The 144,179-nt window shown below is 39.7% G+C and overlaps 1 long non-coding RNA gene across 1 annotated transcript; it reads left to right on the top strand.

Annotated features, from left to right (window-relative positions):
- The first annotated feature begins 39,883 nt into the window (after positions 1 to 39,883).
- LOC148216730 (uncharacterized) lies at positions 39,884 to 126,879 on the top strand. Its single transcript, XR_015795079.1, has 4 exons — positions 39,884 to 42,467; positions 42,826 to 42,945; positions 118,481 to 118,630; positions 123,818 to 126,879. It is a non-coding gene; the product is annotated as an uncharacterized LOC148216730 (long non-coding RNA).
- The last annotated feature ends 17,300 nt before the right edge of the window (positions 126,880 to 144,179 follow it).

The raw sequence follows: 144,179 nt of genomic DNA, 5'->3' as shown, positions 1-144,179 counted from the left end.
AGAATCAGAGTGCCCAATCCTTAGACATCCCTAACAAGCAAATAAACTCAGCACCATTGAAATCCATGGAGCAGCATACACACTGAGTATCTACTGCTGTCACTCATTTGTTTTGTGTCCTTCTGTGAATTTCAGGCTGAAGTCATATATTCCTCGAAGTTTCCAGAATCCTCTTCAGGAGCTCACTTAGCCCCAGGCAGCTGTCAGTTATTTATTTCTTGTTGGCATCTAAGTCAGGAGACCCCCTGCTAAGTTGGTGACAGGCCCCCCTCTTGATTTGTGGAGCCTGCTTAGAAAGACAAGCTGTCATCTAAATTGTGTAGAGATGGTGGGCAGGGGGGAGTGAGCAGGAAGAGAGATGCTGGAGAAGATCACCTGACTTCCTACAAGGCGGAGGTGTCTAGAACGCACGGCTGCTAAAGGAAATCTGTCAGTCAAGCTTAGCTTACATACAATTTGCTTTTCTGAATGCCTGGGCAGACAAAATATAAAGGCCAGGAGTACCTTGCCATAAGCTTGACACCTATTATTTGTTTTCGGTGAGAAGTGTGATGTCATTTAAAAATAAGGTTGAAAATTAGAATAAATGAAACAGTTTACTGTTTGAAAACACTGAAGTCATAGCAATACATATGGAGTAGATAGAGAAGGAAAGGCTGGGACTCAGGTTCATGAATACAAAGAAGAGAGATGGAAATTCCTGTCCGTTATTACATAGTCTGTTGTGAAAGAAAAGAACTCCTATGGTTCCTTAATGTTTAAAATGGGAATAGACAACTTTTTTTTCCCCCTTCTGAGCTTCCCTTTTGAAATTTTTGAGTTTTGTAGAGTATGTGAGGGCCAGTGACATGGTGATGTTATCAAAGTGGACAGGGAGGATACTTCTGACCCTTTTTTCCCTTTTAAAACAATTTTAGGGCAGAAAAAAGGCAAAATGGGCTTGCCAAGTCTTGAAGAAGCTTAACATCATCCAGTCTGCTCTTTACTTGTTTCAAAAAACAAGTGCCACTGAAATTCAGTGATAGAGCAGTCCAAATTCAGCAGTGTAATTGGGGGCTACTCTGGAAGCTGCAAACATGTCCACAGCAATGTCCACAGAGGATACATGTGTTGGTGTGTGTGTATGTTAACATTTGCAAGATGGCAGGAATGGCATTGCAATGTACAAAAAGTGGGCGTGACATCATACTGGCATCCATTATGATGCCACACCCACCATCTTGTGGATTCTGACCAATCCCCTGTGGATGTCAATGGTCTGAGGACTGTATACTGGATTGAGCATGGAGAAAATATTCAACAAGTACTAGAGAAATGGTTTATTGTGCTAAATATTAGTAGGTTTCATGTGTAAGACCTTCCTTCTTTAACAGGAAACTATAATAACAACAAGCATATACTAACTGAGGACTCTTCAAGCTTTTATATCTGGGGGGGTTCTTATTATCGATTGCTTCATTCCTCATTCCTAAAATGTTTTGCATTGGTTTGAATTCATAAATAAATATCTTAACATTCTTAAATAATTATCCTATATTGACTGTTTAGGATGATCTAGACATTTGTAATCCAAAATGTCAAAGTGAAATGAGGCAGAGATAAAGCATTTTATCATGCGTGGATTTTAATCGTTATCATTATTGTAAAATTCTTCAAGTTCTTTGCAGGGGAAAAATATCATTAAGGCAATTGTCAATCTTACAGCACAAACAACTTTTTCTTGACCCCAAACACAGGACTGAACATGAGCTAAAGTCATCCACTTTAACTTCCATTTGCATACTGAGAATGTATTAAAATTAGTTGCCATTAAATATGTTTCTTTCCAACCCAACAACATGCAGGAAAGAAATTATGAAACAAGGCTCAGGACTTTGTCACCAGGATAATTCTCTGAAAACTGAACAAAACCAGATCATATCTGGTGTTGGGGAGATAAGCTGGCCAAAGAAAACTTGAGTTAAAAATGGGCCAGATCCCTCTGGGAGAAGCAGTTGGCCAGTAGCCTGGAATGTTGCTGACTGACCCACTTTTAACTCCCTTCCTTCTTCCTCCTGGTTACAGGTTACTTGTAGTACACAGAAGCAAATACAGATGCCTGTTATGGCCACTGCTAGTACAAGGGTTAAATACAGTTCCAGAAACCATCCTCCTCATGGTTTTCCTGCCTTGTTTATTCTAGAACTACGGCACTGCTTTGCAAACTTGGTCTCATTCCATTCTACAACAAATCTGTACATTAATCATTGTGGAGGAAATGACAAGTCTTCTGACAAATGCTAGTACTTTATGTTCTGTGTCTATAGTTATAGCTATATCTTTGAAAAATGTGAAAGATAAAGTGCCTTTGAGTCAAGCTTAACTCATAGTAACTTCTTCTGGGATATGTCTTCAACTTTCCAAAATAGCCTACAGTTCAAGAATTTTCTGGTGGTTTCCCATCCAAGGAGTAACCAGGTCTAACCCTGCTTAGTTCTTGGATATCATCCCAATCTTTTTCTTTATGTGAACCACTACATTGTCACTGAAAACATTTAAGGACCAGTACTGCATTTAGCAATATGAAATCCATGGGCACTATGCTGTTGGTGACAATCCAGATGATATATGTTGGACATTAAGATTAAATTTAAAAAAAAAACGGAATTAAATGGGCAGAATCTCATAAGATCATCAAACCTCATAAAATTTAGTTTCCCCATCTTAAATTTTGGGAAGAAACTTACCAGATTTCACATAAGAATGCCAAAGACTTCACACAATGCACAAACACAGACACCCACCCACACACACAGACACACACACACTTCAATGGTTTTCTTGACCACAGACTGGAGACCATCGACAAAATCTACAGTCAGACTCCACCAACGCATTGGCTTCAGTATGTAAATTCTGCCACTGTAATCCAAGCTGCATTCATCAATCTTAATCCCTGGACCTGAGATGCCATCACTTGCCTCAAACACCATGTCCAAGTGTAATACCTTAGAGACAAGCTGGAAGGCATTCAATACAATGGAATTCCAGAAATGTTTTTAAAAAATAAAACCAAGGTCTCGCCTTCTTTCAGATAAGTCATTTATCACATCATATTTCAGAGAGTCATTTATCACTTCTTTTATCCATGTTTAAGCACAAACTGGAAGACTGCAGAACCTAATCAATGGGCTCTAATTATAGTAACCTCATAAAATCTTTCTCCCTCTGAGTTATCAGTGTGGCTGGGGAAATTGTGACTTCGAATAGCACCGTACTGATGCCACATTTTGGCAAGAATAGCTCCATCATCAGATGAGCCCTAGATCTGAGATGGCATTAGACATGAGCACTGACCCATGAGTTGGCCTGCTTCCATGCATCTGCCTTCTGTGATCATCTACTAGCTCTCTGCTCATTCTGCATTCCTGCCTTGAGCAGAAGTGAATGGAAACTATAGCTCTTTTCTCTTGCTTTGTCACTGCTCTCCACTGCCTTGGAGAGGGCAGCTGAAGAAGCATTAACAGGGAAGAGGAAAAGCATAACACTCGAGCTGGGGTGTGGGCTTCAGTAACTGATCAAAGATACTGATCTTTTAATATGGCCCAAGATGGGGTGCGATTATTCAATTTTCAGGAGAAACACTGGACCTCAGGAGAAGGCATCTACTTTCAAATGGCCACTGGAATGCTTTGACAGAAAGACTGTCAAAAGGAGAGAAGAAAAGTGAGGGGAAGGGAATACCTAATTATCCAATGGACAGACTTTCAACCTGGCAAAGATCAGCAGAGATAAGTACTGAGGCCAATTGGTGATTTCACCATCATCTTCTTGCCCTGTATTACTACAATATAATTAAGAATACAGTGTAATTTGGGGAAGACAAAGTTTGCTGTCCTAAGCAGCTAATCTGCATGCTGGTAGAAACAAGGATACAGACTTTCTACCAGTGGGAGCATCTACAAGTAGAGCTTAACTCAGAATGCCCCTGCCAGGAGAAAAAGCACGGGAAGGCAATCTTTCTCCATTTGCATTTCTTACTGCCTCCCGCTTCACCATGATACCACTCTTCTAAAGAATTTGGAAAGTCACCAGAGCAGAACGTTGATAAGGTTCAATAAAGTGAAAGAGGAATTTGAAAGTCTTTCTTCCTCCACTGTTCCATCAGCAGGAATGTTCCATTGGATTTTTTTCATTATTATGTGCCATCAAATTTTCAATTCTTAGCGACCACATGGATAGATTTTCTCCATGATGATCTAACCCTAACCTGTTCTTTCAAGTCTCCCAACAGTGCATTCATTACCACTGTAACTGAATCCACGTTGCTGGTCGTCCTCTTCTTCTCCTTCCTTCCATCTTTCCCAGAATTACAGCCTTTTTCAGAGAGCTGGGTCTTTGAATAATGTGTCCAAAGTAGGATAATTTGAGCCTGGTCTTTTGTGTCTCAAATATGAGAACTCTCTTGATTTGTTCAATAACCCATTGGTTTGTTTTCTTGGCTGTCCATGGTATTCTCAGGAGTCTTCTCCAACCCTAAAGTTCAAAGGTATCAATACTCTTCCCATATTGCTTCTTTAAAGTCCAACTTTCATTTCCATAGAGTGTCACAGGGAATACCATGGCTTGTACAATTCTGATCTTTGTAGGTATAGACACATCACAACATTTAAACATCTTCCATTGGATTAGAAGCTTCCAAAAATGGATGGAGCCCTCCCATTCATAGAAAGATGTCCCTGAATCCAAGCCAGCAAATTTCCCCAAAATGAAAACACACTTCTTCAGAAAACATAGACATTGCTGATATAATCACACTGACTATAGAAACCTTCTCCATCCCCTCCCCTGTGCTTCTCTCTCTATATATATGATGCAGGGACATTTATTTTGTCTTTAGATGTTTCCATCTTTCATTGACCAAATTGCTGCCTTTTCTACCTTTTTTTTTTTTTTTTTTAGTGCAGTACTAAAGGAGAAGAGGAGCCATCCTACCATGGAAGCCTGAAGGTTTATTTCCTTGAATTTCTATCTGGGTTCATAAAGGAAAAGGAATGTCATACCACTGACAGTGCTGATAGGGTGTTAATGGCCACGTAAACTGGAAAAGACCAGTCAAAACAGCACATGTAAAAAAAACAAAAAAACAAAAACAACCATCCAAGTTGCCCTTTAAATGTGCTGTGACATGGAGTGGAAGATTTAAAACCATATTTCTGGGCAATTAATTCAAAGAATAATTCTAGTAGCTAAGGTTGTCATTTGTGGGTATAAGGGAGGTCCATGGCTAGTGCAATCAGCAAAGGGAAAAGGAAAGTGCTTGGAGGTCAGAAGTGGAGATTAAAATATTTTGACAACTCACATCCAAGAGGCTGGCTTAATGAAATGCTTTAGCCAGCAACTTTTACAAGGACTGAAATGGAATCTATTCATTTCTCTCCAGTTTGCTATTCAGTAGCTATTGGCTAAGATGCTGGATTGGCCATTAATTACCATTGCCTGCCTGTTGAATGAAGCTATCTATCAAGCTCTATAGCCAGTGATCTACATTCTGTATCATGGTAAACTAGTATTAGGACAATTTTAAAATGGGCAGCAAAATAAAGAAATGAACCTCAGCTCAGCTCCTTTTTCTACTCGTTACTGACAAGGGATCTCCAGAAGAATATGACTGCCAAATCTCTAATTATATTGTAGGCAGGCTGGCAACTTCTTGTGGAACAATAAAAAGGTTCTAGCAAAAAAAAAAAAAAGGAGGGAAGGAGGGAATTTTGTTTAATCAGACAGAAGGTATGCCAGATCCAAAATGGAATATAAATGGAAATAATGTGAGCATGTGAAGTGAGTATGGATATATAAAGCTTTCAGAAATGCTGAAAAGAAAAAGGGACATGAATAGGAAATGGAAGAAGGGACATATAAAACGAGAAGAGTAAAGGTAGTCACCACCATATAGGGATTCTGTCAGAAAGGCTAAAGTTAAAATGAGGTGATCTTTGCAAGAAATACTCAAAACAACAAAATGGATGTTGTATGTCAAAAACAAAAGGGAAGGCAATGTGTCGGTAAGCCTCTTGTGAGGAGAAAGGAATGAATTAGTAACAGGTGATGAGAAGGCAGAATGTCTTAACTCATATTTTACATCTATTTCAGAAAGGAAACAAAGTCCTAGTTGCCCTTTTTTTGTTCCACTAGAAGAAAGAGGAAGGTGCAGTTGAAAATAGACAAGGAGAAGGTAAAAGAATACTTGAGTAATTTAAATGAATTCAGGTCTTCAGGACAAGATAAATTACATCCTAAGGCAGAGTTCCTCAAGCTCAGCAACTTTAAGATGGGTGGACTTCAACTCCCAGAATTCCCCAGCCAGCCATGAAGTCCAGAAGCCCACCCATCTTAAAGTTGCTGAGCTTGAGGAACCCTGTCCTAAGGTACTGAAGGCAATCACAGAACTGCTACCTGTAAATCTTGGAGAACTCCTGGAGAACTGGAGAGGTCCCAGAAAGCTGGAGGAAAGCAAATTTTGTCCCTGCCTTCAAAAAAAAAAAAAAAAAAAAGACAAAAGAGGATCTGGGAAATTATAGATCTGTCAGCTTGAAGTCTATATTGGGCAAGTCCTCAAATAGCAATTTGTGAGCACTTAGATAGGAATACAACAGTGGGTAAGAGCTGTCATGCATTTGTCACAAAGAAGTCATGCCAGAATCTTCCTATTTCCTTTTTTGACAGAATTACTAGCTTAATGCCACGGATATAGCATACCTTGACTTTACAAAGCATTTGACAACATCTCTAATGATATCCTTGTTAATAACATGATATTCTAATTAATAATACCGGCTACATGATCCAGCTGTAGATGGATTCATAATTGGCCGAATGATTGCATATGGTTCCATATCACATTGGAGACCAGTATTAAGTCGAGTGCCACAGGTCTCTGTTCTGGTCTTGTGCTGTTCAACATTTTTATTAATGACCTGGATGAAGGAATTAGATTGAGGGGCTGTTTATCAAACCTGAGAGATAACACAAAACTAGGAGTTGTTAGTTCTTTAGAAGAGAAAGAGAAGATACAAAAAGATCTAGGTAGACTTTAACATTGGGCACAAAACAAACATGATGAAATCTCATAAGAAGGAATGTAGTATCCTGAATCTGGGGAGAAAAAGTGAAAGGCACAAGTATAGGTTGGGGAATATGTGGCTTGAGAGTAGTATCATATGAAAAGGATATGGGAGTAATAGTAGCTCTCAACTTGAACATCAGCCAACAGTAGTGAAGCTGCTCCTAAGAAGGGAAATGCTACCTTGGGATGTATTAAGAGGAGCATAGAGTCTGCATAATGGGATTTAACTGTCCCACTCCTCTCTGCTTTGGTCAGGCCTCATTTGGAATATTGGGCACAGTCTAATAGGGCAATCTAAAAAGTTGAGGCACTGGAGTGAGTACAGTAGAGGGCTACCCAGGTAATGAGGGGACTGGAAACCACATCTTATGAGGAACAGTTGAAGGAATTGGGAATGTTTAGCCCATCAAAGAGAAGACTTCAGGGATTGGTTGATTGATTGATTGATTGATTGATTGATTGATTGATTAAATTTACTGTATATGCCTCCCATCTACCCCAGAAGGATAATAGCAGTCTTCATATATCTAAAAGATTGTCATATAGAGGAGGGGGTGGACTTATTTTCTGTTCCTCCAGTAATAATAAATGTGTTGAAACTACAGGAAAATAGATTCAAGTTAAGTATTAGGAGCCATTGCCTGATGGTAAGAATTATCAACCAAGGCAGCAGGTTGCCTCATGAAGTGGCATGTTCCCTTTGCTGGACTTTACAGCAAAAGGCTAATGAAATGTTTACAGCCATCCAAATGAAATGTTTCAGCAGATCCTGCACAAAGCAGAGGTTGGACTAGACATCTGAAGTTTGTTCTAACTCTATGATTAATACTATAGGTTTTTCTTCTCTTTGTCAGGAATTTCAAGACTGCTACACACCATGATCACAATCAGCTCCTAAGTGTTGATTAAAAATGCACTACATGACATACCAAAACCTACACGAAACAAACATGATCTGGAGTGCAGTGGGGCATTGACTGCAGATAAGAACCCTTGGTAAAAGCTTGGAACCATTCACATTTTACTTTTAACTGGTTCTGAACTGACTGTATTATTTGCGCAGATCCCTAGCAGATAAAATCTTCTGAAATATGCTGATAAATAGGACCGAATATTTTTAATTTCTTGGTTGGAGCCTGTTGAGTGGTGGGTTGATGAAACAACAAAGTACTACTGTAGGCCATTTCTCTGTCTGAGAGACAGTTGGATTCCTCAAATGGGAAAAGTGATTCATTTATGCAGTGGGGTTCACATGCTTTTACTTCTTTCACCAGAATGACAAAAGAAGCATCGCAACACATGCAGAAAAGCAGTAGGACTTCCATTGCAATGCAGTGATACTGCTTTTGTTGCTCTGATCCCACTCGTCCTCCCCATGGATGCCGCTGCACATATGGATCTAATTAGCAGGAGGAGGTGACTTGAATGAAACCTCTGCTCAGGATGGACAGAGGTAAGGAACATGTGGTCCTCCAGATGTTGCTGAACTACAGCTTCCAACAGCACTTGTTAACATGGCCAGTTTTGAGGGTTGCTGTTAATTCTAGTTCAACAACATGTGGAAGGCAACAGGAACCCCATCCGTACTGTAAAAGAGGGAACAATTTTAAAAATCTAAATTGTGCACACGTTTCAATAGGTACATATAATGAATGTCTATACTAAAGCACACACATGCAGATGTACTATTAATTTACTGCAGTCACTCCTGCATTCCCGACAGTGGTGCATGGGTGACAAAGGGCCAATTTTCTTGAGTAGCATCTAGTACAACCCACTAGCTGCATAAAATTAGCCAGTGCAAGTCATGCAATTGCTACATTTAATCCTAAAAAGGCATTTTGTGCAGACACTTTGGGCTTAAATAGCTTGAGAAAGGAGGCCATGGCTGCATAATGTACAATTATACAGCATGCCCTCTTATTTTATTTTATTTTATTTTATTTTATTGCAAAAGGCCCAATGTGCATAAAAACAATCTGTCTCTCCAAACACATTTTTCATCAGCTGTTCTCCAGGAAAGCAAAATAAATGAACGCATGGATATACATATACAATTAAGCCATTGCTTACACAATCTTAGAAACCTCCTGGAATGTGGAAAGAGAGAAAAATCAATACAGAATATTCCCAAATCAGCAGCAGTCATCAATCCCCTTTGCCTTGAGTAAACACAATCTCTTCCCACTCCCACCTCTGCTCCAGCGAAGGGACAGAAAAGAAGGGACCCAGATGTGCTTCTTTGATTCCCTTTGGAACAGCTGATGTCCTCTTATGATGATAATGGAGCCAAGTGCAACGTCCCAGGGCTTTATGCCTGGCTGGCCAACCCAGAGTGCTGGGCTGCCTTTGCGCTTGTTCTGCTGACTTTTTGCTCTGTACAGGGGTAGCCTTGAGCAGCTCTTGCCAGCTTGCTTTGGACACTGAGTTCTGAGCTAGCAGCCTTTGTGCAGTCAGAATGGTTCTTCCATTTTTCTTTCCATGGACTAGCAAAATGGTCCAAGTTGCCTCAAGCAAGGGAATCTTTCTAAGGGTTAGGGTTAGGACATTGTGGGCTACATCACAATCTTAGAATCCAACCATGATGGACATGACTGCTGCATCCACCTGAATTTGCCTCTTCTACAGAGAGTTTATCTGCATATATCAGTCACCACTTGCCCTTCTTTTGAAAGAAATGGACACCATCCTCCATGGTTGATCAATTTTAGGGCCAGGTGGAACTAGGCACTACATTGGGCAGTAGCAACATAGAAAGACGCTTGAGGCAGGTGAGCACTTTAGCAATAATGGCAAAGGCATCATCTCACACTGTGCAAGAGAAGACAATGGTAAACCACGCCTGTATTTTACCAAGAAATCCATATCTATTTATTTATTTAACAGATTTGTAAAGCCACTCATCTACTGGTAGAACTCTGAACAGCAAATAAAAAATAAAACATACAACATGATCAAATTAATTAAAAGATTGACTTCAAGTCAAATCAGTTCATGGCCACTGTAAAAAACACCTTATCATCATGTCTGTTACACACATGCCAGGCTCCTTTAACATCCCGGCCCCAATGCCTGGGGGAGAAAGCCAAGTCTTCTGGCCTTCTAGAAGGCCAATAAGATTGGGGCCATCTCTCTCTCTGTGGGGAAGCTGCTCCATAAGGCAGGTACCATAACAGAGAAGTCACATGTCCTAGCATCCTCTAGGTGACACTGCTTCATCAAGGGGACCCAGTCCACGCCCACTCTGCCAGATTTAGTGGGATGGCAGAAAACATCAGGGATAGGCAGTCCTGCAAGTAACCTCGTCCCATGCCATGTAGACTTTAAAGGTGACATCTAGTACTTTGAATTGCTGGAAGCTTACTGGGAACTAGTACAGCTCACAGAGTAATGGTGTTGTATGGGTGAAATGTAGTGCACCCAATACTGAGGCTTCTGAATGAGTTGAAGCACATTGCAATAGTTCAATTCGGAGATGATTAGCGCATAAGGAACTGTAAGTAGTACCTCCCAATCTAGGAATGGGCACAACTGATGTGCTTCAACAGACAATATAAAATGATTAATAGTAGTATAGTGCTAGATGATGGAGCCCTTAGGTTAGATGGCACTCAACATGCTACTGAGAAAGAGCTGAAGATCTTTCAGAGTAATAATGGTTTTTATGGCATGAATATATTAAAGCCTTTGGGACATCTAGTTGCTCATGTTGTTATGCAGGAAAAGAGGTTCCCAAACTGCAAAGACAGAATTACAGTGGAAACATGGAATGTACAAAGCTCAGACTTTGAAAGATGAAATGAATCGACTACATGTTGACATCTTAGGCATCAGTGAATTCTAATGGACTGGAATTGGCCACTTTCATTTAGAAGATAATACTGTTTATTACTTAGGACGTGAAAAACAAAGAAGGATCAGTGTCATTTCCATAGTGAGGAAGGATATAGCAAGGACAGTGCTTGAGCACAAAGCAATCAATGACCAAAAAATATCAATTAGACTTCATGGAAAACTCTTTAATATGATTATCCAAGTTTATGCTCTAACCACTGATGTAGAACAGGAGTTTTATGAGTTTTATGTTTCAAGTTCAATCTGAAATAGACAGAACATGCTAGCAAAATGTGCTGCTTGTGGTTGGAAACTGGAATGCCAAAGTCAGAAATATTATGTGGAAAAATAGTTGCATTGTATGGTCTAGGAAACAGAAATCATGCAGGAGAACAACTTATCAATTTCTGCCAATGAAATGATTTCTTCACTGCTAACACAGTCTTGCAACAACCAAAATAATACCTATATACATGGACATCACCAGATGGAGTATACAGAAATCAAATTGTCTGCATTATTGGTTGTGGAACTCAGTTATAACAGCAAAGATGTGGCCTGACTGTGGAATAGATCATGAACTGTTTGTGTGCAACTTCCAAGTCAAGTTAAAGCAAAAGAAGAAAGCTTCACAATATTTATTTATTTATTTATTTATTTATTTATTTATTTATTTATTTATTTATTTATCTATCTCCGCCCATCTCCCCCTAATGGGGGATTTTCAAGGAGAATATCAGGAATCACTTCAAAGTCCTGAACCTCACTGATAGGGAACCAGGGGAATTGTGGAATGAAATCAAAGAAATTATTAAGGATCAATGTGAGAAAAGACTGTCAAAGACCAAGAAACATAAGAAACCAAACTGGATTGCCAGGAAGAGAAGAGAAGCCAAAACCAAGAAAGATATCAGGAATGAATTTAACAAAGAATTTCAGAGAGCTATTAGAAGAAACAAGAAGCAGTATTACAACAACATTTGTAAAAGCATAGAAGAAGGAAACAGACATGGAAAAACAAGGAAAGTCTTCCCAAAGGTCTCTGAATTCAGAAAGAGGTTCCAACCTTGATTTGGTATGCTAAAGGATGCCAAAGGACTGACAATAACTGATTCAAAGAAGATCAAACCAAGTTGGAAGAAGTATACTGAGATTCTGTACAGTGTCGATGTCAACATCCACAATACCTTAGAAGAAGGGTTCCTAAACTTTCTTACTTCATGGCACCCTTAGTATTTCAGTAATTTTTTCATGGTGTTGCTAGGCCAAAACTTTGAAATACCTCAAGCTAGCAGTTCCCATGGTCTCCAATAGATGTTGAGTATTGCTGGGTTTCATTCAAAAATTTAAAATATCCCACAGTACCCCTGTGAGTTTGCTATGGGATCACAGCACCCAGTTTAGGAACCATGGCCTTCAAAGATATTTCCTACTTACAGGAATCTCTATTATTTGAATATGAAGTTAAGCACTCTAGTCATTAACAAGTTGCAATGATGGAATTGATGGAATATCTACAGAAATATGGCAAATAACAGAAGAAGAATCTGTAAAAGTTCTACCCAAACCATGCCAGCAAATCTGTAAAAGGATAGAGATTGGAAGATGTCAGTCCACATACCAGTACCAAAGAAAGAAGATTTAACAGACTGTGCAAACTATTGAATAATATCCTTAATTTCACCTGCCAGCAAAATAATGCTTAGGTTCATTCTGCCTTTCAGGAACACCTATCAACTATTAAAGAACCAGCAGTCAAGAAATATACCACAAACTAGCGCTTGATAGAGCAGTCATGAAGGCCTTGGAAAAAAATATTTATATGTCACGATGGGTCTATACCTACAAAGGTCAGAATCATGTCTTCCCTGTGGTTACAGTCTTCCTTGTAGAGGCAAAAGTTGGACTTTGAAGAAGCAGGATAGAAAGAGCATTGATACTATTGAACTTTGACGTTGGGGAAGGCTCTTGAGAATGCTATGAATAGCCAATAAAACAAATAAATGGATCATAGAACAAATCAATCCAGAGTTCTCATTCGAGGCACAAATGATTAAGCTCAAATTATCATATTTTGGACATGTTATGCAAACATCTGGCTCTCTTGAGAAGTCTATAATTCTGGGAAAGCTAGAAGGAAAGAGGAAAAAGGGGGTGATCAGCAGCAAGGTTTATGGACTTAACTACAGTGGCGATGGGCAGACTGCTGGAAGACCTGAAGGACCAGCTTGGGGACAGAACATCCTGAAGAAAATCTATTTATATGGTCTCTACAAGTTAACACCAACTTGATGGCACATCGTCTTCGTGAGAGCTAGGCACAATGTTCAAAATTTGTGTGCACAGAACACAGGTAGACAACTTCTTCAGTAGAGGGAGAAATTCTCTAACAACATCTCAGGGGCAATGACTGTATCATTGCTGCTGAAAAACCTCCATGGGAAAAGTTCCCTCACAATGTCTTTCCTTGGGATGTAATGGAAGAATGGGAAGCTTCCTGGAGAGACAATGTACATTTCAAGATGGGTCAGTGATAACACACCTCAACCACTCATAACTCAGTCAGTGTTAGAACATCCTTCCCCTTTATGAATTTCTTTGAAATTCTCTTCTCCTTTAAATATCTTTTGAAAGTGAATTTTCTTTCAAGTTAAATGACCCTTTAAAAAATTATTGCCTTAGCACAATTAGCAAGGTCCTCTCAAGTTCCTATTGCCTTATCAAGACTAGTATAATCTGTTAAAATAAAAAGTATCCCAGGAGTTACTTTCTTCAAACAAGCTGTTCTTGTTGTAGCTGCTGCTGCTCTTATCTTCATGCTGGCTGGGGAATTCTGGGAGTTGAAGTCCACACATCTTCAAGCGGCCAAGGTTGAGAAACACTGCTAGCTTTAGTTTCTGGGATCTTTTCATTTCTGGAACAGGCAAGCATTTGGATTTTTAAATGGTGTTAAGCCTATTTTAGGGCCTCCCCTACATTTTGTATTTTTTCCTACTTCACAATGGTGGGAAACCACACAGTTAATTTTGAGCTGACAAAATTCAGTAAGATAGTTGGAGGGGACTCAAGAGGCAGCAAAAGAGATCAAGGCCAGGGTTTTTCATACCCAGCTAGATGCTCTGCCATTGATTTTGTTTTTATTTGCAATGGCAAAGGATTACTGTTAATAGGCAGCGCAGCAATACAGAGAGAGAGGTAAGACGAGAAAGCCATGTGGGAGTTGTAGTCCAAAACATCTAGAAGGCAGTAGATTGGGAAAGGCTGTGATAAGATATTCCTGAATATATTACTGCAGCTGTATGTAACTACAGGTAAGTCCCTGTTTAAGTTTAAGAACGAGTTCCATTGCCAAGGTCTGCCCTTAAGTCAGATTTGTATGTAAGCAGGAACAATACTATTGTATAATACTGTATAAATAGTATTGTGTAATGAACTTGAACCAGTGTGTATTTAACTCAAATTTTGCTACAATAGGCTCCATTCTTAATTATGGTCGTCCTTAAACCAGGCGTTCTTAACCCAGGGACCACCTGTATAGAACTGGGATGTAAGGGGATTTTAGGAATACCCAATTTGCACTCCTGGAGGAATTTTGCATGGAATATCTTGAATAACTTAAGAGGAAAACCTAATGTAACAAAATGGCTTTTGAAAAGTATTACAACATGCTATTTTCTCTTGCTTATAAATCATTTGTAGTTGTATTAGTACTGATATAAAACAAAAGAATGGAATGGGTGAATGCTGTATTGAGGGCAAGTGATTCTTTACATATGTAAAAAGAGCTAATAATTGCTGCTGTTACAGTTTTTAATAAAAAGCACTTTGAGGTAAAGTGACGGAGCAGAGAATTGGTAGGAGAATAATGAACCCCTTGGTCTCCAGATATTTTTCAGTTCCAGCCTACTTCCAAATTGTTTCTATAGGTATGGGTTTCTCCACAAGCCTGGGAATATTTGGCATGGAAAGGGTATAATGGATAACAATATCTTTTCCTCTTGACACAACTCTCAAAATCAGTTCCTCTGCCAGAGCTGATTCTTACTGGTTGGGGGTGGAGGAACCAACCTCTGGATATTGGGGTTCCAATCCTCACAACTTTTTGTGAAATGTATGTTTGCCTCCTAGAAGACACTTTTAAACACAGGAACACATAACATCCTTTCCCCTTAAAGCGCTCAAAATGTATACAAGCAATAAAACTGATGCCAGAATTTCCTCAGTCTTTTCCAACAGGGAAAGGACTAAATATTAGATATCTGATTCTCACCCAGATTGAATCTCCTGAGAAGAGATATCAAACACATTTTCTATCACTTGAAAATAAATACTTTAGAAAGTAAAGATTTCTTCTGCAGTAAAAGTTATAAATTTGGAAAATAAAAAAGAAGTTACTTTGAACACATTAATATAGCTCAGACATTTGCTCCAGACTTTGGCTGCTGCCACTGGATCCCCTGTGGACAGCTGGGTGAATACAGGGTTGAACAGCGTAGCTCTCTTCTCCCACTTGAGGTAATCTATGCAGGAATGCACTAAGGTAGGGAGGACTATTTTGCTCTGTCTCCTTCTCTTCCATATTGATTGATTAGGTGCCATCAAGCCCATGTTGACTCTTAGTAACCACATAGATAAACAATCTGTCCCCAACCTGCCCCTTCAGGTCTTCCAACGGTGCACCCATCACCACTATAAACAAGCCCATCCGCCTTGCTGCTGGTCATCCTCTTCTAGAATCCCTCTTCCAGCACTACATCAATCACTTTATGTTGTCTATCTATGTGACTTTCTTGGTAAAAGACACGAGTGGTTTACCAATGCCTTCTTTTGTAGAGTATGAAATGATGCCTTTGACACGGTTACTAAAATGTTAGTAAAATGATCATCTGCCTCTAACATCTTCTTATATTGCTGCTGCGTGATATTCTATAGGTGCCTGCTTCCTTTAGCTGGACAGCTGGGATGATCTTCACACACACACACACACACACACACACACACACACACAGACCATTTAGAGGGTTCTTTTCCATAGGAAAAATATATAAGGCTACATCTAATGCTACCTACTTGGAATGGTAGACATTTAGGAGTCATCCTGTCCAAAGTCCCTTTCCTGGACATATCAGGGCACATGTCTGGACTTTCTGCTAGTATCAATCCTGGAAGAAGACAATGGTAAGCCACATCCTTATTTGGCCAAGACAACAACATGGATATACCATGTAGTGGCCAAGAGTTGAGTGCATCTGAAAAGAGACTTTACTTTTTATAAGAGAGCTATACACTCGCATTTCCCTTTGTGTCTTTTAGCTGGAATTAATTTTCATAGATTGAAGTCATTGTTTGCTATAAGCTTCTTTGAGAGGTGATGCTCCCTCTATGCAAATTCTCCTGAAATATTGTTCAGTCAGAAATTGACAGGATTTAGCTTTGTATGGCAGATAAAAGAGATATGGAATTCTAGAGGATCCTTTTTGAGGCAGAATTATAACGTTTCCTGAACAACTCATAAAATGCTGCATATAATGGATTGGACTATAAGGCAAGATTTTTTTCTGTGTAACTGTTGCATCATATAGTCTGAAATGCACCTGCTTTGCACTTATTTTCTTAGGACCCATTCTCACTGCTCCTAACTGCAGCATGAACATGCCCAATTTTTTTTTTTTTTAATGCGTGTCCTCATGATGGTCCACATTTTTTCCATGGACAAAATGTCTTTTCATTAATAACTGTTACTTACTTTAAAACAAATAAATACAAAACTTGTAAACTCAATTTAAACAATTCAGGCAAGATGATATATAAAAACACTAAATCGTACCAACTAACAACTACATTCTTGTCCCTCCTGCTGACAATTTCATTTGTCAGAAGGTGGAAGAAAAAAATGAGTTTCTATATCCTGAAACTAAGCTTTAGCAACAGAGAGGAACTGATTGAAGAAATGAAGGTGGCTGGCATTTGGGGAAAAGTGATCATGTTATCTTTTAATTTGTGATATCCAGCAGAGGAGCAACTAAGAAGAGTCAAAACGGCATTTATATAGGCATGCTATAATTAACAGGAACCAGCATGGGGTTGTCACAAACAAATCATTCCAGGCTAAGATTACACCCTTCTTTGACAGAGTTACTACGTTAGTGAATCAGGAGAATGCTGGAGATATGGCATGCCTGGACCTCAGCAAAACCTTCAACAGACTGCCACATGATATGCTCCTTAACAGAATAGAAACAGTGATCCTGCTGTTAGATGGACTCACAGTTGGCTGAATGATTGCACCCAAAGAGTGCTCATTAAAAACTCCACTTCCTTTGTGAAGTACCACAGAGCTCTGTCCTGGACTCTGTGGTATTCAACATTTTTATTAATGACCTGGTTGTGGAAACTGAAGTGAAACTTATAAAGTCTTCAGATGACACAGAACTGGGAGTGGTGGCTAATACTTTAGATGAAAAATAGAAAAGTTAAAAAGATCTAGACAAGCTTGAATAGTCAGCTAAAATGAATAGGATGGAATTTAACAAAAAGAAGGGTTAAATTCTGCATCTGGGGAGGAAAATTGCAAAGCACAAGTATAGTATGGCAAAGATCTGGTTTGGCAGTAGGACATGTGAAAATAATCTGGGTGTCTTTGTCAACCACAGGCTAAACATGAGCCAGCAGTATGATGCAGCTAAAATGGCAACTCCTATCTTGGAGGGTATTAACAGGTGCATAGAGTCCAGATCATGGGAAAGAACTGTTCCACTCTATCTGATCTGGCAAGACCATGTTTAGCGTTTAATGTCCAGTTCTGGGCACCATAGTTCAGAAAGGACAGAGATCAATTGGAACAAATTCAGAGCAGGACCACCAGATTAAAGGATGGATAAGTGTAGCCAGTGGAAAAAACAAATGAGGGGAGATATGACAGCAGAGTTGATACACATAAGAAGGAATAAAATAAAATTGTTATCTATTGCTCAAGAGGGCAGGACCAGAACCTGCAAGGAAGGCATGAAGAAAAACTTTCTGACTCTATGAAGTAGTGAGTTCTCCTTCCATGGAGAACTTTAAACAGAGGTTGGATAGTCATCTGTCAGAGATGCTGTAGTAGTGCTTCTCAGCCTTGGTCCTTTTAAGAGATGTGGACTTCAACTCCCAGAATTCCCCAGCGAGCATTACTTCTAACCATAGATTCTAAAATACATGTAAAGAAGAAATACTGTAAAATTAAAAGTGGAAAAAGGGAAAAGAAAGAAAGAGAGGTGGAGGAGGAGGAGGAGGAGGAGGAGGAGGAGGAGGAGGAGGAGGAGGAGGAGGAAGCAATAAAATTCAATAGAATTAGTTTACTTTTCCTGATGTAGCTCCAGCAAGTCTGAGGGTCATTTGGGCTATTCTCCCCATCCATGCAGAAACATATAATTTGTGAGTCTAGGTTGTCTTTCATAAACTGCTGGCCCCTCTGGAATGCCTTGTTCATCTAGCTTTTCTTACTACAGAATTTACTCTGTTTGTAGAAAGCTACTTGTCCCCAAAAAATCAAATGTCTCTACCTGGCTGCACTCTGTCTGTTCTTTTCATAAGGTCTCAAATCCTATCATTTCATCTTCCCTATCTCCCAAGGCACCTGGTGCTTTCAGATTCTGTGCCTGTTCCTCTTTGTTGGTCAGAAGAACTGTACATAAAATACAAAGTTCTTGGTGTATCTTCTGCCTTCTAAAATAAGAGAGTTGTTTCCCAGGTATATCAAGATTGTATACACACATACAGAGAGAGAGAGAGAGAGAGAGAGAGAGAGAGAGAGAGAGAGAGAGAGAGATTCCCATATATACACAAATGCATAAATACATATAAACCAAACTCAGGCATTCAGAAATTACTTACAGAAAGAATAAAAACGGTACCTCTAACACCACTCCCTCCCTCCCTCCTCTCACAACCCACCTTGTGTTCAAGGCAAACCTCTAAATCAGGAAGGCTCTTCTCTAGAATATCAACAGGGCTGGAGAAGAACATTGGACGCTTGTTTTGTTCTTCCTCTTTCCATGTTTAAGTTAGCTTTAGAATATGAGAAAAAGGCTATTTCAATTTTCCCTTTTCAAAGAAACATGCATCTCCTTTCCAAATGTTTTGGCCTACAGTACTTCATCACCCCCAGTCAAGAATCATCTGGAAAGCACAAGATAAGGAAAACTGTATTGATGCTTTCTCTACTTTAGGGGTGGGTGAATCCATTGATATTTGGTTTTTCTCTGGTTCTGAAAATTTGCCAAGTTTTGTTTGTCAACTTTGAATTTTTAAAAAAGATCACACTATAATTTCTTCATTATTTTGCATTTCTCCAAACCTATACATTTTTGTCTGCAGTTTTGCCTGTTGTGCAAAATAATTGTTGCAAAGAATTTCCTCTAAGAAAATGATTTTGTGTGTGTGTGTGCCTTCAAGTAGTTTTGACTTCTGGCAAATACAAGTTCCTGCAGTTTTCTGGCATCATTTTTCGGAAGTGGTTTGCCCTGGCTTTCTTCCTAGGGCTGAGAAAGAGTGAGTGACCCAAAGTCACCCAGCTGCCTTTGCGCCTAAGGCAGAACTAGAACTGACATCTCCCAGTTTCTAACCCAGTTCCTTTAACCACTACACCAAACTGACTATTTCTCATTAATCTGTATGCTATATATTTTGTACATTATTTTCATACATATGTGTCACAACACACAATGAGGAATGGATAGACTGCTTTATTTCCAGTCTGTTTTCCTTGCATACATTCATGCATGCATAGCTCTGTCCATTTCAATATTATTAAGCAATTAAAAAAAAACACATGAAAACAGGCGTTCAAGTAAGTGCCAGCTGGATCTATTTGAGGACAGTTTTGCAAAACCAGGGTACAATGACAGAAAAATGTTATTTTCACCCCACATCAAAAATGTAACCAAGTTGGGTATTTTAAAATTACTTTAAATGGCAAATACCTAGGAAAGGATCCCAGATTACACAGAAATAAAAGCTGAGTTAGAAGGGCATAAGCTTCTGTCTTTTTTTGTATTACTATTCTAAATTTTACCTTTTGATAATTTTACCCCAAGAGACTGGGTGATCAAATAGTATAAAAGCAGGAACAAAAAAGGAAGGGTGTAGATTAAATGTTTGGATGGGGTGGTCATGAAATATGGTCATGAAACATGCAGGCTGACACAGATCCCCCATCAGGCTGAAAGACCCCGGAGGAGGAGGGGAGAAAGACACACAAAGGTATTACATGTGCCCAAAGATTTAACTCTGCATTTACATTTTGGTTGCTTTTTTTACAATAACAGCATTCAGATGGGTAGTATATTCCCAATATTGTTTGCACCCACATTTCAGTTTCTGTTTGTATTTTTCTCAAGCTACCCGAAACATAAGGGGTGAAGAGAAAGGAAAGGGGAAAGCAAATCGTAATTAAGTATTGCACGCTGCGGACTCTTCTTCCAAAAAAATGCAACGTAGTCTGATTTCGTCGCTTTCTCTCCAGGCTGCTGGTGTTCATTTTTTCTTATAAAGGAAATGCACAAAAGAACTGTAAGGATTCAGATGGTGCCGCCCGATACACTTTTGCTACAAAAATGCGAAAACAAAACCCAGCTTCTATTGACAGCCGTTTGGTCTGAAAAGTAACTTATTCTTTTTAAATGAATAATAAAGGACATTCTCTTAAAGGGGGGAGCATAAACAATGTAATCTACAGGAGTATTGTTGCAATTTCTCAAAATAAGATTAGAACTAGAATTAAATATACTACCCTTCAAAACAAAGTTTCCCAGGGTGGCTTACAAATGTCACAGCTGTATTGCTCCAATATGAGACCTTCTGAAAAATGGGGAATAATCTTGAGAATGAGCAGCATTATTTTTAATCTAGCATCTTGTCATTTTTTCTATTGGAAGAAAAAAAGCACTGCTGAGATGGTAGTATTTATTAAGAATTTTATTTATTTCCTTTTGAACTTGCTTTTATTTCAAGAAATTCCAGAACTTACATGCATTGTCTTGCCTCATGCATTTTATCCATAGTGACTGATTCACACATTGCATTAAACCATAAGGTAGTTTGTCTGGGTTTGAGTCTGTCAAAATTAGTCATTGCAGTTTGTAAATCATGATTTATAGATTAAAACAATGTATGAACCCAGGCAGTTATGGTTTATCTAGTAAACTGTGGCTTAGTGATCTGTAGACAAGAACCATTGTGTGTGTTTAGCATAAATAGACATTAGCAGTGCCTTCCTTCCTTCCTTCCTTCCTTCCTTCCTTCCTTCCTTCCTTCCTTCCTTCCTTCCTTCCTTCCTTCCTTCCTTCCTTCCTTCCTTCCTTCCTTCTATGGAATAGGGACTTCCAAAATGAAGTGTGGTGTAGAAGGTTTGGGATTCCTTGTGTGGATGGGAACTTTGCTCCTCCAGTAAAACTCCTTAAAATAACTGAGCCAGTTCCACATTGCACATATAATGCACCATGTACCTTGACCCCGAAAAAAGGGCCTGGGCTAATGATATTGAGTCAGCTTCATAATTGATCCTAAGCTGCCAATCTAACCATTACAGGACACTATTCTTCTCTTAAATGGTGATTAAAATGCTAAGGAATGCTTTGGTTGATGCTTAGCAATACCATAATGTTAGGAAAGGTCCCCAAAATATGATGGCTTTCTTCGTGCTGCCTTATTTTCATTTTAGGGGATCTAGCCATTTCTGCTTTAAAACCACAAATTACAAGTCTATTCATGTCTGAAAATCACTGGTTTTTGGATAATATTTTGTAGCACTATTAGACAACAATGCATGTGCTGGTGAGTTGAGCAGTCACACATGCAAAGCTTTGTTCTCCCAGCTTCTGAAAAAGCCCCTTCAAAGCTTCCCCCCACAAGTCAGCTAAATCTGCCTCAGCATCCCAATTTAACTGTAATGACCTTGTCATTGCAATTACTTACGAGCATTTGCTTGGCTCAGAGCTTGACAATGTCTGATGCCTGCCCACCCTGCCCCCTTCCATGAATCTGAAATAGTGGTTTCAATTAAGGTTGCTTTGCTCGGCACTGATGCAGTCTTTTCATGCAAGAGGTTCAGGGGTCACATTTTTCAGCACTCTCATGCCTTAATCAGGGCTGTCCCAGCCATAGGGCAGGATGAACCAACCTGCTTCAATCAGCTGCAGGGGGAGAGAGGCAGCAATTCCCATTTAAAAGTGCACAAAGTCTTTGAGTTGGGCTTCATTGTAGGAAGAAAAAAGCTTGGCCCTCATTATCAGGGCCTCTTCACAGTGCAGATTCTACCAGCAGAGTTGCTGGACATCAGAGTTTGTTCTTCTCTCTCTTTCTTCATGTGCTGAAGTAGGCTTTTGAAAACATAGCTACACCTTGAGTGCTGAAGTCCTAATTACATCCACATTGAAAGTGGTCGTTCAAATGAGTCCTACACTGTTGTTGTTGCTGCTCCTGCTGCTATCCTGTGCCTTTGCTTGCCATATGAAAGAACTGGCCGAGGTGTGTCTTGAGTGTAGATGTAATCATAGGCTAAATTGCAGATGAACTGAACAGTTCCTGGTTCAATTTGTATGGATCTTCAGTTCAAAATGGGCAAGTCCTGGATGCCATGATAACTTGCCTGGTGCCTGACAAGCTGCAAACCATACCAGCCTCTATCTTGTTGTAGATTCTTTTAATTTAAAATGCAAAGTAAACACCAGCCCTTTTATACTCTTTATATATAGGAAGTCTAAAATTGTCGGATTGGGATTAAGGAGACCCAGGTTCAAATCCCCACTTGATGATAGGACTTAGTGCTAATAATGTACTGTATATAGTTTTCCTTTCCATGGAAAGGAGTTTTAAGGAGCTTTATAGGACTTTTAGTCCCAACACCCTGCTCTGTGCAGGAGTCCACTAAATTATCCCCACAAGTGGTCATTTGAACTGTTCTCGGTTGCTTAATTGCTCTTATCATCAGGACATTCCTCCTGCTCGTCAGCCTGAATCTCCTTTCTTGAACCAGCCATTTCTCCAGACCGAAATCATTTTGTTGTTCTGACAAAAAAAAAAAGGGGAGACACCCCTGTATGATGACCACTTTTAGCTCCTAAAGGAAGAGAGGATGCCTAACAATACATACATTTACAGCATAAGTCTATATTCAAAAAGCCAATTATATGTCCTATTGAATTGTATTGGGTTTAGTCACAAGCGAATGAAGATAGGATTGCAGTCTTATGCTATTGGCCATTGGCCATTTTATTTTGAGATACATGCAATTCCAGGTACAACCTGGAAGCAGATGGTAACCTATTTTGTGGCAAAGACACCTCTCCTATCCTCTTCCATCACGAAACAATGTGATAGAATATTAAAGTAGCTAATCAATAGGACCACAATGGAGAACAGATAAGAGATGAGAGGTTTTTGCCCTGAAGTTCAGAAAAGTGCAAGTAATTACAGAGATTCAAGAATGCTTTCCCCTCACCACAGATAATGGTTTGAACATAAATCTCAAAAGCACTTCTCTGACTTTATTATGATGGCTATTATGTTTTTTTCATTTCATTTAATATTTCCATATGATGGTCATACAATACAGCTCTTTTTATTTGCTCATTTGATGCAGTTTGCCATTCATGACTTATCAGAGGCTGATGGCAGTTTAATTACAGGGTCTATATTATTATCATTAGATTTTTTAAAAGAAAAGAACATCCAATACTACTTTCAATAAAAAAAAACCCTACTAGAAATAATAATTCTGTTTCCATCACCTAAAGACGAAGATGGACATACTTAATGGGAAAGAGAATACTGATGTACATCTAATAATGAGAATGTGGAGGGACTTCATATTTCTATTTTAGGATGTCAGTGGTCACAGTAATATTAATAAAACTTCATTCTTCTATATTTTATTCACCTGTCTCAACCCTTTACACGAATCTATGAAGCTTTACTTACAAAAGGGGAAGGGAAGAGACTTAAATGAATAATACTTAGCAAAAACATCTGGATGTTCAGTAGACCCAGCTCCCCATGTGTGAAAAATAGGTCAGAAAAGCTCCAGTCAGAATCACTGGACACACAGAAAGCAACCTGAGGTCCTTTGGTTCTCTGTATAAAACATTCAATAGCCTTAAACCCACTCTTGCATGTGCTACATCTCCAGGTTTGAGGGCAAGCTCCAGACCTGTGCTAGTCAGAAGGTGTGCTTCTCAGAATAAGGGGCAGCACACGTCTGATGAACTGGATGAATCCAAATAAGAGACTCAGGAACAATATTACTTTAATTCCTCTTCCAGTATCAGATTTTGCTTGGATTTTAAATGACCCAAAACTGTGATTTTCCAGAAAGGGAGAGGCTGGGGAGGTTCCCTTTGATTACACACTCATGCCTTAGTTAGAAAGATCCTGCTTGAGAGAGGGGGGAAAAAAGTATTCTAAGGGGTACCTGCAGCAGACTGAGATTTCATCAAAATTATGAAATGGGTAAACTCCATTTCTTAGAATCTTGGAGGTGATGTTGTCAGACAAGTACAAAAGAGGTAGAATTTGGGTTGTGATCTCATGATGCATGCTTTCTTCTTTGCCCCGCACCCCTTGCCCTCTCCCCATGGATGCCCTGCCTGGGAGGTAGCTGGATAGGATTACAACCTATAGATTTTTACAGACTTTTAAAAAGTTCCCTCAAAAAAAATGCCACTGAATCAGATTATTGTTCTTTCTGTGTGAAAAGAAGCAGACTAGATTCTTACTGATCTGCATATCTCTGAGTGCAAGATTATGCCCTAAGTCAAGTAGCATTTAAATTAGATTCTTTTTTGGGTAATTACTCTATTTGTAAATGGCAAAAGAATATTTACATGATGCTGATTTGCTTTGCCATCATGAGACTGAAAAACCCCATGAGAAACAATACAAAACCTACCAGACTCTGCAGACTCTCAGACTATTAATCCTACAAAATGGAATCAAATACTGCACATTTTGATATTTCAGCATTTGCTGTCACAACAGCCAGTGGAATGGCATATAAAGAGATATGAGGTACAAATACAAGAGACATCCAAACTCTCAAATATCTTCATGCAGTACTCCCATTTTTGACATGAGCAGGAATTCTTAATAGATTTTATTCTCGAGGTTTAGGTGCATTACAGTAGAAGCTTTCTGGGTATCTCCAAACCAATCAGATTCTGTTCCATATGGATAAAAGTAGAACTAGACCAGATCTAAGAACATAAAAAGAGTTGTGCTGAAGTATAGTATAGTATAGTATAGTTCTGTTCTCATAGTGGAGAAGCAGAGGTCTACAGATCACACACAGGTAGGGCTTGAAGGCAATCGCATACTCCAACTCACATTCTCCAGCAACTGATATTGAGGATCATATGTCTCAAACTGCTGATGGTGGAGGTCAGGACTTTCTGACAACCTTGATGGCTGTGGTTGCATAATGTGCTTAAGCTGATTACTCAGTTGATCCATTTTCTGGGTTTATGGAATGCACCAGAAACAAATGGGTTGGGTTTGTACAACATGCTAAATCAACAAATAAATAATTAAATGAAATCAAGGCTAAAACTAGCCAAGCTTATCATATTGTGCAATGATAAGTTTGCTATTAGACCTCTGAGTAAACCTTTGGATTGTGTAATTTGTTAAGTTCCTTTGGAAACCATTCAAGTTGTTATAAATTCCACAGCTCAACCAAGCATGGTGTGAAGGAGCAAGTCTTTTTCCTTCTTAAATCCAATGCCACTCAAATTCATTGAATTACTTCAGTTTCTAATATTCTGAAAGAGGCCTGTCACCTTTTTCCTCAGTCCATTTTGTCACCTTCCTTTTTCCCTTAGATTTATATTCCACCTCCTCTCTAAGAATTCCAATGCACTGTACCTACAAGTCATCTCTCATTTATTTTCTCCCAGCCACAACTTTCAAAGATAATGGAGAAGTAATAATTATCTCAATGGGTCTATGATCAAGTAGCAACTTGAACTTCGGTCCAAATCACTGATTAATACATGATATTGGCTCTTTGAGGTTCATGGACCAGAATGATACACCAAATTGCAAATATGGTACCATACAATAGATTACCTTATCAGTGTTACAATGGAAGCAGATTTATTTTTAATTCTTTTCCTAATGATCCCCAACATGAAATTGCTTAGCACTAACAGTGAAATATTTTCATATGTAAGTAGATAGAAGATATACCTAAATCAATGTTTAAGAGTGCCTAAAACTACAGAAAAAGATAGGAGTATGACACTGAGAGTAAGGTTTTGCTTTTATTTAAAAGTGGGGAGTAGGATATTTGATACTTAATAAGAAATTCCATGTTTTGTAGCATGGAATTTTTGCAATCCAGTCAGTGTGCTTTAATTGGGAAGGCTTGCTTTTTCTTTAACCTTGATTTTCATAGCGAGTAGTATCTGACTAAAGGGCACTTGGTGGATGGAAGGTGATAAGTGATTTCATGAGGACTCCAATTTATTTCAAGCAAAATGCTTGAAAGCATGATGGTGGCTGAGATCCAGGCACACCTGGGCGATACAGTTTTTCTAGATCTGTGTCAATCTGGCTTTCGGCTTTTCTTGGCACAGAAGCAGAATTCTGTGTTTTGGCTGATGAACTCTATCATGTTTGCCTCATGGAAAAAACATCCAATCTCTCTCCACATCTCAATATGTAGCCAACATTAAGTTGCTCAGCTAACCACTCAATGCAAAAGCTCCTCTGAAAGGAGTACCACCTCTTACATCTTTACTATGTTGCAGTGATAAAGAGTTTTTCAGTAAAAGAACTTCAGAAGATTTTATAAAACCCAAAATCTCATCTTTACTCTTTAAAAAAATATTTACATGGATACAGTATGAGATCACTCTCTCTCTCTCTCTCTATAAGTGTTTGTGTGTGTGTGTGTGTGCACGCACACATGCACGTATGTGTATGTGTATGAGAATAGTAAGAGCAATAATAAAAAGCATCTTTCAAAAGCTTCCTAAGAATTTGAATGAAGCATGTCTTTAAGAATTTCATTGAAATGAGGAGGCAGTCCTGAAAGAGGAGAAGATTGGGACAGGCGATTACATCCAGAAATCTCTCCGCATCTCAGCACTGTCACTCATATCAACTTATGAACGTGGATGTAACGGCTAACAAGAGAAAAACTTAAATAACCTCTCTAACAATAAACTTTGCAGCTACAGGACAAAGGGGATGCATCTCCTGGCATCAGGATATCAAGACACATTTTCATTGTTTTTTTCTCTCTGATTATATTCTGTGAGGAATATTAATAGCAATAATAAAGTTTAGGCAGGTTGTTTAAGTGGTAACAACTTTAGAAACTTCAAGTACTGGGCACATTTTAAACTGAGCAAATTAGGCAAGCAATGAACAAGAAAAGAATGAGCCTGTCCAAAAGTTTATAATTTTCCATAAACTGAGGTCATCAGCATCCTCCATCTGTTGAAGTTATTACATAGTCTGGTTGTCCCCACCTGTGAAGTGGGATGGGGACAACTTGGTTGATTTGATTGTAATTATTTCTTGCTACAATTTAAAACAATTCTTGTCTGTCATTTTACTGTTATATGCTTGCTTGATGACTGCTTGACCCTTTCCGATGTTGTTGAATAGAGGTAGACTCTGACAATGCACCCTTATAACTCTTTGCCCCCAAAGAGAATCTCTGATAACAGAAGAAGTCTGCCACTGAGAGTGTTCTATCATTCCTTTGGAAAGATCTGTATCTACAAACCAACCATCAGTGGTACTCTCACTTGAGATAACATATCTAACAGCCCAAAACTTTGATCTGATGGATCTATAGTCCTTCAATTTCTTCCAAACATCCATATCCAGTTCCTGTTCTACACCAGCCTGGGATTAGCATACAAATTTCTCCTTTGGGAAATACTGCTTAGCTTTACTAAAATGCTTGTTTCCTTCAAAATTCCTCCAGGGTTTTGGCCAAGCCAGAAGGAACCTTTCATTTTACCTCAGTCTTTTGCTTTAGCGCAGTTTTTCTGATTAGCTACATACTTAAAAGACATGTTTCATAAAACATCAGTCAATTTCATTTAGTCAGATCAAAGCTTTCCCCCCATTTTGAAGATTCACATTCAAACTGATGCAAAACTGGATGGGACAGAGAAGAAATAGCATTGTCAGGGGAAAGAAAATTAAAGCAGTCATATGCTCCATTCCATGTTTCTATTGAAATGACAGAAAGATTGCTAGGGAAGCCATCATCAAATTGCCATGTGTCTGGTAGAATAACAAACAAACAACCATGGTGCTGTTACAGGATAATGGTCTTCCCTAAGACCAGCTCCAGCTCTTAATTCTGATAACATTTGTAATCTATTTTCAAAAGGAATCTTGAGATAGAACTTAAGTACAGTTACTAAGATACATTTTAAAAAATCATAATCGGTGGGGGGGGGGTCTATCCAAACTCCATAGGCATGTGAAAACAGAGTGGCCAATCTGCAGTTAGCCAACCTCCAGCCTTGTAAATTCGGCCCTTTTGTGGCCGGGGGATGGGGGCGGGCAGGGAGGGCGGCAGGAGGGATAACTTTTGATCAGATATTAGCTTGAGTCTGAAAAACATGCTGGCAGAGTATGGAATGATAAAAACGGGGGTGAGGAAATTAATCTATTTCTAGTCCACATCACTTTTGCATATGTTTACCCACCAGTCATTTGCATTCTCTTTCTTCATTAATCTGTGGGAGAGGGGCTTAAAAAGAGATCTGCATGAAAACACACATTTGAATATGTTTCTACACATGCTTTCTCTTGGAATACACATTTCAAAAGCATAATTTGTTATTTTTCTGAGATGTAGCCTGTACCTGAATGATCCGGAAGTACTCATGGCAGTGTTGTGAGTCGAGCTTTGATCCATGGATTTGCTTAGAGGTGAGGATCAGATTAGTTTATATTAAAATTCACAATGATCAGATTTTTCAAGTTTCCTTTAAAAATTATTTAAAAAGTATCATATTACAGAGGCAGTCTTCCTTATCGCATTCTGTCCAAGAACTTTATGTACAATTTCAGCAGCTTGTGATGCATTTTCTTGGTCTTTCACTCACAAGGCATAAAGCAAAATGGAGATATGTTGCTCTCTTTTGTTGTTCCAATTTTGCAACCACAGCACTGACAAACCATCACTTTCCCACTGCCATATGTGGTCTTTTTTCTTTCCTTCTTCCTACGTTGGGTGCTGGTGTACAAAAGAAGAGGTAACCTGTACCAATCTGGAATAGTGCTGTTTTCTCCTCTACCTTCTATGTTTCGGTCTATTTTGGATGTCTCAGTGGATGTCCCTGTTTTCATTCTGTCCACCGAATACTACTTCATGATGTTGCCTTATTCATAATATTGATACCTACTTTGTTTTGTGTCATAGTCTCTCATAGAATCAGTTAATCCTGTGTGGTAGTTATCAAGAGTCTCATTCACTATCTGGCTATGAAATGTGCATGTGTGTTTGTGTGGGTGTATAGATGTAGATGATATAGATACACATATTCCTAAATAGAAACATTTATTCATTCATTCATTCATTTAGCTTTCTGACATCTGGTTATTCAGTTGTCCATTCCATATAAACTTAGTTTTCCATTTCTGTAGTGAATCTCTGGCTTACCCAAATTCTCGATTCTTAGCACATGCCAAATCTTGTTTGGTGCATGCTTAATTGATTGCCCTGTTTAAGAATCTTCGAGAATGTTCTAAATTTCTGCATTTTTAAGCAAGTTGATTTAATTCACAACTGCTTTACCGGTTATCCTTTGGATACCACACTTGTCCAGATATTGCGAAATAGTTTTTGCTTCAACAGTTATAAACAATTATGCATTACATGTTATCAAAAAGCTGCATAAAATGTGCATATATTAGGAAAAGTTGCTTGCAGACATAAATGCACATTTGCTTGCATTTAACAATATGAGTTTAATGATATGAGTGTAGGTGGAGTGGTCTTCTGATGGCATACATGCAAAACAAAAGCAGACTCTGTATCCAGTTTCCCAGACTTACATAATCTCATATAACATATTGATGCTTCCATTGTAAGTAATGATAGAAAACAATAGAGAGTACTGTCAGCAATGGTACAACCTATGGCCAATCTGTGTTTAACTGTATCAGATAGTAATCCTTCAACAATTCTCTCCCTCTCCTTATGGGGAAAACAAACAGCACTTCTTTTGGTAATTGGTTTCCACTATCAAACTGCTATCACTGTAAGGGTATTTTTTTCTAGCCTTCAGATAGAATCTGTCTTTCTGTAACTTAAGACTATTTATTCTATATCGCATCATGGACTTCTTCCATGTGATGCCTCCTCAGGTAGTTGAAGAGAACTCTTACACTGCCCCTCGGCTGTCTTTTCTCAAAGCTAAACAGATATGGTTCCCTCAATCTCTCCTTTTCAGAATTAGTTCCCAGAGCCCTTATCATACATTGTGCTCTCTTTTGTACCTTCCTAAAGGATAGTGTCCAGAACTGGACGTAATACGTGAGATGGGCATCAGATTGGTGCTTTACTTGCCATAATTGCTTGTAGCCTATTTGAATCTCCACTCCCTCTCCCTCTCCCTCCTTTCTTTTTCTTTTTCTTTTTCTTTTTCTTTTTCTTTTTCTTTTTCTATCATCTCTCCCCCCCTCCCTCTCTCTCTCTCTCTCTCTCTCATCTATCTACATCTTTCCCAAACCATTGGCTCAGATAGCCCAGCATTAACCACCCTAGCTGGCACTAGGTTTAGAATGGGATCGTTTTCACCACTATCTCAGCTTCTTCCATTTGAACATACCAAGTATGGGTCCTGGATTCTTCTGCAATCTAAATCAATCTTTGACCATCAAACTATGATTGACACCAAGTATAGATGGGGAGGGGGAGAAATGTTTAGTTACCTACATGTAAAATAAAATGAAATAAGCCTTGATTCGTACATCATCTACTGACTTAGGTCACTTCCATAGCACTACCAGTTTCACCCCTGCAAAACTTCAGCAACATTTTCAGGCTGTCCCAGTGTCCTGTTCACCGTCATCCTCAGAGTGATCAGCCTTTTCCTTGTGTTGCCAGGGCTCTGTCTAACTGAGTGCCCTGTGCCCTGTCTTCTTCACTGCCTCTCTGCATTTGTTTTGGAAGGGGGATACCTGGTCACAAAAACCAACAAACAAACAAACTTGGTAACAGTGTGGTGTGGTGGTGTAGAGAGTAAGGAGGATGACCTAGATGGAAATATGCAGGCACTGTTTCCTAGGTGAAAGAAACTGAAACAGAGCAACAAGATAACATTTGGAAGTGACTCAGGCAGACATCTGATTCATTGGAGTATAAAAGCGGGAAGGAGGGTACAACATAATCAGACTCACAAGGTTCTGTTATTATAGCCAATCTCAATAAAAGTAATTTCAACTTTCCTGTGAATTTGATTTCCTGGTCTGGTCTACCTGGTGGTACCATGGTGCCTTGAATTCGGCAGGGAGGGACAGTCATTTGGTTTTATTTAAAAAGCAGAGTGAAATAGTGGCAAAGAGATTAGCCAACTTGACCTCATCAGAGAGGGAAAGAGCTGAGGAACAAGGAGGTGGGGGTGAGAGTTCTCACTAATAGGAAACCATCTTGGGCCTCCAGTTTTCCTGCCCCACTTCCTGCACCAAAGCAGAGCTGGAAGTTCATCAGCTCAGAAGTGCAGCTAATGGCCTTTGGTATCTTGATAGGAACCTTAAGAATATAAGTGTGATGGCATGTATCTATGAAGGGGAGGGTGATGTGGTGGATAGCAACAGAGAGCAAGGCTATCAGGAAGGAGGGGTGCATTCCAAGAAGGGAAAGGAGACAAGACAACCCAGTCGGCATGGGGAGCGTGGGAAGCGTACAAGGTTCAGGGTAGCCACTCCCTAGAATCTCCCAGAGTAGATCCACTAGTTGCAGTAGTATAGATTTAGTCTGGCAAGATTCTGTCTATGTGGTGTAAGCAAATAAAGGAATTCAGCGCACTGTTTCACCATTGTTCTTGGGCTGGGCCTGACAATAAGAGGCAGATGATGATGATTGTGAATGTATAGTGAAAAAAAAAATCCATTGATCACATAGGAGACTAATATTCCTTTAGAAGGCAAACAACCTTTCCAACTGAATTCCCACTCAGACAGGTAGAGAGTGCCTGTGTCTTCCACCATCTGAGGGCAGTTTTGTTGAATCATGGTAGGGTCCTGGCCAGATTTCTTACCAGGCTTCCTCAGACAGGAATTCATCTAGAATGGATTAGGCTATTGCTATCCTGCCTAAAGCCTCAGTACATGAGAGTTTCAAATGATTCCTCAATATGTCCCCTTAAACAACCATGGGTGTCCCAACCAAATAACCTTCCAAAACTTTAAAACTACCTCATACAGGATACCCAGATGTGCTACTAACAGTGGCTTCAGGAAGTCTGTGAGATTGATGTAAATGATATGTTATTTGCGGCCACTAGGTGGAGATAGGAAGCAATGTCTTCCACGGCGATTAGCACAAACCTGGAAAATATTCTGGGCAAAAGCTGTGGCCATTATGCAAAGAGTACATCCTGGGAAAACATGTTAACAATTTTAGAATAAACAATACAATTGTGCAAAAAATCTGGGCCAGCAGGAAAATCTGCCAAGGCACACTTGGAGGAAAGTGTGCTTTTCAGCATCTGCCAAGAATGCAAAACAAAAGATGAAAAATATAGAAATGAAAGACAATGGTTTTAAAGATGTGTAGCCATTAATACTTTTCATTTAATTAAAGCAATATTTAAACCTTCTGAAAATTCTAACTATGATGCATTTTTGCTATGCATGTGTAAGATTAAAGTGCAGTGGTAGAAGAACAATTGTTTAAAGCGATTTTTCCTCTCGCAGGCTGCAAATAAATATGCTTCAGCCCACATTATAGCTTACCATTTGGCCTCCTTTGGAAGAAAGGAAAGAACTGGAATTTCCCTTGGGAGCCCATTTCTTTCATCAGTTTCCTGAAAGAAGGCAGTTTTTCAATGGTGTCACAATGTACTTCCATGTTGTGACAGATGCCATTTCTCCTACTCTTTTTATTCATGGAAATATAACCTGCCTCTTTTTATGCACTCCAGGTTTGAAAGACCTGAGCAGCTTGGCCACTAATGTGAAGAAACGCTTTCAGTGGTATCCAGAATTCCATGTTTCTGAACCTCTGAAATAGCCCTCCCCAATCTGGTGCCCTCCAGATATATTGACACTGAAATTACCAGAATTTTCAGACAACAAGGACTGTAACTTCTCCTTCTCAGAGTCTTCAAGTTGGGTAGGGACTCCAACTCCCTGCATTCCCACCCTGGCTTTTTCAATCTGCAACAGCAGCTGTCAGAACTTCTAGCCAGTCTTCTGGCAGAGTATTCTGTGATTTTCTGTCCCAAGACAGCTAGAAGAGTAGACTGCTGTAAAAGATATCTAGAAGGCTATGGGAGTTGCTGTGCTAAAGTTTTGTCAGCTACTAGTTCACATCTTCACCACCTAGATATTCCATTTCCTAAAATGCAGAAGTACATAATTCTGTTCCTGAAATTAGTAATTTTAAACTAATGCCATTAAATTGTATATTCCTAGCTCCAGATATGTATTATTATGAAGGTAAATGTGTATTAATTTCAGTCCAATATTGGCATTTTAGAATTTCTCAATCTGAAAGTGACAAACTAAATGTATTTTGACTTTATCCTGCTTCAGCCAACTTATTCAAATGATTAATAATGCATTTTTGATATAGACATTATGAAGTCTCTTAAAATAACTGTCCACTTAGATGATTCTTCAATAATACGTTTGCTACTTAATCTCCAGAACAAGAAGTTGGCTGTAGGATTGTTAAAGTATATCTGATATCTTGGCTTTCCTAGAGAACCTGTGAATTTTCATAATATCTCATTAAAAACCACTCTGAGGCATCTGAGTATTCTGGGGCAAATAGGCACCTTTCTACTTTAAGTATTAGGTCTGTACAATACGGTTATTTTCCTCTTTTCATTCACATTTGCTCTTCATGGAGCAAAGACTCACTATAGTTAAAGCATAAAATGCCCTATCAGTACACATGCTTTAATCTGGTTATTAATCCACTTGGTGTGAAACATTCTTTTTCTGGGGACTATGGCATTCAACAGGCAAATGGAAAGGGTTTCAATTTCAGCAGTTCCCTGCTCTTTGTCCATCTTTATAATTAAGATTGTCTGCCTTTTGTAAGGCACTAAAGACCTGGTTCTGTGCCCAGGCCTGGGGCCCTGTGTGTGTGAAAGGACCCATTTCCTGGCTGTATTAGCACTGTTGATTGAGCTGTTTTTGTTAGCTGCTATGTATTTTAATTATTGTATTTAGGATGCAATTGTTTTTATTTTTATTTGACATTGTTCACTGCCCAGAATCACTTGTTATGATGGGTGGCTTTACAAACGGATTATAATAAAAAAAAGTATTTTTTTTCTTGGAAATATAGTGTTGTTTATAGGCAGAGTAATGGATATTAATGTAAAATAATCAGCTGAGTAAAACTCATGCATGCTACAGGAGGCGGAAACAGCCTACAAGGGCCTGCAGAATGTATTGCAGGGCGTCCAACATAACACAAGTCTTTGTGGCTAGCAAAGATTTTTATTGGTGAAACAAGTAGGTTTTGGATTCTCTGAAAGTCATTCTCTGTTAGCTGACCAGAGTCATGAGTTTGAGACAGGCAGCCACATAAATTGAATATGTAAATAAATAATTAAATAAATCCAAGAAATCCTTCAATCTACTTCCAGTGCAATCCCAACATAGTTCATCTTTGTTTCTCCCATCATGGTCATTCTAGGGACAAAGCATCCTGATTTGATTGTTACCCTCAAGAAAGTCAACAAAGTGCAAAAGACTTGAATCAAACTGGGTGAAGTGGAATGATGAATGTAGAGATAATGGAAACAAAGATCTGTGAAGATACAAGGTATGAGTCATATTCCAATACCTTTCTGTATCTTCTCTACCAAAAGATGAAAACCCTCCTTCACTCTCATAAAATAAGAGCAAATTCTAAGTATAAGCAAAATAAATGTCAGTGGTTGAACGAAAGTCATGAATAAGCACCAATATTTGAGACAACGCTGAATCTGCTTACATCTGAAATTAAATAGCAGCTTGCAAATTCCTGAATCAATATCAAGTCTTCTGTGGAACTGACAATTATATTAATGGGTAGTATTCCTTTTAAGAACATCAGTGAAATCATCAACTTGATATGTGATGACACAAAAAATTCAAACCTCACAACATCATTATTACCTTGTTATTTCACCCACAAGAAGCACAAAATATGTAAGGAGTAAACAAAGGAGCTGTTCTCAATTGTCAAGTGTCTATTTTATAATAGTTTGTTCTTACTCAGAAGTCCAGATGGTGGTTTATATTTTCTGAATCTGCAGTTCAGAATTCAATTCAAAATCTGCATTGATGAGAATGGACAGAGTATAGCTTTCTATCAGAGAATCAATAAAATTTAATTAAAAGTTCCATTGACGTCATGGGGTGATTAAAACCTTAGAATCTATGAAGTCATTTGGAGTATTTCAGTGGCAGGGTGGGTTACAACCAATGTCTACTTGGAGATCAAAATCTATTCATCTGGACGTCAGGAATACCTTATTCTTTTTAAAGCCTCATTAAGAGACAGAGAGAAAACGAGAGAATAAACGATCTTCTCTTAAAAGCATCTGTGAATGCAATGAACATTTGATTCAGTATGTTGTAAACATGCCCTTGCATTAGGCTAGTCCACACATTTTAAAAGCATACATTTTAAAATAAGCAGTGTTTTCAGTTCAAAACTGTTCGTGTGTCTGCCCAGCTAGATCAGAAAGCATCTACAATGATCTTGTACCTTGTATGAGTGGATTTAGTGTAGACATTGAACGTGATCTCTTCCTTAGGGTCAGTTCACGCTCCGCTCTTAGAAGAGCTTTAACAGAACTAACAGCAATTCCACACTGCGGCCTGATCTGCTTCTTTCTCATGCTACTCCCACCTGCATCTTATGCTAACTCCAGAAATTCAGTCCAGATTGCAGTGGGTTGGCCACAGGGCCAGGCTGGTGGTCTGCCCAGACTATGCCTACTGCAAGACCCGATGGGTCGTTCCCCTCCTTCTTGCCCTTCCCATCCATACACTAGTCCCAGGGCCTTTCCTTTGCTTTCCCAGGGGTTTGCACATATGAATGCTTTCAACATCCCCTTGCCACACAGTTTCCTGTACTCTAACACACACCCTTTTTCTTCCTATAGTACCGTCATTGTTCTGATGCTACCATAATCAAAGGAAGAGGGGAACTCTGGTTCCTGGGTAGGTCCATGGAAATTTTCTAGCAAAGAAGAACTGATAGTTCAGCAACTTCATAGAAACAAAGTAGCAACTACCCTATGTTGCAATCTAAATATATATATAAGTTGTGTGTGTGTGTATACATACACTGTGTGTGTGTGTATACGTGCACTGTGTGTGTATGTGTGTGTGTATGTATATATATATAGTGTGTGTGTGTGTGTGTGTATACATACACTGTGTGTATGTGTGTATACTGTCTGTGTGTGTATACATACACAGACACACACACACATATATATATAAAACAGAAAGGAAAGAGCAACTGGGTGGGAGAGGGTGTGCCAGGGACTGCAGCCAGTCAAAGTTGGGGCTGCTTCTAGCATGAACTGAAGTACTGGAAGCCACCCACTTCAAACATCTTAGGACTGTGGGGATTTATTTATTGGTTAATTATATCACTGTGACATCAAAGAGCAGTTCTGAATCAAAGCTGGAAAACCTGGGTGTGAGCGCATTTGCGTGTGGTTGGGAGAGGGAGGAGGACGACATCGTCCATCCCTGCACTCGGGAAGTGGTGAGGGGCCTGCGCTGGTGCAGATCTGTTCTAAGAATGCAACAGATACAAACTGGACTACTTGAAAAGCTCCAAAAACATTAACTGTTTGCACTTCTTAGCCTACTGGTCACTAGGGGCATTAGGAGTAGAAATAGCAAACAGGGACTCCTTTTCTATTCCATTATTTGTTTCTGCTCTGCTTTTCCTTGACTGGGTGACTGATATACTCAGGGTTCCTCTCCCTTGTCAACCTACAGATAGTCCTTGCTTAATGACCACAATTGGGACTGGCAACACCATCGTTAAGCGAGACATCATGTGACCACAATAGACTTACGGCCTCACTTCTGCTGCATTCATTAAATGAATTACCACAGTCGTTAAGCAAGAAATCACATAACCACAACTTACAATTTTACTGTCAGGTTCTCCTTTGACTCTGGTTGTGAAGCATGCAAATAGTGATCACATGACCGTGGGATCCTGCAGTGGACATAAATACAAGGACTTTTGTATTTAAAGTTAATAAAGTTACTTTTTCAGCACCATTGTAACTTCGCTAGACAGGGCAGTTGTTAAACAAGGGCTACCTGTACATGCTACAGAATCCTTCTGTTCTTCTTACCTTTTTTCATCATACATAATGTCTTTAATAAATTGATTTCATTTTCTTTTAAATCTTGAGTAGTTGTCTTTATGGATATTCACAATGCACATTAATGTGTCTTACCACATATGTACATTACGCTAAGGTTGGACAACAGAGAATGAAATGGAAGGTTTCAACTACAGTTACTTCAAATTTTTCCCTACATAATGATGTCTATAAAGGGGAGAGAGGAGTGAGCTGTAAAGTTGTTTTGAAGTACAGCATACAAAATGTTTAAATAAGTAAATAAATAAAAAGATCAACACTCTCCCACAACTGTAGATGTAAGTGCAGAGGAGAAAAAGACAACTTCTCAGTTACAGAAAAACTCTAGGTAAAGTTGGCTAGAATTTGGTCCTAAAATGTTTTTGCTTAGAAATCCTCAACCTTGTCGGAGATTTATTGCTGCTAGAGGAATCAGGGTCAGTTACAAATGATTCTGGCAATAGATGTTTGTTAGCTAAAATGATTCCCCCATGATGGCCTAACAAGTGGTTAGCATGTGTTTCAAAAGCCCATAATCCTCTGTTTAAACAACACTTTGTAATAAGATATTCACAGCCATTGCAAAGCACCAAGTAAATGCTGTGGCTAGAAGAGTCTGCAGTTCTGTGTTTACTCTCTTAGCTGTCTGTTAAGGATATCATGAAAAACGCAAAGGAACAACCAGGCCACTAGCACTTGAACATAGTCTCATCCAGAACTTAATGCTGTGCCTTTGAAACCATACAACCAAATTTGTTCACAAAGGGAAGCACCAATGTCTTGGAAATCTAAAGTCAAAAACACATTCTGGAGGGTGGAAGCTTCTTCCATATTGCTACCAAGAAAGCTATTGGAGTTTGTCCATTAAGTCACCAGAAATTGAGCATGCTTTGAAGGAGGTAAAAAACTCCATAAAACACAGAGTCCTCTACATGTCTACTCAAAATAAATTTCACTGAGCTTAGTGAATCTTATTTCCGGTGTACAAGATTGCAATGTCCATTCTATAACCATTTTCCTGAACCCTATACAGCTCAGTGTGAAGTCCTTTCCAACTGGCAGGTATAGGACTGAACTATTAATAAATTATTTTCCAGGAGATTCCCCAGGCTATTTTTCAGTCTTCGAAGATAACTGAGGAAGGACTATTTCCACAGACTGGAGCCCATTTGATTCCTTGAATTGCATTGTTCCAAAGTAATGATGATACTCAAAATTGATACAGATGTCTTAATTTCATCTGTACGGATCTGTACATCACTTTTTTTTTTTTTTTTATGAGGACGCTGAATTTCTCTACAGTTCTTACATGGCAAGAAATTTTTCAAAATATCCATTAAACATTAATGGCAGTTATTCAACAGCAGTAATATTTGACAGCAGCCATTAGTGGTTTTCTTTAATTAAATAAAAGCTCGAAAGAGAACTGTACCCCTTGACCTTCTTATAATGATAGTGCCCATTTGTAATCAAATGGATTAGCTTAACCCTTTGAAAATTAAGTAGGCAAAATTTTGCCAAGTTGCTAAGTAGATTAGAATTCAGAAGCATTTGACTACATGATGGCATATGCAAAGTTTTTTTCGCAGTTGATCCACCTCTCTGTAGAATGGTTAGTTAGAATGTAAGAGGCAAGGCCTAGGAAGAATTTGCGTATCTCCGCTTGTAAGATCCAAAGAGTCACATGCCAAACAACTGGGGACTACTTTGGGGACTACTTTAGATTCTATGTGTCTGTGTGTCAGTGGTGTCCATAAAGACTTCCTGAACAAAGCAAAACAAAACAGAACAGAACAGAACAGAAGAGCAGGAGTGATTACACACTCAGATATAAATCACAATGAAATAATTGTTTTTAAGAAAAACCATTGAGCTTTTTTGTTTGACTTCTTCATTTTAGGAAGCTAAAGTCTCCTTAAGGTTGAAGCATGTTTCCCTTCCCTACTCTTTCTTCCCAATTTTTTCTGAAGAAAACTCAGGATTACAAATCTATGCATTTGCGAAAAGAGAAAATTAGTGCCAGTGGGAGCAAGCACTAACAAGAGAGAGAAGAGGTCTTTCAAGCTTCCCCTTACCAGAGAATAATTATTTCGTTTCGGGGAGTATCAGACTTTTAGTTTCCCCTTATTTCTGGCACCCAATCAGTTCATGTTCAAGAACCATTTCTATGTAGCTTCAAGTACTGGAACAGGAGTTCATAATGAAAACTTTAAGGGTAGAAAGGAATAAAAAATCCTTTTCATTCCAGTTGCCAAGAGTTGAGGTTAAATTTTTGTTGTTATCTTGGCAACTGTACAAAAATGGGTTACCATTGCATTTTTTAAAAAGATGTTCATTCAACTTTCCGGTCTAGTTCACAGGGCTGAGATCTCCTGAGGAGTCTCTCATCCAAGCACTGACCAAGTCTAACTCTACTTAGCTTTTTGGAGATCAGCCAGGTGCTGCTAGATGCTGAGGACAAAGGAAAGAAGAGGAAACTACACAGGTCATGTTCCCTCAAATATTCAATTTCTATAATTCATACTTAAGAACCTTTTCTGAGTAGGAGGTTGAACTAAATGTCCTTTGAAATCCCTCCCAATTCTATGATTCCCTGAAGAGAGCTAATACTCTGATCAAAAACTTTAACATAAAATGGAGACAAAGACCCACCACCAATTATTCCAAGCTAAGGAGTCTGGGTCTCAGTAGATTAGCAGTACCTGGCCAGTTTTGGGGAGTTAGAAAATTGGGCCTGATTAGGATTTGGGTGGAAGACCATCATGAAATCCCAGGACTGTAGGATAGACTAAGAAATTTAAAACATCCCAGAAGAAGGCAATGGCAATCCACTTCTATATTGTTGTCAAGAAAAATAGAAGGGTGTGTCACATAATCACTGGGAATTGTGCATGACTCAAAGGAGATTTTGCATAAAGATTCCGGGAATTTTGCCTTGAGGAAAGAATGGGGGATAAGGCTAGCTAGTGTTGAAGTGCAATCCCCCTTCAAGCCCGATCTGAATAGAAAGAGATCTGTCTGAGACATCCTTAAATTATATGAGCTGTCTTCTTTTTCCCACTGGGGGAAAGTGTTCCTCTCCCTTTTGTGCATTAGGAATGCAGAAGAAGATGGGAAAGAACTTAGATTAGGACACCCAATTTTGCAAGGCCCAGGATTTATATTTCTCCTTCTTAACTGGCATGATAAAGTAACACATGAAGCCAAAAGATCAATTCCAGATTTTCCAGATGATGCTCAGTTTGGTCTCCCTTGCCTATGAAGGTTGAGGTCAGATCACTTCATTTCCACTCATGTACATTTTATGTTGCTGAACATTCAAAAGGCATTTAATTAATGCTGCTGAATGGCTGTAAGCAAATGTTAAACAAATTAACACAAATACACTAAAATGCATTTTAGTGGTTTTTAAAGCATCAGCATGACAGCTCTGCGCATGGAAGACAAGGCCAGAAAATGAGCAAGGCGGATCTCCTGTTTTCTCCCTATTTTGTATACCATCCTAAATCTATCAGAAATTAAATGTGACTGGCAGTTATTCAAATAGTTTCCCACTTATTCCCCCCAAATGCCAATTTGCATAGATAGTCCAATCCCATTAGCCAAATAATATCTTATCAGGGTTGCACGAGTGTGTAGCATGCAAAAATTGCCCCTGGAACATCTGTATGGAAATCCTGGGCATCTGCAGGAGAAGGCAAGGCAGGCAAGGAATGAAATCTGTTGTAGTATAAACCACTTGAGTTAGGCCCAACATTAAAATGCAAAGACAAGCCAACAGAGTTTGTGGTGTGACATCACAGTGCAGTCTTGTCATTTTCACATCATTGCAGCTTCTACTAGATTCCCATGATAGAATCAGCATTTGCATAATTGATTGGACTGGCAGAAAAATCACTCCAGCTGGCCATAATGCAATCGATTTAAATGGGATTTTGTAGCTTGTGACAAAATTTTCCCATATGACAGACAGTGTTACAGTTTGGGTTGTTTGATGTTAATCACCCTAATGATAGAACTTGGTGTTTGATTCATGGGAGTCTCCTTGTCTCCATCCCTGGGCTTGGCTTTCACAGGTAGGAAAGGTTACAATAGTCTTCCCCAAATCATTCAAAGACTGTAGTAAATATGGATACTGTATTGTGAAAGCTATGATAATGCCATGGAAACAAACAGCATGGGAAATGTCCCTTTTAACACTTAGGTCTTCCTCCATCTGTTTGTAATGCTGCACAATTAAATCTATAGAAATCAATTCCCTAACTCTGGAATATATTCTCCATTGGTGCCCATATAGTACTCCAGCTGTCTGCACGGGCAGATGGAGAATGGTAATCTATGTACTAATTAAGGCTAGGAAGGATCCATACTTGATTTGCAAACATGGAACTAGTTCCATGGTATTTAGTCATTGCTCTAACTTGTAAGGGCTTTATTTTTGTCAATACTGCATGTCTTTCTCTCTCTCTCCTTCTCTTGCTCTCTCACCCACACCCACATATGAAAATGTCCTGATTTTCAAGAATATCCTTCCTCAATCAGTTAGAATATGCTAACATATTCTAGGGAATCCTGGGAGTTGCAGTCCCAGCACATCTGGTAGAAACCATGTGGAGGAAGATTGTTTAAATAGCTCCCATAAGATGCTAAAAATAGCTTCAAATAATAGTCTGTATTATTCAGTATGGAAGTACTAAAACTGGCAAAGTACCTCTTTCTCATCAAAGTCCAAGCAATCCCATTGTTATTATTATTATTATTATTATTATTATTATTATTATTATTCATTGTGATACACTGTTAGTTATTCATGTGTTCATAATTTTTGCTTTAATGTCTTTTTTTTTTCATCAGCAAAGCCTAAGAACTTCACAATGTTCTAGCCTAGATTGTGTGGATTTTTCTCAGGGGATATTTTCCTCTCTTTTATCAGCACTGTTCATGGAAGATGGGTATGTTAATTGTTAAATTAAAACACAGATGCATTTACACATTAAAACAAAACACCAAAAATAGAATATGACCCTGTATTTTAAGGAGAAAGGATATATACAGGAAATGGGCAAAGATTAGTACAGGCATGGTGAGAAGACATGGAAATGAAATTAAGGTATGCAGATTTATTCCTGACTGCTAATGCTGTACAGGTCTAGATTTAAATTCTTGATTTTATATGTTGGCTGAGTTTGGAGGGATGGGGTATCAGGGTTATCAAATATTTCCAAAAGAAGAGAAAGTTCTTCAACAATTTTTAGGTAAGGTAAGAAACTAACATCACTACTTTCTTATCTCTTTGCCCCTTTTTTTAAGCTATCACTAGAAATCACAAGAGCATTGAGTCAAGATACTGGCTACATGTTGCATTCTCCATCATCTTTACCCCCCAGATAACAATATTCAGGGATATCATGAGAGGGGTGGACAGAAAAGGTAAGTATATTCAGAGAAGAGTTTACAAAATGACCATACTTTCTTGATGGGGAAGATATTTTAAAAATAACCTCAGAAGTCTATTTAGAAAAATGTTTTATGCTAAGTTTTCATTTAGCTCTAGAATGGAACATTGTAAGTCAGGCTGCTCTGTGTTTCACCCAAGCCTGTACTTGTTCAGCCAGATAACGTAAATCCTTTATCAGGAAAAGCTGGGGACTGTGAACGTTTCAGAGCTTGAGTTCAGCCATTCAACTTTCCCATTGGTGACTTGGTGTAAATAACTTATTTTGAGCATTTGAACTTTTGCTTTTTAATTAAAAAAAACCATGCCACTGTTTTCTAGACTTTTTCTTCTGTTTACTCCAGTATTTCATAAACTAAAGTTGTCCTGCTATACACTCACTAATATGATTTGGCAAGAATGTGTGTCAGATTGAAGATGAATTCTTTAAAAAATATATAGGATTCAGGCTTATCTCATTGTCAGAAGCTACAGATGACCACCTTAGTTCCAGTTATGCTAGAATTATTCATTCAGCAGACATTGCCTGATTACCAGAATAGTTATTACACATGACTTTTGGAAATGTACAATGTGATTTCCTTCTCTTTTCTCACATGGGCAATCTTTTGTTATTTGTGCATGTTGGTGCACATGCAGTAGCACAATTGTAGATATGCTGGCTGGAGAATTCTGGGAGTTGAAGTCCACCCATCTTAAAGCTGCCAAGGTTGAGAAACACTGGCTTAGACAATCAGGGGCAGGAAGAAGAGATTATAGAGTGTGAAGACTTCTCTGTAGTTTGGTGTGATATCATCAGGGAAAAAAGGGAAATGGTAAAACTGTGCAAAGTTTCAAAGGGGTGGTGTAATTTAGGGTGATTTGATCAAATCACTCTGTTGAATTGAATCTTCAGCTTATATCTTCACATCAATTTGACACATCAAATCAAGTGTCTTCAAACTGTTTTGCGAAGATATGAAGGAGATTCAAAAATTCAGTGGACTTTCTGAGAAGCTACAGATTGCAAAGGGTTAGTCAAGATGATCCTGGTCCTTCCAGCTCTACAATTCTATGATTCTATTTTACTTTCTGGAAATTCTAAGACTTGCAGTTCAAAATACCTGAAGGGAATCAGATTAGGGATAGCTATTCAGGAGTATAAGTTTTGAACATTTCTTGTAACTAAGTTATAAGGCAAAACACTATTTTCTGAAGGGCAGCTTCTGTTTTATTTTTGCCTCATTTGCACTTATATGTTGCCAGTTAATAATATAGACCACATTATGCTCATTTGCGATTTTTGTTTACTGAATGGCTTAATGCTCACAGCAGAAATAATAATAATAATAATTCAAGTGCAATGGAATAATCTGATTAATTTTGCTCCTAGTTTATCTTTAGTTCTTGTGAGGAATGGGGACAAGCTGAGACACCATTTCATGTCACACACACACACACACACACACACACACACACACACACACACATATATATATATGGATAATTCCCAAGTATACCATCATGACTTTTTAAAACAAAGGGTGGCATATGCAAGTTTTAAATATGTAAACTCAGCTCACAATAGATCATGCTAAATATATTGTCAAAGAGCTTTTAATGCCAACATTTCTGTTCCTGCTTGTTTTATTTTTAGTACTTTCAAATGTATCAAGGGATGTCAGTTTCATTTGGGTTTGATTTTTTTAATCACGATTTTGTTGTTCTGCCTTTGTTAAACCACTCTATCAGCAGGAATCTACCAGTTATGCTTTAGATGAATGTCTGAAAAGGAGTTACAAGTAACAGTAGGATTCCCCCCCCCAACTCCCCCCCCCCCCCCGCATCTCTGTGAACAGTGATCTGTTCTGGTAATGGCTCCCTTGCTAGTCCCAGTCAGGAAGAGTCTGCTTCTTCTATTCATATTCTTGAATATGATGTATGGGCTCCAGTGCTTTGGTGGTTGTTTCTGAACTCCCATAAAGCAGTTAAATAATTATGGATGGAAACCAGGAAATATGAAATATGCTGCAGGAATCATTGCAAGGCATATAATTTGTTACTTTGCTTTATTGTTTTCATACTGAGAACTGAAAGATTCAGGTAATCAACAGGTCCTCGATTTTTAAGTCAAACTGAGTAAATGAATGACCAAAGGATGTCTTGTAAACACAATAGGGAAAGCAAGTGTGGAGACCATGATTTCTGGAATGCTTCCCAACCCCTTTATCAGTAGTGACTGTATGAGATGTCTGTAGCTTTTTCCATATAAATAAATAGCATATTCTGTCTTTGTATGCCTGTATGTATTGTGTGAACTTTCTTACCAGCGACTAATCAGTGTGTGTTCATGTGTGCGATCCGTGTGTGGCTCTCTGTGTATTAGGATCTAATCAGGGTGGGTTCAAATGTGTTGCCTCAGTTTCTGTGTGTATTTCTGCCCTCCCATTGTGTCTCTATGTGTTTGTGTATATTTGTCCACTGGGAAGTGCAGGGTGGATTGCATACACTCTCTTTCTGGTCATCTCGCCACCTAACCAGGAAGAAAGAAGGAGAGAGACTTACACTAGAGCAGCTGACAGTATCCTGAGTCGCTGACCAACAACTTCTATCACAAAATGCATTGGGGGATTTTTTTCTGATTTTTTTTTCCCCCTCTGCAGCCCTCAGATGGATCTGGCCCATTTTCAAACTTAATCTTTATTTGGTTGGCTTTTCCTGCCACACCAAAATTAGTCCCATTCTGTTCAGTTTTCAGAGAATTATCTTGCTGATAGAGTCTCAAATCCCTTTCCATAATTTCTTTCCAACATTCCATTGGATTGGAAAGAATAAAAAGGGGGCAAAAGAAAATGCACTAGCAGATGTTGAACTCTTGTGTCTGAAGCATTAGGAGAGATGGAGAGTGGAGGAAGGAGCACTGAACTGCCAAAATAACTTATGGGCTTGGCAGACTAGGGAGCAAGGCTGGTAAATGAATTCCAGGTTGATAGGGTAGCTATTAAATATTTTTCTGTGCTTGAACAAAAGTCCTTTGTCACTAATTACTGAACAATGTTAAAGGGGTTGGAATGTATTTAAACTCTATTGTTTGCCATTAAAAGAGGGAGATTTTTTTTTCTTCTTTCCTCCTCTTTTTCTTTTTCCATGCTCATTAGTTCAATACATTTCAACAGAAATCAGAATGGTTCAGTGGATTAATCACTGTCCTTGAGAAATAAGAAAAAGGTGATTCATTTTAATGCATGTAAAGGAGAGAAAGAGAATAAGAAGCAAGTGGCCATCAGCTTGCTTGGACAGGTTGAAAGTACAGGTAGTCCTTGCTTAACAGCTGTTCATTTAACAACAGTCTGAAGTTATGATGGCCTCAGAAAAAGTGCTTTACAACTTGTACTCGCACTTATGACCATCACAAACTGTTGCGCCATCCTTGTGGTCATGTGATCGCAATTTGGACACTTGGCAACCGGCTCGCATTTACGACCACTTGCAGCATCCTGCGATCATGTGATCATGATCTGCAATCTTTTTTGCCAGCAAAAAAGTCCATTGGGGATGCTGGATTCGCTTAATGACCATGTGATTTACATAACGACCACCATAAAAATGATTGTAAAATTGGTCCAGTCACATGGTGACTCACTTAATGACCACACTGCTTAATGACCAATTTTACGGTCCCTATTGTGGTCATTAAGCGAGGACTACCTGCAGAAAGAAGGGTGGGTCATGCAAAGTCTTTTCATTATGACAAGATATTCAGGGGGAAATTGACTTGGATGCACCACAGAGTGCAAAGGATACAGGAGAGCCAAGGCTTTAGTTTTACAAATCTTCATAATCCCTGATCTGCCTCAGCAAAGACATTCATAGGTGCTTCACAGGACACCTGCCAGTCAGGCTAAGTTATTATCCCTGTCATAGAATGCGTCACTTCCTTCAGCTGAAGAAATGGGGCAGAATCTGTAAGCAGCACCTCGAGCCACTTTTCCTATGGCTTTCTTTGAACTCCAGGGAGCTAAAGGCAATTTAAGGAAATATTAATCCTTTGCTGCCCTCGATTCCTGCACACGCCTGCTGAGTATAAGTACACATGGCTGAGTGCCGACTAGCAAAATGAATTACTGACTATGGGGGGTAAGAGCATTATGAGAGAAGAATGATATGCATAAAGTCCACATCACAACTCTATCTGGATGATTGAAATAAATCCAGATAAACCCCTTCCTTTTATATTTTACCAGCATTAATTTTTTGTTTTAAGTATGGTTTGAATAATGGTTAAAGCTAGACAAATGCAGTGGTTTTACACACACACACAAATCAGTATAAATTGTCAAGCAGAAAAACTGACATTGTTTAAAAGTTTGGATGGTTATGGCAGAATTCATAAAAGGGCTATGTGTTCTGAGTTCTGCTAAGCCTATCTCATCGTGTTGGATTGTATCTCTTATTTCCAAACAGTGAAGGGTTCCTGGACCGTTCATAAAAAATTAATATGATCGGATTGTCCATCATTTGAAAACGAATTGGTCGATTAAGTATCTGGCTTTAGCAATATTAAAAGAAATTGACATTTCTCTGAAGAGTTAGATGTCTTACCTTTTAATGAAGAAAAGTTGCTGTTCATTGGAAAAAGGAAATGAGTTTAATACTTTCCTTTTCATCGCTTTGGGAATATGAGTGAAGAAATAGTCCTTAGTGCAGAGTCAAAATGGGTTCCAAACATGAACATATTCAAGTCCCATCTGTAATGCTGGAGAGCCAACTGTAATATTATGTGTGCCTATTATAGATAGGAGGAATCTGTAAGGGTTTCATTCTGAAACACAAATCATCTGCTAACTCTGGATACCGAGGAGGAAAATTTTAGTTCTTCTCCTCCTCCAACATTAAATATGACATTGAAATGATTGCTTATCTATGACCAGCGAAATACCCTCCCCATAACAAATTGGAAAGGATTTTAATCTGCCATTATAGTTTTAGTTCACTAATCTACTTAAATCAAATTACGTAACACCCACAGTTTTCATTCTTTATCTCACATGTTCCTGTAAAGAAAGGCCACGGTATTACAACTTTATAGCTCCAGGACAGAGGGCAAGAAACACTGCACGTGCACATGTATACATGCAGACGTGTCTGTGTGCACACACAAACATGTACACACAGAGCCCCAGGAACTCCATAGCTAGGATTGTACATAAGTGAACATTTCAGTTCAACATTATTATAACAAATGAAAGTGATTCTTTAGCTCTTTTCAAACATTCAGTACCATGGGTCAGAGCAATATGGGGGACTAATAAAAACATGATTGAAACATGATATTTCAGACTGACCCCATTGTACATCAACAGGGGTAAACAGCTGTCCCTGAAGATCTGGTTCTGTGCTGACCATTTCACACATTTGATATTCATAAAGTACAAAACTCCTGAAGAGGCCTTCTTCATACTAGAGCGGTTATAGGTGTAATAATTTACCACATGTCCACCCCTAATCTATCAAGACTTCCTATCTTGCTTGGGTTTTCATTTTTTTAACTAAGTTGAGACATTTTTTTAAGTGTAAGGTTAATTTTGGAGTAATTCTGGAGTCAGGTGGCTTCTAAATTTACTAAATAAATAGAGAAATGTATTCATTGTAATATCAAGCTCAAAATTCAAAATACATACATTATTCAGTTTTCAAGTACATTTCAGAATGTGTTTGTGCAGTTCGCCTAAGTGGTACCAAGTAGTGGATAGATGTATCACCCCTCCTCTTGCCTTTGTTAACCAAGAGCAATGAGAAAAAAAAATAATCTATGACAGGAACAGTTAGAATAGTTGGAAAAAGCAAGCATATAATGTGTGTGCGTCTGGGGGGCAATCATACAAATGCCTCTAAGCACCCCATTTGTAGCCCACAGAGCCATCCCAGAATGGGTAAAGGTAAAATATTCAGATCTGATTTTAAAAAAAAAAAATTGGTGGGAGAATGTTGTTCAGCTGATGTTCCTGATCATTTTGGATGTGGCAAGATTGCGCAAACAAATGTAAGAACACAATATTGGCTGTACAATATGGAGACACAGTTTGCAGAACTAAAGATACATAGGTCACTGCTACAAGGTTGGGATGGAAAGAAAGAAACATATAACATATAAATATATAAAGGTTGTTCTCAAGATTATTCACTCCTCTACAATCAGGCAGAGTCGGCATGCTCCCGGCCCCATCCATCCATCAAACAGCACCTTCTGATGGGAGCTGGGAAGTGGGCATTCACTGTCATAGTGCTCACCCTCCCTGAGAGCCGTCTGGCCCCCACCCAGGCTGGGTTCAAAAGAGCTCTGGAAACGTGGCTCTTCCCTAGGCCTTGAGCTGGACTGGCTGGTAGGGAGCGGGGGGAGGTCCTGTGTGCTGAACTGTTTTTACAAGGAGCAGTCTTTCTTCTTCCAGATAACTCTGGAGTTTTTTACTTGTATCTTTTCTTCTGCATCTTTTTAAACAATGGTTTTATTATTGCATGTTCCCCAGAGTCATCATGGAGTTGAGCAGCCTTAAAAATTTAACAAACAAACAAGAAACAAATAAAACAGGTACCCCATCTCAAGTGCTCAGTGCAGGATTCATGCGGAGTTCATTCCAGTCCCTTGCTGCTTTATCCTTTGTTCTTTTCTTCACTTTTAAACTTTTTTTAAGGGCTTCAATAATAACCTCAGCAGGTGGCATCATCTGGCCAATCTTGTCTGAGCTTTGAAGCTAAGCAGAGATGGGCCTGGTTGCTACTTAGATAGAAAGCCACCGGGAAATCCTGGGGCTGCAGGAGAAGTTGGGAAATCAGCAAAACATGCCAGAGGAGGGCCATGGCAAGCCACTTTTGTTCTGCTGCCAAGAAAGTGACATGGCCATGGCCATGGCCATGAAATCACAAGAGGTTTTGCCGTTGCTTTTTAACAACTAGGAAATACTAAGGCTCAGGTCCACCAGCTTAACATTTGTTTGTTTGTTTGTTTTCTTCCACTGCTACAGTTCTGAGCACAGTAGAAAAAGTAGTGTAGGAGCTGCCTACCAGAATGGCATTCTGTTGGGGAAGCACCTTCCATCTTATGCCTTCTAAATGGGTTAGAGGCTACTTCCCCTAATAATCAACAAGGCAAGAGAGTGTGAGAATTTAAACCCGACCTATCTGGAGGAAATTAATGGAGGAAGGCTTTCCCTCAAGGTAGTTGAGTGTGGACTCTCCTTCCTTCACTGCAGAACCTGTAATTACAGTTGGTTGTCTTGTGAGTATCTGGTCCTGTCTATGTCCCTACTTTGACAACTCAGTATCCAATAGGAATGGAGAAGCATAGCCCATCATGAAACATGGAAATTGTGTGCTTGACTCACAGTACTTCAATGAACGCACAAGCCGTAGCTGAAGCCACAACTTCATATTGATCATCAGCTAGTTGCTGGTAGGAGAAACACACCAGAAACTTTGCAGTTCTGGTGTGTGCAATATACCAGTTTGATGTTTTAGTCATTTCACTGAGGAGATCTGAGGAGAATAAAGGATCTTCCGAATTTCCCAGAACATCTTATCCTGAGGTGGCAGAAGTGACAGTGAAAGGGTGCCTAATTATCCAGGGGTTCTCCTCCTCAAGTTTTGTCACTGCAGCCTTGGATTGTACATATCACCAGCTGTCTTCAACAAGCAATCCTTTGGAGCTTCCAATGTACTCCTGTGCTGTCAAAAAGAAGCAACATGTCTCTGGAAAAAAGTTTCCTTTTTAATGAGCTGGCTCGCCTTGATGAGGATAGGAATCCCACATGTCCTAACAACACCCCAGCTTAAAGTTAAGATTCTCTCCCAGCTGGATAAAAAAATGGTAGTGCAAATGGAGTTGTTTCTTCTCTCAGTAAGATGTCTTTTTTATTTTCTAATTCTATTTATTTCCAAACTTAAAGGGTGCCCAACTCCTTGATGACTCTGGTGGCTGTCAAATAGAAAAGAAAAACAACATATGGAGATACAAGTAAAAAAAGAACCCTGACTGGCCAGAACAACAGTATACTAGACCATTCAGTAGACATAATAAGCAAAACAAAGCCAAAAATGGGCCTCCCAACCATCCTGTTCATCCCCAGGCCTGGGAGAACAACCAGGTTTTTAACAGTTTCACAAATGTCATAAGGCTGGGAGCCACACGAATCTCTGGGGGGATATCATTCCAGAGGGTAGGTGCTGCAACAGAATCTTGCTTAACATCTATTACAATGACATTGCTAACTTTGTTTTTGGAAGGAGACAGTGGGATGTAAGTGATGATAGACTAAGTGAGGCTTACAATTCCTGTTAACTGCAGAAAATACTTTGGGTATCTTAAAATAATGTCAAATAGTGGTTTAAATTCTTGTCCTCCTTCTAAAGGGGAGGGACTTTACTTTTGCCCTTAGAGGCATAAAAGCTGAACTTTACTTGCACATGTTTACACAGCTTCCTCTACTACTGTGAGTGGGTTATTAGGTATACAGTAGAATGTGCTGAGTGGGTAGAGTGTGAACTCTACCCAAAGCTGTTCATGGGGCTTGGAAGGAACATCTCAAAACATTAGGTCAGTCTTCTCTAGCCTGGTGTCCCCCAGAGGCCTAGATGTATTTCCATTTATGGCCTTTGACCTCTGATGGACAGTAGCTTGGGGAAGGTTGTTTTAGGCTTGAAATAAGCACATGAAGCAGATAACAACAGACCTATGCATACAAAATAACAAGGTCAGCACTTCACACAGGAGATCAAGGAGCAGAACTGGGCCAGGGGTGTGTCACTGAGGATGGGACCAGGCATGCAGTCAAGCTTCCACCAGTAGGCATGACTGTCCTGTGCACAGTAGCATGTAGCTGGGGCTGATGAAAACAGTGTGATTCTATACATCCAGCAGCCTCCATATCTGAACTCCTGTTAATTTTTCTAATAGCGGGCAAAAACTAAGATTCCATACAGCTAATGAACACATTTTACTAAAAAGAATCCCCGCAGAAGTGTGCCTGACATCTTCGTTTACACCAAATGAGTTAGCAGTGATTGATGTAATTCAAATGAACACCAAAGGAATTAATGATTAGGACCATTATTTTAAAGCATTTCCCCCCTCCCCACCAAAAAAAAAAAGCAAGTGAGAAAGAGAGCAAGGGAAACAGAAGAAAACAATTAGAGGCCTTCAGTGCCTTTCTTTCACAGTATAGTTCCTGCAATGATCACAGATGATATTGTGCTTATTAATCAACTCTGGGATGGGGGAAATGTGTATAACGAACGCGTATCCATGCAAGAATTAATAAAGACTTTCCTTATTTACTGAGTAATGCTCTTTCTTTGTTTGTTTTTTGTTGTTGCTGCTTTGAAACTGTCCCCATTCCATTGGCTAGGACAGGGTTCCTCAACCTTGGCAACTTGAAGATGGGTGGACTTCAACTCCCAGAATTCCCTAGCTGGGGAATTCTGGGAGTTAAAGTCCACACACCTTCAAGTCGCCAAGGTTGAGGAACCCCAGGCTAGGAGAAGGCTTAGAGGTCATTTGTTTAAAAATTAAAACAAGTAGAAGAAAAATTAGCCATACCCTTAAATTTGCTTGACTTTTGTGTATTCATTATAGTAACAACAAGCCTAGTATTCTTTCTATCCTTTCTGTAACCTTTCTTTATCTTCACAGGCCATTCCCCACTTGTACCTCATAATGGCACAAACTTGCCATGGTAACCTTTTTTTTCTTCTGCTGTGTCCCCATGATGTTGTCTTCATCTTGTCCCCTGAACCCTTTAGTAAGGATAACCAGCTGCAAGATGTGTAGAGTTTGGCCCAGAAAGGAGGGGATCAGCTGGGCATTTACTGGATATTTTAGGTTGATATGTAACTTGAAACAATGCTGGATAAGACAGGTATCAACTAAGGCTGTAAATCAAATACAAATGTTTGGTCAATTTGTTATTTGGCTGTATGTGTATGTGTATATACATACCCATACAGAGACACACTACAATGTACAGTACTTATGAACACAATAAGCTTCCTGTTGGAACTGCTTTGGGATGGAGAGAAATTAGTTTGATTCACATTTTAACATGAAGTGATCTAATTTACACTTCCTGACTTAATACATGAAAGAGAATGCAATTAGCTTTGGGTTTTGACCAACATATTTCAGAATACAGTTCTCTTCATAAAAATGCATACATATAGCTATAAAATATAATGCATAGATTAAGGTACAAACTAACTAGGTACAAACATGCATAATGATTTTCATGTAATATAAATGTGTGCACAGAAACACATGCATTTTTATTCGGACTTTTTAAAAGTGCACAGATCAGTCAGAAAGCTGGAGGACATGTCTATAGAAGCTCCTTTTAGTATCTGGGTGAAGCTGTGCCATCACTCTGATCTGACACTTCAAAGAGAGCATCATTTCAGTCCAAGGCACCAATCTGAAGGAGGTTTTCAACCAGACCTTCACTGGATTGAAGCAGCACTTGGAAGTTGTCCCCAGGCCTAGAAGAGAACTATGGAGGTTTCTGTAGTGCTTGCAAAAAGCTCCGCTGGTCAGCTGCAAACCAATGTCGTGTTGCTGCTAGTGATAATCAATCAATGCCTTCAAAATGCAACATTCTGGTGGTAGAGGGTGGTAGAGGAAGACATGAAGACCCTGCTTTCCCTTGAGGGGGCCCAGAACTGGGTCCACACAGATATCAGTTTGAAGGCACCCTAGGATTTTTCTCTCCACTTGTACAAATATAGAGTCAAATCTTGCATCATCATAAAGGGGGAATAAAAGAGCAACCAATATTCCTGCTTTGGCTGATGACAATAGTTTCATAGAGTAGTAGTACCAGATCAATCACTTTGCCCAACCTGTCCCCTTTTGGATTCCACTAGAAAGTATACATTGATTTAATCTAGCAATCAGACTTCCAAATCAATTCAGCTTTAGAGTTATTCCTGCACACTTATCCTCTCCTATAGGAAAATGTCACCTCAATCTGCCTAGTGGGGTCGTATCTCATAGGTTGATTTACCAAGTAATCTCCTGTTCCCTAATGAAAAGTGTCCCATCCTTTTGATTTGCATCCAGGCCAACACAAATGTGGATGGAGGCTCAGAATGGGATTGGCCCTTTCCCATCCCAACTCTCCTTGATGCTTTATTTAGGTAGAAGGAGAAGAAAGTATTTTATTTAGTTATACAGTGTATTGGCTGTCAGATGGTACATATTTTGAGGGCGTCTTTGGTCAGTGCTAGAGAAAAGAAGAAAACACTAATTTTAACATCAGTAAAGCTAAGACCACTGAACTTCTCTCACTCATGGGCTGGGGATAACCTGATGGAAATGTCATCAGGACACAGCAGGAAAAAAAAAAAAAAAGATTTTTCAGGGCATGTTTGCGCCATAGTTAGGTGCAAATAAGGAGACAAAGTTTCTCTGCTTGAGATGAACTTGCAATCCAGCACTTCATTTCAGGGAATGTCCCTCCTACAAATTATTATCAACCCACAACACTGTTTTAAATGCATCTATGTGATTGTTACATTTTTTCCAACTGTCTTTTTCAAAAAATCAGCAAGCATTTTTTTATATGGTGGGGAGGATGCCGCTCCCAGTTTTATTCTAAATCTGGCAGAAGACAATCATATAAGAACCTGGCAGGAGTGAACTCTTGCTTGCAAATAGACAAGTTGAGGTATAAATGATTTAAAATAAATAGATCACATTTTGAATGATAAATCAATTTGTTCAACTGGGTAAGCTTGGAGGAGAATTATCTGAAATTTTCTGGAGAGGCCCTGATTGGCCTATGTAGTCCTAGTAATGGCGCTATACAGTATGTGCTGTCGCAGTTAACAATGTGCAAATTGCTAAAAATGCTGTTTACTTTACACTGCACATTAGCAGGCATCCTACAATTGCACTGAAGTGATATGAGTAGAAACTCCTTTCAGATCTAAGCGCCCAATGTGGCACTCAGAAAGAGACAGAACAGAACATGAACAAAGGATGTAGTGGGCATGGTCAACATGTGTAACCATGTGTCCCTCCCCACCTTTTGCAGGCAAACTTTCTGAGGAACATATAAAAGATATGATAAACCAGGAATAGACTGAACCATTTGTCCATTACAAGTTCCTTTGAAGTGGAACACTAGTATTCATAGTAGAGGATATTGATAGTAATATTATATTCATTAACATAAAGGAGTCATGAAGTAGGATTTTTTTAAAGGCAAGTATGGAAAATTCTTATGGAAGTCATTCTATTAAAGGTGAGTAATGGATTCCTTATGGGACTCAGGTATACAACATTTTATTTAATGTTCTTAGATTGCCCTACAAAAGTCTTTGAATCTATGGCAGGAAGAGGAAAACAAATAGGTCAAGCCAATGTAAAACTGCATTCTGAGCCCTGCCAAATGGCTGGGATGGCAATAACAAAGAATTGAACCTGATCAGTTTAAAGCAAAATCTGTGGTATGGATGTATCTGTGTTCGGCACTGTTTATATTTATACACGGAAGGGGCAGAATGCCTCCGAGCCTGTAATTCACTTTGGAAACTGTCAAATGGCTTTACAATGTATTCCTGAAAGATATACTGGATAGAGCAAATTTCAAAGGGGCATCCATATGATTTTCATTTGTCAAGTGAGAGAAATCTGATCAAAATATAGATCCTTCCTGATATCATGGCATAAAATTATATCTTATTGCTTTAGATCATTCTATGTCTCCTTTTTTATAATTCTAGTGTTTTCTGCTTCAGCAGACAACATACATTCTGGATCATATCATTTTTCTTGAAGACAGATTTCCATATTATAGCCATCATCGTTCTTAATCTAAAATATACAGTATATTTACTATTATTAAATTTTTAAAGCTGCAACTTACCCCATATCCAAGAAATAAAACATGAAAGTAATTTATCACAAATTCACTATTTCTGTTTTGGAATACTTAACAATACATGAAAATCATATGAGAATAAATCAGCATGCCTGAATAACCCTAAACTAATTAATGGCAGGTAAACTCCCTTTTGAATGAGCTTGAAAAGCATTTGCCTTTGAAAGTGGACTTGAACCTGGGACTTGCCACCCTTAGTTCAGCCCCTTAAACACCGCACTAGGTCTCCACTGTAATCATGGAGAGAACTTGCTAGAAGCAGGTTCTCCTTAAAAGGTGAACATGGGATTGTAACTGTCTCTCAGACGCAAGCAAGAGACAATGGAAGCTATGAATAGCAGACCCAAAGTTAGGGTGGGGGAGGGGAGAGGACAATATTGCCATGGGCAATAGTGGTTACCTTTTTATGAAGCTGTTTCCTTCTGTTAAAAAACAACATGGAATAAGCCATTTCCTAGGCCCCTTAGCCTGATACTTCCTGTACAGAGGTCAACAGTATCTCCTCAGTAGTGCTGAAATTAGATTCAGCTATCAGTAGAGTCATTTTCCATACATGGACAGTGGAGGAGATGCCAAAACATCTTACTACCACACCCCAAAAATTTCCTCCTCCCAAACATGATCTGACATTCCTAAGGAGGATAATTAAGAAATTTATTGTACTTCCAATAAGGCTTCCCTGTCTCTAATAAGACTTTCACTGGTGATGTGGGCTTTTGTTTCTTCAGCATTCCATACTGCCATATCACTTGAATTTGAAAGACTTCTGAAAAATGAGTTGTGAAATAGTAGGGAGAACTATGGTTTTGGGTAGAACTTAAAATATCACATCAAACTTGACCAAGTCCTCACACACATCTAACTAGTTCTTTGGATTAGAGCTAAAAGTTTAGAAACTGATGTCTGATACTTTCAAGAGTTAATTCAAATCATGGAAAGATAGAAACACATTCAGTTATCAATCAATCAATATCTTGAAATATACAACCCTCAGAAGATCTTCCATTTCCCACTTCCTTTGCCTTCCATTTTCAAAGCAGCTTAACTGAAGAGAACACAATTTGCCTGAAATTCCACATGTAAAGTTATAGGTATCAATGCAAATTTAGAAATAATTACTAGAGTTAAAATAGAAATGCACTACATCTCATCAAAACAAGGAAGATTCTGACTAGATAGATCTGCTCAGGTGCTGTCAGGTGCTAAGTGGGGATAAGCAAATTCACAGCCCTTGGGCTTCCATCATAGAGTTATGTATTTTTAAATCAGACTTGGATCAGTCATTCAAACAGAGATACACTCAAATTAAGGAAAGTCTTCTATGAAGCAGGAAATGCATCCAGCTGATTCTAACGTGAACTAATCCTCATTTTTGAGGCCATCCAGACCCAGATTTTCTCATGTGAGTGTGGGCACCTCATTCAACAGCAGAAAACTTTGTTTATGCTATCCATGCTTCTGAATACTTCTCCTGTGTTTTAATTATTTTTTTTTAAATCATCAACTCTTGGCCATCCAGGGTTATAAAATGAATTCAGTGTGAGAGTGTGCCCCTCCTGAAAATTTGTGGTAGAAGGGCATTCTTCACAAGTAGCAATATACTGTACTTAAGTAAAGGTACCCTTTATTTCAGCTCAACTCCAATTCTGCAGAACACCAAGAATAAACTGAAGACATTTTCTTTTGCAGTACTAGCAATAAGACGTCTATTGCCCTAGCTCATTAAGAGAATATAGTTTCCGTAGGTAAGGGATTACTTTTAACACTCAGTGAGATGAAAAAAAAAACCCAAAAAAACCCCCAACCTTGGTGGCAACTTGGAGCTTCTTCTATCTTCAAAAGGAGGTATAAAAGCACACAGAATCCTATGAAATGTTGATGTCTCCAAAAATTGAAGCAAGTTTTAGACTCAACAAGAAACAGAATATTCATTTTTAAGCAGGCAGGCAGATAGGAGCCTGATGTGAAGAGATGACAGAATAAAATGATCATTGCCAGGAGATGAAGAAAGCCAAAGAGTAAAAATTAATGATAAAAGGATTGCAAGTAGACTGGGAAGGGTCAATATAGTCAGAAAAATGAGATATCATTCCTCATTTTGTGGAAACATGAACACACCAGAGAGAATCATTTTTTAAAAAAAGGAAAGTGGTACAAACATACATTAATATAGATGATCAATATTTAGAATTAGTTGGCATAAAGGGAGTCAAGCTTACAATGATAGCCTCATCATTGTCAGCCTGAGGATTCATTCACAACAAAACTGTGAGAACGTCCATTTAGGCAAGTGGTAGAGAGGTTATTGAAATGACTTTGTATATTTAACCTGCACCAGTGCACCATCACTGTAAAACAAAGGAATATGGGTTGTTTTGGGAGACAATCATGCTTTGCTACTGAGGCAACTTCCAAATAATGTATGTGTCAAATGTTATACATGGATCTACTTAACTTGTATTCAGAATTTAATGAGTTCAGGTGAGCAATGAGCCAGGAGGAAATGAAGAACAAACACTTGTGATTGCAACAATCCAGCTCAATAAAACTTTGCACATTAGTGAGACTTTGATTAAAATTGGACAGAGCCCCTGGGAGCAAAATAAAATCAACTCGACATTGGGACTAACTGAGTCGGTGTAAGAAGGGTGAGTAGAGAAGTGAAGGAGGCTGATTTCTCAGCATCAACATTCTTATACTTTCAGCAATATTTTCAAGGTGGATTCCAAGGTTGCAAAATACCTTTAGTGTTCCCAAAATGCCTCTGGGCAAAGCTATTTCAGGAACTCAAAGGCACTGTAGGAAATGTAAAATGGCAGATTCACTGAGATTGCCTTTCATGGGATAGCCTGGGGAATTTGCCATCATTTGTGGGCTTTATGGTAACCCTGCCCATGTGCTCATAACAGGCCAAAATATTCTGCATGACTTTTTTTTCCTCCCTTCACGTTCTTGGTTACCTATCCTTAATCCTTTACTGTTACAAATAACCAAACAAGAGGCTGGCTCCTTTGCAGACTATGTCTGCTTCTTCATTCCAGCTTGTACACACTCGTCAGCTCTATGCATGAGTAGTCTCTTAAGATTTCAAATAAATAGAAGTAACTCAAGGCACAGCTGCTCCACTTCCTGTTCTTCCACCACCAACACAAGCATACTGATACAACATTGCATCAGTGAATATTTAAAGAAAGTGGACCTGTCTTGCATGAGTCCAAATGCTGGACTCCCTTTGATTCATCCATCCATCCATCCATCCATCCATCCATCCATCCATCCATCCATTGCATGGGTTTATAGGGCTGCCCAGCTCAAACAAAGTGACCATCACTTTGTACACTATAACCTTCCATCAAGTTTCTAGATATTAGGACACTGACATTTTGCCAAGTAGGTAAATAAATAAAGACAGAGAGAGGTTTAGAAAAATATCTACTTTCTTAACTGGCTTCTGAGCATTCTTTTCTTTCACCACATGCATGATATTGTGGATCTCTTATTCTTTCTGAGGACACAGGGTATAGGAGACTGTGAAAAGAAAGAAAAAGATTGTGAATCACATGGGGATAATTGGCTGTCAGTCATCAAGACCCAGCCAAAAGATTAAAGGGGGGAGGGGAAGGAGAAGATAGAAAGAGAGGGCTGTAATGAACTGCACACTTTTAATTTCACTGAAGACCTCAAAGCAGGAGAACCTGAGTTACATCTACTGGGAATATGATCAATATCTGAGCAGATAAAAAAGAGCTGGTACATTGGATGGAATTCTGTCCAGGACCACGAGTTTATGGCTTGGCCTTTCTTTCAGAAGCCTCTCTTTCCTTGGCACAGCTTTCTGGAGTCAGTTTCAAATCCTTTGGACGCTAGGGAGCAGCATCTTCCTTTGCAAACTTTCTCCTCAACAGAACAGTTACCTACCACTGCAGTCTGCCAATCCTTTTTGTTTTTAATGGCAAGGAGGGGAGGGAGAAAAAGGTGGAGGGGAGGAGAAGGAGGGGCTGACTGTGAAACGTTCTTGATGATAATTTGATTGCATGCATTAATGATCAAAGTGTTTCAGACTAATTACTAACACTTACCTCTCAGATATTAAGTTATCATTTCTTCTCTCTCTCTCGCTCCCTCTTTCTCTCTCTCTTTTCGTACCCTCTCGATTTTGATCATCTTCACAATCTTGGGGGAAGGGAGGAATAATCGAAAGGTAAAACTCCTCTGCTGGCATGCTTGATGTATTTTTCAGGATAATTTCCATTTCAAACTAACCTAATGAACTGGAAGGCAAAGACTTTACAAGATAGAAGAGCAGCAGTGGCCCTGGCTAGGTGGATGATCTTTGATCTGTTATACCTTTGTCACACCTAGTGAACTGGTCTGTTGCTTGGTGGGACTGAAAGAGGGAAGGCCAAAGGAAGCTTATTTTGGCATCTCCTTTCTTCAAAGTTTTGCCCTAATGAACATACAAAGCTAAATGTGACCAAAGTACTGAGGTATTTGGTTTAGCACAGTGAAAGGATGTTTGCTGAAATGCTGATAAGTGTTCAACCTAGAAACTTCTCTCTCTCTCTCTCTCTCTCTTCTATCTATCTATCTATCTATCTATCTATCTATCTATCTATCTATCTATCTATCTATCTATCTATCCAACCACACACAAAAGGGGCCCAAATAATGTAACTACTGGCATCTTGCTGATGTTCCCTGGGACCTTTTCACAGCCCACCATAGCCTGGAAAGTTAAAGGTGTGGAGAACATTTCATGAGGAGTGTGTAGGTACTACAAAATATCCATTTTATGGGGTGATGGGGAGGAGGAAATGCAGAGTATTATGCTAAGACAGATTATGGATACTTCTAACCTAGAATTATCTACGTCGATTGGCTGACACAATCTAGGGTTTCAGACCTATTTGTTTTTCTCCTTATCAAGAAAACCTAGGAACTGAAAAGTGTCTGCTGTGTTGCTGAGCTACAAACTATTCCCAGCGTTCTTTGATCTACATAGGTTAATCCAAAGCCTTCTTATAAACAAGCTGGAGATTCATGACAGTGAAAGAAAGGATAGTGATGATTTAAGTAGGCTTCTTCAAGTGGTGCCCTCCAGAGGCACTGGATTATAATTCCCAACACAGCCATTGGTTGGAGATTTTTAGAATTGTCCAGTATGCTGGAAAGTCAACAGATTGCACAAATATGATAAACACAAATAAGACAAAACCAAACATGTCATCTATTGCCTGTGGCTCTCTAGCTCTTTAAGGAGAGGTCTTGTTAAATCTCACAACTTAAATCTTTGAATGGTGGTACATAATTGTTTCATGAGTCTCTATCATGCAAAACCATTTGAATTTCACCAATATTCTTCCCCTTCCTTCTTAGGGATGAAAATTCTCCATAATGGCAGTGTCTTCTTCACATTTTATGTCTGTATCTCTATAGGATAAAGGCATCAAATTTAGAGAGGTATGATGTATCTCTGTCATATACCTAGAGAAAGGAGTTTCACTGAGTTTCTTGGGGGGAAGCAGTGTGCCCCATCATATCAAAGTAATAATGAAAATGAGACAGAGCTGTCTCTGAGGGATTCTTTCCTCTCACAGGAATTATTTCACGTCTGTTGTACACTTTGCCTCAAATATGCTGCCTAGTGACAACCCTGACAAAATGGGAAGTGTTACAGTTGATTTCTCCACTTTCTTTTCCTAGAGAGACTCACAAGGGCTCTGATCTCTTAAGCATTTATTCAGGGTATCGAACAGTATAATTGATAGTTCTCTGCCAAAAGGGTTTTTCTTTCCATGGACTATGGATGAAAGGCACGAACGATACGTGCATCACTGTTGTTGGGAAGGAGGGAAGCATGGAGGCATAGAGACAGTAGAAGAGATGGAGATAGTGAAAATTATTTATAATGGCTGTACAAGAAGCTGTAGTTTAGTGTGCAAGTTAATATTAGATAGCGACTTTCAAAACATCTTTGTTTAATCCATGAAAAGTAGTGTTTTAATGAGTTTTAACACCACTGTTTTGTACTGGAGCTGGTATCTGTTATTCCTTATTTCATGGATTGTTATGCTGAGATCAGTGGCAGAAGTGAAATATCCCCCTACTTATATTTCAGTTTTGCCATTTCTGATGGTCAGTTTCCTATCCATTTAGTCTTTCACACAGAGACTTGCTAGTTTGTCCAGTGCAAAGTATGGTGGAGTCTGCTGATGGATGGTGACAGATGCCACATTAGTGGATGAACAAGTGTATATTCAGCTGATGTTGTGGTGACATTATTAAGTCCTATGATAATATTGCCAGAGTAAATTTAGGAACATAATCAGCACCTGGGCCTGACTGAGGGTTAGGTTCCTGTGTTAACATTATTATGGTATAGTCTATTGTCTTTGCTTCATAATGTTTCATGCTGGGTGGTTGTTGTAAGCAGACATAAGTCTATCACCCGGTCATTATCCAGGATGGATTATACATCATTGAGCTATAGGTGACTGAATGATATTCTGTTGTTTTACCTGGGTATGTTTTGTAGGAGATTATCCATGGATGATAGATAGATAGATAGATAGATAGATAGATAGATAGATAGATAGATAGATAGATAGATAGATAGACAGACAGACAGACAGACAGACAGACAGACAGACAGATAGATAGATAGATAGATAGATAGATAGATAGATAGATAGATAGATAGATAGATACCTTCTCCATTGGAGGAACCATTTTACTGCTCTCTTTGCACCCAGGGAAATATTTTCTGCTTCCACAAGGTTTTACTCAATACCATGAAGAATATGTCTATTGAATTCCTGGGGGAGGGGACAGGGGAGGTCCCATCTTTATCCCCATTTAAGTACCATTATCCCCATTTAATAAAATGGGATTAGATCACAGAGAGAAGCTGCAAAACTGATTCAGTGATGTAAAAAAGTTAGAAGTCATTTCTAGGCATCTAATACCTATAAATTAGGAAGACTGAGAAACACATTTGAACAGCATCAGTTTGGGAAAAACCCTGCTCCTAAAGGTTGAAAACAAACTGTGGAAATAGTATCTCGGTCCCAAGAGAGAATTTGCATTTCTGTTAGATTCCCTTGGAAAAATCCTTTGAGATGAAAGAAAACAATACTAGCATGTGCGAAAGAACTGACTGGCAAACAAGGACATCTTTATTTGTATTAGTTATTAGTTACTCATTTAATGACTAGTAACAGCAGTGTGTTTCAAACAAGGAAGCCCCCTGCCTAAAAGAGCTGATAGGCAACAGGGGGAAAAGGAGAAAGAGAGAATGAGAAAGCTCCTTTGGGCTTTCTGGCAAGCAAATGGGTGAAATTTCAACAAGGTTGGAAAGGCTTCGCTGAAGAAGTAGATTCTGAGTGGGACATCAGAGGTAAAGAGTTGTGGGGTGATAAAACAGAAGTTTTCAACAGAGTTTCTGGCCTAAAGATAGGCTGGAGCTGAAAGCAAGGGAAAGATTAAAAATGCACTTGCATAGAGGTTAAAAAAAATGAAGTGTGTGAGGAGGGGCAAATAGCACTTTAGATACAGACAAGAAGCTGTGAGAGAATACAGAAAGCATGATGTTAGGGAGCCCGCGCATGGCAAACTGCATATAGCAAAGAAGGCATTTTTCTCATGGGAAGGGAGCTATTCCAAGGTCATGGGACAGCTCTGAATTAATTGTCTACTGGATAAGTTGCCACGATACTCCATAGCTTTGCTTGTTTCTACACCTTGAGTCAGGATTTATAAAGACCACCTGAGGCATAAAAAACTAAGATCTTGTTCACTAGCCTCCATGGCTGTCTATCTTACCAAGGTCATCTTGTCCAAGGCCCACTACTGTCAGTGGATCTCTGCTACTGGTAGAGTAGGACCTCCATGTTTTGTCACTGAAGTCACTAGTAAACTAAGTACTGAAGAAAAAAATGACCAAGGCGTAAACAATCACGCACACACATAATCTCCAGGACTGAACATATGACTCATTACTTTTAATGATTGTTACGTCTAGTCTGGTTATAATCGATTACTTAATTATGTTTGGTCTCTTGTCAGTTCATGACCCACTTGAACAGTCAAGACACCCTACTAATACAAATATTCACAGAAATACACATGCACACATGCACACATACACACCCACACACGCACACAGACAGAGTTAGGTAGACCACTGTTTGAACTTCCACACTGTAATCTGGTTGCAGTCTCCAGAAGGCTCACCATATGTATTGCCTTGAGCATATTCCACTCCCTGATGTTTGTACTGCAGAGCACAACTGGCTAAATCCAGAGAGTGCTTTTACAACGTAGCTTCACTGGAGTGCACAAACAGCAAATGAGATGTCACTCTGTTTACTTACATTTACCGTGCACAAACTATCCATTATAGGCACTGCCGAGTTACAAGATACAGACGACAGAGCAGTAAAACTTCAGACTGCAATGTAAGTAGGCCAGGCACTTTTTATGTTACCACAGCAGTGATTTTTGTATAGAGAATGAAAAGCTTTCACCCTTTGGTTAGAGTTGCCCCATGCATTTTTTTACAGGAACATGAAGAAGAGAGTATTTTTGCCTAAAAAAGCAATGTGGCTAACTCATCTTAGTTCTAAAATGGCTGCAAGGAAGCCACCAAAAGCAGGTTTGTTCCTTTGTGGATCCTGTCATAGGCATCCCATAGGCAGTGCTGAGACCTTAAGTCACCATATTCTGAAATTTTAGATTGAAGTTGAATTTAACAAGAACATATTGCTTGTCACTCAAAATCACTTCAGCATACATGGCTGACAAATGTTTCATTTGCATCCTCTCTCTCAGATAGAACTGAGTAGTGCTATCATATTTAGGCTGCAAAAATCCAGATGACCAACAGAGGTTAGCATTTTCTCTGTTTCTTTGCTCATTCAAATTTTTGCAACCCAAGAGCTGATAGCTCTAATAAAAATCTGTCTAAAGTTGTTCCATGGGGAGAGTCTTTGTTCCATTCCTCTCATCACTGCCAACCAAGATAGGCAGAGTTTTCCAAGTTTCAAGAAGGAACCTTTCTCAATATCCACTACCCCTGGAGAGCCACATTGGCCTTAGGCTGAGACATTAGGCTCTTCATGCCAAGAACTGGGCAAGTATTGCTACCGTGCAGCCATAATTTCATACAGATATACAACACACATTCCAGCAATACTTCCAAGATGACCTACTGCAGATGAATGGAAGGGAAGAACATTTTCTTCCCCACTGCTAAGAAACAGTCTGTTTCTCTTTATTGGAAGAGGAAAGGATTTTCTCTGTCAACACTAGACTCTGCCCATCCGCAGGACCATTCAAATGCTTTGCTGTGGGCCAATTTCCTTTGTGGAAATCAAGCAGGAGTTACAAGGGTAGGCAAGCTGAGGCTATCCAACTTGAATGATAACTCCCAAAATCTCTCAATACTGGCTATGCTAGCTTTGGCTGCTGGGTGTTGTGGTTCATCAATATCTCAAAGGCCACAGCTTGCCTACCCCTAATCTATAGAAAAGTCTTTACTTGATTTATGAAACACTCCTAGACTTCAGTAACAACTTTGTTGCTTCAGTGATTTCCATGGACCTCAGTTTCATTAGCTGGGTTGAAGCGTTAAGTAAAGACATTGAAATAGGAATTTTTCACTAGGAAAAGCATTAAAAATATGGAAGAAACTAGTTGTTTTTAAAGTATTCCCATTGTAATTAAAGTTCTGAAATTTTCAAATCTTCATATCAGCTAGATGGTTATCCATTGTTCCCCATTTTTCCTCTCTATAAATGATTCATACTGTTCAGAGGTAAAAGGTAAGGATGCATCAAAATTAATCTGAGACTACATTTGATCCTGGCAGAGCAAATGAAAATTATGAATCAAACCATTTATCATTACTCTTACCATCATTGCTACTACTGGCTTAACAGTCTTTGCTGCTTGGTTCCCCCACTTTAGTTGAATCTATTAAGAAAGCAAAGGTGAAAAGAATAATGAGGGCTGCCTGTTCAAAGGCTGCAGCAAGGACCACTGAAAGGTAACACGGGGCAACTTCATCCCCTATCACAAGGTCTCAGACATCAACATTCTCTAGTAGCTCTCATTTATCATTACAAACAGTGCAATTCAAGACAGAAAATGGAGCCAAAAAGGACGGTGTTATAAACAACTGAATCCTCATCCTCTCCTGAACAGTATCTATGGTGGCTTTCACTAGAAGATATAAAAGAAGCATTAAAAGCTTTTGTTGGAAGTGACCTTCTCTTTTGGGGTGAAAAAAAAAAAAAAGATAAATCAGACTGAATGGAAGAAACTGTAGAAAAGAGTGGTCCAAAACATCACCTGTAGCACTGAAGACAAAGCACTGAGAAATCTGGAAAGGACTAGTGCAGCTTCTCCAAAATGTTACACTTCCTACTGCACACCACTTAACATACACATGCCATCTGTGTCTTAAAACCTCCAACTTTCTAGGGCTGTGCTTGCTTGGAAAAAGATTTAGGAGAAGTGTTTTACTGTACTTTTCATGAGAACACTACCCCTCTCTGCTAGCCATTAAGCAACCTGATTTTTTCCCCCAGCTTCTACATTGTTCTGTAGCATTGTGCTGCTTTTGCAGATAGCTTCATGACAACTTTCTACTAGTAAGAATAACTATCCCTGAAGAAATTTGACATACAAGTGGAGAACCAAACTAATTTTGAATTGATGATTTCATTCATCAGGTTGCTTTAACAATTAAACCCTTCATCATGACCACACATAAAAATGTGTGTTTTCCATATGCCTCTGGGTGGCTACTGTATTTGTATCCACAGGTAGCTGGATAAGGTAGGCCATTGGTCTGATCCAGAAAGGCTGTTCTTACATACAGATCCAGAAGGCTGAGACATGACATATGAGGTTGACTGTGGTCACTGACACAATCTCCAAGGATGAGATTGAACTGGTCTTTGAGTAAATAGGATATTGTGCAAGACTGTAGAATGGTTCTAACTTTTTTTGTCTGCCTCTGTATCCAAGTTGTTCTGGTTCTATCAAGATTAGGCTTTGGGAAAGAATTGGAGACAAAAGCCACTGGATAAATCAGGGCCACGTCAACTCTCAGGAGGTCTACTAGGCTCGGTTAGAACAAGAAGTTCTCTCTGAAGGATCAAATAGCCAGTCTGGATGAATGGATGAAGTCTATTGAGAATCTGATGGTAGTTCACTGAGCAGGCTATTATATGTTTCTTAATGTCTCACCTTATGCAGTAGTGCACAGAGATCAAGTACTTTCTGAGGTCAAAATGAAAATTCGATGTCTGCTCTCTTTTCAAATAAGTAAACATGCACTGTTTTGTTTGTACACAATGCAATGATAGGGAATGATGAAAAGATCTATACAGTTAAAAACAGTTTTTAAAAGGTGTTTTAAAAATGCTTTTTACCACGATAGAGAATGGAAACATGCAAATGCTAGTAGAAAGGTAGTAGGCATATGTGGTCCATTGCAAGGAATGAATGTGAAAATAGCTGTGTATAAGAGTGTACTTTTCTCCACTTTATATAATGGTAGTGAGAGTTAGGTACTGTGTATCAAGAAAAATACCATAGTAAGCTGAAAGCAATATAGTATATAGTATACTTTACTACAAGTAGTCTACATAAGAATTGCATGTGTTAAAACAAGGAAAGATAGGATCAAATATAGATAGATCCTGAAAGAATGTGGGCTGAATAGAAAAGTGAGTGCCCAGTTAAGATGTACAGTGAGGTAGTTTGGCCACAGGGAGTGTGAATAAAGATCAAATTGCAAAATGAATATATGAAGGGAACACTGAATGGATTGAGAGGAAGAAGTCCAGGAAAGTTGTGATTGGATAGCATAATGGGTCATCCTGCCTGCAATTGCATGCTTGCCTGGAAGAATGGTGAACTGGGCCCCCACAGGGTTGTGCTGGAAAAATGGGAGGAGAGTGTTATGTGTGTATCCTTTAGCTCCTGAATGAAAGGTAAGATAGATATCTATCAAATACATATCAGGAGGAAGACAGTGAAGAAACCTCCTGCTTAACCTTCTGGTCCAGTCTTATAGCTTATCAGAGCAGCCACCACAAGTAGTAGGCAACATTTCCTGTCAGAATGCGAGTACTGATTGAGTACTGATTGAAGAAGATAAAAATCTTTTATTATGAGAATTAATATTAAGACGCTAAACATGAGTTAAAGAGAATGGGGAAAAGACAATATAATCATTCCTCCAGGTTTAACTCAGTGGCTACTCTTCCAGACAGAAATGCACATCCACATTCATAGGGAGAACAAAATGGGACTCAGGATACAAGTCACCATCTAGATCAGTGTTTAGATCATGCTGGCTGGGGAATTCTGGGGACTGAAATCCACATGTCTTAAAGTGGCCAAGTTTGAAAAACACTGGTTTAGATCATAAAATAAACCAACAAAAGGGAACCTTAATTTTCATTTAGCTCCACTTTCCCCGGGGCTGCTTTCTTTTGATTCTTCAACCCTTCTCAGGGTGGAAATCTTTTCTGATCTGCCTGGGGACACTCTGAGAAAGATTCCCTTCTGCCCTCCATAATGGAAGACCAAGAATAAAGGAAAGTGGAGCTGCTGCTTACCCTTTTAAAAGCTCACCAGAGATATAGGGAAACCTTGTTGCTCCTGATTGGCTGCTTAAAGTTTGCCTTTCCTGGGTTTGGATGGTCCCTGCCCATTTCTAGATAGGTGGGTCCATTCGGTTTCCTTTAACTTTTTTGAGTTTGAAGGTTAGATTTCTCCTTCTTCATCAAAGATGGAATTGATAAGATCTTCAAAAAGGGAGCAATGAGAAGTTTAGAGAACAAATGGCAATGTATGGACATTGCAGTGTATGGACATGTTAGAAGCAAAGATGGTTTGTGAGGGGAGGAAGGTATGGAGAGAAAATGATCTTGCTGCAAACTAGATTTAGTTATGTTTCCTCTTCTTTTTCTTCAGTCATATCTTTAATTTCTTTGGCTTACTATTTGTTACTCCTTTGCTGTGCTCTGCATGTTACTGACCTCAGAAGGAAATGGTGTGATGGGTGTGAATAGTATATAGGGACATCAACAGCCAAAGCGGTTCATTAACACTTCCCCACAAAAAGATTTGCTTCTTGAATCTCTCCACAAGCCACTAATATTATGGAATTAATAAACACACACCACCCTTCCCCAAAAGTGATTTACTGAGAAGAAGTGGCCTCATACAGAGTAAGTTTTTCTGTCCATCTGTCCCACTACTATCTGACAGGTAATGACTCCCCAGAACTCTCAAGAAATTTCCTTCATGTTTTTCTTTTTCATCTTTCTCAGCTGGTGGTGTAAGTAATTGAGGTATTTTTTTTCATGGATGTGCTCTGCTACTGAGTCAAATCCTTTCCAATATACATAAAGTTCTTTTCCAATGCAATTGAGAAACATATGTTGAGGGACATATTGAGGGACAGCATTTCTCCAATTATCCGTCAGTCAGGAACTGTCATCTAGCAGGACCCAGGAAGAATGCCTTTTTGCTAGCTGTGCCTGTCCTCTGGAACACCATACCACCTGAGGTTCAGCTGGCCCCAACTCTGCTCACCTTCTGGAAAACCTTGAAGACTTGGCTGTTTTCCCAGGCTTGGGGGCCAAGAGAGTAATTGAGCCCATACTGCTAGTACATAGTATTTTGGGAAGCCACTTTGTGTTTTGGTTGGTAAATATATTTATATTGTACTTTTTAAAACCTTGTCAGCCACCCAGAGTCACATCTGTGAGATGGGCAGTCATATAGATTGAAACAAACAAACAAACAAATAAATAAATAAATAAATGTTTATATAAAAGGGTTCCATTTGAAGAGTGTCAGAAAATCATTGCCCAGTTGAAGGTATTCTGTGCTTGAAGAGTGGATTAGCCCAAATCTGGTTTGAAGGTTAAGAACCAGATGGAAGATAAGTAGTGATCTTGATGTTGTTAGCAGTAGTTGGAAAGCAAACTGAGCAGGTACAAAGGTCACCTGGCCAAAGTCATCGTCACTAAGTGAGATATACTGTTGTTCCGTTGAAATTGTGTATATGTTATTGGATGTTAATGGATGTTATTTCTAAATCGGCACCTGTGCACGTACAAATTTTGTAGACGTTGTGATCTCTTTTGTGCCTTTTCATTCGACATTAACCAATATGCATGGGGGGGGGTGTATTTAATTGCTTCAAGCTCAGAAAACATTCAACCATGTAAAATCCTAGGTGTAGCCTGAAATGGGATGGCTCTTCCAATCACTTTTTGGCTGCAATTCTGTACACAGTCAGGCTGCTTTGGTTCCATCTAAACCAGTGTTTCTCAGTCTTGACAACTGTAAGATGTGTGGACATCTTAAACTTTGTGGGATTGCAGCATTCATTACTAGTCCATCAAAGGATGATTAAAAGAATTGTTGCCACAAGCCAGACAGCATCAGAAAGAAAAGGATTCCCCTTCCTCTCCCAAAATATGGAGGAAGGAAACTGTTGGAATCCACTAAAAATAAATGTCAGTCCTCAAAGGACTGAGAAAACTAGCATGTGTTCATTTATAAATTCCTATTAAACTCCTGTAAAGGCAGGAGAGTGCAGAAACCCCTGAACAAAACACTCCAAGTACAAGATGGAAACAAGTCCACAAGGATACAGCATCCAGGTGCTGTTTCAATAATTGGGTTGTTGCTTGCATCTTCATGAGTGCAAGTTCCCCTAGGGCAGTGTGGTCCAAACTTGGCCACTTTAAGATGAGTGGACTTCAACTCCCAGAATTCCCCAGCCAGCCATGCTGGCTGAGGAATTCTGGGAGTTGAAGTCCACTTATCTTAAAGTGGCCAAGTTTGGACCACACTGCCTTAGGGGCAAGTGGAACATGCTCCGATATTACTACCTACCTCCCAAATCCATGCTCATCCCTACACACCTTAATTTAATTTAGAAAAACAGCCCAACTGTTTCAAACATAAAACCAGGGCCATGAGAAAATGCAGACTTGGTCTCCTTCAGAGATTCCATTTTCAAGCAGCCATTTCTCATAAAAAATACATGAAGGGCAGTTTTAATATACTAATAATTCATTCCACAAGGTCCAGCTTGTTCATTCCCTGTCCTAACCATGCTGTTTGTGTGGTATTGAATGCATTAATACACATTTGTTTTCATATGGTGCATACGTATTGAAATCCAAGTGATTGCAATTTGTGGAAAATTTCTGTCAGAGCAAAGTTGATGCCTACTAAAAACTGCACTTCTGCTGTTTTTTTGCTTAATGTGCTATACAAGGCACCTTTTAATCTGGGCCCCAAATTGCAAAAATCATTTAGAGCAAAAGTAATATATTAAGGGAGGGGAAAAGAACTAATAATAGGACATGAGAAACAAATCATTATAGATAGCAAGATCTTATTAGATTCAGCTAATATTCAAAGTCAAGTGATTTGTTATTGTTTCCTTCTCCTACATAATACATATAGGGTGGCCAACATTATTTCTTGTAAAAGTCCTTGTGCTGTTCAAACTTTATGATAAACCCAACAGTCAATCATTCTTCCTTGCTTGCAGACGCAAATATGCTAGAAAAGCTTTGCCTGATGAACTTAGTTGGGCAACTGTTGACAATATTTGACTATCACTTTTTATTTTAAAAAGCATAAAGCCAATTATGCTTATCATAAATCATATGATAAGAACAAGATCAAAAGTTAATAAAAGCCATTTCAAAACAGCATTAAACAGAGTAGAAACCCCCCACAGAAACATTAGGAATCCTGACAGAAAAAACAAATACACTTTAGGCTTGGTCAGATGATTTGACAAGGCAAAATATTTCCTGGAAGGACCTGTAGAACCTTAAGAAGCTGACATAACTAAAATGATCAGTTTGGACATATTCCAGATATCTAGTAATCAGGGGTGAGAATGTATATCCCAACAAGCATCCATAGATGTTCCCATCAACTTCAGTAAAATTTGGATGAGGGTTGTTGTAATACATATAGCATCAAGATTACCTCTGGGAGTTGGCATACGTTTTCAACAGTCATCATTCGGATGATGGGGTGGGTGCATCCAGGTCCCCTACCTTAAATGTTGCCACCTGATGGGACCTTAGAGGCATGCCTTCTTGGTGGCCACCCCAGCCCTTTGGAACAGCCTCTCACCTGAGATCAGAGGGATCCTTACCCTTTTAGCCTTACAAAGGGCTGTGAAGACCTGGCTCTTCCCCCAAGCATTGGGCTAGGATGGGGGTTGAGCTGCAAGGATGCTAGGTCTGCTTGGGAGAAAGGATACTTTTATTTTTAACCATGTTAAGTAAGCATGCAATAAATCAAATACTTAACACAAGTAATATTTATTGAAACAAGTTAGGAATCCGTAACACACAACATTTCTACAACTGCTGCTATTCGAGAACAAGTCCTATACAGAAACAATGCTCAAACATCTTGACTTTCTTTTCCCCTCCTGCCCTATGTAACAGACTGCTTGCCCCCTAAAGCATGGGGACAAGCATGTTTCCATCTGCCCTTTGTTTTTTCAGTAATCAGTTTTGCTCTTATCTTAGTTCTTACTGACTGTGTGGGAATTAATTCTCACCATTTCCCCCATTTGTAATGGCTTAGGAAAAAAAATCTATCCATGAAGAAGTAAGTGAAATGGGCCAACTGAGGTGTTTCAGAGCTGATCCCTAGGCCTTTATCTTCTTTTTGAACTCGTTAGTATTACCCTTTCTGCAGTCCATTTAAAATATATTCTTGATGTTCCCTGATCACTTTAAAGTTTACCTTGACTATTTGATCAATACATTAAGCTGAGATAATAATCTAACATGAGCCCAAGATGTATTGTTGATGATGTGTGCACATACTTTAATGACAAGTACCAGTTCCAGAGGTGAGGTAGATGGATTTCAGATGCAGAATGAAATGTTAATTAAAATTCAATGCAGGAGGATGAGAACTGGGCAAAACATTTTAATGCCAAAGTGATTTTACTTGGGGGAGGGGGGGAGAACAAATCAAGCAAATTATATTTGTTTTAAAAATGTACTAAATTGCTTCATATAAACCATTTTAGTGGTTTCTTTGTTATGCAAGTGTGACTATGTGTGTACCTCTCTAATGTATTTCAAGGCTTGCCAGAGTTGGGTTAATTGATCTACTCAGACCTTGTTCATTAGCCTCTTGCTTTAATAAAAGCACTTGTGCTACTCATAAATACCAAGACAAATTGAGATAAAAAAATAATTAAACTGAGTTCTCATTTAGCTATTTTCTATTTTAGTTCCCACTGGCTAATGATTAAGTGTACACAACTGGCTACAGGGAAAATATGATACGCAATAAAAGACTACCCAGGAATGCAAAGGTAAAAATGCAGCTGTGGCTTCTCCAGAGTATAGATTACATTTTCAAACAACAAGAGGTTGCCATTGGTTTTCACCCAGATGTTAAGAGAATCTTTGTCCAGTATTCAGAATGAAGGTGCAGCTGTAGAAACAAGGGGAGAGTACTATCTTCTCTTCTTCATGCACTTTAGTTCTCACTTGTATTTCCATAGGACTTGAGCTTATGCTGCTTTGCTTAGAAGAAGAGACTAATACTTCCAGATATTGCCCCTTTCCAAACTCCAGATCTCCACTGAAGCAGATGAGAATAAGGTAGCTTCAGATCCAGACTAGGAAACCCATCCTTGTACTCTGGATGTACTTATGACCAATCCATTCATGTCAGTCCCTTGTACTTATTACCAATCCCTTCATTGTCACTTTTCCTCCCAAAAAAGTGATTTAGTGATAGTTAATCATATGACAGTAATAAGGGTAAAATTGCTGCTGCCCTGGCAATAATCTTCAAAAGAACAACCACAGCTCAGTTTTCCTGGAGAAATGATGACTTCTTAACCATAAATTAGCCATTTGGGGGGGGGGGGGATTAAAATGGCATGCCATATGTGAGTCATCACAAAGTAAGCAAACCTCAATAAGCCATAATTACACATCTGTGACTGAAGCAATTGAGTTTAACTACAAATTAATCTAGAGTTACCATATCTGGTCTACAAAAATCCAAATGAATATTAGGTGACACAAAGAAATACAGAAAACTTTCACTTTTGGCTGCCACCCAGTGATAATCTGTTAGCCTTTAAATTAATCTATGGTTGAGGTTTAGAAAGCAGGTAACTGGTCACATGGATTAGTGAGTTGTGCAAATATGCTCAGCGAGAGAATCACCAGAAGCAACTTTTGAGTGAAATACAAATTATTCTCATCTACGTATCTCTTCAATCTTTTCCTACCACGTTCACTCAGTTGTAAGACTGTTTGGTTGTATCTCAGTTCACAGATGGAGGAAGTGAGGATCCAAAAGCCTGTATGTGACCCAAATATGTCCTACAAATGGGTTGTTGAGATATTTGTTAGGTTTTCATCTTTCAGCATTTCTTAGATTATCATTAGGATCAGAACATAGTTACTCCACTTTTCCAAATTTCATAATGAAGTTTTGTTTCTAAAAGTATGCACCAATATATTAATATTAGTATATATAATATTAGACATGCAAAATATGTATATTGGGGAAACATGTACTAAGAAAATAGTCTTACAAGTGGGTTTTTTGATTATAGAATGATGTGGATGTTTGACAAATGGTCATGAACACATGTAAATATCATATGTAGGTTGATCAATAGATCCCTCCAGAGCCTAGAGTAGAATCTTTCCAATACAGAGATAATCTGCAATGCACAGGGATTCCTCCACAAACTAGGTGGATAGGGAGAAGGACAGGCATTTGCTTGGATCCTCCAGAAAACGGTCTGTCTCACATTGATTCAGGGTATTTACCTGGATCTTGATTCAGAAATCCAGATTTATGTATTTCTCATTTACTATTACTGGAAATCAACAAATGGCTAATGTATGTATATTAGTATTAGATGAAAATTTCAGAAACAGCACATCACCAAGAGGTTGGTTTGTTTGGAGACAGACACCTTATATTTGTGGGTCTGTATGCTTAAAATAGGAAAGTGCAGACAGCATTTTAATTTGGTGGCAGAATTAGATGACATTTACAAGAAATATAATTTTTTTCTGAAGGTACTAAGAATACCAAGTTTCATATAAATAGGTTCAGGACTTCTTGTAAAAAAAAATGTTCCAGAGGAGGCTTTCTAATTTAGACATTTATTATAAGGAGTACACACATTTCTTCTTATGTGTTTTGTTATGAAATCATCTACCATAGCAGTGATCCTAACCAAAAAATAAGACAACCTAATCTCCAAAACTGTTGAATCTATGAAGCAGGTTTGTTTTTTTTTTAAAGGGGGGCATCTTAAATATTTTTGAATGGAAGGAATTTGATTCAGTTCCATACTTGTATGAAAATGAAGTACATCATAAAAGTGTCTCTAGGCAAAATTGCCTCTACATCTCAGATTGCTAATGAAGTTTCAGGAGGACTCAGGGCTCTTCTCACAGTCCTACTTGGTCTTCAGAAATAGTGAATTATGGGCTGACTAATTTTAATGCAAGTATACTATGGAGAAATTAGTGCATTCAAGTAATAAGTGTACATTTTGTTCAACGTATATTGCATCTATCCACATAAGCTTAAGTTAAAAATATCTATTTATTTATTAAACGTATTTCTGTGCTGCCCAATCAAGAGACTCTCAGCAGCTTTACATATATAAAGAAGCAAATTCGACAGAGCCAAACTTACATCTTTCAAGCTTTTCATGTTGCATCTGTGCTCTTTTTGATCAATAATATATGGCCTATGGATCAGCAACTTCTTTGTGTATAATGTTTCTGATATTTGTCCATGCATTTTGAAGATTATAATGTGTCTTGGAGACCAGACATCCCTTGAACAGATGTTTGGACTCATCAAATCTGTCTTACAATTTGCACTGTCCCTTCAATTCCTTTTCATTCTGCTTCATTCTATAAATAATAGAGCTTTAAAAAATGCTCTCGTGAACTGATAAACTTTCTTGTTACCTTTCCTGATGTTAGGCAAGAAAGAGTATATCCTTTCTTTCCTCAGATTGAGAGCAACTCTTCCTAGAGACACCACAAGCTGTATTTATAGGCTGCAGAGTATCACTGCAATGTCCTGTGAGCTTTCAGGAAAGCTTGTAAAAACTGGACTCTTTCCCCAGGCTTTGGGCCAGGATGATATATGAGCCCATCTCCTGAGAGGTAGAGTAGATGATTGATGAACCCTGGCTATATGTAATGGTTGGTTTGTGGGATTGGTTTATGGGATATGTTGGTTTATGGGATTCTTTGGGGGGTTGATCTTATATGGTCTTTATGTAATGTTGTCTTTTGGGGAGGGACAGGGTTATTTGAAGTACACTGCCCAGAGTCACAATGACCCGAGTTGAGCAGTTATATCAATCTAATAAAGAAATAAAGAAATCTCAGGAAAATTGTGGGTGGGGCTAAAAAATAAAATAAATCTCTCATGGAATTCTGTGGGAACAAAATGGTGTGACATACCCAAAGAGATTACTGTAGCATGAATAGACAATAATGTACTGAATCCACTGGAGTCTGCCATTCTCCATTCACAATTTTACATAATTTTGCATTTTGGAAAGTTGTGCCCAAGAAGACTGTATATCTGGGAAGGCTGGATAAAAATTGTATATTAGGGGCAATTGTGCCTTTTTAAAAAGCATATATTACAGAAAACTGCACTCAGAACTCCCTATATTAAAGAAAATTGTATGAAAACAAATAAAGTCCCCCTTCCCCACCTCTACCCCCCAAAATGGAAGAGAAGATGAGAAAGCCTGATTTAGACACAAATCAAATTTAGATTCAGCAGCACAATAAAGGGAGAAGCCTTTGCCAGTAAATAAATGGATAGGCTTATCATGTTGCCAGTAAGAAAACTGGATAGGTTTATTCAATTTACTGGAATGGTCCTGCTTTTGTGCTCCAGTCCAGGCATCCCAGCCAGTTTCCAAACAAATCTGAGAAAGTAGAGCTCTACTGACCAAATAGCCTTAGCCATCCCTCAAAAGTTGCTTCCCCTTTGCCAGGTAGAAGGGGAGCAAGATGTGTCAGAAGGCTAAACCCAGCCTTTCCCTTTGTTTAGGGAAGCACAGGTTTAGCCATTTGTTAAAACTCACCTCCATGGCTTGCTTGTGAAAGCTTGCTGATCGTGACTTCTGTTGTAGTTTATCTGCTTGAAAATACAGTAAGCCCATGAGTGGAATGCATTCATGGCATGGAAATGAACAGACTGGGAGAACAGTTATTGTGTTCACATGCAAGTGCAAGTAAGGATGTGGATAGAAATGTAGCTCTGTCCCCCCAGCCAGTACGCTATGCAATCCTTGCAGTATCATGATCCTACATTCCAGAGAATATGGTTTTGCAGTGGAAGAGGAAGATTCTAGAGATCATCCCATTCCCATTGGAGGTCATGAGGAACCTTCGTTGCACCAACATCTCCCAGGCCTCACTAAGTTCCCAAAAACTCTTTCAATCCCATCCTGGACCCTCTCCCACCTCAGTTCTCTTTCCATGGCCTCAGAACATCAGTGGAAATGAATTTATTTGGTGTGTCAGAGCCACTGTTGGAGTGCTTAGCTGGCTCTAGAGAATTCTGTTGTGAAGAATCTACTCAGGAGAAAAGATCCAGCTCCTTTCTCCAGTATGAGTTAACTAATAAGGTTGGCCTTCTCCCAAATGAAGTTAATATCAGGACTTACTTTCAAAAGTAATTTTGAAGCTGAGAAAAAGTAATGGAGTGTTTGGCCTATTTAATGTTGGCTATGCTGATTTTATTAACTTCTCCAGATTAGACCCCAGTTATATGGGGCCCCACATATTACCTGGGATCACTTCTTGGCTTCACAATCTCACAGGTATTTCTCTTCTAAGGAACAGTGAAATGTTTTTTTCACCAGGTTGAACAAGAGAATTCCAGTTCTCCAAATGGGAAGTCTGAGATTTAAGGCCATGAAACTAATATAGTTTAGGTGTGTTGGTTGCTAGAACATAACTAAGACCAGTTTTCAGTGCACCAGATTTTGCAATGCATTGTTTCCTTAGCTTTTTCTTGGATTCCTCTTTGTCACTACTTTCTTTATCAGGCTCACATTACTACTGGTTGTAGAATCTTGCCCCTGCTTCAATCCAACACCTGCCAACTGTTTACAGATTTCACTCAGGTACCTTGTGAGAAGATAAACACTGGCTGCTACCCTATCATGTGTTCTCCCAGACATACAAGTTGTACCTGTGGTGGAAAAACTCCATATGGGAAAATAGCTGGGAGCAAAACAGATTATGGTTTCACATATACATATAGTCTTTAGCTGTAATCTAGCTGTAAATATTAAATTCTCAGAGAAACTGAAGTTTTTCTGTTTTGCTATGTTACAAATAAAGATAAAAATTGAACCGGTTCACAAGGAGGACCTTTAGGACTATGTGTTGGTCTGTTTGATTCTGAGAACCCTGCAAAGCCATCTCTGTGACATTCTTAGTTCATCGAAGTGTGATCTTTGGTCCACCTTGCATGTCCCTTTAAGCAGTCAAAACCTAGATTGGATGTGCCTCCAGACCAGATATAGATACAGGACTCCTATCTCTTGAATTGATCATATTCTTTCTGATACTTCTCTGAGCTCAGTGAAATTTGCTGGTGCTCATCATTATTTAGATTGTGTTTCATCGATTTAACGCTTTAGAGAAGGGGAAACAATTATTTCCCATTCTATAATCTATCTTCTATATACTACTAAAACTCCTGCCTGTTTTTCTGTCTGTAACCTTCAACTGGCCAAAATGGTGCATCATAGGGCAACAGTTTTTGAAGCAAGGTACTTAAAGAATGCATCTAAAATCCGGGACCCCTGACTCCCACGGAACTGAAATTTCAAGGATCTTCAGACCAGTTGTATTGGAAAAGTTGTGGCAGCTGCTGTGCCACTGTGCTGCTGTGGTCAGCCATGGTCATGTGATCATGATTTCTGGTGCTCCCTGTCAAGCTTCCCACAAGCAAAGTCAATGGGGAAGCCGGCAGGAAGTCAGAAATCACTCCAGCTCCCACTGCTTTTTTGCCCACCTGTGGTCATTCTGTTTATCTCTTTGGGTAAGTAAATATTGACAAAGGGTGACCTAATGGGCTGTAGCTATCTAGTAGTTTCTATTTCTCTAAAATTAATAACATATCCTTCTGTAATATCCAAAATCACAATTGGAGAAAGTCTGGGGACAGCTTCAGTATTATAATATGCATCATTAACTTCAAAGTGAGAGCTACAATTTCCCATACATATTCATTTTTGTGAAGTTACAGCCCTGAATTTCTGACTCTTTAGGTGAGGGCCATCTCCACAGTACCACCAGACAATAGTCACATTACTGGTCCTACTTAATGTTTCCATTGTACTATTACTATTACATGTATAATTGCTAAGAAAAATTTTCCCAATTAAACAATATGGGTCAAATCATGAGTCATCTCCTGGATTGTCTTTCAGTTGAGTCATATTTAATGAGACTATTTTGCAAGAAGTAGGGAAGAAAACATTTGATTCTTTCCTTAGATTCCTGCAATTCCAAATTCTTCTGCCATGGCTCATACAAATAGAGGACTCATTAAAACACACACACAAGTTGAAGTACTAGAGACTACCAAAGCAACCAATAATATTAAGGAAAAGTGTATTTACATAGTCATTATGCAAATGTTACATTTAGTGGTATCCAACTTGGAGAAGACTGCTCTCAAAAATTCAGATGTAGATAATGGCATGGAAGCAAAATCTCTTATAGATACTGCCTAGTTAGACATCTGGTCCTGTCAATGTTTAGAAAAAAAATGAGGAGGGATTGTATTGTACATTGCCTTCAGCTCCTGGAGATTTGTTTATAAATCTAACAAATACCTAAATAATAAATATTGTTCCAGATAGCTAATTAATGAATCATAACATGTGCTTCAACTGGTCCATATGAACCTAGGAATAGTCCTTATTCCCTGGTTTCTGTTCTTCTTAAATTAGTGTTATACTGATGGCACAGAATAGCGTTGCTTTTCCCCAGAACTTCCTTCCCAGATAACTGCAGCTTCTATTATAGATTTTCCTACCATCCTTCTATGGGTAGAGAAAGAGGGCCACCATGAGTTTAAATATCTATTAAACACTCTTACATTCTTTTAAAAATGATATCTTGTCAATATGGCTTCTGAACCAGAAATGGGCTGGAACAGATGGTAAGGCTCTCTCAAGCCAGTCCATTTTTATAGGAAAGCAAGATGCCCTTAGTGCCTCCCTCTACATCCAACATCCCACCTCTGCAGAGAACATTTGAAGAAGATACATAGAAACCAAAGAGCTGATTTTTACTATATAAATATTTATATCTATTTATTTATATTTCAAATTTAGATACCGCCCGTCTCATGAAAAAGTGACTCTGGGGGATTCACAATAAAACAACAATAAATATTAATTAAAATACAATAAAAACAATATAAAAATACAGTAAAAATAGAATGAAACCAAACACATATGCAAATAATAACTTCCAAGATGTTGATGATAAGTAAGATGTTAACATATGGGAGCATCTTCAAGATGCTAGCACACACACCCCCCCCAGGGTTGATTGCCCCTTTTTTTGCCCCATGCCAGTTGGCAGAGCCAGGTCTTGACTGCTTTCTGGAAGGACAAGAGACTTGGGGCCTGCCTCACCTCTGGGGGGAGAGTATTCCATAGGGCAGGGACCATGGCAGAGAAGGTTCTCTGCCATGGCCCCCGCCCTATGGAATACTCTCTTTCTGGACCCTTCTGTCAGTCACCATTCTTTCATTGATGGGGTCCGCAGCATACCCTCTCTGCCTGACCTGGTGGGAAGGGTGGGTATAATGGAGGTGAGACAGTCCCTCAGGTAACCCAGTTCCATGCCATGTAGGGCTTTAAAGGTGATGACCAACACCTTGAATTGGACCTGGAAGCAAACTGGGACTTAATGCAGCTCATGCAGCAAAGGTGTAACATGTGCCATCTTTGGGGCATCTAAAATTGCCCATGTGGCTGCATTTTGAAACAGCTAAAGCTTCCAGATACTTTTCAAGGGTAGCCTCATGTAGAGCACATTACAATAGTATATACAGGAGATGACTAGGGCATGAGAGACTGACTGGAGGGACTCCTGATCCAGAAAAGGGCGTAACTGGTGCACAACATGTGGTTGAGCAAAGGCCCTCCTGGCCACGACTGCCACCTGCTCTTCAAGCAGGAGTCATGAGTCCAGGAGGACCCCAGATTATGCACCTGGTCTGTCTGGGGCAGTGCGACCCCATCCAGAACTGACAATGGTAAACTTCTGGATACAGAGGAGACCCCAACCCACAGCCATTCCATCTTACCAGGGTTCAGCTGAAACCTGTTGTTCCCCATCCAGACCCCCATAGCCTCCAGGCACCATGAAAGGGTAGTCACAGCATCACTCAGATCACCTGGGATGGAGATATATAACTGGGTATCATCTGCATATTGATTATACCTCATCCCATGGTGGTGGATGATCTCGCTCACTGGTTTCATGTAGGTGTTAAAAAGGAGTGGGGAAAGTACTGAATCCTGCAGCATTCCACAAAGGAGGGGCCGCAGGCTGGACCTCTTGCTCCCTATCAACACCAATGGGGACTGGCCTTGGAGGAAGGAGGTGAACCAGCACAAAAATGTGCCACCCACCCCCAACTCCCCAAGCCAACCCAAAAGGATACCATGGTCGATGGTATTGAAAGCTGCTGAGAGGTCAAGAAGAGGAAGGATGGATGCACTACCCCCATCCCGCTCCTGCCAGAGATCATCCAAAAGTGTGACCAATGCTGTTTCAGTCCCAAATCCAGGCCTGAAACCCAACTGAAAAGGGTCCAGATAATCCGTTTCATCCAGGATCCTCTGGACCTGCAACACCACCACCTTCTCAACTACCTACCCTAAAAAATGGAAGGTGGGAGACTGGATGAAAATTGTCCAGTACAAATACAGTAAATAAACCACATAATTTGCACTGATATGTATTGAACTGTCAGCAAATAGCTGGCATTTGATTTTAGAGATTGTGTGGAATGTGTAGCCACAGTCTCCTTCCCCTCCATAAATCAACTAGATTGGAGGAATCTCATTCAACCAAGAGCCTAGAAAGCAAAAGGGACTTAGAGAATACCGTAACTTCTTAAGCTGTTTCTTAAATCAGCTTCAGAAATTCCACTCCAGATTGCAGTGGGGAATCAACAAAGCCAGGCTGTGTTCAGATCAGACTTTAGCCACTCTAAGATTAAATTAGTTGTTCCCCTGCTATTGGCTCTTCCCATCCATGCAGTGAAGACAAGCCTCTCTTCTGCCTCCTCCGTGGATTAGCCTACCAGTGCCTGTTTTTTTCCCCCCTTCCTTTTAGGGATTGTTCCCTTCCCACTAGTCCATGTCATTTCCTAGGTTTTCCAGGATGTTTGTGCATTTTCACTCCTCTTCACACATTACCTCCTTTGACACTAACATAGAGCCCTTTTTTTTGTTTTCTCCATATGGCAGCATCATAGCTATGTTGCTACAATAATCAAAGCCGTAGGGAAAAGGTTGTTCTTCCATTCCTATATTCCACTGTAGGTCCATTGAAATTTTGTAGCTAGGAAGAACGGCTAATTCAGCTTCATAGAAACAAAATAGCAATATTCCTACATTGCAACTTAAAGGCATTTTTATAAAATGTAGGAAAGCTTTGCTCTACGGTGGTCAGGAGATAGCAAAGCGAGGGGAGCATGCTTCACCCAGCCTGGGCAGAAACCGAAAGGGTGCCCGCTGGGAGATGTACGAGTTGATTGGAACATGAACTTTTAGGGTTGAGCATACTTTGTTGACCTATCAGGTAATCATTGGATCAATCATGTGTGTGTGTGTGTGTGTACATGCACACACACACCACCACCTCCTCCACCAGCTGCTGACCAGCAGAGAGACTAGAATGCTGGCCACCCTGGATGAGCTCTGGATGAAAACCCAGGGCAGCAACCAGATGCTGGAGGGGAGGGGGCATGCCAGCTACTGTAGCCAATCAGAGCTGGGGCTGCTTCTAGAATCCAAGAAACCGCTAGAGACCATTTGCTGTGAAGGGCTCAGGACAGTTCTGGCCAGAAGACAACAGTTCTGAATTGAAGCTGGAAAACATGGATGCAGTTGTAATGCATCAATGGGGTGCAGTTGTAATGTGCTGGAAGTGGGAGAAGGACAATGTCATCTGTCCCTACATTCAGGAAGTATTGAATTGCCTATGCTGGTGGTGGTGCAGATTGGGTCTCCTTCACATTCTTCAGAACAATTCGTGCATGGCTCATACATATATGTGCAAAAAGATACATATTCATATACATATACAGTACATATTGCTGGAAATTGCTCTTTTCTTTGCACCTATGAGCCATTTTAACCACTAGGCAAATGGGGAGAGATAGTTATGGGGAAGGGTTATCACATTTATTTATTTATTTGGTAAATTTATATAGCTGCCCATCTCACATATATGACGCTGAGAGGTGTACAAAGTTAAAAACACAAAACAATACAAAAAATAGCAACCCCCAACATTAAAAAAACATTAAAAACAATAAAAACCATTAACAATAATTAAAAATACCCCATCATCTGTAGAAGAGCACACTCTATATCCTTAGCAAGGGAAATTGCAGGCTCCATACCCATGTCACCAGATCCCCAGCCAGATGGCAAAGCCATGTTTTTAGGCCCTTCCAGAAGGCCAGAAAGATTAGGGCCAATCTGACCTCAGGGGGAATGATGTTCCAAAGGGCGGGGGCCATGGCAGAAAAGGCTCTCCTCCTGGATCCATCAGATGACATTCCTTTGTGGACAGGACCCACAACATGCCCTTCCTGCCAGACCTGATGGGACAGGTAGATGTGACTGGGGAGAGGTGGCACCTCAAAGAACCCAGCCCCATGCCATGTAGGGCTTTATAGGTCATTGCCAGCACCTTGAATTGAACCCAGAAGCAAACTGGTAACCAATGTAGCTCACGGAGCAGAGGTGTAATGTGCACTGGTCTAGGTGTACACATAACTGAGGCATCACATTTTGTACCAACTGAAGCTTCCAGGTGCTTTTCAAGGGCAGCCCCCTATATAGCACATTACAGTAATCCATGCGGGAAGTGACCAGAGCATGAGGGTCTGTTTCTGTACAGAAAAAAGAAGATGATCTTGAGAGAAATATGCAGGAACCCAAGCAAAAGGGACCAAAGCATTTTTAAAGTCCAGAACGAGATAACATTTGGAAGCAGCTCAGACGGACACCTCCCTAATTCACTGAAGTATAAGAAGGAGGACAGAGTATACTTACATTCAGACTTGCATTCAGACTTGCATTCAGACTTGCAAGATTAGTTAAATGTCTTTAAGAGATCTTCCTGTTTCTCTCTCTTCCACTGCCCTCTCTTCAGGATGTGGTTTAGATGCAAGTGAGGATTTTCTACCCTTATACATTTCTTCTTAATCCACTTTTTACTTCGAATATAATGCCTGTTCTCAGCGTTGCATCCAAGACAAATGCATCCATATTATGAGAATTTTATTATTTTTCATGCAACATTGTGCGACTAAATTACTCAGCATTTTTTCAGCATTCTGTTTATGTTCAGGAGCACATCTTCTAACTAGGAGTCCTGCTGAATTCAAACCTTCAGCACAAACACAAGTATATACAGGTATACTACCGTTGTTAAGGGAATCTCGCAGAGTCATTAGGCACAGTGTCATGTGATCACCATTTGCGACCTCCTGCCAGCTTCTGCACTGAGTTTGTTTGTCAGAAACCAGCAGTGAAGTTTGCAAATGATGATCATGTGACCATGAGACACTGTGATCTAATTGCGAGCCAGTTGCCAAGCACTTGAGTCACAATCACGTGACCGTGGGGATGCTGCAATGGCTGCAACTACAGGGACCAATTGTAAGGCTCCCCATTCAGCGCCATTGTAACTTCCAATGGTCACTGAATGAGTGGTCATTAAATGAGAACTACAGGTAGTCCCCAGGTTAAAAACTCCCAGGTTACAGATGACCCATTGTTAAGAACAGAGCCTATTGTAGCAAAATTTGAATTAAACACACAATGTTTTGAGTTAAATACACAATGGTTCAAGCTCTTAAATTGGGGACTACCTGTACCTGTACACCAATGTATCTGCTAACTTACCATATCTATCTGTTGCCTTTCTGAAAAAGCTTAAGCTGTTATAGAGTAAATACCTAATATATTTAAATATAGAGTCAGTTTGGTGTAGTGGTTAAGGCATCAGGCTAGATACTGGCAGACCATGAGTTCTAATCCCACCCTAGGCACAGAGCCACCTGGGTGACCTTGGGCCAGTCATTCTCTCTACACCCTAGGAAGGAGGCAATGGCAAACCACTTCTGAAATCTTGCCAAGAAAACTGCAGGGACTTGTCCAGGTAGTCACCAGGTATCAACAATAACTTCAAGGCACACACACACACACAAAAGTACAAAGACAGATGCATATATGCAACCAATGACTGTAGGTCAGCTGAAACTCTAGATTTCAGATGAACAAAACCATGGGGCTGACTGAAATATGTTACGCTGGAATTATTTATTTAATTATTTTTAAAATTTTATTAATCAAATTGATATGCCGCCCATCTCACTGTACAAGTGATTCTAGGTGGCTTACAAGTAAAAAAGCAATTAAAAAACAATAAAAATTAGTACAAAAATATACAAACTTAAAAGGCAGAGAGAGCATCTTCAAGCCATCAATGACCCCCAGTGCTGTGAACCTCTATGTGATCTCCATGCTAGTTGGCAGAGCCAGGTTTTAACGCTCTTCTGGAAGGCCAAAACAGTGGGGCCAATCTCATATCAGGGGGCAAGATGTTCCACAGGGTGGGGGCAATGGCAGAAAAGGCTCTCCTCCTAGACCCTGCCAGTTGAAATTCTTTAGCTGATGGGGTCCTAACATGCCCTTCTACCCAGACCGGGTGGGACGGGTTGATGTAACTGGGACAAGACCATTCCTCAGGTAACCTGGGCCCATGCTATGAAGGGCTTTAAAGGTCATAACCAACACCTTGAATTGGACCCAGAAGCAAACAGATACCCAATGCAGCTCATGCAGCAGAGGTGTTACATGCACAGCCTTAGAGTCGCCCTTAACTGCCCACACCACTGTATTCTGCACCAGCTGCAGCTTACAGATACTTTTCAAGGGTAGCCCCATGTACAGCGCTTTGCAGTAGTCTATATGGGAGATGACTAGGGCATGAGTGACTGAGAGAAGGGCCTCCTGATCCAGGAAAGAGTACAACTGGCGCGCAACATGTAGTTGAGCAAAGGCCCTCCTAGCTGTGACTGCCACCTGCTCTTTGAGCAGGAGTCATGCGTCCAGGAGGACCTCCAGATTGTGCACCAGTTCTGTCAGGGGCAGTGCAACCCCACCTAGGACGATGGAAGAGCCCTGAACCCATAGCCAGATATGGAAGAGCCCTGAACCCCCCAGCTGCTCCTTCCTACCAGGGTTCAGTTGAAACCTGTTGTTCCCCATCCAGTGCCCACAGCCTCCAAGCACCACAAAAGAACATCCACAGCATCACTTAATTCACCCAGGACAGAGATGTACAACTGAGTATCATCCACATACTGATGATACCTCATCCCCTGGTGACAGATGATCTCACCCAGTGGCTTCATGTAGATGTTAAAAAGGAGTGAAAAGAACACCAAGCCCTGCGGTACCCCACAGAGCAGGGGCCGTGGGCTGGGCATCTCACTCCCTACTAACACCAACTGGGACTGGCTTCAGAGGAAGGAGGTAAACCAGCACAAAAACTGTGCCCCCTACTCCCAGCTCCTGCAGCTGACCAAAAGGATACCATGGTTGACAAAGCTGCTTGAGAGGACAAGAGCCAGGATCGATGCACTACCCTCATCCTGCTCCTGCCAGAGATCATCTAAAAGTGTGCCAATACTGCTTCTGTCCCATATCTGGGCCTAAAATCCAACTGGAAGGGGTCCAGATAATCCATTTCATCCAGGATCTTCTGGAGCTGCAGTGCAACCATCTTTTCTACCACCTTCCCCCAAAAAGGGAGGTGAGAGACTGGCCAAAAATTGTCCAGAATGGTGGGGTCCAGTGACCACTTCTTGAGGAGAGGGCAAATCAGCACCTCTTTAAAGGAGCCAGAAACACCCCCTCCCTCAAGGAGGAATTAACCATCACTTGAACCCACCCATGTATCACCTCCAGGGTGGCCTTAACCAACCAGGAGGGGCATGGATCTAATGCACAGGTGGCCATGCTTACAGACCTGAGGCCCCTGTCCACTTCCTCGGGCCCAGCAGGATCAAACTGTTTCCAAATAACAGGGCAAGTCCAGTCCCCAGGCATCTCCAAAAGACCTGCACCATGCCTGCCATCTAACTGGGAGTGAATCTGAGCAGTTCTATCCACCAGATGTTCAGTAAATTCCTCTGGGTGGGCCTGCAGGTAAACCTCTGAACCCCCCTTACTAGGTGGGTCCAGGTAATCCTAAACAGTGCTGCTGGGTGGTACTCTGCGGCTGCAATAAGAGCAGAGAAATAATGGCATTTTGCTGCTCTTATTGCCATGAGGTAGGCTTTAATGAAAGCTCTAACTCATGTCCGGTTGGATTTGTCCCTCGTCTTCCTCCAGTGGCACTCTGGATGTCTCCTGATCCTTTTCAATTCCATCAACTCCTCTGTAAACCACAGGGAGCGACAGGAGTGATGGGCCAAGAGAGGTCACACAGGTACAATCCTGTCTATGGCCTCAGCAGCCTTCCTATTCCTCAGCAGGACCATGCAGCAGAACCTCAGGGACACCCCCAGTTCCCTTTGGAACCCCACTGGGTCCATCAGTTCCCAGGGGCCGACCAATTGGATAGTTCCTGCCTCCCTGCAGAGAGGGGCATCATAAGATAACCTCAAAGTCACTAGGGCATGATCTGACCATGACAAAGGGAACAAGGATAGCTCCCCCATCAGATCACATTGCCACTGCTCTGACAAGAAAACCACATCTGGTGTGTGACCACTGTTCTGAGTTGGGCCATGAATGACCTGGGATAGGCCCATGACCACCATGGTGGCCACAAACTCCCAAGGTGCTTCCAAGGCCAGCCCAAGGGAGTGCAAGTTAAAGTCCCCCAAGCCTGAGGAACTCCACAGCCAACCCCAAGATGGCCTCCCACATCTCAGGCAGGGAGGTTGCTACACAGCAGGGAGGCTGGTAGCAACAATCCCAAATGATCCCACAAGCCTATCAATAAAAACAGGGTCCCACAACCAGCAACTTGGGGAGCAATGCCCCTCAAGGCCAGCAGAGATTCTTGGCTGTTAATAGTTACATCCCCTGCCCTGCCCTGGAGTCTCGGCTAGTGCCATACCCTAAACCCGGCTGGGCATAATTCAGAAAGGGGAACCCCCACTTGAGGTCTCACCCAGGTTTCAGTAATACATGCCAAGTTGGCCTGCTCCTCCTTGATAAGATCACAAATAAGGGGAGCTTTATTATTAACTGACCTGGCATTAATCAGCAGCAGCTGAAAGCCCGAATCTCTGAAGATCTGCTGACCAGGGCCTGGGCTTGAGTACAGGGGGCCAGAACACAACACTGGAATAAGACATTGGAGACATCTTCCCCTGGAATGGCCTGCCCTCTGTCTCCCATCAAAACACCCCATGCCCATCATCACCTGAATCGGCGAGTGGACCCGCCCTAAGCCCCCCAGAGTAATCATTGCCACCCAACTCTGGTCTCCTCCCTCCTGTAGCTAGGGATTGTTCCTTCCACTCCTGCTCATCAAACATCCCCCTACCAACCCAGGGGGTGGTGATGAGACCCTGCGGTTCTTCAGCCATTGTTCTCAGCATCATCAGGAACTCTAACCACCAACTCTACTAACATCCAACTGCACCACCCTAACCCTAACCAGCCTCTCCCACTAACTGATAAGGTGCTACCCAACCCTGACTCTCACTCGGGTAAAGTGAGTACCCTCTCCCCAAGCACTCACTTCCTCACCGACCCATACACTTCCCCAAACATCCCCTCTCAAGGCCTACCCCACCCACTGGCTCTCATCCTGAAGAGGGAAAGCCCCTCCCACCAGGGAGGCCCCTGGCTCCCAGGCCAAATCTGCCTCTGTATGGGGACCAGTTCCAAAGTGGGCTCTGGCAACTGGCCTCCACTCCAACCACCACTGCTCGCCACTTGTCAAACTGCCACCATCCTGGCCACAGTTTATCCAGATCACAGGAGCATCATGACCCATGAGATCCACAAGGCCCCAGTTGCCACCACCACTCTTGCTGCCACCACTCACCACTCGACAGCCAGCTCCCGCCATCACTGCCACTCACCACGCCACTTGGTGTAGCCAGCTCTTGCCCCACAAGGGCTCCATCACTGGTGGCTGCTCACCGGCCACTCGTCCTCTCTGGCTCTCTCACTCTCCAGCTCCCATCCCAGAGGAAGTACCAGCTGCCACGGGACTGGCCAGCCACTGCCACTGCTGCTCCTGCTTGTTGCTCCAGCTGTTCTTGCCCTGCAAGGAGGCTACAAATGGCAACCTTCAGCCACTGCCAGCTCATTGGCCACAAGTCCACACAAATCCCAGTAAAGTTGTAAAACCAGGTAAGGGTGCAAGGGAGTCCCCCACATTCAACACCACAGTCATACCGAGGAGCCCCACACCGTACGTCTGCTCCCATCCACCATCATCTAACTGCATACCTATCTATGCCTTGATGTTGGTACAATTTACATATGGTGGTATTTATTTATTATTAATTATCAACATTTATGCACCACCTACTCAAGTGACTCTAGGTAGCTTAGAATAAAAAGCAATCCTTAAAATATCTCTAAAAATACATGATAATAAATAAAATAAAATAAAAATACAGATTGCCATCTGATTAAAAGCTTTTTTGAATGCTCTCCAAAAGGGAGCTGCCTTCACTAATTTCCTAGAAGTGAAAGGATGGAGCCTGGCTTGACCTCAGGGATCATGCTGATCCAGATAAAGGAGATGGCTGCAGAGAATGTTATTTTCTGAATCCCACACACCCCCTCCCCAACTGAACTCTCCAGGGTGAGTGCCTGAAGCCTCCTCAGGTAGAATGCAGAGGGTGGAAAGACTCCATTTGGTGCTGCAGGTAGAAAGGGGTCAGGCTTTATATAAATTAATTGTCCCCTGTGTAAAGAGGTCCTCTGAGTCAGCTTGATGCCAGGTGATTTCATGGATATGTCCATGCAGATGTTTTGGCAACAGGATGGAAATGGTTTGTACTACCTTTTTGGGGATTTTTTTTTAACTTTCCAGTCTAACCTATTGTATATTCCTGGGATCTCCTGGAGTTCTCCCATCCAAGAACTAACCATGTAGCTTTTTTGCTCAGATGCAAGTGAAGATTGTGTACAAAATGTAAATACATGCATATGTATATGGAAGAGCTACTTTTATTTTCAGCACACATATATATGCATAGCCTTAAATCTAAATATATGAATCTGTCCTTGGAAACACATTTGAAATGGCAACATAATCAGAAATGTAATTATTTAACTTCAAAAATAACCCCTTCTAACTCGATGCATCTGGTCCCTATGTGTTTTTTTGAATCAAATTTGCTTATGTTTTGAGCAAAAAAAAAAAATCATTTAATCATCATTACATCCGTTCAGGGATGATACAGCTAAGGTAGAGGAAGGTAGATTCTGATCTTCACAAATGATTGACTTGATAGCTGCAGGTTCTTTAGGGAAGGTGGGAGAAGCATTAAAAATGTAGTTCACTCTTTTCATAACCTTCATTACATCTGCTCTAGAAATAACTAAGCAGGAATGAAGTTAAAGGCTGCATTCCTATGAATTATACTTACTTGGAAAAAAAGTCATGTTGACAAGAGTGAGGTGGCATTCCAAATGAAGTGAACACAGAGATCAGACTCATAATCTCAGGAAGTCACCATTTAAATATAGTATTATGTGTCAGGTTCGGTCAGCACGAGGCTTCAGGGAAGCACGGGGTTGCAGGGAAGCTCGCAACCAGACCACGCGGAATCCACCGGCGGTAGCTAGCGGGGAAAAGAGGAACCGAAAGCGCCGCTAATTAACGAGCCACCTGCGGCCAGCTAAACAGGAAAACCGCAGCGGAAGCTTTTAACTATGAACTGATAACGGCGCGAGCAAGCAAGGAACGGGGCCGCAGGGCAGCGAAACAAGATCGCAACGCAGCACAGAACCCGCGGGTCTGCACGTAGCAGGGAGGGACCAACCCAGCCGGAGGGGGACTGGCAATCAAGGACAATGGACTCTGACCGACCCTGCCATCATGAACGATCAGGGGGGACATTGGGGGGCCTAATAGCCCACAGCCGCAACGCGATCACGAGGCGGGAAAAAGCGCGGGAAGGGGGGAATATAACAAGTGATGCAATTGTACCAAGCCAGTCCTGGCTTTGCTTGTGACTACTACGTTACGCATGAGTAAACCTTCTTTGTGAACCACACGTGTCACGAGAGTTTCTCTGTCGAACGGGGCAAATCTCACATTATGAACACTGCAAATATGCTGCAAGGTCATTTCGGGTGACCAGCATTACTCTGTTTGGAGCATCTTCCACAGTATTTCTTTGGGTTCTGTTTCCCTTAAACTGCAGGGAGATTGTATCCTCCCTGAAGGAAATGAGGGACTCAAGGAGCTTTAATATGTTCCTCTGAACATGCACAAAAGCACTTCTAGGAAGAGCGAGTTGCGGGAATTTCATATACACAAGCTCCAGTCGGTCTGGAGTCAGGCAACACCAAAATCAAAACAAATAAATGAACAGACAAACTCTGGCCAGCTTGATATCATCGGCTTTTATCTTGAAAGAGCATTCTGGAACTTGGCAATATTATTTTATTTTAACTGTGTATTTATTTTCATTGCTATTCTCCAGGCAACTTTTGCCCAGGAACAATCTGTATTCTGTAATGTACCTGCTCTAAATATGGATATTGTATAAAATTGACATGCCCTCTATGGATCCTTTAAAAATTATGCCAAAGGCCATAACCATGGTTGTGAATGACATACTATGGGGTCCTTTCCAGATGTTCTATGGGCTCTCTGTTGCAGGAGGAAACCATGAAGATACCCCTCCCCTACTTTACATTCCAGTGTGTTGCAGGAGGAAAGATTAAGGCAGGGAGACAGTTTAAAGCTTGGGCAGCCTGAAACATTTAGAGCTGCATTTAAAGTAATATGTTTAAGAAGCCTATCCATGTAAATCCCTTCATATCTTTCCACAACAACTGAGAATGCAATCAAATGGGTAGGACCAGCAAGCACGGCCCATCTTTTAAGTACTTTCTGTGAGGAGGAACACATGGAAATGGACATTAGATCAGAGTTTAAATGCTGTGGGGAACCATTACTTTCTTTAGTTAGTCCCAAATTACAATTCTTAATTGGATGTCCCTGGATTCCATTTTATGAGAGAAGGATCAAAACTTCTATCTGTAGTCCCAGTGGCTATCAGATTGCTTAGATCAGTGTTTCTCAACCTTGGCAACTTTAAGACATGTGGACTTCCATTCCCAGAATTCCCCAGCCACCATGCTGGCTGGGGAATTCTGGGAGTTGGAATCCACACGTCTTAAAGTTGCCAAGGTTGAGAAACACTGACTTAGATTCACCCCTTCAAGTTTCTAACCCCAGAAACAGAATACTCCAACTTAGAGGTGAACATCTAACACTCTTCTCTTTTGCCTCCCTATAAGTCTTTGCAGTAGGCATTTTTCAAACTGGGATACAGTATATCAATTTAGAAAAGTGCATAACAAGTACTAAGGTGGGAGAAGGGTGAAAGAAGCTTGGGATGCAAAAGATCCTAAAGGTCCAATCCATTTTTTCCGCATCCCTGACTTGCAAAAGTTGCTCTCAGTAGTAGGAACAATCCAGGACTATACAGCATATTACAGTTGTACCTTGTCTGTTATTTGTAAGAAGGCATTGCAGTGTGATCTATTATATTTTCAGTGCCTTTACTAATATTTCATAGCATAGGATTTGCTCTTTTTTCACTGCTACCACATGTAGTTTAGCATTGCACTGTTCCCTTTTTGAGTAAGCAAGATTATGCAAAGTGGAGAAACAGAGTGAGAAGTTGTGAGCAAAAGAAATTAATGAGACAGAAGGGAAGGGAATCTAACTTAATGTGGTTTATACCAACATCATTCTCTATATCTCTTCATAACTTTCTATTCTTGCAGATCATCTTTGCTTGCCACTTCATACATTGATGTTCTTCAGATTTCTCCTCTCTCTTTTACGGGAACCTTTTCAACTCCATCCAGCCATGACTTTCTCAGTGTTCCCCCTTTCACTTCCACATAACAGCGTGGGCAGAAATAGACCCATTTTCTTTTATTTTGATAAATATCAATTCCTTGGCAAAGACCACATACCATCCACTAGATTTCTACTAGGATTTGCATATTTTAACATTTCTCCATCCATTTCCCCATCTTCAGTCAATACTCTACCAAGGTACACATATTCGTCTACTTGATCTAATTTTTCACAGTTTACGGGTATGCAGTTATTTACTTCATTTTCCCTGTCAATTACCTTGACCTTTGAAACATTAATTTTCAGATCCCCCTTGTTGTACCATACAATTCATCTAATATTTACTGCAAATCATTCAGGTACTCAGCCAGTAACAGAGCATCATTCCCACACAAAAGTACACCTTCCTTATACAATTTTTCCAAATCAACAAACATGCTGTAAAATGTCATTCATACGTACATTTCTCAATGACTTGCTGAAGGGCAAAATACCTGATCTGCATATCTCCAGCCCAGCATAAAGCCACACTCCATGTCCCAGATTTTACTCACTGTCACTTCTCATACTTTTTGAAACAGAATTCTGCAGATACTTTCCAGGCGCACATAGCAAACTTTTCACCAGCAATCATCACCCAGATAATCAGAGATTAACATCAAGATTATCACCAGACATACAATCAAGCAGTAAATAATACCCTAATCAAGGAACTACCAGAGGGGGAAATAATAACAACAGCAACAACAACAAAACAAAACCCAACACCCCCACCAACCCTGGCAGGGCATGCCACTGTATATTAACAGAGAGCAAACCCCACTCCATTACAGCACTGAAGACATTACCTAGCTGGGTAACGAAATGTTTGCAAGAAAACAACCAAGCTCAGACAACCCCAAGGACTCCACAGCAAACTTCCTTTACAGTTGCTGCATCCTTTCTTGTTGTTGTTGTTGTTGTTGTTCATTCGTTAAGTCATGTCCGACTCTTCGTGACCCCATGAACCATATCGCGCCAGGCCTTCCTGTCCTTCACTGCCTCCCTGAGTTTGCTCAGTTTCATGCTCATTGCTTCAGTGATGCTATCTAACCATCTCATCCTCTGCCGTCCTCTTCTCCTTTTGCCTTCAATCTTTCCCAGCATCAGGGTCTTCTCCAAAGAGATCTCTCTTCGCATTAGGTGACCAAAGTATCTGAGCTTGAGCTTCGTTATCAATCCTTCCAATGAGCAATCAGGGTTGATTTCCTTTAAGATTGACTGGTTTGACCTCCTAGCAGTCCAGGGGACTCTCAAGAGTCTTCTCCAGCACCACAGTTCAAAGGCATCAATTCTTCAGCGCTCAGCCATCTTTATGGTCCAGCTCTCACAGCCATACATTACTACTGGAAAAACCATAGCTTTGACTATGCGGATCTTTGTCGGCAAGGTGACGTCTCTGCTTTTTAATATGCTCTCTAGGTTTGCCATAGCTTTCCTCCCAAGGAGCAAGCGTCTTTTAATTTCATGGCTGCAGTCTCCGTCTGCAGTGATCTTGGAGCCCAAATAAATGAAGTCTGTTACTGCTTCCATTTCTACCCCTTCTATTTGCCAGGAATTGATGGGTCCAGATGCCATGATCTTAGTTTTTTTAACGTTGAGTTTCAAGCCAGCTTTCGCACTCTCCTCTTACACCCTCATCAAGAGGCTCTTTAGTTCTTCTTCACTTTCTGCCATTAGGGTGGTATCATCTGCATATCTGAGGTTGTTGATGATTCTCCCTGCAGTCTTAATTCCGGCTTGTGATTCTTCCAGCCTGGAATTTCTCATGATGTACTCTGCATATAGGTTAAATAAGCAGGGTGACAGTATACAGCCTTGTCGTACACCTTTCCCTATTTTGAACCAATCAGTTGTTCCATGACTGGTTCTAACTGTTGCTTCTTGGCCCGCATACAGATTTCTCAGGAGACAGGTAAGGTGGTCCGGTACCCCCATCTCTTTAAGAATTTGCCACAGTTTGTTGTGATCCACACAATCGAAGGCTTTTGCATAGTCAATGAAGCAGAAGTAGATATTTTTCTGGAACTCTCATGCTTTCTCCATGATCCAGCGAATGTTGGCGATTTGATCTCTAGTTCCTCTGCCTCTTCGAAACCCAGCTTGTACATCCGGTAGTTCTCGGTTCATTGATGAAGCCTAGCTTGTAGGATTTTGAGCATAACCTTGCTAGCATGTGAAATGAGTGCAATTGTGCAATAGTTTGAGCATTCTTTGGCATTGCCCTTCTTTGGAATTGGAACATAAACTGACCTTTTCCAATCCCATGGCCACTGTGGCGTTTTCCAAACTTGCTGGCATATTGAGTGCAGCACTTTAACACCATCGTCTTTTAGTATTTAAATAACTCAGCTGGAATACTGTCATCTCCACTAGCTTTGTTGTTAGCAATGCTTCCTAAGGCCCACTTGACTTCACTCTCTAGGATGTCTGGCTCAAGGTCAGTGACCACACCAGCATGGACATCAGGGACATTAAGATCTTTCTTGTATAGTTCTTCTGTGTATTCTTGCCACCTCTTCTTAATCTCTTCTGCTTCTGTTAGGTCCCTGCCTTTTTTGTCCTTTATCATGCCCATCTTTGCACTAAATGTTCCTTTCATATCTCCAATTTTCTTGAAGAGATCTCTAGTCTTCCCCATTCTATTGTTTTCCTCAATTTCTTTGCATTGTTCATTTAAGAAGGCCTTCTTATCATTCCTTGCTATTCTCTGGAAATCTGCATTCAGTTGCTTATATCTTTCCCTTTCACCCTTGCTTTTCGCATTCCTTCTTTCCACAGCTATTTGTAAAGCCTTATCAGACAGCCATTTTGCTTTCTTGCATTTCTTTTTCTTTGGGATGGTTTTAGTTGCTGCCTCCTGTACAATGTTACGGACCTCCGTCCACAGTTCTTCAGGCACTCTGTCTACCAAATCTAATCCTCTAAATCTATTCATCACCTTCACTGTGTACTCACAAGGAATATGATCTAAGTCATACCTGAGTGGTCTAGTGGTTTTCCCTACATTCTTCAATTTAAGCCTAAATTTTGCAATAAGAAGCTCATGATCTGAGCCACAGTCAGCTCCTGGTCTTGTTTTTGCTGACTGTATAGTGCTTCTCCATCTTTGGCTGCAAAGTATATAATCAATCTGGTTTCGGTATTGACCATCTGGTGATGTCCATGTGTAGAGTCGTCTCTTGTGTTGTTGGAAAAGAGTGTTTGCTATGACTAGCTTGTTCTCTTGACAGAACTCTATTAGCCTTTGCCCTGCTTCATTTTGTACGCCAAGGCCAAACTTGCCTGTTATTCCGATTATTCCTTGACTTCCTACTTTAGCATTCCAATCCCCTATGATGAAAAGGACATCTTTTTTTGGTGCTAGTTCTAGAAGGTGTTGTAGGTCTTCATAGAAGCGGTCAACTTCAGCTTCTTCAGCATCAGTGGTTGGGGCATAGACTTGGATGACTGTGATATTGAATGGTTTGCCTTGGATACGCACTGAGATCATTCTGCCGTTTTTGAGGTTGTACCCCATTACTGCCTTTCCCACTCTCTTATTGACTATGAGTGCAACTCCATTTCTTCTAAGGGTTTCTTGCCCACAGTAGTAGATATAATGGTCACCTGAATTAAATTCACCCATTCCCGTCCATTTCAATTCACTGATTCCCAAGATGTCGATGTTCAATCTTGTCATCTCATGTTTGACCACATCCAGCTTGCCTTGGTTCATAGATCTTACATTCCAGGTACCTATACAATATTGTTCTTTACAGGATCGGACCTTCTTTTTGCTTCCAGATACATCCACAGCTGAATGTCCTTTCGGCTTTGGCCCAGCCGCTTCACTCTTTCTGGAGCTACTTGGAATTGCCCTCCGCTCTTCCCCAGTACCATATTGGACACCTTCTGACCTGAGGGGCTCATCTTCCGGCGTCATATCTTTTAGCCTTTTAACATTGTCCATGGGGTTTTCTTGGCAAGGATACTGGAGTGGGTTGCCATTTCCTTCTCCAGTGGACCACATTTTGTCAGACCTCTCTGTCATGACCTGTCCGTCTTGGGTGGCCCTGCACGGTATAGCTCATGGCTTCACTGAGTTACGCAAGCCCCTTCGCCACGACAAGGCAGTGATCCATGAAGGGGCCCTTCTTGTTACCTTTTCCTTTTATAGGGGAACAATAATAACAGCATTCTTCCAATTGTCTGGCATGGATGCCATCTTTACATCCATGTGAAACAAATCACATAACGATGTCTGGTGTGGTTCTTCCGGGCTGTGTGGCTGTGTTCTGGAAGTTTTGTTTCCTAACGTTTCGCCAGCATCTGTGGCCGGCATCTTCAGAGTGCAGGAGCACAGACAGGAGCAGAGAACTGCTCCTGTCTGTGCTCCTGCACTCTGAAGATGCCGGTCACAGATGCTGGCGAAACGTTAGGAAACAAAACTTCCAGAACACGGCCACACAGCCCGGAAGAACCACACCAGCCATCGTATGCTGGCCGTGAAAGCCTTCGACAATACAAATCACATAACCTTTCCATAAACAAACCATATTCATATTTTAACATTTCTTCAGTTAACATTATCAACACCTGCAGCCCAAACCTTTGTGATGTTCTCACACCATTGATTACTTTATTAGCATATTTTTTCTTGGACAATAATATTTACAACATTAACCTCAGTTCCATTTTTTGACATAACATTATCATTCCCATTCAACAATCTAAAACAGTCCTTCCAGCATTTTCTCACTTCTGTTTCATCCCAAATCATTTCGTTATTTTATTTTTAATTCTATTCACACTATTGGGGCTCCTTGTTTAGACCTTTTCACTCATTTCCACAACAACTTTTAGAATATAATACATTTTGGAATTAAATATCTTGTATCCTCTTTTTTTTAAAGTAATCATTCTCCTATATGCATTTTTCTAGATCCACAGACTCTTTCATTTCATCTTTCTACCAAGACTTCTTTTTCATATTCCTCAGTAGCATGACTCCACACATTTCTGTGGCACTTGGTAAGATAAATCTTTCAATTCTATTCTAAGCAGCTTCCACATCCTCTTTCCTTGCATCCGCTTTTCATAGTTGTCTTGGAAAATTAATTTATCTTCTAATGCCTTTTTCATATAGTACTTATACTTTCTGTTCCCACAGTAATTCACTTTTTTCTTTTCTTCCATGTCCATTTTGCCCCAAGATTTACTCTTCACACTACAAAGAAATGGTCAGTCTCCCATTCAAAATTTCTCATTGCCTTGTATCCGTCACTAATTCTCTCAGTCCTTCACCATAAATAATCAGTCATGTTTTTAGATTTGCATTCATTCCTTTGCCACCTGTATACATGAATAGACTTATGCTTAAAACATGTGTTCAAAGTGTGGAGTAGGAATAGTCTTTATTACAGTAACTGATCATTCAAAACAGACCTTTTTCTAAGTAGTATTAACTAAACAATTATTCTCATTCATTCTTTTTCTCTGAATGTCCCCATCATTCATTTTTTCTCTATTTAGTCTTCTTCTGATCCATCTATGCATGACACCTAACAGAATACTATTATCCACAGGAAAATTTAGAACATTGCACAATTTCCCCCTAACTATTCCTGGTTCTTTCATTATCACCCTTAATTGGAGCATAACATGCAACTATCGCTAACCCATTAATTCCCATTTAATTCACACCCACAACAATTATCCTTTTGGATGTATGCTTTAGCCTTTTAATTCATAATTAGTCCTATACCTTATAGCTAATGCTATTCTATGCCAACTAGGATATCTAATCTAGAGATTACTTTGCAAGCCAATATACTGTTGCCCATATGTACCAATCAGAAGTTACTTCTGTATCTTGAAATACCCAGGATACAATGCCACTCAGTGAACTGATACTGACATTGATTTTGTCACTATTTTATATTTATATACTTATTTCTACTCCAATTTTTGACCCCTCTAATAATATCCAAAAGAGTTGTATCATCACATATTCAAGTCCCAACCCCATCAGTCATATATGAAGGTAGGATTCTTTGCCCCAATTGTAAAATGTAAATCACTCTACACTTATATTCAGTTGCAACTTATCTAAAAAGATATATATTACTTATCAACTGCATGAACTTCTGCTTGGATTTTAAGAATTCTGCATCAGATACCTTAAGTTATGTGAAGGCTACCCAGCAAACAGTGTTCAAGCAGAAGCTAGGGCATCTCCAATCTTCTTATCTGGCAGAAAGAAAATTGTTATTATTAATAAATAATGTTTATTTTGTGTGGTGACAAAGAATTGCTATAGCCTTTGTAAATTAAATATCATTTCTCAAGAGTTAAACAACCAATGTTTTTTACACACTACATGTGTTAACCAGCTTATCAGTGTTCGACAGTCTGTATCATACCTAATTACTGCTTTGTTAAAGGTCACTTTAGGAAATTCTTTCTGTCTCTCGCCTTTCCTTTGGCATTTCCTCCTCCACTTGATCCTCCCTCCCAACATCATCTTTATATACATTATTCCTTTCTAAGGACTCCATGCATTTGATGAATTGGACAGTAATCCACAGAGGCTTGTATGATTATAAACTAATTAGCTTTTATTTGGGTTGAAAAAGTCCAGTATGGCCACCCCATTAGGCGCCATTTTACACAGGAAAGTATGTGAATGTAAATGATGACAAGCAGGTTCCCAACTTTCCCACACAGGAGATCTATAATGAAGTTGTAATTGCAATTTTGGATGGAGAATGACAAAGAAAGATGTGCTTTCTACTTAATTCTTTCTCAACAACTATTTTTCTGCTCAGAATTATAGGATATGGACTGTTTTGCTATATCAGACATTAAAGTAGAAAAATGTATGTAGGTTGCAGAAGCTCTTTGCAATTGCAACATCAAACTCTGTCCCCTTCCTTTAGTACCTTTAGGGTTACTGATTATGTGGGGATTTTTTTAGCCTGTATCAAGTACTCAGATGAGGCTCACACTGTGTTTTCTCCACTTGCCCCTCTGGTGCAGACACACCTTGACAACACTTTTTTCTGTTGGGTCCTCATGACACTGACTTCAACTCTTCCCCAGCCCATGAGTGAGATATCCTTAAGTTGTCCTTAGTTATACTAGTGTTAAAATAGTGTTTTCCCCTGAAGCCAACACCATCCAATGGCAGCTGCAAGGTGAAAGGAGGAGATGAACTGGTCCTATTGACCCATCTGTTACATCAGAGTAAAGTCAGGTGACCAGTGGCAGATGGGATCAGAGCCACAGTTATTTTGTGTTTCAGTTTGAGGCAGGCATGCCACCTCCCCTCTGTTTCCTGGGCAGCCTCATCCGCTTTCACTCTGCCCCTGGCTTCCTAAACAGCTGGATGTAGCAACATTGTGCTGGTGCTCTATCAGAACTGCCCAGAGGCATTTGACTTTGTATTGTATCATATTGCGCCAACCCTACAAGGAAAGAGTTGAGGAAATAGACTCCACAAGAAGACTAGAACTATATTTTATTGAGATACACTATAGTAACAGAATTTTGCAAGTCTGACCACATTTTCCATTCCACCATCAGCCCCTCTTACACCTCATGGAGGAGCCAGTCTGAGTTGCTTCCTAATGCTCTGCCTTTGTCCCAGGCTCCAAGCATGCTTCTGCCCCTGTTTTAACAGTTTCTGGATATTCTCCAAGGTCATCTTCATGGCTCCCTACATATAGCATATGATAATTCTTTGGTTCTTACCAGCTTAGTGCAAGGCCAAAACAGTCAAACAGTAGAATGATGGTCCTTATGTATACAAAGAAAAAAACAGGGAGGAAAATCCTAACTAAAAGTGTTGCTTGTGACTCAGTTCTCTTTGTGACTCCAAGTTTGGTTTTGTTTTTACAATACATTATTCACCCTGGGATATGATGGAATGAGGGCAAAGCTGAGAAATGAGGGACAGAATCTCACAGCCAGACTGTGCCCTATTCTTGCTGCAGTGCTACGATGGGTGGATTTTTTCCCCCCCCTGCCAGCTAGTGATATGCAGAGGAAGACAGAAAAAGTTTCTCATGCACTGTACTTGCCAAATCAGGACATCATTCAGAAGTAAATCAGAACAGAGGCAATGGAGGGAGGATAGGGAGAGGCAATATGGGCAGCCTGTCTGATTCAAGGATGGGTGGAGAGAATTATAACCTGGCAGTGGGGAAAGGCCCACTCTCATGGACATAGAAGAACCAGAGAACAATCAGGTGAGTAAATTTGTCACTGCTGATGCAGACTGGTCATCGGCAAAATCCCTTCTCATGGCAGAGCTTAATTTGTACTGCAGTTGATTATGCTGAGGCTTGTGGTTACTCAGTGACTTATATCCCGCTATAAAATACCTTCTCAATGTTTATATCTTCTTTTGCAGTGCAATTAAGCATCCATTAACATCTTATAAATAGAGCATTCTCATGAACTTCAGCTACTTTATGACAAAAGGAGAAAGAAGGTTTCATAAAGCAAACTTATTTCCTAAGGTGCCTTTGCTATTTCATATTTTATTGCCTTATAATAAATTTACAATGCCAGCTGGCCAAAAGGCCCCTTCCCCTGGCTCTTATCATTCATGGACTCTGTGGGATGTAAGAAAGCACAAGCATCTCTTTTGAAGTCTTATGGCCTGGAACTAAGGACTCAATCTAAGATAGCACAGAAGAGGAACACAGAAATGCCCAGGGGGCACCATATATACATTTACAAAAACAAGGATCTCCAGCACTCCATGACAAATACGGAGGGATGGCAGTTGTTTCCCATGCTGTGTTCCCTTGGCTATCAGGCAGAAATAAATGTGAGATTATATATGCAACTTTCTTTTCTAGGTATTGCTGCAAGAATGCATTTACTGGCGATAACTCCCCTAAAGGCAAAATGATTCTGTATCCAACTCTTGTTTCTTTTTCTTTTCTTTTCTTTTTTCTTCTGACTTCTCTATGTGTATACTTGAGAAGGGGGGTAGAGGCCAGCAGTAAAATCTTTTGTGAGTATTGATAAGAAAGCTATGGAATAGATATTTCTAAAAGACAAAATAAAATGAAGACAAACTATTTTGTAGCATGTTTAGATGAATAAAAAATTCAGAACTTCAGGGCGGGTGGCAGATACCCAACAAATCACATAAAATCTTTATTACAGTCATAGACCAGCATAAGGAAGGTGGGGTACAGTCATTTGAAAAGCATAAGGGATACATCAAGAGTAAAATTAAAAATCTAAATCTAAAAAACATGATGAAAAGCTAAAATTTATAAAAGATATATAAGTACCCTTTTTTAAAAAAAAAAAAATTCTAACCTGTCACATGATATATCATGATTGAAGTCCCAGATTAAATCACTAACATTTCCAGTTGAAAGAGATAATAAGTAGCTATGTGCAAAATGTTCTAAGCTTCAAATGGTATTTATGGCTAGTATTTTGAATTTGAAATGAAACATCCAATATCTGAATGTTTTGCCTCAACCTTGGCGCAAAAGTCACTGGTTTCAAACTGTGTTGTTTTGAGAATTTTAACAGTCACCAGACTGGATTATTATACTACAAGTTGGGATTGGTCTCATTCAAGAAAAAATGCCCCATCAGTTGAATTGTTACAGAAGATTAATATATGAAATATCTGAAAAAAAGCTTTGGGAACTTTGCAAGCTTATATGTGATGAAAGAGGTTATACAAAGGGAAATCAATGCCTCATTTCAGGCATTATATCACTGGATATTACTTGTGGGAGAAAGGCCAATTGCTTTTTCAAAACATCCAGATAGCTGGGTTACCATGCTTTCATCAAGTTGATGAGGTGGCATAAAAGTATGCCAGAATAATTTACTCCATTCCAATAGCTGATCCGTACTCTGACTTAGTAAGTAGGCCTATGAGTGGTACTGTTCTGACAGCTCTAATGTGGGACAAGTTAGGAAGTGATTCGTAGATTTCCTGCCAGCAGAAAAAATACCTCCCAATTTCTCTTCCTAATGTGGGATGGATGGATGGAGGAGGTGAATTTTGACAGATGTCTAGACCGTTGGATTTTTCCATCTATCAGAACCTGATCCATGAGATAGTGAGGGGCTTACCAGCTTTCCTTGGAGGCCCCCAGCCACTCTGCAGGTATTCCAGATCTCTCTCTCTCTCTTTCTCTCTTTCTCTCTCTCTCTCAGCCTTTCTCTCCCTTGCTCAATCTTTCTTATTCTATTGCTTGTCCTATCACTCTCCTGGTCTCTCTCTCTCTTGTTTATTAAACTTTCTTGCTTTCTTTCCCTCTCACACTGTTTCTTTCTCATTTGCTCATCTCATTTGTTCAATCTCTCACACATTCATGTCGTTCCCATTCACTTGTTTTTCTCTGTCACTTGGGCAGTCAATCTTCCTCACTTGCTTTTTTTGCTCTTGATTTCTCACTCTAGGTTTCTCCTACTAGTTCACTCAATCACTCACTCTGTGCTTGCTGTCCCAAACTCCCTCTCATGTTTTTACTCCCTCCCTCCCTTGCTATCTCTCACACTGTCTAAAAACAGCTGACAGGGCCTGTTGACAGGAGCTGGCAGGTGGACTCCCTGCCTTAACCAAAGCTTTGTAAGCTGCCTGGCAGCCAGGACATTATTTTTTTATGTTTTGTGCCCACACAGTGTTTGAATGGTTCTTTGCAAGGGGGGCAGATTTCTGCTGTCTGATCATTCCTGTTGCCCAAGCCAAAATGGCCTGGTGGAGGTGCCAGCAGCTGGAGGGGAGGGAGCATACCCACAGCAGCTGAAAGTGCAAACAGGAGCTGGGCAGAACCCAAGCTGGGCTGCATTGTCATCATCACAATCACTGCCGAAGCACTACAAATTATACAGATAGCAAGGCTTGTGTTGGGAGAAGATGGAAAACACCATTTTAATATTGGATCAGATAAACACAAAGTTAGGCAGCCTCATTTATGGGCTTGGGATGATATATCCTTAAAAATGGTTAGTAAAGCATCTTCCAGCCAGTTAAAGAGAAATGTGGATGAGCCCAAGACCTGTTTGTAGCTTGTCTATAAGCATCTTCATGATCTTTATGGGAACTAAATGATGGATTGATGCTTCTCTGTTATATTAATAAGAAAACAAGCCCAAATGATACTGAAAGCTTCATTGTAATATACATACATACATACATACATACATACATACATACATACATACATATATATATGTCAGGTTGGTCACTGTGTGATGCATATGTTTTCCTTCAGTTATTTAATGCTTGCAAGAAAGGGACCAGCTTTTGCCCTTGCAATGTAGGGGAGCTTTCCCTGTGGATATCATGGGTCACATGAACATTAAAAAATGTGTCAAGTGTTATATTTGAGCTGTTCAGGGCAAACTAGAGGAGATCAAAGGCACCACCTTACAATCATCAATATATATCTTTGGCTGCAATGACAACCAGGCAAGGAAAATTCAGCTTATGTTTCAACAACGCATCATGAAAAACTGCTGTGAAATCCCCACGGGCACACAGGAACAGGTAATAAATTTTATGCCTAACTTCAGTCTAATGTTGATGAGGTTGGGTAAAAATAACTCATTGGAGAAGATGAACAGTTCATGGCAATGTACTGATTAAAGTCCATTAAATCCAACAAAATGACACCTTCCTTTAATGTCCAGAATTTAACTGAATGGAGAGGAATCATGTTGCCCAGGTGAAAAATGCAGATAGGAACAAGGAGAGAATGTTGAATTTTGCCCCAGAACACTCAGACTAAACTCTTGGCTTAGCTACTAAACTAACCTATTAAGTACATCACAGAGCTTTGTACTTGCCTGCCTGCATCAGAAGTAGCCAATCATGTGGAACTGGAATAAACCCCTAATGAAATGATGTCAGATACAGAGTAGGTTGTATTTGGCTTGTCCAGACCTTGTTGACAGCAATCGTAGTTGCATGGTTGACACACAGAGAAGAACTACGTTTGAATCAGTTTCTTTACTTGGCTCCCTCTTTTCTACATCTGAGTTCATAAGCTCTTCATATTAGTTAATGAAGTATGGTCAATGTAGGAATTACATTACAGATTTCAGTCAGGCTACACACAAGATTAATTGGTATTTACACCTATTTAGGAAATGGTTAAGGAACCAAGTGGCTGGTAGAGACTGAAGCACTTTTGGGCACAGGAGCATTCCCAAAAGTGGGAATCTGACCTGAACAGAGATTAGTGAAACAGGTTTCATAACAGAAAGGAAGATTTATTTACAGGAAATCGAGTACAGGGGGAGGCCAAATTGAAGCTGATTTTTAAAAACGAAGTAAGGTTGGGATTCATTCATACTTGGATGGGAGATGACCTGGGAACCCCAAGGCTGGAAATTGAGAGAAAAGAAAAGAAAAATGAAAAGAAAAACAGCTTGGAAGAAGGCAATACTGAAGTACTTCCATGGAAGCACTTTTACTTTTTTTAAAAAAATGTGTTTCTTCTCTCAAAATGGCACAAAACTCTGCTGCTGATTTCCAATACCCACACTGCTTAAATTTGCCTGGGCAATCAGAGGGAAGAATAAATTAATAAATAAGACACATATACACACACTTCTCCATTTTTTTTTCAAAATGCATGAGAGACACTCGTGGCTTGCATTTGGCTACGTATGTGAAGTGTTATTATTTTATCAATTGCCGTCATGGCCACACAACCCCTTTCCACTGGAGTAATAGAGGTCAAGAGATATATAGATTACGTTTCTGTGCATAAGTTTTGCATATATCATGAGTCAAAATTCAGAGAACTTCCTCCCTTTTTTCAAATTGAGCAGATCTGGGTCATACTTTCTATGTTCCCAAATTCTAGTTTCTATCAATGGCAAACCCACTGACCCACCCTCCAGCTTTCTGGAGTTTTCCAAATAGTGCTCATCCTGCCTCTTTTCTAAAGAGCTCCTTTCAGATCTGAACTTTCGCTTCCCCTCTTGGATGGATGTCACTTGGGAAGCAAGCAACTCACTCAGCTCTTCCATATGAATCACCACGTCTCTGTACTTCAGAAGAAATCAAGCATGTTATTATTGCAAGTGCCATTTTTTGGTGACATAAAGGGGGCAGAGAAGTGAACTGTGGGGAGGGAAGATGGAGAAGCAGATCGTGAAATAAGAATGCAGGCTGTTGCTTGTTTATGCTACCAGCCAATGCAAGCATTACATTTCATTTTACTTTTTTGGTTCAAAAGCAAAATAGGGTTACCAAACTTTCAAAGGGCATCTGGAGCTGTGCCTTTAACAGCTTGGCCCACAGCAATTTTCTAGTGAAATCTTATTGCTGTGGACAACTTGGTTTTGCTACTTGCATCTCATGTACCAGCTATTAAACAAGCACAGAGGTTAGCTGAAACATTGGTAATTCTCTTCCAACGTGTGAGGAAGAGTATTTCTGGAGGCTCATTGTCCTTTTTTTTTTTTTTTTTTTTGAAGCTCTCTCTTTTTTGAATGGTAAAGTTCCTCTGCCTTTAACAGCTATGTTAAAAGAAACTTAATACATAAAGTAGCTGAATGCTCAACACAGAACTTTTAAGGGTACATGAAAAAAAGTTGGCAACTCTAATCAGTGACTTCTTCAATATTTCAGAGGCCCATCAGCATGGAATCTATGCTCATATCATCTGCAGAGAAACATCTAAACAACTATAGGAGAGCCAAAACTTTGTGACTTGGAATTTCTCTGCAGTCAGCCTCCATACTCTTCCTTCTTGTCCCCAAATGTCTTCTCAGCTCCAAATCTGCTTCTGTGCTGAAATCTGCTTGTGACTTTCTTCACCAGTGACAGAGGATTCTGTTCTCTTTTTCTGTCTTATTCTCAATGTGCTTGAGAATTTCTTTTGAATGTTTCTTAGTGCTCCTTTGGAGTTCGCTTTATTCTAGGAAGTGGTGGAGGGCAGGGCTTTTCCAAGCATTAAGGCAATGTTAAAGCTGGGGATGGTCTGTGGAGAAGCCATGCAGGTGTTCCCATCTTATCACTTCAAGGAGGATGATTTGCTTCTGTCAATGTGCTCTGTGAAGCATCTCTTCTGAACATCTTGCACAGCCCCAATAGAGGGGCTTTTGCCTTGCTGTTATATCTCTTTTGATCACCCTGAAGCCTCCCTGGCTGCCAAAACTTTTTCCCAGTCTTGAGGAAAACAACAACAGTGAGACGCACTGTGGTATAAGTGGTTAAGATGTTGGACTAGAACCCATCCTCAATGACTTACAGGGTTGTTGCAGTGGGGGATAATTGAAAGAGTGTTAAACACTGCCCTCGGTTACTGGGGCAAAAGCTAGATAGAAATTTGACAAACAAACAAAATAAAACTAGTACCAGGAGTTATCTTATGATGCCTTCTCTTAGGGTTTACTTGAAGCACAAAAAGTCAGGAAAGCTGTAAATTGCAGGAGCATTTACTAAAGCATGAAAGATGGGATCTTCATGTATAGCCAGGGCCCAAAAGAGAAATCAATGAATACAAAGACACCAGTCCCTCCATGAGATTGTCTCCACAATTCTCTTCCTCTTTGAAAGACATTTTCAAAACAACAAAAAAGAGATTTTTTTTTTCCTGAGCAGCATGAGTGAGTACATGCATAGAAGTTGTTTACTTTTAATCTCACACTCTTGATTTTATTCTTGTTGACTTCTGTGAAATTCCTGTAAACACTTTCAGGTGGATAAATAATTTACAGGACAATCTCTCTTTGAGTCTGCCTGCCACATGACTGCATGTATGAATCATTCCCAGCTTGATGGAGCTCTGACTGACATGTTGCATGCCTCTCACATGACTGTAGTCAATGGCTCACATCCTGATGAGTACAAAATCCTGACATGTTGACAGTACAGAAGCACAAGTTTTCCCAAACACATGGCGCATTAAAGGGAAACAATCCAACTTTACACAGGGAGAAAAATGGAAAGAACAGTGGTCATTTTTCTGAGCTCCCCATTAGCTGCCCATCTATGCCACCACAAAAGCTGACCTGCCAGCTTATAATTGTACTTATTTAATTGTATTGGTTGTAACATTTTGATTGTATGATTATTTTTGTATTGTGAGCTGCCTAGAGTCACTTTTCTGTGAGATGGGTGGCTATATAAACAGAGGAATAAAATAAATAAATAAATAATAAATAAATCACTTCAAAACACACCCTCCCTTCCTTTTCTTTATGATAAATTAACAGTAGGATGTTCAGTGTCAGCATGCAGGAAGAGGAGAGGCCTTTAGCTTTCTTTTCCTTTCCTTCCTTTTAATAAGTTTCCCTTCTTTCTTTTCCTCCTTTGCAATAAAGGAGGTGAAGCTGCGCTCCCAGCTTCAGTTCCTGATCCATCAAAGTAGGGCTGGAACAATTGGCTGCTGCCAGTTTGTTAACAAGAGTGATCCTGACGGGCTGCTGGGCTACTTCTGTGTAAGGCTCAGGCCTTTTGCTTGGGGACCCTCTTTGGCAGTTCTTCCTTCTGCCGCCCTGGTTTGCTATATCTGTGCCTTGGACAATGTTGCCTGGCAGACTGGTAGAGATGAGGCACATCCTGTACATCTCAGAAGTGATTTGCAGGCGGAAATGGGCTCGTGAAATTCTCCCCTTGGTTTGCAGGTGATAGATTTGAGGAGGGGAGGGGACCAGATTCACAAATGGTCTCTAGGTACAGATATTTGGAAAAGGTCCTTCTCAAACATTTTCTCTGGAAATTCTCATCTGAAAAATCTTTGGCTGGGTTAATACTGAATGCCAGACCATCTCCTGCAAAGGGCAAAATGCTGTTCCGCGGACAAAAGCTGTGCAGATGAGCAACTGAGTCTTGCTTCACATGTTAGGAATCTTATCGCCCTCAACTAGGAAGGAAGCCTATGGCAGGAATTGCTATAAGAACAGTAAAGCAAGATTTTTTTCCAGTTGCATCATTTCGACACTGCATGCTTCCCAATAAAGAATCCCTCTGATTTCATTCCCTTGCAACTCAGTTTTTCTTTGGGAAAGATCTTCTCACATCAGTCATAATATTGATTCAAATGGGACATAGCAATTAACATTTCCCTGTATGGTAGTTTTAGAGATTACATAAAATAACAGGAACCAGACATGTCATTATACATGTGCTGTAATAGTTTGTTGTGTTATTGGTTCAAATTATTAGATGCAATTGTGTTTGTATATGAATGTGTGTGTGTGTGTGTATGTACATGGTGAAGCACACACACACAAACACATATATATATATGTATGCAGTGAAACATATTTCAAATACACACACATATACATGCATATACATACATATATTTTAATATTGAAATGTGTTTCACCAGTCCTCCTTGATGTGCATTGGTACAGGCTGCCCTTTCAAAAGAGGCTCACAATGATATCTTTCTATTTTAAGAAACTTAGTGGTCTATGATTGGTCTTCTGTTTGAACTCTCTCTGTCCTTGTTTAGCGACTGCCTTGTTTAGTGACCTTTCGCAGTTACAATGGTGATGGAAGGTAACTTTGCAACCAGTCCTCACATTTATGACCTTCAGAGATCTGTAAAGCAAAGGAGAGCTTTGTAAGATCGTAAGCACAGTCACAGTTTCACTTAGTGACTGGTTCACTTAATGACTGAGTTGCTGGTCCCAATTGTGCTCACTAAACGAGGAGTACCTGTATTTCCTTGCTTAAAATGTCCAGGAGGACTGACCAATCTCACTTTTCCTGAGCCTCCCCCCAACTTCAAAAACTGTATCTAATTAATTAGCAAGTCTTCCCATTAGGGCATCTGCAGACTCCTTTTACATCTCCCGTCTCTCTCAATGAAGTCGACTTTTTTCAATGTTTGAATGTTGTGAATATGTTAGCTCAACCTGACCAGAATTTATGGCACATGAATTGCCTGACCATTCGCCAGGACCTACAAAAGTGTTCCAACCCCTCCAAATCTATTACCTGCAATGGGCTCAGGTTAGCCACAACCAAGCAAAGTAGCTTTCTGGCAATAGGGGATATTTATGGGCTTACTAACAAAAACAACAAACAAACAGTCTCTGAGGAGAGCAAGAAATGGCAGACTAAACATGGCCATCAATCTGACTGGAAGCCCTGGGGAAGGGAAAGGGACAGGTTTTACTTATGGCTGTCTTCTGATTTCGACGTTATGAAGAGATAACAGGCAATAGCAATGCAAATTTCTCCATGCTCTGGTTGGAAAAAAATCTGTCAGAGGGAGCTTGTGAATTTATTTTTATCTTGATTACAAAATACATTTAAAAATAGATTTTTAAATTAATTTCATTTGGGGTTAAATGGTATACATTTGTTAAAATGTCCCTCTCCTTAAGTATCCATACGGCAACAAAAAGAATTAAGTCCAAGGGTGAGTACGCACCAAATTAATGTGAGCCAGATCAAATCTTGCCTTGATTTCCCTGGCCTTCCAGGTCTTTGGAGTAGACTGGGGGTGCCAGTGGGTGGCCAAAGGGTTGCAGAAGTGGTCTTGTCTGTGTCTCATTTGGAGAAGCTCCCACTAGATCAAAGAACATTCTGTCAAAATACATATTCTTGTATTTTGTACAGCACTAAGCCCAGTTTTAGAGCTGCAAGCATAATCCCTTTGTTATACCCATAGAACCACAGGGTACCATTTGAAATTACCAGTTACATATTTAAAATAAAAGAAATGCTTTGCAGAGATAAACATAAAAAATCTAATATTGAAGTGTGTGCGGTTGACTGCCAACTTATTAATCAGTTTTGGATGATTAATCACATGCCTTTTAACTGACTGACCAATCAATTGACTGAATTAAAATGAATGTACTTATTACCCAAATCCTGAAATACTGAAGGAAGTTTAACATAATTTGCAATTCAATAACTCATCTTGCCATTGCTAGGGGAGAGCTGCTTTAATATTGTTTCCACTCTTTGTCACAGCAGTGTACCAGAGCCAAAATAGTCTCCAGTGATGTGCAAGGAAATCTTTAATTTGTTGGCCTGCCAATTAAAATTTGCCCTCACCAGCTACAATGCTGGTTGACTAATCTGCCATTTAAGCTGAATAAAGACTGAGGCCCCAGGATTGACTAAGACATGCAAGCATCATCCATATATCCCCAAAGTAGCTACCAATCATTAGATATAAACCCACACTTTCTATCACACATCCTTTCTTTAATATCATTTTGCATTTTCTCTTATGAGAAACAGTGAGGTTCCTACACCTAGGAAGGATATTCCTTCTTGGAACGTGACACCACCTTGTCGATCACATACGCGCAGCTTCAGAAGGGCTGAAACGTGCTGCAGGTTCTCAAATAGTCTGGTTCCTTGGCACTTCTTAGAAACAAGGCTTCTGTCATCCTCCTCTCATTTTCACTACAGATAAAAGCTTATTCTTCTAGTTTCTGCAGGCACCAACTTTCTGATTGAACAAGCTGCCAGCCGTACCCTGCTCCTCCCAGCTCATGTTCTTCCCAGCGAAACCTTGAGATGACTTCACATAAAGTCTATTACTAACCTGAAATCCAGAAATCACATGACCCTTGCAAATTCTGTAAGGAAAACTCACTTCACAAGCAATGCTGAGAGGCTGCTGCAAAGAGAAGAAACAACCGTTTCTAAAGAGTCACCTTGTGCAAGATGGGCGGCAATATAAATATGATAAAGAAATAAAGAAATAAAAGCAATGTGCTGGAGGAAAAATACACCCCCAGCCATCATGTCCTGCCACTGCAAAAAGCAGATAAATAACCTGCCTGTTGCACCTGGCCAGGAGTGGACTATTTCTGTGAGTGGGTGGCAAACCATTAAGCAATGCACACAGATTCGTGGATAACAATACATGAGGTGTATGTGTGAGAGAAATGTAGTACTTGAAATGTGTATTGTCGGGGGGGGGGGGTGCCTCCTTTTAAGCTTCTGCTTCTCTTTTTCTTGTTTCTGGATCCATAGATGTGCTTAGACACTCATTCTCTGTGCTCAGCTGATGGCAGACTCAAGCTGAGGAGAAAATGGACAAAAGTTTTGTCTGTGAGCTACAGGCTTCACAGATGTATAGAGACATCTAAACAAAAGCAGAATAAAAAAAAAAAAACACTTGCAATCTGCAGCAAGTGAGGGTAACAGAGGTGAGAGGTCGATGGAGTATCCAGCATTTGAGGCATTAGTTGCAGATCAAAGGGGTTGTGGAGTGACAGAGCTCAGTATTAAATGGATCACCTGGGTGGCTGGTTCAGGGTATTTGATTATTTAAAGACAGAAATTGACTATCCATTTCACATCAGTTCTTCATAGCTCATACTATCCAAACCACACTTATTGTAGAGTAAGTTTCATTGCATTCATTGGATTATACTTCAAGGTAAACAAGTTCAGTTTTTTCCCTGTTCATTTTTTAAGTAATGACAATGCCCTTGAAATACAACCATGGACTAGCAAACTGCCAGATTTTTAGAAAGGTTAAACCTAATATCTTTTGCGCAAATGAAGATAAACACCATTGCACAATCATTGAAACATTACTGAACCTGATGCTTTAGCAAAACCCAGTGCAAAGATTTTGCAGAAATTGTGTTACTATTAAAACTTTCCCCAGTTCAGGGACTACCTCATCAGAACCTGCTTGTAATATGGAGGTGTGATAGTGGTCATGTTATAAAAATGAAACAGCTGTGGGATTTTTCCCCAAGTTATTGCAAGGGCAAATCTCCCGCAGGATGAAAAAATGGATCCCACAACAAAGGAAATCCAAGGAAGCAGAGTTCAGAGGTGCTTTGATAAACTACATCTTTTATTCTTTGCTCAAATCCTCTTGTTTGGAACCAAGACTGGAAGAGGAAAAAAAGAAGGAAAAATGGACTGGGAAGAAGAACTGGGAAGAGGACTGGAAGAGGAAAAAAAACTTTAAGAATGAAAGCGTATCTGGGGAGATGGATAGGTAAGGTATCAAGGTGGCTGCCTGAGTCTCTGAGATGTGGCGCAGGCAGCCACCACACAAGAACTGGAGCCTGCCAGCTGTTCAGGCCCACCCCCACAGTCTGCAGCAGCAGTCAGTGTTACAACATCTAATTTCTATTATTCATTTACCCAAAGTCTTGAAACCTGCTATTAGCGGTGTTTGTGCAGAACCAACCATCAACGCAATTGCTGACATTTACCCTCACTCAAGCACAAGTGAGAGAATTTAAAGCATGCCAGATGTGAGAAGCCCATCTTTACAGCGTGAAAAATTATTCTGATTAATGCAGGGATTCAAATAAAAGATAATGATGGAATAATTGAAGATCATAGAGCACCCTATATTTACAAAACCATGCTCTGTATGGGAATCTGGGTAACCCAATGGTCAGTGGGCTGCACTGGAACATGGGATATAAACTAACTGTCTCTCAGGTTCAACAATCATTATGCATTGCCAGAAAAATTCTAGTTCAGCTGAGGGAATTTTTGTGTCCAACATGGAGCTGTAGCTGATCTAGAAGTAACTTGGTCCAATCCAACTATCTTGTAGAAGGTGGATGCGTAAGCCTGTATTCTTTCTGCTAATGTATCATTGGGCCAGTCCAGGTTCATGGAGGCCTTTGCCAGTCACATGCCTCTCACCTTGTCTTCCATTCATAACTGCATGTTACCTGGCCTGTAAAGTAAAGGACACAATGTCATGAATCGAATCAGCTTAATCAAACCAGACTTTCTCAGCTTTGAGTGCTGTTCAAAATTCTAGATGTTATGCCTTTAATGCTAACTAAAACCAGTTCATACCAACCTGTAAGAATCCATAAAATTACCTCTGCAGTCCCTCAAAAATTGGGATACCTTTTGTAAATAATTTTCTTAATCATAAGCAAGATTGTTAGCTATAATAAATGTTGAGATTAACTAGGAATTCAAATGTTTTTTTTTATAATGTACTCTTTTGTCTTGTTTCTGAGATAATGGCACAGAACACTGAATGCAATAAATATTCTAAACCATTAGTCATCCAAACCAGAACTGTCTATTCTGATATTTGTTTTTAATGGATTCAGGTAGACTAATTCTCCAATTCAAGTATTTAGACCCTGCGAGGGATTAAAACAAAATCATCTTAATGCAGACCTATGTTCTAACACTGATTTATCCATTTCACAAAGACTATGGAACAAGTTTTAAATGAATGACCAAGTAGCATGTCAAACTTTGATGCATAATGATGTCACAAAGCCAACTTAAAGTGAGAACAGTGCTTCTTATGTCACTTGGTGTTTAGCATACAAATATACAGGTGAACATTTTATCATACAATATAGTGAGGCCAACATGCAAATAGCAGAGATCAATACTGTGGCAAATAGCATGTGCAAAGTAGTGTACATAAATTCAGAAATATTATTTTTTTAAAAAATAGAAAAATTGAACATCAGAAAAATGGAATTTGAAAATTCAAAATCCAGGCAGTTATTCAGAACAGAAGATTTTTGGAACATCTCTAGGACTAAAAACAGTAATAAACAAAACACTGAATGCTGTTTTATTCCTTCCTGGTTATAAAAATCTAAGGTGCAGATTGTTCAAGAGATCAGCATGAGCACAAATTTCTTTACTGGCCATCATTATTTATTTTAACAGTATCTAGTTTTACACATTGTGCTAAGCCATAGACCATAGTGGCTAGGTTCCTACAACATGCTAAGCTAAAATCAAAGAAACCACTTCATGGTTCAGTGCGAAGTCTGAATGTTAGGCATTGTTTTCACAGATTTGAAGTATTTAGTAACTTTAGTGTTCAGCTGCTTTCAAAACCAACAAAAGTGTCCTATGGACTATTCTTAAGATGGGACAGATTGGTGATCAAATACAAAAACCAACCACAAAGGATAAGATATTATGTAGAGAACAACATTTATCCCATTTGTTTAAAACCAGCTCAGAAATTATCTCTAGTGAAACAAGGAAGAGCAGCTTGATGAAAGGCCATTGTTCACTCATAGAACATTAGCCCAGGGTATAGTGGTTAGAAAATGCCTTCTGTATCAGAAGAAAGGTATCCAGGAACAGAGGAAATGCTGGAGCAGAAAATCAGAGGCACTCAAGAAGCGTAGAGATGACTTTGCTAACCAGGTTTCCCTTATGCTTAGCAACAAGCCCTGGTGGGCTCTTGAATGTTTTCACTGGTTGGGAGTCTTGTTCCTTGGCAGGAATCTGATGTTGGCTCTTCAGCATCCAGTTCTATCTCTAAACTACAGCCAAGCAAAAGCAGCCGAGCTAGCCAAATGAACAGCAGGCTTGGAAAGGAGATTGTTTCAAAGACTTTCCTTTTTCAAAGGATGGCCTGCAGCTTGGCCTTTGGACTGAGGATTTTAGCTGAAGAAGAACTTGCTGAGTGAAGGAGCAGGGGATCTAAGGGATCCAACAATTTACCACTAAATCAAAGCCCTGATTCAAGTAAGATCCTAACACAGCTAGGAAGACATTGTACAAATACGATAACTGGTTCTGAAAGCATCTGTGCCCTCTTCATGTTTTACAAACAAATTTCCTGCCTCTATTACTGCTAAAATAGATTTCAAAATGCCTGATAAATCTCTGAAGGTTTTATGGATGACAGCAGGATTTTTTCCACTGGTCAAAAACCAATCACTTATTTTACATAGTTGACTCCAGTTCAAATGATTGTGTCCAATTTACATAATGTATGCCAGCTGTAGACAGAGCTCAAGGCCTTGCCACAGTATTTTGATTTCTTTCTCTCTCTGCTTAGTTCTGCCAACAACATATCTAGAAAATTGTTACCTTATCTTTTCCTTGAAAAGTTCCTAAGGCGATTTTATGATTGTCATGGTTAACTTAGTTTATTCTGTTGCTTAACAGTTCAAGAGGTGATAGTGCATGCTTATCTTAATTCTGGCTTCCTTTGTACATAACCCATTGTGTCCCATCAGCAAACATTTTTTCCTCATTTTCCATCATGTTTTAAAAATAAGTCAAAGACCCGCTAGAGAAGTTAGTTGGGAGTTGCAAGTGATGGTGAGTGGACCCCCAGCAAAGAGTCTTTGCAAGATTTAATTCCTCTTTGTATGCTTTTCCACCCTCTCTTTCATATACACAAAATGTAAATAGATGTACACAAAGCAATTCCCAAAAGGGCAGCCCCGAGAATAAGAATAAATAGAAGTTATTCAGAGAGATAACACTGAGGACCATATGAACTCCAGTTGAGGAACTCTCAGGCCTTGTGTTCCCAAGCAATGAGAGAACAATCAGCATATCCTCTTTTAATTTTGAATTGAGTGGATTAATTATGCCCTATTCCTTTAACCATTCCATCTTTCAACTATTCTTTTGTTCTGTAAAGTACTTAAAAAATACTATATAAACAAATGACTTTTTCGAAGTCTTAATGTATGCCTCTTCCTACAAATTAGACTATCTGTGAATGAGTTGCCTAGACCTGATTCCAGGACTGCGTAAAGATATGGTTGTATATTATTCCTTAATATACTGATTATTCCTTTATGCTGATAAAATATAACATTACATTTTTAAAAGTATCAATTTTTTAAATCCTCTCTAACTCTTTAATAGTTTTCAGCACTGCTTTTTTCTATCAGGATAATTTCACCAACTTCGAAAATATAAATAGGAAGGTATTCTAAGATAGCTTTCCCCAACTTGAGTGACATCCAGATGTGTGGACCAACATTCAGAATTGCCCTGCCAATATAGGCACTAGTGAGAATTGTGGAAGTTGAAATCTACACATCTGGATGGCATGCAGGTCATGGAAGGTTATTTTAAGAAGCTACAGGTAGTCACAATAAGCTATGTCAAATGACTTGATAGTCATTTTCACATGTACCAGCAACTAGAATTAGGGTAGGTGGATGAGAAGGGGGAAGACTCTAAATTCAGCATCACTTGCAAACACAGAAATTTATCTCATATTCCTGGAAAAAGAAATGTGCAGAATACTTTGTTAGAAAAGAAAGAACAAGAACTCCCACAAATAGGAAGAAACATACCCCCCCACGAAAAAAATCCTCCCAGGTTCTCAAGTTCTGGAAAGCTATTTGTTTTGCAAACACTATTGGTAGCCCCATTGAAAAATAATAATATGGTTTTCTTCTTTGCAGGAAACATATTTAACATTTGTTAGTGAAAAATTTAGAGTATTGTATAATGGAATAATAAGATTTCTGATCAGAAACAGACAAAAAGAAATTAGTAGAGCATTGGAGAATGATGGACAGAACATATTTATGAAATATGATGGCATCAGTGCTATGCTACTCTCATTTTCTGTCCCTGAAGATTGTTAATCCTCATCACAGAAGAACAGGGCATCAAAGTTGAAAAGAGAGTCTCCTGTTTATGGCCTTCCAACACACTCTAGCTTCTTAACCCATTCTTGCATTAATGGGAATTTTTTTAAGGGATATAGATTAGGTCTATGCATAATTTGAAAATTATATAGTTGGAATGCTTTAGACCTTACACAAGCGCAGCACTTCTATGTTATCCATTAAAGCTCCTTTTTTTTTTCTTTTTTTTTCGAGCCTGAAAAAAGGTTGGAGGAGCAGAAAGTTACGTTCGTGCTTGTCAGAATTTTGGAGGATTTCTTCTGAATAATTTTTTAAGCAGGCACACACCTAGTGTGGATAACCCCCCATAAAGAGCAGTCCCAGCTAAACAAACTGGGACACTTCTGAACAAGTTTCTCTTCTATTAAAAGTTTATATTTATTTATGTATTTATCTATTTATCTATTTATAAATTAAATGTGCATCCCACACTCAGTGCAATTAAACATCCATCTCTCAATTACTGTTCTGTTTATAATGGTTGAGTGTTACCAAACTCAAATCAATCTTGTTTCATGGTTTTAAGAAGGTAAGTAGTTTTGAAAGGTTTTTCCTGTAAAATTGTTTGTGAATTGTAAATAATTTGTTTATTGCACTCCTGTTTGGGTATTTCTTTATGAATGAAAAGTGGATTGTAAAATGCACAAATGTCCCTTAGCTTGGAAAATGAAATCTTATTGAGGCTCACTGTATTCACCTGAACTATCAAATGAGCATTAAAGCCTTACAAGTTTTCTCTGGCTTGGATTTTCATGCAGGTTGGAGGACTGAAATGTTTTCTGTCTCTTGGTCCCCTACAACTAAATCACATGGAGGAAAAACGATGGAGGGAGAGGAGCTTTGGAGGTCAGGGAGATCAATAGTGGCATTAGATCCCATCATACGTCCAAGGACATCATCAGAAAAGGGTAAGCTCAAGTTACCTGGATGTAATCTGGATGAGCTGAGCTGTTTTTCAGGAAATTAGTTCAGTTTTCTTGTGTCCAGTTCCAAGCCTGACTGGGAGAGTTTGTCTCCTCTGAGACAAAAGAACCTTGTAGAATTAGTTGGACAGTCAGCTGAATGCTGCAGGAAAAGCACCCATTGTTTTTCAGACAGCTTTTAAATCAGGAACAGGGGAGGAGTGAAGTATGTTAAAGAAACTCTCCACATCTGGATGTCTCCCCCCCCCCCCCCCGCCATCCCAATTTTGGAGTCATCCTAGAATTAGCTGCTTTCTTTTCCTTTGCAGAGCAATTTGCTGCATTGGAAATCCACCCTTCTTCCATTATGGATTTCCTAGCTTTATGCAAATTGCAATGTGCATTAAACTTGCTACATTTTTTCCGTTCACATCTTTTCTTTTCTTTTTTTTTTCCTTAGCAGAGATCACATCACATTCTCTTTTTGGTGCGCTGTGACTTAATTAGTGCAGTGAATTAGTAAGCTGTCAGGGGGAGAAAATAGCGTGAACTGAAAATTGTAGCAAACTGTCCATGTGCCAATTCCAAAACCAATTTTAGAAATTCTCCAGGTGAAAAGGAGCACTTAGCACAAAGCAGAGCCAACCCATGGCACGATAATGAAAGAGAACCAGGGGAGATCTGCTCATCCCTAAAAGAACCCCATTAGGCTTTGGCAGTAGCCATAAGGGACTCCAGGTGGCGGGTTCAGATTAATCAGAGCTCTACTTTTATCTTGGAATCAAGCCATTAATCAACACTTTAATTTTCATTAGCTGATTTGCCCAGGCCTAAAACGTATCATTTAGATTGACTGGACATTGGATTTTGTGTAGGTACTTTAAAAATATATATTGAATTAGAGTTCTGCCATTAGACCTTAGGAGGATGTTCCAGTCCTCCCTCTCCATGGAAGAAGAATCTCAAAAATGCTACCTTCTCACTCCATTTAGCACATTGTCCCACCTTACTTCTGGTACCTGTGCATCTCTTTTATTAAACCTACATTCCAGCATGGAATATTGAGAATAAAGACACTTCCAGCAGGTATAAGTTCCACATGAAAGCAGGGGATCTTTCTTTGTAAATTATAGGCCTCACGCTTTTTTAATGGGGTGTCTTTTCCCTTTGCAAGTCTTGGAAGTCTACCACACACTGTTGTGAATTTGGGCAGGTTAGGCTAACAGGCATCTTATATACATCATAACTAACTATAAGGCTACAGGCAGTTCTCTTAATATGTGAATAAAGGAATACATGAAAACTTTCGGCAATGGCCGAAGCAAGATTGAGAGCATTGGATCAGAAAAACCCTGTATAGCAACTCTGAATAATAAAAGTAAAGTCAAGACTATATGGGAATGAAATAAATAACAACTTGGAAAAGAGGTATTTCTGTAGTTGGGAATGGAGCCAAATGCTTTCAGAATTCCAACGTTCATTTCTTTGTTAGGTTTCGTTCAAGAGTGCAAGGTTGTAGTTTAGCAGCTTGGCTCATCACAGCCATCTTTCTTCTCTTACAGTTTCTGGATCTAAGTGGTATTGAATGTTTATCATGCCAATGGACCCATCTCACCTTTGAGTAGTATGCCAGGGCTAAGCTCTAGAAGTGTTTCTCAACCCTGGGCACTTTAAGATGTGTGGACTTCAACTCCCATGCTGGACAAAAAATAAATAAAATTGAAATATAAGTAAAATTAATTCATATAGTTAAGATTACCACTCCCCATATAACTGAGTAATTTCCTCCATCCGGCCCATTAAAAATTACAATTTGGTGGCAATTTTTGGCAGAGTCCCAAGACCCATCCCTAGTGGTTTCTGAGGCAGCACCTTGCACCCTTGGGCATACTCCTGGATTTACTACCAGGCTTCAGTAGGCTGTTCCTCTTAAACATCTACATTCTAAAAACTCTTCCAGAGAAACTAAATCCCCCTCTCAGCTATTTGCTGTGGGAAAGATGCATGCAACCAGATCAAATTAAGAGAGATGTGTAACAATAAAGCTGCATGTTTGTATAGCAGCCCAGCCATCTGGAGACATCCCTTTAAAGATGCTGACAAATATTTTCCTGCAAGAAGACTTGTTTTCTTAGTGTATGTGTGTGTGTATGTGTTAAAAAATAACATGTTAATTGCAAGTCTCTAGACAACCAAAATTACATTTAGAAGCTCCACAAAACCCCAAGTGTGGCAGACCTTCTCGGAAAGGGGCTACTGCTTTCCACAAGAGCCTCCTGGAAAACCTTCATTTAGATTAATGAAGGGGCTGCTTATTGATTATGTAACAGTCATATGAAGTTTAATAACAATATAAAGGAGGTAAATGGATTTGCCTTGGAATTTAACTGGGCCATAAATAGAGAGTGGCATTACCATTAATTCATTAAAGGCTTTGGAGAAGTGCAAGGTATTCCAATTAACATTTTACAAAGTGGCTGTAGCATGTTAGTTATGAACCAGCATTTGTCATTTTCCTTTCAGCCATTAAATGATGCCTAATTCCTTGGTTGTGCTGGAGCTGTCTCCTTTGATTGACTTCAAAGTCCTGCAGAAAGGGTTGCCTCAGTTAAAGAGGAGTGTGCGTGTGTGTGTGTGTGTGTCCATGTGCTGTTTGTATGGGTTATTTGCAGTTGCTAATGCTTTAAATGAAATTAAAAAGCTGCTTCCTGCATACATGAATATGCTGCTCATCCAAGAGTGGAATTAAATATCTGTTAGTTTGCTACATCTTCCTTAACCATGACTATTGGCCTTGTACCAGATGACTTGGGAATTTATTTAACAAACAGTACTGACTTTGTAGATCTAAATTAGAGGCTTATTTGAAATACTTAAAGAGCAGCCATTACTGTTTGCCCTCAGTGAAAATCCAAGTTCTGGTTACATCCCCGCTTGCTAGGATTAGAACTGTCACAATATTTATTTAACAAGATGAGGCACACTAAGCCATGCTGCAAACACTGCAGTGCCAATATGAAGACAAACTTACTGCTTTTTAAAGTGTTTCCTTTGCTGTATGTGATCTCTCGCTCCCTTTGCCCCCACCCCTCTCTTTCAATCTGGCCTTTTCCGTTAATTCTGCTGCTCTCAGGTTGGCCCTGCAGTTTTCATTTAAATAGGCCATAATTCCAGTCATCTAATCCAATTGTTGGCGTTCTCCGAGCAGAGAAGATTGCTACCCACTAGGATAACAACTGGAAGAAGCAGCCCATAGCATGTTGAAACAGGCCACTGATTTCTTGGCTAACTGGGGATGCAGAAGGAGAAATCAAAATGGCACAAGGCGGGCTCCATCTGGGCACACAGTGGGAAAGATGCTGCTGTAAAAAGGCCTTAGGTGCAGTAGAAGCAGAGTGAGTAGCAAATAAAGGCTATAAATTCTCTGCAGAGTCCTACCATTGACTTGTAAAAATCCTCTCCCTTCCAGCACATCTTGCTAAAACTGTTCATCTTCCTGACGTTGTTTTGTTTCCCCCTCATTGTTTCTTAGGTGTTCAAATTGAGAACAGTCCTCAGCTTAGCTAGGAGGTTTGCTTCTGGCAAACTCTGATGACGGAGTGGGTGCTGAGCTGATTTTTTTTTTTTTCAGTGAATTTCCTATTTATGGGATAACCTAACTTGGACCACCAGATCAAGGAGGCAAAAGACAAACGATCAGGAGATGGTAGCAAAGTTTTTGCATTTTCTGTCTCTCTCACCTGCCATCTCGTGTTCATCCTTGTCCTTGCAGCCTAGATCTGGTCACCTTAAGCCTGACAGACCACAAAGAGCAGTTAATCATTTTGCTTGAGGAAAAGCCCGTCCCTGCCAATTTGCTTTGAGTTTTCCTTGGGGTGTCATTAAGTTGGCAGCTGTATTTATCCAGGGTTAAATGAGTGAATCGGATTCTTATCCATCGCCTTATATGCTAGTCTTTGCAGAACCCTTTGTGGAAAGAATTGCTCAGATATGGACCAATTGACTTTATACTCTGGAATGCCTTCCTTAAGGAATAAAAAAGTCTTTATCTTTGCTTTCAAAAAGAATTGGTTTTGTTTAATTGCTTCATGTTCAGCTAATTATTAGTTGTTTGGTATTTTATTTTTTAAAAATGTATAATTGGATATTTGTTGTTTAGTTTTACTTCTGTACTGCTGATTTTATCTGTTATCCATTTTGAGCCTTTTAGAGAAGCAGTATATTAATATCTTAAATGAATATACAAACATTATAGAGAAATGTTGTATGCCTTAGAAATGGAGATGAAGGAAAATTTAATTTGGTTCACATTTTAATTTGAATTTATTTAATGCACACTTCCCAAATTAATACATGAATTAAAATGCAGTTATATTTCTATAATCACACCTTTTTGAATTTCGGTAATGCAGTTCTTTAATTAAAATATGAACATAAAATGTGTACATTAGTCAAAATAATATATCAAGATTCCTTATATTAGTGAAAAGTCTTTCCAAAAATATGCACAGTACTTTTGTATCCTTCAGTACCGTTCCTAATAAAGCTAGGATTGGATGAGGTGTCATAAGTGTAAGATTACGTAGTTGGCTCTAGTGTCTATGGAGGTCAAAGAGATGGTATGATATTTCTTTTTGGAGCAACGCTCAGGGGAAGGATGCACTGACTTGGCTGGCCCCATCCCTCTGTCCATTTCAGACTCACTAGGATCATTTCAACATCCTGGGAAGGTGTTCTAAAAGAGGACCATGGTTGGAGTTGCAGTGTCCAACTCGCAACCCATTAGTACAACCAGAGTTGTACCCTTCAGAAAGAAACTGAATCATGACACCACTTAGAAGCCGAGAAACGATGTGGCAGAAATCTTACCTATAAAACTGTCCACTTGGAGTATTTACTGGAATGTGGGAATATGGACTGAAGTAATTCTGAAGGCTGTTTCTTCTGAACCCTTATTGAGATGACAAACCTGGTTCTGTTCTATGAAATTTAAAACTGCAGCTGGGAGTTTACATGACTTTTGTGTATGTGTACATCCATGCATGTGTGCATGTAGGTGGGCTTGTACGTGCGTCATGCAGATTTCTTTCAGAACATGCCATTTTTCTCTTGCATCATTTCAGAAGATCTTAACATGAAATGCCACAGCCAAAGGACACACTTAGTACTTCTTTTTCTGTTTCTATTTTTTAGGCCAGTCTGAATAAAGAGAAGAAGCCAATCCATTTATGAAAAAATTTAAAAAGAACAAGGAGATGAGGACTGACCATCTCACCCGCAGAAAGAACCCTTTGCCAACATCTCTTCTGTCAGTGTTGAGCAGCAAATGCTTTGGTTCCATGGCATTGTGGTTGAATTTCAAGCAACAAGAAGAAGTAAGCCTCGAAAACAATTGCATCTATCCTAAAGGCAAGTCCTTTGCTGCTCATTTTAGCCTCACAGACAATGAGAAAACAACCACGGAATAGATTTAATTTGACATATTTAAGACTAGGGATACTGTGGCAGAATTTGTTCTACCATTTCAACACACCTTAGATCAGTCTTTCCACTGCTGGGTGCTTTCCAGATATTCTCAACATAAAGCTAGTGTCTCTCCAACTGTTTGACTCAATTATCCCTTTTCCTGGTCTTGAATAATAGCATTACCACCACCACCACCACCACCACCAGAACAACAAAAACCAGACTGTTGTTTTATGCTCACAGCGGCAATCAATTTGTGATCCTCAGTTCACAAATAAGCAATTACAAATTGCTCCATTACTCCCAGGATATGCCCTAATTACCCTTGGGGATAATTTCCCTCCGTTTAAGAACCACTGCACTAAGCCGTCCTATTCTCAGGTAACATAGTCAATGCTCAACCAATATGGGGGTTATAGTCTGAGACAACTGGAGGTACTAAGCTGTGGAGGAGGAGGTTGGTGGATTATTGCAATTATACGATTTTTTTTCCCTGCCCAAATGTCTGTTTTAGTTCAGTTTGTAAGTCTGCCACCAGGTGGCAGCTGTTCCTTCCAAAGTGTGGTGCTTCCATATCACACAATCAAATCATTGGAACCTTTCAGACTGATCAAGCAAGGTGTATTAAAGCCTTACTCTGGTGTACCCTAACCCTGTGACAACACACTGTCTCATTCTTTGGATAATCCATGTTACTGTCTTCAAATAGCTGCTGCTCGTTTTCCCCCCTCACTTACAAATGAGGGGAGCGGGATCATGAATTTGCAAAACAAGAAGTCATGAAGCAATAATCTGGTCCCCATTATCACCCGTAAGGGGAAAATACTTCTGAGTTGGCAGCAAAAGATGTTTTGCAGTTCAGAACATGCAAAACACAATTGTATCTACTTTGAGGGTATATGAGGGGCACCAAAGGATAAAAACCTGACAACAATTCCTTTCTTAATGCTAGGGTCTTTGTTCTCATAAATCTGATGGTCCTCAGGTTCATCAGATATATTAAGAGAGAGGAAGATTGGTGCTGGTAATTCTACCCCCGACTTCCATAGGTTGATCAGTTCTATCTTCAACTTTCATGGAGTTAAAAGGGGAACATAGTTGACACAAATAAGCATACATGTCCGTGGGACATACATCTCAGCAGGTAGTAGCACAAGGCTACCTTGTTTGGAGAGAACTAAAGTAAAGTGGGTGCTGGTTAGGAAGCTACAAGGAAGTAGGCTAGACTGAAAACCAAAACCCACCAGCCGCAAAAGAAACCCAATCAAAAAACATCCCAGAAGAAGGCAATGTCAAATCACTTCCATATGATAGAATCAAATCTATGATTCTTTCCTGATAGAATCAAAGAATGTAAAGTATCATAGGGTTGGAAGGGACCGGAAATCTTCTAGTCTAATCCCCTGCCCAGAATCCTCAGAGCATCCCAGACAAATGACTGTCTAACCTTTGTTTGAAAACTTGCAGTGATTCCAGGAAGTAAGGTATTCCACTGCTTAGTAGCAATCCCAGTCAGGAAATTACTCCTTATTTTGAGTCTGGATCTTTTGCTGTAAAGCTTGCAGCCATTGGTTTTTGTCCTACCATCAGAAACTACAGAGAATAAACCCACACTCTCTTCCCTGTGACAATCCTTCAAATATTAGAAGGGTGCTATCATATCTCCTCTTAGCCTTCTTTTTTTTAGGCTAAACATACCCAGTTCTTTCAACTGTTCTTCATAGGATTTAGGTTCCAAGACCTTCACCATCTTTGTTGCTCTTCTATGCACTCTTTCCAGTTGCTCAATCTACTTACTTATTTATTATTTATTATATTAATTGTTATAAATGCCCATCTCATAATTGTCTCCTGGGTAGCATATGTAGGTTAAAAACAACAAAGCAGAACACAATAAGAAAAATAAGAAAAAGCAATGGCTGAAGACAAGCAGAAGTCCAATCCTAAGAAAGTGATATCTCACCTCACCTCCAAGCCTCATGTCTGAGGGAACATTCAAGTCTTCAAGGACTTCTGAAATGCTAGCAAGGTTGGGGCTCCATGATTCTCAGGGGGTATGGTACAGCTGGTGGTTTTATGGGAAGATTGCTGAGAAAAAAATGAATAATTGTATGTACCTTTTTCCATTAGGTGCATGGTACATAGAACTGCTTATGATTTTATATTTTTCATGTACTGGTTTAGTATTATAGTACAGAATTAAACAAGCATTTATTTTAGCCACTAAAAGATCAAAGTATACTTGGGTTATACTTTAGTCTGTCTTGTCCTTGATGAGACACCTTTGTAAGTAGAATGATCTTTCTCATCTTCAGTCCAATTAACCTTGAGAAACAGATACTCCTTAACTTGGAGATGGTCTCATTGCCACCTGGTATAAAGAAAGACTCATTAGCCTTGATGGTATCATTCTTGGCAGGATGGCAAAGCAATTCAAGGTAAGATAGACTTGGCCTCTTTGTCCTTGGAAAAATCCAGTGAGATGAGACCATTGAAAAACAGCTGTGCTTAATTATGGTTCAGAGCCTATTTATATAAGCTAATCAGAAACCTCCAAGTGATGGAACTTCAATGCAGACCTAACTGGAAGGGTGCTTCTTCTGCCCACCTCATCATTCAGGGGTTCTTTGACTGGCAGAAGGGGTAAAGGGTCTTTCTCTCTGTGTCTAATTGTATTTTTGAATATTCCTTGATTTTTGACTTGTCTTAATATTCTTTTACTGCTGTCTTGGGTTATATTATATTCTTCAGTATTCCTTTATATTTTTGTATTGCTGTCTCATGTTATATTATTATGCTATTTTCTTATACTAACTTGGAATAAAGTCTTAAATATTCATATTGTGTGGTCATTGTTTCCAAATTCAAAATAACACATGACCCAACCCTGTTGGGCTGGGAACAGAGTAATAGAGATGCTCCAGAGGGCAGGCACTGGAACAGAGAGGGCACTTCTTGTATTGTGGTGACCAAAACAGGATGTAATATTCCTGCTGCAGTCTGATCAATGCAGTGTAGAGTGGAAATATCACTTCCTGTGATCTTGACATTATACCTCTGTTAATGCAACCCAAGATTGCATTTCTTTTTTGACAGCTGAAGCACACTGCTGGTTCATGCTTAATCTGTGGTCTACCAGGACACCCAGATCATTCTCACAAGTACTACTATTGAAGTAGCTACCACCTATACATCTGATTTTTTTTCTACCTAAGTGCAGAACCCTGTATTTCTTGCCATTGAACTGCATTTTGTTGGGAAAAGCCCAATGTTCAAGTCTATCGAGATACTTTTGAACCTTGAGCCTTATTGTTTAGCCTTAACTCTGACCCCAGTTACACTAGGGCAACAGGAGTAGCAGGATGTGCTGAAGTCTTCACAAATTGGTGAGGAAAGAAAGTATAAGAGATCCCTTCCTACAGATTATCCAAGCATATAGGATAGGAAGGGAGAAAGGGCAGAACCCTTTCAATAGTGTGAATTGGAGTCATTCTGAATCTGAGTAGTAATAAAAAGAAGTATTTTACACAACAAATAATTAAATTACAATATCCATTACTATCCAATATAGTGATGGTAGATGGTTTTTAGAAGGGGACAAATTCATAGAAGAGAAGGCTGTCATAGGCAACTAATCTTTATGGTTATAGATCATTGTCATTTACACAAAATACCAGCTGCTGGGGAGCAACACTGGAAGACTACCATTACCATTCTGTCCTGCTTGTGAACTTCCTGGGTGCCCTGATTGACCAGTAAGTGACACAGGATGCTAGGCTAAGTAGGCCGCTGGTGTGATCAGGAGGCCTGTTTTCATGGTTTTATAGGCAGTGATGAAGCTGGAGGAAGAAAGTTCACAGGTAAGACTAAAATCATAGAGTTACAGTAGGAAGGGATCTTAAAAGGCATCCAGCCCAACCATTTTGGCATTGTCATGGTTATGAACAGACACCTATGCATCCATGTCAATAATGAAAACATTGAATAGCACAAAGTTTAGGACAGAACCTGTGGCAGTCCATTTGATGCTACTGTTCAAATTGATGTGAAGCCTATGCATTCTTTTTGAGTACAGTCATTCAGCCAGTTATGAATTCATCTAACAGTTGGATCATCTAGCCATTATTTTACCGTTCTATTAATGAGGATGTCATGAAAGACTTTGTCAAATGCTTTTCTGAGATCAAAGTAGACAATATCCAAACATCCCCTTAATCTATTAAACTAGTAACCTTGTCAAAAAGGATATAAAGTTAATTTGGCATTACTTGTTTGCAACATGCCCTTCCTGGTTCCTGTTAATTGCTACCTTCCTATCCAAGTGCTCAAAACTATATAGTTTAGACATGAGATGCTGAAGAGTCACTGCCACGGGATGTACATGTCTAACAATAGAAAATATTGGTGAAAAATATTGCTGTACGGATGCTTAGCTATACACAAATGTTAAATTAACTTGTAATCAATCTTAGTTTCCAGAACAAAAATATTAAAGTTGTACTATACAAGAGGTATATGTAAATACATAATGTATTTTCCCAACTATAAACGTGTGTTGAACACTTGGAAAATACATTATATCTGTTACAAAAATGCATCATCCAGATAATAATAACATATGGAATTTGCATAATAGAAAGACTATAAGTGCATGTTGGGTTTATACCAATTTAACGTACATGGTGCCTTGCGAGTGAACTTCTTTTTCTTTTTTTAGTCTGGTCAAAGAACCAAGAATTATCTGTAAAAAATCAGTATATCCCAAATTCTCCAAAAACAAAGAATAGCCTTTTAAACTAATTTAAGTCTGTTGTATAAAATGTCTTTAATATAAATTTTAAAGAGCCAGTTTGGTGTAGTGGTTAAGGTATCAGACTAGAAACCGAGAGGCTTTGGGCCAGTCACTCACTCTCAGCCCTCGGAAGCAAGCAATGGCAAACCACTTCTGAAAAACCTTGCCAAGAAAACCGCAGGGACTTCTCCAGGCAGTCTCCAGAAGCCAACACTGACATGAAGGCACTGTGTGTGTGTGTGTGTGTGTGTATATACACACACAAAGCTAAACAAAATGTGAATGTCTGTTTTATATATATATATATATATATATATATATATATATATATAAAACAGACATTCACATTTTGTTTAGCTTTGTGAAGTTAGATTTTTTAAAAGTTCAGTTTAAGTAGATTTGTAGGAGCAGTGATCATTTATACAGCACTATGCATATATGAGTTGTGAGATATGGCCTTAACACTTCCAATATAAAGAGGAGAAACAAGGATGAGAGAGCAACTTTCCTGGGACTGCTCTGTAAATCAGTATCTAAACTGGAATTTGGATGCGGATTTGCAAGACTGAAATCCAGCAGGTGCATTTGCTGCAGCGCAAACAGCTCTGTGCTGCCCCAATCTGTGCTGCTGTCAAGAATTAGCACTGTTGGATGTCTTCCAAGGACCATTTGGGGCCCAGTGCCAATGCCATTATCCCCCCTTCTTGTTGCTCTTCCACTGCAGTGAGACTGCCTGTTCACATATCTCCACTCAGCAAATGACTGGTTAGAGGATCAAACAGAAGGAACAGCAGCCTCCATTCTTCCTGCCCTCTTCCCCTGGACAGCTTTATAGATTGGGCTCAAAATAAAAGGGCAAACAAATAAATAATGGCATCATCAGAGGAAAGGTGCAGGAGGGGATTCACTAAAAGAAATTCCCTTTCCCCAAGCCCTGCAGTTGGCATTGGTGCTCACCTTTTCCACTTTGAGTGGAGCACAGGTATATAAAATAGTCCCAGGTGATACCTACCACTGGACTTATTTGCATCACTGAAGTAATATTTGGACTGAAATATCCAGGGAACATGTACAATCCTACTAAGTTATAATTAAGTAGATAGATCAGCAATTCCATACCTGTTGCTTCTAGCTTTTTTGACAGAGCAATGAAAAAATGTTTGCCTGGGGCCTTAAGCACACCCAGAAATGCTCTGAATTTAGTCCGTATAAAGATTTTATGTCTGTGATGGATTCCAACCAGTCATGATTTTACCCACTGAGTGGAACTGGCAGTTCAATAAATGTATAATATAATGAGCATATCAAACCAAGCTTCTTCCCAGGAGTCCTGATCCCAGGACTTGTTTGAGAAATAGTTCGGCTCAAGGACTGAATTCCCAAACTGATGCAAATTATATAACTGTTGATAATTGATACAACTATGAGAGAAGAAGACATACTAAAATGAGACAGGGTGCAGTCTTTCATCCCTCTATCTGAAGCATGAATATGAATAGACATTTTGATAGACCATCTTTCATGACATTGCCTTTATCTCCTCTCCAGCCCACAGCTGAGGCAGCTTAAAGTCGTCTTCTTTGCTCCCATTTTAATGAAGTATTTTCCTTCTTCTCCCAACCCAATTTTTTGCCATGGACATAATCTAGCACACTTCATCAATGACATGTTGATGTTGCTGCCAGGGTGGAATCTGTCCAGTTAAACATTTTTGGCTGCTGCAGGGATACCCCTTTTCTTCAGGTTGCTGGGCACTGCCCACCAAGATTATTTTCTGAGCTGTAGGTGAGATTGAATACCTGACTTCCACAGATACATCTGTTCACATAATTCCATATATATTTATTTATTTTTAAAAATTAACAACAATAATAACTAATACAAACTAGAATGAAAGAGAAGAAAGAGAAAAGAAGCAAGAGAAAAGAAGAAAGAGAAAGTGAGAAATAAGAGAAAAAGCTAAAAGTGCAAAAAGAAAAAAAGTACAAGAAAGAAAGAAAGAAAGAAAGAAAGAAAGAAAGAAAGAAAGAAAGAAAGAAAGAAAGAAAGAAAGAAAGAAAGAAAGAAAGAAAGAAAGAAAGAAAGAAAGAAAGAAAGAAAGAGGGAGGGAGGGAGGAAGGAAGGAAGGAAGGAAGGAAGGAAGGAAGGAAGGAAGGAAGGAAGGAAGGAAGGAAGGAAGGAAGGAAGGAAGGAAGGAAAAAGGTATAAAGAAAGATATAAAGAAGTGGCTTCTGATCTTCTTTACAGCAGTTATAAGGACAATTAAAGTTTAACCTCTGTCTCTGAAGTTATATCATGACTCCCTTCTTTCTCTAATCTATCCTGTCTAATCATCAAAACCATAAATAAAGTTCATTTTTTTCTTTTTACGCAAAAAGTCCATAAGGGGTTTCCAGACACCAATGAATGCAGTTATTGACTTTTTTGTAATCAAACAACTCAATTTAGCCACTTCAGCAAGTTCTGCCATCTTCCTCAACCATTCCTCCATTGTAGGTATTACCAAATCTTTCCAACTTTGTGCATGCAATAATCTTGCTGCAGTTATCATATATAAAAACAGTGTTCCATAACTCTTTTCTAACTTTTTATCCATCAGTCCCAGGAGGAAAAGTTCTGGTTTCAATTGAATGCTAATCTTTAAAATCCTCTGAATCTGCTCACATAATTCCTGACTGGTACTATCCAAGGCTCTTGGAAGTCAGAATGAAGTCTTATGTGGGTTCATTATAAACATGAGTTTAGCAGTTTTGAGTGCTTTAAAAACAGGACTTTTAAGACAGTGTTAATCCTGAGCTGCACAGAAGATAAATTTAAACTGGGAAAGTGTTCTGCCATTGCTGGTTCTGTCAGCATTAAGGTTTCCCACTGCTTCTCCTGACAAGAACTTTGGATGGCCATATTGTTTTACTGTTATTACTTGGGAGGGTTCCCCTTAGCTCCCTACAATTTGCTGCTGCCCACACTTTCTGGAAGCTTCAGGTCACATCACATGGCTTTGCTTCACACTGCACTGATGGCATTCTGGGAAGTGCAGCTGGCAGGAAGTGCAGCTTCTATCGTGTCCCAGGAATATCTCAAGGCATCCCAGAATGTGCGACTATCGGACAGAGTTAGCAACAGTCCATTAAGCAACCAATGGTGAGAAATAGACAGGTAAGATGAATGGTAATACCACTCCCACCTGCAGAGGATTTTGGTGAAAATTGACTTCCATTCAAATAATTAGTGGAAATTATTTCTCTGTTTTTGGAGGAGAAAAATGTTTTCAGGAACCATAGGAGAATTTTTCTCCAGCAATCAGTATGTCAGCCAACTGAGAGGGGAACCAGAAAGCCTCGAAGAAGAGTGCATCTGTCACTAAGGAAACAGGCAAAGCAAACAAACTGCTTGAGCCACAGGGAGACAGGGCAGTCCAGTTGCCATGGTAATGGGGATAAAGATCCCTCCTCTTGGGACCTCAGATGTTTCAGAAAGCATAGGAGGGTAGCAAGAGGCACTGGCTTGGGCAAAGATAGTCTTCCCCCTGCCCCAGCAGAAACATCATATTTAAGGCCCAGGAGAAGTAAGAATACCAACTGTCAAGCATAGCAGTGGCACATACTGGACACACAGAGAACATAATGGAAGCAGAGGATCACAACAAAAGTTCTGTGCAGGCCTCCTTCAGGTTTCCTGTCATTTCAGTGTTTATTTATTTATTTATTTACTTGTATTTTACAATCACAGAAAAACTGTATTTTGGTAGATGATGATGATGATGATGATGATGATGATGATGATGATGATGGTGATGATTGCAACTACTGTACTGCCACTACTACCACTATGTTTCTGACCTTTGGAAGGCTTTCAGCAGCTAAGAGGTGATTAAAAATGTTGCTCAATTGTTCTGTCGGTGTCTCATGGTTCATTTAGCTTTCTCAGACTTCTGGAAAGGGAACCCAATATCTTCTTGCAATATACAATTACATTACCTGCTTTGAGACAATCTCAAGGCCATATAACAGCACTTCTGGAATCTTTAGGACCACTGTATGCAGAATTTACTCTGTGGTCTCCACACATCAATGGAAAGCAGCCCCCTTCTGATAAAGTTCTCCCCTGCTTCTCCTTTATCTGAGTTTTCAAATACTTCTGCATATCACATATTTCCTCCCTGTACTCATTGATCACTTTACAGGGAAGTTTCCAAAATGATGTATCTATCCAGCCAGTATATTAGAAAGAAGGAACAGTAAAATAGTTTCAAAATTAAAATCTGTAATAAAGGAACAATTGCTCTGAGACATAAAACAGCAACTCATAAAATCACAGCACATAAAAACAAACAAATGAGCTTCTAAAAAGAATAGCTCAGCAACTCTCAAGCCTGCCAGAATAAATGAGTCTTCATTGACCTCCTAAATTTCAACAGCTAAATATAACTAGGCTTGCAAAGTAATGGGGTCAGGGTAGCATCTACCAAATATAGCTTGCCCACCTCCTATATTCACTTCAGTAGGATCTGAAATGAATGGAAGTATTGCTGCCATCAGTCACAGTGGGCACTTCTGAGTGCAATAGACTGCTCAGACTAGTAGTTGCTTTCCAAGGCCCCAAAGAAAAGTCTTCCTTAGAGAGGCTATGACTAGACCATCTTCTCCATCCCTGATCAATGGGTCCCCTCCCATTCCAGCTCAGCAGAGTCGGCGTTACCTCCGTTCCGTTTAGTCAGATGTAGGCTTAACTCATTTCAGACACAGCACAGCTTGCCTTTGGTTCTACATCCTTATCAGAGTTACCACCAGGGTAAGGACAAATGAATTTTATACATATGACTGTGTGCAGCTAAGAGTAATGGCTGTTTACATCCAAGCTGTAATCAAAGTTGATGCCTTGATGTGCACAAAGAAACCTGATCTATGTAAATCCCTCTTGTGCTTCCTTGGGCCCTTTAGAATTATTTTCCCCAGCACCACCCTTCCTTCAATTCCAGATTTCAAAATAAAATGCTTGCTGGTTGCACAGGGATCTCTCAGGTGTGTAGTTTCCCTCTGTGGCAAATTGGAACTGCTGATGCAAACCTGCTCAGATTTATTTATTTATCCAGAAGAATTGAATAAATTGAATGCCATAAAATATAAAATAAAAATCTAAGCCTCTCTTCCACAGACCAAAGCTAGGAAAACAGATTGGAATCTCAAATACAGCTGGCTTATGTTAGTCAAATACCTGTACTCCTTACATGGCTGCTTCTTCTTTCTTATTATTTTTTTAGTTTTTAAATGAAAGCCATAGTGGAAAGTACTATGGATTTTCCCCTCCCATCTACCACCACTTTCAGAGTCTAACTCTTGCACATTTAACGTCTGGTGCTTAGGAACATCAGCAAAGCTATTTCTATGAACAAGCAACCCTTTCCACAGACAGTGGCATCATTACAGTATTACTAATTATATCACAACAAACTTGCCTTGTAGCAGTATTTGTTATGGAACGGACACAAAGATATTGGAGGACTCATTGGTTGCTAGCCATTTTTAATGGATATGAACTGAAAGGGCAGCAAATACTTCAGAGCATTTGCTCCAGGAATGGACCAATAGCATGCACGTCTGAATTGCTCTTTATAATTTGAAAGCAATTATTTAAATATTATATCAATATAATTATGTTGGCATGACTTCATTTGGTCTACCAGGGTAAAGATGAGGATCAATAAGTTAGATATCACCCAACCCTGTTCCTGCAAGGCAGGAACACTTATACATACATTCCTGAAAACCAGCCAACAATGTGAATTTTCTTACAGTAAATGCCATAAATAGAGACTCCAGGGAAACAGAATACACTAACAGCTAGCTCTCCCACTAAATGTGATGATAGTTCAACCTCCACATACAGCTCCCTATACATTTCTTCCACTTTCTTTGCTCGCAGAACTTGATACCAGCAAAAAGAATTCAGCCTAAATTTCGGAAAGACAACAACGTAGAAAATTCTACCATACGACTTCTTATTTATAAGCTGATATGGTCAAACATAGAAAAAGTGCTATTATTTCAGCTGCTAATGGCTTATGAAAACTAGGCAGGAAAGCCAATTCTAAATATTGAGTAATCCTAGATTTATATAGGGGAGGCCTGGGTTCATGTTAAATTCCCACTCATTCATAAAATACTATGGGGTGGCCTTGGGAAAGTCTGTGTTTTGAAGATAATGTAAGTTTACTGGGATGCTTTAAATTTTTGGAAGAAAGACAGGACGCAAATGCAGCAAATATATTCCGGTACCTAGCTGCCTGCTGAGCAGATAATGTCAAATGCCCAGTTTCAAAGGAACTTAAATAATGATATTTATGTGAACCCATTCACATGATACCTATTCCCTGAGAAAAAAAATGGAGAAAAATTAAGGCTGAATTTCTCAAAGGTATGAGCAGCAATTATTTTTTTATTGAACTCCCTAAAGCAAAAATCCATCATCAGAAAAGCTCTAGCCTGTAAATATACCCCAACAAGTAGATTCAGTCAGTCTAAAGATACACGATAAAGATAAAGATACTACAGAAAGATCCATCGCTTATTTGAGATGAATTTCTGTTCTAGCTGAGCAGAATGAAAACAGCCTGTGAGTGGATTCTCTGCTTTAATTGCTAAATAGTGCTACAGTAGAAAATAGGATGTATCAATAATGCCAGCTTTCCCCCCCATGTAGATAAATGCCAGTTCAGATGTCACCATTTGTACTACATCACATCTAAGTAACTCTTATGCTTTCCAATAAACACAAATGTGTGGGCAATAGCCAATACTCCATTTAGAGCTGTGTTTCTCAACCTCAGCAACTTTAAGATGGGTGGACTTCAACTTCCAGAATTCCCCAGCCAGTGTGTTGGCTGGGCAATTCTGGGAGTTGGAGTCCACCCATCTTAAAGTTGCTGAGGTTGAGAAACACTGATTTAAAGGCTTGCACAGAAGCTTGGACTGGCACAGCCCATGCAGAGAATATAGTGTGTGGTGTTGTTTAGATGCTCCACACAGAAAAAAAGGAGAAATATTAACAATGTGGAGTGCCTACAGAAGGATTATATGTTGTGCATGATGGAAGACAGCACATTTGACTTCTACAATAACACATGTTTCTTCTTCTTCATAGACAGTATCAATTCAACAACCGACACTGAGTGATCCATCCATAGGATGCCAGTCCTGAGCTTTTATATGGAATATTCTATTTGGGACATTAGGCTCTTGAACGCCTTTCTTGAGGTTTGAAATACTACTGAATCACTCTTTCACTTTACTAAAGTGAAGGATTTATATTTAAGGATAGCCTCTTGAGTCTGCCTCTTCTTTTCATAGAGAGGATTCCACCCAATATGCTTTTCTGAACAAGGTGCAGATACATGGGAAATATATGAGCCATGAACATGTCATCAACATAAAGAGCAAAAGATGGGCATTGAGGTTTTAAATCCTTCCTCTTGTAGATTTCTTCCTCACTGCACTGAAAAACAGAGAGAAAGAGAAAGAGAGAAAGAGAGAGAGATCTTTTTAAAAAAGTGGGGGGAATCTTTTTATTTCTTTGCCCTAGTAACAGTTACACTTTTGACTTCTTAAGGCTAAGATGACTGAGAATTTTGTAGTGAGGTCAGCTTTCTGAAGTTTACAAGAAAAATAACTGAATTGATCACAGATAAGTACTGTCCTGTATAGATGTGTGTGTGTGTACAGTCAATACACGCACACACACCTCTCTCTCTCTCTCTCTATACACACACAAACACACACACACAAATATATATAATGGATACACATATAGGTAAAATTCCACGTATTTGAACCTCTTTACGAAACATATGTGCATGGGAACTTGTGATGGAATGGACTTATGAAGGCCATGCTCAGGGAGATAAGCGTGTTCTTAGCCCCCAACAGGAGCGTGGGAAGTTCAAGAAGATGAGGCTGGCACCTCCCCAAGGAATTCACGGTGGTGTGGCTGGCTGGCTTGGGAACTTGGGTTCAGTCTGGTGAGATTCTGTCCTGAGCTGGAAGCTAATAAACGCAACAGAACTGTAATTACATTGTCTCGTGGAGTTCTTTGGGCTGAACCTGACAGAACTAGATATATATAACAGCTTTCCAGAGCAATCCATATTACCATATATTGTATTGCCCAGTACAGACCTTGTATGTTATTCTTACAAAGGTACAGATTAATGCATGGAGCATGAGGATAGGAGTAGCTGGTGTGAATCCTCTGCCTTTATCCACAGATAAATAAATATATCATCTGTTCAAACTATACAGTACAATTCTACACATGTTATTCTGAAGTCCTATTGAGTACATTGGAACTGACCACAAGCAGACAGAATTGCAACTTCAGATTTTTTACATGAATTGTTCCTGGATGGTAAATTGATTATATTCTTGCTAATAGAGGAATGACAGCTTGCACATCCATAAAAAAAAATAACAATAATTATAGGAAAGGAAAAAATTATGAATTCTGCTTCCAGACAAAGGAAATGAGGCACAATATTAGCATAATGATGAAAGACTATTGCATGATAAAGCCATTTTTACCCAAAGGAGAGAAAAGACACATGATAAATATACACACATCAACAAATCTCAGAGGAAAATTTCCTCTACTCCTGGGGCCTTCAGCATTGCATCACTGTGCTTGCAGATTCCTCTTTTGGTACCCACCAGGCTCCCTGTCCAGGTGACTTTTCCCAATGAAAAAATGGCCAGCTGGCATGATGTAAAACAAAACACCAGCATCTAGAGCATTTTCCTTCTCCAGAATGCACTTGGGCCCCAAAAAGTCCTCATTACCTTTTTTAAAAATAAAAATGATAGGCAGCTACAACTTCTGGACATGGGGATAGGAAAATCATCCCCATGTCCAGAAAAAGGAAAAGGGCAAGTAGGTTTAGTATAGGAAGGGAGGGGGTGGGGTGCGCCCAGGTAAATCAGTGCTGTATAACTGATGATGGCAGCCATTTAGTGAATGGTCAAACCTCCTGACAAAGAGTTATTTTGAAAGAGTGCCCAAACAGGATTCCTATACTTCCAATCTGCCCACCTGCCCCATATACTGGAGACCTCCCACTGTTTTATATGGGGTGGCCACAGCAACGATCATCCACTTCAAAATGGCAGATTCATCCAGGTGATTAAAGTCCCACTCCTTAAAGTGTGTGTTGCACACACATAAAAAGGGTCAGGGCTTTGTTTGCCCACTCACACTCACCATTTTGAAGACAGCGGCCATTGCTGTGGGTGTCCATGCGTAGCAGGAGGTATGCTAAAAATATGAGATGTTTGAGGATTAGGAATTGCAGGAGGGCATTTGTTTATACTTGAAATGCAAATTTGGCCCAATTCATACTTTCCTAACCATTATGCAAACTGGAATGTATTTTATATGCTGAAATCTACATTTTTCCAAATTTTAAAATGTGAACAAAGGAAATGTGTGCACAAAAATGCATTTGTTAGGGGAAAATGTCCATTATAGTGTCCTGAAAATGTGTATCCTAGGAAAAGTACCTATGAAATTAAATACAATTCTTCTTAAGGAATTTTTAAAAAATCGTAAGTTGATCTATGGAAACAGGCGAGAATGAACTCAAGGGTGAGAAACAAACAAACAAGCAAAAACCCCACACATCTGCAATGTGCACATTTGCAAACCCACATATGAAGACAAAGAGAGAACTTCTTTATTGCTCCACAATTGTTGTTTTTTTAAACTCCCTCTTCTTTGCTATTAACCAAGAGAGGCTGTAAATTAGAATCAATGGGGGTGGATAAAAAGTTATCTCTACAACATACTTTTCCAAGTCCCTACTGCAATGTGGAGCCAAGCCAGAGCTGCTGGATATGCAGGGAACTGCCTGGATACATTGGGAAGCAGTTAAAAGAGGAAAAGATGGAGTGCAAGTAACAATAAATTGCCCAACAGGAATGGAATGATTTGTTAAGAGTTGATGTGGAACAGAAATGAGCAAAACCCTGAAGGACAGCTCCCCAAAAGGGATCAGGGAATGAAGGAGACTAAAATTCCGTTGCTAACCTTCATCTAAATGGACTGTTAATCAGGATCAGAGGATCCAGAATATACTGCAAAAATGCACATTATCCATCAGTGCATGAAGAGTAGCTAACAACATACAGGATTCTGGAGATCTGATGAGTAATCAGAACCCTAACGTAAGGAATAACAGTTCTGAAGACAGCATGAGGCCCATTTCTCACATATGCTATCTAAGTTGCACAGTCCACACATAGTAATTACAATCACTTCATTTTCACATGGAAGCAGCTAGCACTGATGTGTAAAACTCGTAAGTTACAACATCAGAGAAACACTTGAAAATTAGTGTTTTTTTATGACAATTTTGAAATTCTCACCTTGGGAGATCTTTCCCACACGTGCTTCCCTATGTGAAAATGAGATGGTAAAATTACTCCAGCAAATTTAGCTCTACATGCAAATCAAAGGGGGCTCGTGAAACAGAGTTTCCAGAAGCCCACCTAATTTACTTTACTGCAACATATATAGTTATTAGTTTACTTTTCAGTAATACGTATTTACTAGTTGTGTTATGTATGTTCTTTCTGTTTCCCCATATGAATAAGTTTGAGTCTTAATTGTATTGGAGGCAGACTAAGGCAATCAGATCTGGGTTGGAAAAATCCAGCTGATAATTCGATGGCAGCAAAATTATACTAAAATCTCTATTTGCATGTCTCACTTGTTGCAACTCAGATCTGGTAGCCTGAGAACAGGTTTAAATAATTTTTCCAATTGCAAGAACACGTTATTATCCATATTTACAGGGTTTTTTCCTACATTTATTCACTCTTTCAAAGCTTTCAAAATAATTTCCCTTGCCTATTCTATTTTCCATGCCTATCTCATGTATGCACTCACTAACAATTATCTTAAAGTGTCCAAAAGAAAGATTTCAACCACTAAACTTGAAAACCAAATTAAATTCTTGCTGGAAACATGAAATGTATGTTCCACACATGCATTGGATAAATATTTGTTCCTATTAAAATGGAGAAATGCCTCTCTTGGATAGCAAAATAGGACTTGTGTTTTATCTTTAAAACTATTTTCATTCAAGAGACAATCTTCTTTTTTGTCAACTCTGCTTCTGATTCTCTTATTTCCTCTTTCTTGCAAAGTTTTAAAACAGTTCAATATTCTGAGTGTGTAGATATACTCAGAGTATCATAATGTATCATAGTATGATAAATCCCTAGTTTGTTATGTCCCTTAGAGTATCAGACGAATGGACCTCACTCTGGGAAGGCTGAATAGATGGAATTGCCATAGAGCTTCTCCCATGTAACCCCATTTGTACAAAGGCAGGACTGGTGGAAATAAGGCTGCACCTTTGTAATTCCATCAAGAGGAGTTAGGTTTTCTGATTTGCTGGCTAGACACAGGACAACACTGGAGGAGCACTGCCCTTGACTGGGCAAAGCAACAGTCTCCCCAAAGACTCTAGCTCCCGCTTATGCCACAGTCTATACAACTGAGGATAAGTGCTCAGACCAGAAGCAAGAGAAAGGAGGGACACAACAACAGCAGCCTCAACAACAACCTGTTTACAAACATCCAAACAGAAGCCCATCTGATCTCTCCCCAACTACCCTCTCTACAGTGAATATGGGCTGAAAACTATGAGCATATTAAAGGAAGTAATACATATCTAGTTTAGCTAGTCTGACTCAACTGTTTTATTTGGAATTCTGTGAGTGTGATCTATTAATAACAAATAAATATCTATAGTTTTGGCTTCATTGGTTTTAGAAGGGAATTTTTTACTAAATCCTTCTCTAAATGCAAGGCTATACCTAGCTGCTCCTTATTTCAGGACTGGCACAAGGTTTATTAAGTTCTGCATTTCTGGGCTTGAGACGGAAGGTCAAAAGCACTTTTCCTTTCTGGTTTCTAAGAGCTTGGCAGAAGACAGAAGTCTTGAGCCAAAGGTCTAAAAGCTCCTCAGCTGGGCAGAATGAGGGGTTCAAACTGGCTGGTGACAAACACTGATAAATTTTTCTCTCAAGATCACTCAACTTCAGGCACATCTAAAATCCTCTCTCTAACTTTATCTTCTTTCATACAGAATTATTTTCTTTCTGCCTGGAAGTGTCATTTTCTCACAGGCGCTGAAAGCCCGATCCAGGTTTTTCTTCCCATTGGGATGATCTGCATGTGTACAATGCAAGTTAAATGAATCCTTTCCCATACTATTCAAAGAAGTAGAAGGTGTGGAATAATCTTTACCATAGGTGGCTGGCAACATGAGCATGGTTATGGTGCGCATGGGAGATGGGGACTATTCCAGATAGCTCCATGTCCCTCTCACACATTCTTTTGACATATGAGCATGTTTGTAAGAAGCACAAAAGAAAAAAAGAATTGAAGTGAGAAAGGTGCAATAGTCTAAAGAGGAAGAGTGTCTTACTTTTCCTGATGTGCACCATTTATGAGTGCTAGAAATAGAAAAGAACATGGGGAGGTGCCTCTTACTTATCCAGAAGGATAAGTGATCCTTGTGGCTCAGCTGATCTTGATGCTATCAGCAAGAAATCAGGCATCAGTCTTGCTCAGCCTTCACTAGAAATAACAGTAATTAGACTTAGAAAGTTTTGCATGTAATGTCTGTGTTCCACCACTGTGTTATTTTCCAGAGAAACAGAGAAAGCTGTGTCAACCTTTTGCAGCAGAAGTTCTAGACACGGGAGGATGCAAATCAGCTCCAATCTGATTCTAGTTGTTGAGCCATATCATGGGTTAATTTCAGATCCCATTCAAACTGAGTTGAATTTTTTTGAATTAACAAATCACTTCAGAGGCCTCTGATCTGTTTCCACCATTCTTTCAAATTGTTGATCTAATTCAGAAATTTGATTTGATTTGAAATGTCAAATTGTTTTGAACTAATCTCTGAATCAAAGTTTCCTACGGTCCTAATAAACGGTAGCTTAAAGGCTAACCATTTTTTTATTGCTAAGCTTTTGTGGATCACCATCCATGTCATGAAATGCATGGTGTATAATCCTGAGAAAGGAGTGTTGTTGGAACATTTCATGCCATTTCTCAGTGATTAAACTGAGTACAAGGTTTCTTATTGCATTCCTTACGTTAATCAATAGGGCTGTGTGAGATGGCTTTGATTTGCCTTGACAAAGAGCTTTGCACCACTGAAGTGTTGTGATCCTCTTTCTCAAGGGAAAAAGGCAACACATTTGGTCCCAAAAAAAGCAGTTTGCATAGACTTGCAGGATACTTGCAACCTATTATCTCTTCCATATAGTCTTCTCCATCACTCACAAAAACAAGGTTTCCAGTAGCTGACTGGAAGCATTGGGAGAAGCTTCCATGAAGTTCGGTTCCTGTGGGAAGCCTCTTCAGGATCTTACAAGTGCTCAGAGAAGTTGCAGTGAAGGTAAGTGAAGCTTCTTCTCTTAACTCCTCAAAGTGACAAAGATACATAGCTTTACAAAGCAGCTTTGAGAAGTTCACTGGCAAAGTGATGCACTCCACTGAAGATTACTATAGCCCTATTAACCAGCTCATCAATTTAAGAATATCTGAATCATGCCTAACTGCTGGTTTGTTAAAGATCACCACCTACAGGTAATTCTCACTGTCTTTCAACTCTCCTCTTACCATTACCCCTTCTTCCTCACTAATAGATGTGTGTCTATATAATGACTCTTTACTGTCTGCTTGCTTGCTTGCTTTTTCTTTTTCTTTTTCTTTTTCTCCAATTAAACATGAATTGGTTAAACAGAAAAAGCTACAATTCTTTCCACCAGAAAGCAAAGTATGAATGCTGTGCATTTTGGATTCAGTTCCAAAAAGATGCTACAGAAGATGGCTGACTTAGAAAAAGATGTGGCTGCTTTAAAGTTGCAGGTAGTGCTACATTCACACTCCAGAGCACCTTTATGGAATCAAATCCAAAATTATACAAAGCCCTAATGCCAAGTAATTCCTATTAATTAAAAAGGCTGCTGGCACTGTGGAACTTTCACAGAGAACTTTTGGTTGGATATTCTTCTGATCCAATGTGTTCACTAAATCAGATTAGATAGGATAAGAATTCTTGTTTATAAAACATATCAGATTAACAAAAGGCAAGCATACTCTACAATAACCATTTAATACATAGACTAACATTACTGAATCATTTGGAGGCATTAAATCCAAAATAAAGTTGGCAGTGGCATAACAATGAACACTAACAATTTCTTACGATATACTTTTATTTCGAAGATTTACCAGTACAGTCTCTTTGACTACTTGTCCAAGAGGATGACCCAGGAGATATTTCTGTAATGTATCCTCCATTCATTTGTTTCTGGAGCCTTAGAAGTGAATGAAGGTTGTGTAGTACTTCATCTTAGCAGTGTTTCTAGTTGTATTCTTTTCAATCTCTGTGTTTCTGGACCGTCATTTCCTAGCTCAGCCCCCTGCATAAATAGTTTGTGGAATTCAGCCCAGATGGACTGAATGCATCTTTCATAAAGCTGAGTAATCTAATTATAAAGATCTAAAGATAAAGTATGTCAGCCATCTCATTGGCAATAGATTCTACTGCTTAATTACCCCCATTGCTAGGAAATTGCATCTTATTTCAAGGATGAATTTATCTAAATTCAATTTCTGTCCTTTAGTTCATGTGGTGCTTAGATTGGCAAGATTGAAGAGCCTGCTTTTAAAGAACTAAAGCCTCTGTCCAGTAAATAGAGGGCTAATTAGATTTGCTGCAACAACTTGTACTAAGTTTTCTTGGGCTCTGCTTTCTGGTATCCCCTTCCATGGTGTGAGACTAGGGCTTCATTCATGCAGTTTTATTCATGCAGCTTTATACAGATCTCCAGTGGACCACTAACTCAATTTCTCTGTTCTGCTTATCTGTGCCACTGTTTTTCCCCCTCTCCCTTCCTGCTTCTGCACCCAGTTACTTCTCTTGCCATCTAAAGACTACCCCAAATGCTTGCCCTAAATCAGCAACACCAACAGGAGTGAACAGTGTGTTCTCCCATTGAGCTATTGCCCCACATTGAACAAGACTGCCACATCTGTAGCTCTCTCCTGCTTAGGCCAATTCAGAGATGGCTCCTGACTCTTTGAAGTAGAGGGAGACACAGACTCCTACAGCTTCAATAACAATAGGGACACTTTCCAGCTGTTTGGTATAGTAGATCCAGGATATGTCTGAATCTGGGAACATATATTTTAAGACTCCATGCAATTAAAATGGGAGACATA

The sequence above is a fragment of the Python bivittatus genome, unplaced genomic scaffold (genome assembly GCF_059951505.1).
Source record: "Python bivittatus isolate LINGU-HERP-01145 unplaced genomic scaffold, Pbiv_v1 ctg000080_np1212, whole genome shotgun sequence".
Lineage (NCBI taxonomy): Eukaryota > Metazoa > Chordata > Lepidosauria > Squamata > Pythonidae > Python > Python bivittatus.
Note: the sequence above shows the minus strand (reverse complement) of the source record. Positions and strands in the feature narration are given on the sequence as shown.